Raw genomic sequence first — 123,355 nt, forward strand, 5'->3', positions numbered from 1 at the left:
AATAATAATAATAATAATAATAATAATAATAATAATAATAATAATAATAATAATAAGCAGCTTGTGAGGGAAATTTTGGCAGAGGATTCTCCTACTTTGTCGGCGGTTGATGATGAGGACATTGATTTGGAAGAGCGTAATATTAAGCAGTGTCGTAGGAAGATTTGCGATGGTCATTACACTGCTGCAGTTCGGGTTCTTTCTTCTTCAGGCGTTGCTCCTTATAATGACGCCACTCTTGCAGATTTACAGTCAAAGCACCCTTCATCTCCAGCTCCATCCTTGCCTGATATACCTATTGATCACCTTCATCTCGTTACGACTTCTGCTGTTGTTTTGGACCGGATTAGGAGTTTCCCTCGTGGCACATCATGTGGTAGGGATGGTTTGCGTGCTCAACATCTTATGGATTGTTTGAGTGGTGCAGCTGTGGCAGTCTCAGATGAGTTGGTTGACTCTATTACCGGGGTGGTTAATCTCTTTCTAGCTGGAAGATGTCCAATGGAATTAGGAGAGTACATTGCTAGTGCTCCTCTTACGCCACTTGTCAAGCCCGGTGGTGGTATCCGTCCTATTGCTGTGGGTACGGTTTGGCGGCGTCTCGTTTCGAAGGTGGGTGCTGTTATGGTTGGTCAGTCTTTAGGGAGTTACTTTGATGGCCTTCAATTTGGTGTTGGGGTTTCTTCAGGTGGTGAGGCAATTCTTCATGCGGTGAATCGGTTGATTGAGGACCGTGGTTCGGATGTTGGTCTATCTATGTTGTTGGTGGATTTTCAGAATGCCTTCAATCTAGTTGATCGTTCTGTCATGTTACGTGAGGTACGTCGTCGTTGTCTGGGCATTTCGCGATGGGTAGAATTCTGCTATTCTAATCCAGCCAGGTTGTACTATGGGGACCAAACCTTATGGTCGTCTCAAGGGGTGCAGCAGGGTGATCCCCTTGGTCCTTTGCTTTTTTCTTTGGTTTTACAACCCCTGGTGTGTAAAATCAGAGAGACTTTTGATGTATGTCTTCAGGCTTGGTATTTAGATGACGGCACGATTATTGGTGACACTTTGGTGGTGGGGCAAGTTCTACAGTTGATTATGGAGGAAGGACCTCGTTCTGGGTTATGTCTTAATGTGGAAAAACCTGAAGTTTTCTGGCCTACAGAAGACCCTCGAAGCAGGCTGGTGGGTGTCTTTCCACCTAATATTGCTCGACCTTTGCGTGGTGTTAGGTTGCTTGGAGGTCCCGCTAGTTCCGATTCTGGTTTTAGTAGTGAGCTTGTGATGCAGAGGGTGACCAAGACCATTGCCCTTATGGATAAGGTCGCTATGCTCGATGATCCTCAGTGTGAGCTGTTGTTACTTAGGGCATGTACTGGAGTTTCAAAACTCTACTTTGCATTGCGTACTTGTCCTCCTAGTTTTTTTGAGGTGGCTCAGCGCACTTTTGATGGAGCTCTTCGATCTTCCTTGGAGCGTATTGTTACTGCTTCGGGGCCTGGGTTTGGTGATTGGCAGTGGCGGCTTGCCACCTTACCATTTCCGTTTGGAGGGCTTGGTGTTTATTCTGCTGGTGATGTTCGTCACTATGCTTTTCTTGCTTCTCGGTTACAGTCTGTTGGGTTGCAGATACAACTTCTTCGGCATGCTGGCATTGTTGGTCTTGGACGAGCCTTTGAGGATGCGTTGAGTTTGTTTAATGGAACAGTGGAGTCTGACATTTTGAGTAATCCTAGTGAGGTCGCTGCCCCTAAACTCATGAAGAAATTGGCAGATATGTATTTCACAAAGGTTACCGCTTCCGCAGAATCTGCTTATTCTTTAACTCCTCGACAATCAGCATTATGGAAATCACAACAGGGTGATCACACCTCTGCTTGGCTTCAGCCGGTTCCTATTTCGGGGTTGGGTCAAACGATGAACGCCAAGACTTATCGCTGTGTGTTGTCCTATCGGTTGGGTGTTCCATTGTTCTCTATCTCGACGTTGTGCTCGGCTTGTTCGAGGGTTTTTGCTGGAGATATTTTCGGTGATCACGCGGTGTCTTGTGCTGGTATTGTGGGTATTAAACATCGGCATAATGTTGTTCGGGATACCCTTGTTGATGTTTGCTATCGTTCTGGGATTTCAGCGAGAAAAAAGGTTGACATTGGGTTGGCTGGAGGGAATGACGAGGCCCTCAGACCTGCGGATGTGTTACTTTATTCATGGGATCGTGGTCGCGATGTCTGTGTTGATTTGACAGGGTCTTCTCCTTTGACACAGTCAGGGCTATCTGACTTCAATCCTGGGCGGGTTGTGGCTGATGCAGCTCATCGGAAGCGGGTTAAGTATGAAGCTCGATGTCAGGCGATTGGATATGGTTTCATTCCCTTCTCCTTTTCTTCGCTTGGGGAATTAGAGAAAGAGGCTGTTGCGTTACTGAAGCGGATTCAGAGGTTCTCGACGACGCAAGACATTGGGGCTCGTGCTGCAGCTCATATCTTCACTAGGGTAGGATTTACAATAGCTAGAGGAGTGGGGGCCCAGATTGTATCTCGGCTTCCCACTAATTTATTGTAGGTTGTATGCCTTTTGTTTTTGAGATATAATAATAATAATAATAATAATAATAATAATAATAATAATAATAATAATAATAATAATAATAATAATAATAATAATAATAATAATAATAATAATAATAATAAGGGCGAAGCCATTATAGTTTTCAGCATTGTGGAAATCTCAGCAGGGAGATCACACGTCTGCTTGGCTTCGGGCCGTTCCTATTTCAGGATTGGGTCAGATTATGAATGCAAAGACTTATCGATGTGTATTATGCTACCGATTGGGTGTTCCGTTGTTCTCTGCCTCGACACCGTGCTCTGCTTGTTCAAGGGTTTTTCCAGGGGATATTTTTGGCGATCACGCGGTGTCGTGTGCTGGTATCGTGGGTATTAAACATAGACATAATGTTGTTCGGGATACCCTAGTTGATGTTTGCTATCGTTCTGGGATTTCAGCAAGGAAAGAGGTTGATATTGGGTTGTCTGGAGGGAACGGTGATGCCCTCAGACCTGCTGATGTGTTACTTTATTCTTGGGATCGTGGTCGCGATGTCTGTGTTGATTTGACAGGATCTTCTCCTTTGACACAGTCAAGGTTATCTGACTTTATTCCTGGACGGGTTGTGGCTGATGCAGCTCAGCGGAAGCGGGATAAGTATGAGGCTCGTTGTCAGGCGATTGGATATGGGTTCATTCCCTTCTCCTTTTCTTCGTTTGGTGAATTAGAGAAGGAGGCTATTGCGTTGCTTAAGCGAATTCAGAGGTTCTCGACGACGCAAGACATTGGAGCACGTGCTGCAGCTCATATTTTTACTAGGGTAGGCTTTGCTATAGCTAGAGGAGTGGGGGCCCAGATTGTATCTCGGCTTCCCACTAATTTATTGTAGGTTGTATGACTTTTTGTTTTTGAGATAATAATAATAATAATAATAATAATAATAATAATAATTAGTATTCGATAATTAGCATACATAATAATAATTATCATACTTTACCAATATTTTGATACAATAACACATGGAATTAGGAATAAAAACACTAATTGATACACTAAAGTACAACAAATACAAGATATTAAAGACAAATAACTAATTATCCTCCTTTTTCCTTACCGATTACTTGTATGCCCAAATCTTGCCCACAAATGTTCAACCAAATCTTGTTTAAGTGACATATGAGTTTGTTTATCGTGGAGATTTTCTAGAGTTGCCATATTTAATGTGGTTAGATTAGGATTTTGGTAGCGCGGGGTTACGGTGAAAGTCGTTGCTCTTTGGTTTGAAGTTCCCGCTAACTACCCGGGTTGTTCAGTAGCAAACTCATTAGGATCCCAATAGTTAAGATAACTACCGCGCTCATCTTCCACGATCATATTGTGCATGATAATACACACCATAACAATTTTCCACAACATTTCGACACTCCATGCCAAAGCAGGACGCCTTATAATGGCAAATCGAGCTTGCAACACTCCAAATGCACGTTCTACATCTTTTCTAATACTCTCTTGTTTGGTAGTAAACAATCGTTATTTAGGGGTTTGCGGTGCAGTAATCGCATCTATTAATGTTGTCCATTTTGGGTAGATCCCATCTGTGAGATAATACCCTTGATTGTACGTATTTCCATTCACGGTAAACTGAAGTTGTGGAGCACGATCATTTAAAATGTCGTCAAAGACAAGTGAACGTTGAAGGACATTTATATCGTTGCACGATCTAGGTGTTCCAAAAAAGGCATGCCATATCCACAAATCCCAAGATACAACAACTTCTAAGATAATTGTAGCCGTTTTTGATCGCCCTTGATACATCCCTTTCGACCCCGCTGGACAATTTTTCCACTCCCAATGCATGTAGTCGATACTTCCCAACATACTAGGAAAACCTGTTTCCTCTCCTTCTCTTAGAAGGCGATTCATATCTTCAGGGGTTAGTTTCCTCAAGTACTCTATTGAGAATTCACGAATCACTCCGTCAACGAAGTGCGTGATACAATGCCTAGCTGTAGTTGCCCCAAGCTTGAGGTACTCGTCAACTTGATTAGCTGCGCAACCATATGCTAACATCCTTATAGCCACTGTGCACTTTTGTATTGCAGAAGCACCCAAACGCATACTAGCATCAGGATGTTGCTAGAAAAATTGATCACTTTCACTTAGTTGATTCACTTTCTTCATAAATAGAGGTTTCCGCATGCGAAACCTACGCCGAAACTTATCATCACCATACAATGATTGGTCGCTGAAATAGTCAGCAACCAACTGATCATGTGCTGCTTCACGATTACGTGGTATAACTTCCCTCCGTTTTCTATAACGTGGAACATCTTGTTGTTGTTGTTACATGGTGGTGTTTACCACATATCTCAATGAATCTTCTATGATTTGTTGTTGTTGCCGATTTTCCTCAATAAAATCAAGCAACATGTATTCATAGATTTCATAACTAGAAGTGGAAGAATTTGAATTACTACTCATTTTAAAATTACTAATATGTAGTTGTAGTTGTGATAGTAAAAGTGTTGTAAGTGAAATAGGTCAATTTATAGGCAATTGAGATAAAAGTTAGAAAAAAATGATTTGCAATCTGGTAAGATAAGATTTTTTACTAGAAGATATGATTTTCTAACAGAAGATAAGATTTTTTAACAGTGGATAAGATTTTTAATAGATAAAATGAGTTTTTTTAACAGAGGATAAGATTTTTAGCAGAGGGATAAGATTTTTGGTAGATAAGGTCAGATTTTATGGCAGATAAGATAAGATTTTTTGGCAGATAAAATGAGATTTCTTAGCAGACGATAAGATTTTTAGCAGAGGGATAAGATTTTAGGTAGATAAGGTCAAATTTTGTACCAGATAAGATAAGATTTTTTGGCAGATAAAATGAGATTTTTTAACAGAGGATAAGATTTTTGGTAGATAGGATAAGATTTTTGGTAGATAATATAAGATTTTGTTATGTATAAGAATATTTAGCATAAAAGTTTTTTATGTGACTAAACTTATATAAGCTTTACTTAATAGAAAATTACATGCTTTTTTTAATAGAAACATAATATTATTACTCCAACACATAAGATTACAACATCTAATATCAAATAAAAATACAAACGATTAAAATTACTACTACGTACGATTACATCTTAAGTACTACAACAAGTCTTAAACATAATTTGTTAGTTGAAAGATAACTCTTGATCCGGAAACTAAAAGATGAAATAATTAATACATAAAAATAACTAGTACCTAACTTATATCTTTAAAAAAAACCTGTTACTAAACTCCTCTCTAAGCTTCTTGTACATTTCGGCTTCAAATTCATCGAGGACGGGTTTTGCCATCAGTGAACCTAACATGCTGAATTTCATCTCCTCCTCCTTTTGCCTTTTCCTATCTTCACTCCTTTTACTTATCAAGTCGATCATTCGTTCTCCTTGATCAAGCCACTTATCACTACATTCGTCAAGAGTTGTGTTGAAAGCTTCAAGGTTTATCGATGTAGAAGAATTACTACCTTCTGCAGCTAAACTCTTTGATTTTTTAATACCCGGAGGCCACTTTCTTCCAGCACCCGCACTTGGTGATTCTGGTTCAGATCATTTCCCACTTCCCTCGCTCTCCAAAGGAAGCTGTTGGACCATATGTGGGTCCCATTTAGGAAAATTTTGCATTGTTTTAAAACAATGCATCAAAGTAAAGTGTTTTCCATGATTGAGTTTTCCATAATACTTATGGGCACGTTGGACAGCGTCTCCGCCTGAGTTTCCACTTGTCGGGTGTCGTAGGATATAACTGTACGCCATAACCCATTTTGAAACTCATTTGTTGATAAAATCCCAACGTTGTTGCATGGACTTAATGGTCCTTTCTTTTATCTCTTCAAGGTTCTCTACCCGTGCTTCTTCGTATAACTTCCTAATTGCAGCCCATAAACCGGCTTTGATTTGTTTTGTATTTAAGGTAACGTTCCCACCGGCATTGATGTAGCCTGAAACAAGCGTCTTATCTTCAGCTATACTCCATGCACTAGCTTTTTTTTTATCATAGGGGTCTTCTCCAATAATGCCAACAACATCATCATCGAGATCTTCTAGATGTTGCGCTTCCCGTACATCTTCTGTTGGAGAAGTAGTGAACATTTACTCCTGGAGATTGATCCATGGGTTGGGTAAAATGTTGGGACATGGGAAATAATGGGACATTTTGTGAAGATGAACTCCCATGAAAATGGTGAGGAATTTAAGATGTATAATTCGGGTTTATAGTTCTTTAGTGGCTACCAAACCATTGCAAAGCAGCTTGAAATTGTGGATTATTGAATATATTTTGATCAAAAGGGGGAGTGTTTGAATTGTATTGAGAATTTGGATTATTTGGAAAATTAATATTTCTTCCATAATTATGATTATTTTCATCCATTACAAAAGAAAATTATAAAAAGAAAGGAAAAAGAGGAAGGAGTTAAAAAAGGTAAAAATTAAAGTGCATAAAAATGGCCAAAATTAGGTTCATTTTATAGAGAAAAAAAATAATAATAAAGCCATTGGTAAAATCAATTTTTTAAAATAAGTTACCGTTTTTTATCAATTACCATTATAAATTTTTTGAGCTAGTAAAATTATGTAACAAAAAAACAAATAAAAGGTTGTCACTTGTCAACCAATAACATGCCAATTTAAAAATCTAGCCATTACAATTTGCTTTTGCTTTTGCTTTTGCTATTTTGATGTTTCTGCGTGTGGTCAGGAACTTTTCATTTTTTTTTCAGCAAAACGTTGCCGTTTGTTGTACAACATTGCTCAAACGGTGGGTTTTGGCTGTTTTGCTTCATCCTCTTGGCACAAAGGACGAGGTGGACATTCCTTCACCAGATGAGGATGAATGAGAATCCTCTTCCCCTCGAGGATCCTCTACATTATCTAACATCAAAGAGGATTACTCCAAATCAGCAAAAATACCATACAAGAGGACATATATCCTCTTTGATATTCATGCTCTAAGGGAAGGAAGTTAGAGGGCACGCGTGCAAAGGTTTAGGGGGTTAGCACTTAACAAGTTAATGTGGTTTTCTTATGGTATTTCCTGCAAATCTCCCCTTGCCCTGTTCCATCATTGGAGCTATACTAGCTGCTTACCTTTAGACTTCTATAGTCATTACTTAAGCCATTCATCATGTAAATACCTCTACACGGATAATTAGCTTACTTTCATGTGCCTTTCTTGTTAAAAGTCCGTCCCTTTCCAGAGCTTTTCCTTACCATGACTTTTCCTGTCTGCCCATCTTCAGCTTCTATTTCTTGGTGTGTTTCAGCTGATTAGTAGTCTCTTTAATTAGTTAAATAAGTGGACTGGACTAACTATTATTCTTGGCCATAAAAGGCCAACTTTGGAAAGGACAGTGAGAAACGAAATTCTTAGGGGAAAAGTAAATTCAAATGTTGGGTACGCCCAAAGTTAAAATGGGTCACTGTAATTGTTCGCGGTGACCAATAGGATTAATAGTTTAAATTACTAAGATTTTTTAGTGTATGAAGTTCTACACTTAACCTTCGATTAAAGGCAAATTGCTATATTGTGTTTTTTTTTATTTGGATTAGCTAGTTTAGATCATTGTTGTTACGCACTACATAATAAAAGTCAAATATTGAGTACGCATAAAGTGTTCGAAATTGGGGATATCTAATGGAGATAGTAATGTATTTACGCTTTATATGGGTTGAGAATTTGTCTGCTACAGAAGAGTAATCATCGAAATTGTCACCAAACAATGGACTCTTTTCCTAATTAAAGGGTATTAAGACCCCATGATCATGTTAGATTTTGAGTCCATACTCCCTACTTCCCTAGTCCGAAGGCAATGCACTACTTTCTTTAGCTTCCATATTAATATCTATCTTATATCCTTATTGGAAAACATTTTATACACAGTGATCTATATTTTAGTCAAGTATGGTCTTTGTCAATTATCATGATTAATAAATGAAATTCGATGTTTGGGTACGCCCAAATATTAATTAGGTATATCTAAATTATGTATGCTTACATTATAACAGTGGGTTTTTGTGTAATGATCTAAGTTACTAAGATTCTTGAGTGTATGAAATTCTATACTAATCCTTCAATTAAAGGCAAATTGATCTTTTGTGTTTGTTTTTATTTTATTTTATTTTTATTTTATTTTATTTTATTTGGATTAGCTAGTTAAGTTCATTGTTGTCACACACTTCATACATTCAATTGTATATGTAGTGTGGCAATTAATCTAGATAAGATTGTTAAAACGTCAAATGTAATTATCTGAAATAACCCTGTACCTTTGTATTTTGATATAAACATGCATTGAAGTAATTGTCTAGGTTTGAAAAATAAAACATTGTAACATGATACCTTATAACAATTATCCAAAATAACCCTATGTTTATGACATAAGTACCTTTCGATCTTTGCGTCAACAAGTCTTATCTTTGTAAATCGTACTGATAAACAAACAAAATTTAAATATTGGTTATGCCTTAAGTTAAATTGGGGATATCTAAAAGAGATGTTAATGTATTTACGCTTTATATGGGTTGAGATTTTATTTCTAAAAATTAGAAATTCATTGTTATCCTGTCAAAAATAAATCATATAACTAATGTATAAATATAAAATTTTAGTCAGGTCACGAGATAGCAACACTTGGCATTTCAGTTTTGTTTAATTCATTTTTGGCTGATTTTTAGATATTATATATAATTTTTTAAATCGAACATTTTCACCAATATTATAGACATTACATGCCTACGTACTACATGATTTAAATCGTCACACGATCACATCAATTCCTTATTAATTTTGTATGAATGCTATATTTTGAAGCTTGGTACATAGATTAAAAGTTTAAAGTTAAGTAAATAACCCGGGCATGCACGGGACACCTGTAGGGAATATTTCAAGCATCTCACACTTGAGCCCCACTGTGATCATACACTTAATCATGGTGGCGTTTAAAGGGAAAGAAGCTAGAGTAAAAGAGTCGCCAACAAGTTTTAGGAACTTGTAAACCGTTCAGAAGGTGAAGGTGTAACACCCCCAAAATTCGAGTCTTTTTAAAACAATAAGAGTAGCCTTTAACTTTCAAAACCCAACCATCGAACTCTGAGAGTATTACTGCTACACTTATTTTCCGTAGAAAATAAATGCAAAGCAAAATGAAATAATATTTAATAAAAGTTGTGGCAAAATAAAATAGTCATTACATCAAAACTGCAAATTATTTTAAAAAAAACACTAGTTAAAAGGAAATAATTAAATTCGGAAATAAACTAAATTGTCTTAGCTACTTGATTATTCTAACGTCTCCTTACACGTAACCGAGTACCCTCTTACCAACCTGCAAAATAAATCAGAAACAAAAAAAGAGAGAAAACTCCCAAAAATCAGATAAACTGAGTAATTCCAACTCCATCCCGTAAAATAAATAATTTTAGTTCGAAAATATTTTATACATAATATAGTCTCATAGACATTATAATACTCATCCAAAATCAACTTGTCACATAACATATTATTACTTTATTTAAGAAAGGGAAAGAGAACGCCCATAAGCCGGGACTAGTCCCTGTCACCACCTACTTTACAGAGGGTCGCGCGTAACCCAAAATGGCCATAAAATAAAACAAAATGTCCCTAGTGTGCACACCCATCACTAATACCCAGTGATTAGGAGGAAGACTAACAACAATATTCAATAATTTAAACCAACTAGTAGCAACCATAACTACTAGTGGGCAACCTGTTCTTCACCCTTTCGGGTTACATTTCCCTTCTTAAATTAAATTTCACTGTACATTTTATTAGATTACATTGTCCGATCACATTGCACACGAGTATTGCACAAATCAATTTAATCTCAAGTAACTATATTTCAATTCCAATATTATCAGAACATATCCTACATGACATAGAGACTATCAATCACATATAATCCATCATCCAATTCCTTAGATTTTATTTATTTTAAAAACTCATACAATATCAAATAATCAAATTTTTTCGAAAATACATATACTAGTACACAAAATAGAAAACTAGTATATAATATAATTCCATAAATTCGTGCGATAATATATTCATTTCATATAATTACATAAGCACGTAGTTGACACACAATATTTCAAAACAATTTCCTAACGGGATTCTAAAGATGATGGACACTGAAAATTACCTTGATTGTGCGTAGAAACTCAAGGTAATTAACCTCTGAAACGCTCACCTAGTAGCCTCCGTCTACAAATAAACGATTCCGAGTTAGATAATTATACGACTATATACCAAAAATTGGGCGTGTGATTAATTTATCACAATCCATAATCTAGTCACCCCAAAAATAAAATATAAACAACTAATTATAGAGTTAGATGAACGTATTATATCATCATCATCACCATCATTATCATCATCACCATCATCACCGACATCCAAACCTCAAATCCACTAAATCAATACAGAGTAACCCAAAATCCACTAAATCAATACAAAGTTCTACATGATTTAAATCGTCACACGATCACATCAATTCCTTATTAATTTTGTATGAATGCTATATTTTGAAGCTTGGTACATAGATAAAAAGTTTAAAGTTAAATAAATAACTCGGGCATTGCACGGGACACCTGTAGGGAATATTTCAAGCATCCCACACTTGAGCCCCACTGTGATCATACACTTAATCATGGTGGAGTCCAAAGGGAAGGAAGCTAGAGTAAAAGAGTCGCCAACAAGTTTTAGGAACTTGTAAACCGTTCAGAAGGTGAAGGTTACACCCCTTCACGATCCATGAGATCGCTAACTCTATAGTGGTCAAGAACCATGACTGGATATTCGGGGATGAAGGTACAAATCCAACCTAAAAGAGATTGAACCTGCCCTAAAAATAGGCCTCTAGTTTATTCTTCTCATATTCATGTGCGCTTTCTGACTAACATACAATCAATAGATTAATCCTAAACCTGTTTAATCTATGTTGGTTGAATATTAATGCATAAACAAATCTATTATTGGCGATCACTTGAATTATAATCACATTAACCTAAACAAGATTATTAATTATCTTATTAAGCGTAATTACAAGTACAAATTGCCTTTAAACATGCATAAAAGACGTGATCAAGCAATAACAACAATAATATATATCAAGCAACATAACAACAATCATCATCATAATAATAATCTCAATCTCATGAAAGCATAATAATATTAGCAAGATCCTAGGCATGATATTAACAAGATTAATAACAAATCCTAGCATGTCACTCAACAATAAAGATCAAAGCTGTATCCCTAACATGATACTAACATGATAGAAAGAAATAGGAGGCAACCTAAACATGATAATAGAAAGCAATAAAAGCATCCTAACATGATACTAGGAATTAATATAATATAAACATGATTTCTATATTAAAAGAATAACAAAGTAATTAAATTACTTACTTCGATGCCTCGTATCTCTTTCTAATAACAAAATACACACGTTAGTAACTTCAAGGAAAATATTAAATCAAACAATTAAATTAAATAATTGAAATAGAGATTTGGGACCAAACCCTCATAAATTATCAACCTTTCACGTCTAGGGCGAAGGCAACTTCGATCTTGGCTAGGTGTGTCTAGAACTTGTGAATGCGGAATTTTGTAAAAGGGGAAGGTTTAGAAAGAGGGAGAAGAATAAACTATTGCTTTTAGAGAATTAAGGATGATTAATGATGATTGTGAATGATTAAAAACGGGGAAATACGATCCCTATTTATAAGAAAATAGTCCGGAATCGATAGAAAAGAATCAGAATTTGAATCGGAATAAAACTGACCTCTGTCGCCAACGAAAGAGCCTAGCGTGAAACGACAAGCATCACGCATGGCGACATGCTCTGCTGTTTGGCGACAGCTTTGTCGTTTGGCGCTAATTAAAAGATAAAAAGCGCTTTTGTACGGAATCCTCTTCTTAATATGATTAAGCAATTAAACTCCGTTTTAATCGGATTTTATCATAATAAAACACTTGTTTTAATTTATTTCAAACCAAATTCATTATTTTTTCTAAAGAGAATAATTATCAATCCTAATGCTATTAGAACTCAAAATAACCTTCTAGACTAGAACATTAGAATTAATCCTAATAATTTTAGGAATAATAATTAATGGGCCCTCCACAAGATCATTGGGCCATAAAACCATTTCAGACCCAATTAGTATTTTGGCCATAACTTCCTCATTATTCATCGAAATTGGGCTTATAATATATCATTGGAAAGCTCTTTACGAGCTAGGCCCAACTACACTGTTATTGGACCCTTATCATGGATCAAGCTAAATTGGACTGGCTATTTTCGTAAAATAGAGTAGATTTTCGAAAACAGGAAGAAAGATTTTATTAAAAACGACCGCAACACAAGACTTTTCACACTTTCACCTCATCCGATAATCAAGCGACGTGAAAAGTATTCATTACTGGGTTTGGTTTTTGGGGAGACACATTTGGGTGTCTACAACACCAAACTAGTTAGTACAATGTCAAAAAAAAAAATGATTGTTACAATTTTTAAATAAATGACAAATATTAGAAATTCATTGTTATCAAGAGTTTTTTTTTTAATTTAATTTTTTTGTCCTTAAAATTTGGGATGGTCGGATGGTGGGTTTGTTCCCCTCAAAAAAGGGATGGGTGAGTTTGTATTATTATTATTATTATTATTATTATTATTATTATTATTATAATTTGTTTTTCCTTATAAGAATTATTAAAATATCTCTTCAATCTTCTATAAATATACTAAAATAACAACCGCTGACAACATCACTTTTTAAAATTGTACACGTGTCAAGTTGTTGTTAAAATTTTTCCCGCCTAAATCAATTGCTGCTATCATATTTTTATTTATTTTTCTTACCTTAACTTATTACAATATTTCTTTTTGAAGACAATTATTATTATTAATTATTATTATTATTGTTGTTGTTGTTGTTGTTATTTTAAACTACTAGAAAACCATCCATTTCTGACGGAACGGTTCCAACGGACGCAAAAATCCATCGGGACATACGAAATTTCCGACGGATTTAATTTTCGTAGAAAATTTCTGACAAATTTGGAATTTTTGTCGAAAATCCATCGGAAATTTTCCGACGGAATTAAATTCTGTTGGAAAATACTTAATTTCCGACGGATTTTATTCCGTAGGAAATTTTCGACGGATTGTTCCGTCAGAAAATAATTAGTTTCCGACGGAATTTAATTCCGTCAGAAAATTTACGACGGGATAGTGGGTTTCCGACGGAATTTTGATTAAAAAAATAAAACAAAAATTTCAAAACCCTAATTTAACATCAGCCGTTCCCCTCCCTTACCCCTTTATTTCTCACTCCTTTATCTCTCTCCTCCCCTCATTCTTGAGATTCTTCCTGTTCTCCTTCTCCCTCCTCCTCTATTCTTCTCCTTCATCCTTTCTTTCAATTTCTCCTTCTCCCTCCTCCCTTCCCTTCTTCTTCTGCCCCTTCTTCTTCTTCGACCTTTCTTCTTCTCCCTTTCCCCTTTCTTTTTCGTTTCTTCTTCTCCCTTTCCCCTTTCTTTTTTCATTTCTTCTTCTCACGGAACATTAAAATCGAATTCATGTCAAATACGAGGTTTTAATTTTTTCAACCAGTAAGGTTTTTCATGTCAAATTCGACCTTGAAAACTCTAGATCTAGAGTTTTCATGGTTGAATTTGACCTTTGAAACCCAAAATCAAGCTAATTTCGGGGTTGTGTTGATTGATGAGCCTACTTTATATATATTTTATTCCCCGTCCCACAATCGTATTTGTGCTTATTTGAGCTCTGCGAAGCTATTTTCATTACTAATATAAGTTTTCTAGTGTTTTTGTAGAGTTGGTATATTTTTGTAGGAATTTGCAGATTTATGACGATTCCCGAGCTTCTTGAGCCACTACGAAGACATTGAAGTCGGACCGTATTTTATGACCAAATATTTTAAGCCCAAGACTGAGTTAGAGGAATTTAATTTGGTGATTAAGGGTTCGATTAAGTAAAGAGGTCCAAATTATTATCATGATCAAGTTAAGTCCAAAAAAAGAGATTGGGCTCAAAGCTTTAGAAGTCCAATACCAAGGAGAACACTCAAGCCCGCGCGTGAAGAAGCCCAGCTTGCTGCCAGACAGACGGGCCTGATCGGGCGAGGCCTGGCCCGGTCAGGCGGATTTCAGCGCATGCTACTTCAGCTATTGGGCTTCGTTGTTTAGGCTTCGTTGTTTTGCTCCAAATTCCCGCAACTTTGGCTTTGAGTGGGAATTAGAAGAAGTTGACTTGTATTAAAACTCCTATTTCTTTTCTTATTTAAGGAGGAGGAGTAGTAGTTTTACGGGGATAATTTTCTTAGGTGGTTATTAGCTTAGTTTTAGTTTTTCTTTTTCTTTTCTTTTTCTTTTTCTTTTTTATTTTTTTTATTTGTTTTTTACTTTACTCTTTCTCTCTCTTCTCTTAATTAAACTCTTAGAATTATCTCTCTCTTATTTCTCTCTCTAAACTCTTGGTTTATGCAATTTTATATTTCTTTCTTTTGGTACTATCTCTTCTCTCCTTTATTACTTATTTTCTTTGCTTTGATCCTTATCATGTCTTATTTAATTGCTTTGTTTAGTTTAGGTTTAATTATGTGTGAGTAGTTTTCTTTCTAGGGTTTATGGGGATCCATAAATAATATGAAAGGGTAATTTATTGTTGTTGATTGTCAATGCTTAATTAATTTCCTATTGATTGATTTAATGCTATGCAACTAGACTTAAGCAGGTCTTTTATGTATGAGTTTAGCAATATTAATTCGAGATTCGAGAGATGAGAATTGATGTTTAGGCTTAGTTTCAATGGGCAGACTAATTTATAAATGTTTAAGTCGAGATTCGAGAGATGAGATTTAATACCGGTAGATTAATTATGTGATTGTAATACGTAGTGAAAGCCCTTTATGATCTGATTAATTGATGCATTGATGATTGATTATTATGTTTTACCCTGGAATGTTGCTTATTGGTGAACCTATACCCTAGGCTTTTATTAATTGATTTCTCCTTACTTTTATCTCCTTTAGTTTAATTTCATCATATCTATGATTTAGTTACTCTATAATCTAGATTATATTAATTAATTAGGAATAGAAAGACTCGTTTCCCTGTGGATTCGACCCTACTTCCCTATCTATTTTAGTTAGTGATTTTAGGAATTACTTTTGATTAGGTGATACGAATTTAGCTTGTCATTGATGAAATTCAAGGTATGTTATTTTTTTCTCACTTTTTTTTGGTTTTTGCGATTTTTTTTTTATTTTCTGGTGATGTGTGGGCGGTGGCGGTGGACTCGTGGGTTTAGTTCTGGCCGCGGAGGATGGTGGGATGGGTTTAGATCTGGTTTTAGGAGGGTTAGGTGGGGTGGGGTAAGGTGGTCTGGTTAGGTGGGGTGGGTTAGGAGGTGGGTCTGGTTAGGTAGGGTGGGGTAAGGTGGTCTGTTAGGTGGGGTGGGCTAGGAGATGGGTCGGATTAGGGTTAGGGTTAGGGGTTTGATGGGTGGGGTAAGGTGGTCTGGTTAGGTGGGGTGGGGTAAGGTGGTCTGGTTAGGTTTAGGTGGGCCGTGGTGGTTTGATAGGGGTAGTGGAGGTGGCGATACGCTGCGCCGGTGGTGGTGCGGCATTTTTTTTAATTGCATAAATGAACTTTCCAACGGAATTCCCGTCGGAAGTTTTCGATGGATTTTACTACTCCGTCGAAAATTTCTGACGGACTTTTCCGGTGCCTGAAAATCTCATATGACGGAAAATTTCGTCGGAAAATCCGTCAGAAACACGTTTCTGACGGAAAAGGTAGTTTTTCCTACCAAGCGGTTTCCGACAACCACTTCCGACGGAATTTCGTCGAAAACCCCTTTTCCGACGGATTTTAGGGTGTTTTCGACGGAATTTTTCAGTCGGAAATGGGCCTATTTCTAGTAGTATGTGATTGATCTTTTTTCAATTTCTCTGAACATCTAGGGAAAATTCTAAATCAAAGTTTTATTGAAAATAAATCTCTAAGACAACTTTTTTATCTTACAAATCTACTCAACTTTTATTTTAAAATTCAATAAACAACCCGGGCATCGCACGAGACACAAAACTAGTTAAAAAGTATATCCTTGCCTATCATAATTCCAAACAAAACAACCTAACATATGCGGGTGTTAGAAATATATAATATAATTTGTTTTTCCTTATATGAATTATTAAAATATCTCTTCAATTACAAAGTATATATATATATATATATATATATATATATATATATATATATATATATATATATATATATATATATATATATATATATATATATAGATAGAAATGGGATCATATGAGACCACATCCCTTATGTGAGAACCCTATTATATGTGAGGACTCATTATAACCGTTGGATCAATTACATCCAACGGCCACAATTAAATCCCGGTCAAACAAAACTCCTGCGTTTTTGCTCTCTCCTCCTTCCTCTTTCACGCGCTATTTTCTCTCTCCTCACTCAATTTCTCTGTTTTCTACTCTCTTTCTCTCTGCTATTCTCTCTGATTTTTCATCACTACTTCTTCAATCTTCATCAATTCTTTGTCAAGGTGAGTTTATTGTTTATATTTTCGTGTTTTTCAATTAATTTTAGGTCACATTCAGTTACATTCATCGTTGATTTTCGTTTGATTTTCGCTGATTTCAGCTCACATTGTTTATCAATTTGTGTCGATAATGTTTTACTTTGTTTTTTTCATTGATTTTAGTTTTATTTTTCGTTTTTTTGAGTAGTTATCAAGTTGATTTTGCCTTATTTTCGTTATTGTCCAGTTTTTTCGTTTTTTTGGAAACCTAGAAATCACTGATAATTTGTGCTATTATGTTGATTTTAGCTTGATTTTAGGTATTTTAATTATTTTGTGTATTTTAATTTGATTTTCGGTTTACTTTAGTTCTCAATTATGTTTTATTTTCTGGTTTTATCTTATTTTTTGTTTGATTATAGCTTTATTTGAGTAATTATTAGTTGATTTTAGTTTTAATTTTGCTTCATTTGAGTAATTATCTTACATTTTCTTTGTTTTTTTTGGAAAACTAGAAGTAATTGCTATGGATTCTGCAAATGCAAATGTTCCTCAAGAAAATACAATGTATGTGTTTCTCCTCATTTTATTTTTATTATTTGAGTTATTATTATTTTTGTTGTTGTTGTAGATTAGTTGATGAGTTGTATTACTTGTATGGGAGTTCTTGTAGATTAGTTGATAACTTGTTCATTTTATGTTTTGTTGTTCATTTATGAAATACTAGCTTTTTAATTGACAGTTTACTGTGTGCTTTAATGGTGATGGCATCACATCATCTATTTACATTGTGTATACATTGAAGGCGCGTTTATATAGAGATAATATAAGATTCCTTTTCTTGATAAGATGTTTGTAGATGTTGGTTAATTGATTGCTGTTAATGCTGGTGTTTGCAGACATTTCTCAAAAGAGCACATTCACTTAGTTTATAACATGATAAGTGTGACACAATACTTCTTATTTGGTGTATAGTGTGTTTATTAATTGATGTTTACCAGAAGGCATGGTCATTAGTTTATAACATAATAATTTAAAGTGTACCACTGTAAAGAATAACAATTTTATATAAGAGAAATTTCCACTAGCACAAGAATTCTTTGAAGTTTTGGCTCAAGAGAGTATTGGGAGAAGGTGCTACGACACTGTTTCAGGAAAATAGATTATTGAGTCTAATTTGTAAGAGTACCTCCGAAATTTCCACAACTTACAGGCAATAAAAAGTTGTAGATTATGTTGGGAAGTAATTTTCAATACATCTAAAACTGCCACAAGTTAATACTTGTATGTGAAAGCAAATAGGAAAAAAACTGTTTAAGATGGGAGTACAGGGCTCTCATCTCTTTTGTTTGTCTTAGAAATTCTCACAATAAAAATTCCCTGTGCAATGTTATTACTATCGTCACCACAAAGCTACCAACTTCGTCGTGTACTTAGTTCGGCTTTTCACATCAGAAGCCAAGAAGCTGATAGTTTGAAGGCGTTTTACTGTTCGGCTTTTCACATCAGAAGCCTAGAAGTTAGTTCATTATGTTGCACATCAGGTCTTAAAGTAGATATCAGTGAGAAAGAATTTGAGTTTAAAAACAAGTTCTCTAACTTCTTCACAGCTTTGAAAGTAGTTGATAACTTGTTCATTTTATGTTTTGTTGTTCATTTTAGCACTAAGTATTTGCTCATTTGACAAATGAGCATTTAACTATTTGCTCATTTGAGAAATGAGCAATTAACTATTTGCTCATTTGAGAAATGAGCATTTAAGTTTTTGTTCATTTTGTTAAATTAGTAGCTAAGTATTTGCTCATTTGACATCAAGGATACCTATTTTGTTGAGCAAGACATCTGTTGAGACAGATTCTGCTGTTAATGTTGGTGAGCAAGATGCAGCAGGGGCAGGACAATTAGGAGTTATTGGTGGTGACCAAGATGTAGCAGGGGCAGCACAGTTAAGAGTTGGTGGTGACCAAGATGCAGCAGGGGCATCACAGTTAGGAGTTGTTGGTGGTGACGAAGATACAGCAAGGGCAGCCGTTGTTGGTGGTGACCAAGATGCAGTAGGGCCAACACAATTAGGAGTTGTTGGTGGTTCTACACAGCCACAATATAAAGGAAGGAGTTTCAAGACAGGATCTTCTAATGACAAAGGAAAAATGGTTTTAAAGGACACATTAAAGAAAGAAAAACAGATGATTAAGGTAGTGGAGATGAAATCCAGCAATGAATTGCAAGGTTTGAAGTCAGGCAATGAAATGGAAGGTTTGAAGTCTCACATTCATGGGACATTGCATAGTCGGATGTCACCCTCATCCATTGTTCAAGTTATGGAATCAGTTTTACTTTCACAAAATCAGTTGAAAGCAGTTAGAGATATAGGATTTGGGTCGATGGAGTTTTTGAAGGTGACCCAACTGCCTTTGCGATTGGGTTTATGGTTGGTGCAGCACTTTGATGCTAAGACGTGCTCATTAAATATTCCTGATTCTGATCCTTTTCGTATTACTAAAGACCATGTGCATGAAGTTCTTGGGTTGCCAATAGAGGGCATAGAGATTGATAAAAATAATTTTTCCAGAAATAAAAAAAGTCATTCAGCAATGGAAAAAGCAATTCCAAAGCAACTCACTCTCTATCAAAATAGGGGAGCTTAAAGAGTTTTTGAAGGAGCATAAGTCAGCTGGTGCTATGTTCAAACGGAACTTTGTAGTTCTTTGTGTGTCTACACTAATGGATGGTAGTCTTCTTATTTTTATTATGCTCATTTTACTTTCAATTTGCTCATTTTCAATTTATTTTGCTCATTTCTATTTTATTTTGCTCATTTAAATTTCTATTTGCTCATTTCTCTTTTGTTTTGCTCATTTTTTTGTCAGGGAAACAAAACATGAATATTAATTCTGATATTCTTACATTTCTTTCAGATGTTGATAAAATCAAGGACTTGAATTGGTCAAAGTATATCCTTGATTCTCTCGTGAAGGGCAAGCTTTTCTGGGAAGAACGTCCAACTCGTTCTTTTCCTGGGTCTTTATTGTTTCTTATGGTATTACTATAATTTTTGTTTATTTTTAATGTAGTATTTCTTACTTATTTGTTGATTTTTAATTTACTAATTTTTCTTTTCTTACTTGTTTGTAGTTATTATATGTTGATCAATTTGTACTTGAGGAAGTTCAAGCTGCACGTGAAATTCCAATCTTGAAAGGGTGGACAACAGCTATGTTGTCAACATGTGAGAAATTGGAACTCTTTAAAGGGAGGCTTGGAAATATTCGTGCTAAAAAGCTTGATGCTGGTTCTTCTAGCATGACACAGCCTAAAATGGTGTTTAACTATAATTTTCTGTTTTATTCTTTTCCTTTTTATCCTACATTTTTAACTTTTTTGTTTTTTATTTAGGAAAAATTCATTCCTTCTGAAGTGGAAACTCAAGTAGTTGCCAATAAGGTAATCATATATACTGTAATATTCTTTGTTCTTTTTGGAAATGACCAACTAATTTTTGCTCATTTGTCTAATGAGCAAGCAATTACTTCCTCATTTTTGAAATGAGCAAATAATTTTTTGCTCATTTGACAGATGAGCAAATTATGCAATTGGTTATGTGTTATAAGTAAGCTTGGTTTATATTTGTTAGGATATTTTCTTTCAACTTGTTCTAACTTTCTTTTTCTTTTTCTTTTTGTTTTGTTTTTGTTTGATTTTAGGAACAATCTGATCCAATTCGTACAAAAAATGAAGAAAGTGAACAAGATCCAAAGAAGGTATTTATATGAGTTTTCTGGAAATCAATATTAATTCTTTGTTCATTTTTAGACATTGTTTGAACAAGAGTATTGATCCCTTCTAATTCTGCACTCCCCCCCTCCTCCACCCCTTAAACACACACACAAACACACACAATTATTCTTGTTTATTTGTCATTCTTCAATCATAATCTGAATCAATTTTTTGCTCATTTGTGAAATGAGCAATTAATTTTTTGCTCTAGAACCGGCCGTGGAATGTGAAGAGCACATAAAGCCTGAGAATAAAAAAAAATAATTGAAAAATTAAATTTTGAAGAAAAAAAGAAGCCAGATCTAATAAAAAGGGAACATATTATATTCTTGAAATTACCATCAACAACAGAAAGAAGCAAGTGAGAAAAAAAATGAAGAAGTGGAAGGATTAATACTTTTTTCTGCTCTAGTACTATTGCTTCTAGTTATTTTGTATTAGCTTTATTGTCTTCTTAGATCTTAGTGCATGGTCATTAGGCAACTTCTACCCGTTTTCCTATTTCTTGGTGCTGTCAGCCTAGTAGTCTGTCAAGGTCATCCTGCTTTCTCTGTTTTGCTTGTTTGGTTTTTTTTTTTTTTTTAACCTCTGCTTTCTCTATTGATTATGTTTGACCTAATTTCAACACATATAGGTTATATGGCTGTGTTAACACTCTGAACCCCATCTGACTTTCTTAACGGCCTAAGGAACACAATATACTAGTTTATGTGCATATAGTGTGAAGCAGTTAGTTTTTGTGGGAACACATTATCGTAAAGGGAGCTTTGACGAGGGTAATGTGTTTCTTCTCATCAGTTTGCAGGACTCACTAATTGAAGTGGAGTTGTAGTATGTTGAGCAGATCTTAGTTTCAAGTTTTGGGAAGAGGAATGGGGTGACTTGGCATTGTAGTTTGTAGAGTTCTTCTCGGTATGATGCATAGAGGCAAGTGGTCATATGTGTGCTTTTGCATTACTCATATGCATCTCATGAATATAGAAAAAGTATTTTATGTAAATGTTGGTCTTTGGTTACTGCAATCTTGTGAAACTCATTTATGATAAATATGTGAATATTTCTTGTGAGCAGGAGCATTATAGTTCTTAATTTTTTGCTCATTTGTCAAATGAGCAAAAACTTCAATGCTCATATAAAGTTCAATTTGCTCATTTTTATATGACTTTGCTCATTCCATATCCACTTTGCTCATTTCATATCCACTTTGCTCATTTCATATTTACTCTTCTCATTTATATTTATCTTATTTATGTATTTTTTTTTTACAGAAATACCTTATGGAGCTTGCAACAGCATCTACAAACCTGGTCTTGGCATACATGGATTTCAGTCAAAAACATGAAGCTGCCATCAAGTATTTTCCAAACAACGAGAAGATACAAAAGTTGAAGGAAGATGCCACGGGCATTTGTGATGAGCATAAGATGAGCTCCAAAACTTTGACTGAAGATAATACTCTTTCATTTAGCCAAGATGAAGAGTATTGGCAAGATCCGGCAGTAATTGAAGCTTGGGATAGGTTTTCTGAGATTTCAAGCAACAAAAAGCATGCTGAATCTTCAATCAATGCAATGGTTGTTCATCCAAATGAATCGGAACCCATTGATGTTACTAAGATTTCTTCTGAAAGTGTTCAGATAGCAAGTTGTATTCCTGATGTTGGATGTTCAGATAGGGCTGCTAAAAATGTGTTCAAAAAACTTGGAGATTCAAGTTTCAAATTTGCTTCAGGACGTTCACTTGCCAAAGGATCCGGAACTCCTACATTCAGTTTAGGAGTCTTTTCTCAAGAAACTGATTCTCCCCCTAGCAATGCGCCTACTGAACCTGTAGTTGCTTCTGTCAGTGCACAAGTTGGTGCTTCTGTTGCTGATGCTTCTCAAACTGTCGGTGATGCTCTGAATGCTAATCCTCAAGATCTCATTTCTGATGCTCAAGAAGCTGTAATTGTGCATAAGAGAAAAGGTGATACTGAAAAGAAGAGTTCTATTCCAAAGAAACGCAAACCTCAGCCATCAGTGCTTCTTAGATCACCTTTTAAGTCCCGCATTATGATAATTTACAATCCATTATCACCGGTTCAGATGAGCGTCTTGAGAGCAATGTTTGCTGATGATAAAAATCGTTTGTAAGTATTTTTTTTATCTATAGAATTTATTATCTTGTACATTAACTTCCATTTGTTTTAGTCATACTAACTTTCTTTATTCTTTTTATGCAGTGAACTAGTATTTAATGGAGAGAATGGTCTTGAAATTTTGAGATTACATCTTGAGAAGCTTTATAATAAAAATAAAGTTGATACAGAGATCATTAATGCTTGGTGTAGCATTCTGAATTATAATGAGCAGTTTAGAGATCCAAATTCTCCTGCTCGTTTCTTTTTTGACCTTAGTGCTACCGTAAGTTCAAATTCTTTCATTTATTTTGTTTTATTGAATTATTTTGTTTTTTATTGTAATTAATTTTTTTTTTCTTTAACATGTAGGACTGTCTTATTCACTATGAGATAGATTCTGTTGCCCATCGGAATAAGATGTTTTTTGAGGTTGCTGAGAATTTGTACATGAAATCAGTTGTACCACACAAGTATATTCAGCTTTTTTTCTTCCCAGTTTATGAAGAAGATCATTACTATTTGGTATGTTTTAACACTACCACACTGAATGGTAATATCGAGCTTTTTGATTATAACGAAGATGCTGGAGATCATAAACAGCTTTTAAACATTTGGTATGGCTTAAAAGTTAATATCTATTCACATTATGTTTGTTTCTTTTACTTGAATGATCAGATTTTATTATGTTTGCTTATTTGATGTTTTTATTTTCAGAGAACTGCTTTTTCAAACTTTATTCAATGTGAAGGAAATGTACGGAGTTCTATTTTGGCAAATGATATCAAGCGGATGGAAATTTCTGTGATTAATGGTTCATGGAAGTCTTCGGATAAAAATCATTTGCATTGTGGAGTTGCAGTGATGAGACTCATGGAAACATACATGGGTTGTGCAAAGTGGGATCCTGTTTTGAAGAAAAATAATGTAAGTCTTTCAGATTAGTCTCATTAATAATAAGATGTTTTGGTCTATTTGCTTACTTGTTCATTTCATAAATGAACAAAGAAATGTTTGCTCATTTCACAAATGAGAAACTAATTCTTTGCTCATTTAAGAAATGAGCAATTAACTTTTTGATTATTTGCAAAATGAGCAAGAAATTACTTGCTCATTTATCAAATGAGCAAAGAAATGTTTGCTCATTTGACAAATGAGCAAGGATTTACTTGTTCATTTCATAAATGAGCAAGGATTCCTATCAAATGTTTACTTTAATTTTGAGGTCTATGGTCCATTAATCTATCAATACCTTAGGCCATTGCCTTACAAGTTACAACTGCAACTTGTGGTGTTACTTTTACTGGTCACTGAGGAAATTTGTGATTAGGTTGTTGGACCTTACGCAGTTACGCAACTTGATTGATTTTAAATACTTAACGGGTTCATATTTCTGCTACTGTATATGGTTTGGCTCATCAGTGAATGATGATTTACATCTTAATTATGGAAAACTTGATGCTTTATTGCTCGAGGGTATTGTTTGTTAGTGACATTAATGGTTTGGGCATGCACTTTTGTAGAAAAACTTGAACTCCTTTGCACTGTAGTTTCTGGAGAAGTTTTTCTTGCCCAGAAAACAGTTTTGCAATAGATTGCAAACAGAACCTATTTTCATAGTTTTTGACTTCGGTGCCTTCAAATAACCGACAAAGTCTTTATACTCCGACTCATTAAGTTTCTGTTTGACCTGCAAGGTCAAGAGAAAGCATTTGCAGTGAGCATTTATTCCATCTTAGATCATAAACCAAATTGCTCTGAGCCCATTTGTTGTGTAGAGAAAACATAAGAATTCCTGGATATTACCAATGGTTAGCTTGGCCTGCAATAAAGCATGATAAACGATACAAAGCAAACAGGAAATTATCCTTTTCATTGCTGAACTTTCAAAATGCAAGCCTAAAAAAATACACTATTGCTCATTGTTGTGGGTTAATTGAAATTAGTTTGAGCCCTTAATCCTTTCAGTTACTGTCTTATAAATGTTAATTGAAATAAATGTTTGCTTATGTTATTGAAATCTCCTTAATTGTATAGGGTTTGATTATGTTATTTGTTTTGCAGCTGATAATCTTGGCTAAACTTCGTGAAAAGTACACCCTGGGAATAATTACAAGTGAAGTGAACACTATTCAATCTGTTAAAGAAATTCCTCGAAGAAGAAAAAGCAAAGTAAAGTTTCTATTGCTGACAAAGAAGAAAATGCTGAAAAAGAAGAGCCTGAAGAAGAAAAAGTTCAAGGAAGAAAGAGCAAAAGACTGAAGAAAACTGAATGTTAGGGAATTAAATAGTTAGTAGTGATGATTTGTCTTTTTTGGTTTAGGGAATTGGGTAAATTAAGATTTTATCTACTTTTAAGTAGTCTTTGAATGATGTAAAACTGATTTATAAACAGATTTTACCAACAGAAGCCTACCCTTTTTTATTATAGTGATGATTATATTTGAATTAAAACTTAATCTTTTATTTGTTTTTACTTCACATACCTTGTTATATACAGCTAGTGTTCATTTGAAATATTCGTTCATTTGTTAAATGAGCAAACAGATGCTTGCTCATTAAATGATAGATCAATGAATTCTTGCTCATTTGATAAATGAGTAAAGAAATGTTTGCTCATTTCACAAATGAGCAACTATTTTTGCTCATTTAAGAAATGAGCATTTACCCTTTTGATTATTTGCTAAATGAGCAAGGAATTACTTGCTCATTTGATGATTGAGAAAAGATATGTTTGCTCATTTGACCTGAGGAGAGCTGATTTTGGACTGGGAGATGAAATAGGAGTGCAATTGTTCCAAGTTCATATAATAGCTAATTTGCTCACTTGCCAAATGAGCAAATAATTATTTGCTCATTTGACAAAATGAGTAGTTAACTATTTGCTCATTTGATAAATGAGCAAGGAATTATTGCTCATTTGAGAAATGAACAAATATTTAGTCACTCATTTGAATATGTTCTATTTTCAATTCAACAATATTTGCAAAGCATTAAACTATGATTAGTACAAAATTAATAATATATTATTAAATATAAAAATTCAACAAAATCTTATATGTATATAAAAGTACCATTACACTTTTTTTGGACAATTTCTAATATCATGATGACTCAATTCACCACAACCTCTACATAATCTCTTCCTTTTTTGGTTTTGTTCTACAGCCTTTTCTTTTTCTCCCTTAAGCCTTTTTGCACTTCTACCTCTTGTTTCAACATTTGACACATCAATCTCAGTCGCTTTCTTTTTTGAAGTCTCTTCATTTGATACATGAACTCCAGTCCCTTTATTCTTTGAAACTTTTGGAGGTTTGACAATTATTTCAGTTGGCACACTAGCTCCAATCAATAGCTCAATGTCTTGCTCTTTGTTTTTTGCACTTCCAACTGTTGATTCATTATTTCTTGCAATCCTCTTTGCTTCCAAATCCTTTCTTATTCCTTGAAGATTTATCACAAGGTCTTGAATATCTTCATCTTTGACTTCTGCCAAACTTACACAAGTGTGTATCTTTGACCATAAATCATTTAACAATTTTTTCTTGTCTATTATATTAGCACATTGCTCCAACAGGTTTCCCCCCAAGTCAAAAATTGGTTTCTTTAATGCCATAGTAGTCCACCTGTGTAGCATATACTGCTCAGGAATGGTTTCAAACCTTTTTGCTTTCCAAACCCAAATCATATGTCTACATGGAATTCCTTGCCTATAAAATAGCTTGCAAGAACATGTGGTGTCATAGTTAGTTGGATTAAACACAACATCAAATGTTCTAGTCCGATTTCCTTCACTTGCTGTTGCAACTTCCAATTCATTTTCTTTCTTCAATTCATCAACACCACAAGAAAAACAAGCAATTTCAACCTCGTATTGAAATTCATAAAAGACAGAGTTAGTATATAAATGTGAGGCATGCTTTTCTATCCCTAGTGGTGTTTTGCACTCGGGATATTTGTGCTTTGAATCATTATCATTCTGACCTTGAGTGTGTCTCTGGGCATCAATTGCAGCTTCATATCTCAAGTAAAACTCAACAAGTGACACATGAGGATTGATAAAGGAGCAGAAAAAGTTGTTTTCACTTTCGGATCTTGATGTTGTACGCATTATTCCTCTAAGGAACACATCTCTGAAATAGGCCGGAATCCACTTGTCTTTTATCTTATACATATAGCCTAACCACTCATGTTGTTCCAAGTGGTATTCAATCATCACCTTGTTCCACCTTTCTTCAAACTCAGCGGGTTCAATTTCAAGGTGCCAAACGCAAGCACATAATTTTTTTAGGAAACCAGTTTCTTCTTGCATGATTGATTTCTCCACCTTATCTGGTAAATTTTTCATTATGTGCCACATACAGAACCGATGTTCAGTCTTCTTAAACACACTTCTAACAGCAATTTTCATTGCTGGATCCTAATATGTGATCATACAATTAGGTTCATTCCCACCCATTGCCTTGAGGAATGATCTGAACAGCCATTCAAATGACACGATATCTTCCTTTGCTATGAAACCAGCAGCAAAATTAATGCAATTCTTATGATGGTCAACCCCTGTAAATGGAGTAAACACCATGTTGTACCTGTTTACACATACAAAATAAAGTTTAAATGAGCAAATAATTTAATACTCATTTGAAAAATTATCAAATAATCAATTGCTCATTTGTCAAATGAGCAAATAACTCAATGCTTATTTGTGAAATAAGCAAATAATTCTTTGCTCTTTTGTCAAATGTGCAAATAATTGAATGCTCATTTGTCATATGAGCAAATAACTCAATGCTCATTTGTGAAATGAGCAAACAATTCAATGCTCATTTGTCAAATGAGCAAATAATTCAATGCTCAATTGTCAAATGAACATGCAATTCAATGCCCATATACATACTCTTATCAAAGAATATTAGACTTATGGGGATATTCAATTTTCACATAGAAGTAATGAGCAATTAAACTAATTTTATTTAAAACAAAGTCATTAATTTAAGCCATAGCTAGTAATAACACATAAATGAATTACCTATTGGTTTGGTATGTGGTATCAAAGGATACCATATCACCAAATAGAGCATAACTCTTTTTACAAAGGGGGTCTGCCCACAATGCTCTACAAAGGCAATAATCTTCATCCATCTCAAAATCAAAGAAAAAAGCGCTCCACATTAGATTTTTGTTGGTAAAGTTATCCACGAACATTTGAGCATCGCTTCCTTGAATGTATGCTTTTAAATCTCTATGAAAATTTTTGAAATCTTCCTTAGATGCACCAATGTTTTCATATCCTCCAACAATTTCCTTCATCATTCGAAAAGTTGTAACGGGACCAATATTCACCTATTTAAAGAACAAAACAGTTTGTCACGTGAGCAAATAATTCAATGCTCATTTTTAAAATGAGCAAACAATTCAATGCTCATTTGTCAAATGAGAAAAAAATTATTTGCCCATTTGTCAAATGAGCAAACAGCTTTTATTAGAACATACAGAGAATTCATGAAACATAAGAGAATTCATGAAACAATTCAATGCTCATTTGGCAAATGAGCAAAAAATTATTTGCTCATTTGTCAAATGAGCAAACAACTTTTATTAGAACATACATAAAATTCATGAAACATAAGAGAATTTGAAAGTGTTACCTTAGAATTATTCACAATTATTTTTTTGTGTAAAATGTTCATTTTCCTTCCTTCTTTTTGGAATAGATTGCAGCTAAGTGTATAAAGTGCATGAATATGTCCCTCATGAAATTGTGTCACTATGAATGTGTTATCATCACAATGCTTTAGGACAATATGTGCCTTGCACCCAACACGAGTAACGAGTCTTTTCCTTTTGATTGAAGTTTTTTCTTCATTGTTTTCCCCTTCCTTGTTATTTAAATCTTTTTCTACAGTAGTCTTTCTTTTCTCTTTGTATCCTTCCTTATTGCACAAGATATACTGATATTTCAATTCTTTGCTTCTTCTTTGTCTTTTAGTTGTAGACTTCCTTGTATTGAAACCGGAAGCAAATGCATAGCCTTTATAAAATTCAAGGCCCTCTTCAAGATTATTAAACTTCATCCCTATAGCTGGTTTCAACTCTTTGGGGCATATTGGATGCCATTCTTTTGTTCCTCCAGGAGTGATCAAAGGTGCTACTTTAGGAGAAACTACTATTGTAGGAGTAGTTGGCACATTTGTGATGGTACTTGATTGACTCTCAACTTGTTCGTTGTTGCTCATCATTTTTGAATATACACCTCCTTAAACACACACACACACACATACACTCTCAATAATTAGAACTGAAATCAGATTCTTAAACAAACTTACACACACACAGACATAGATACACACTTACACACACACACACACAAACACACACACACACATACACACACACACACACAATAATTTCATAATCTATAATTAGAACTGAAATCAGTTTCTGAAATCAGAATTGCAAACAGAAAGAGGAAGGGGTAGGGGGGATAGGTTTGCTCATTTGTCAAATGAACATGCAATTCAATGCCCACATACATAAACTCTTACACTCACTCACACTCACACTCACACTCACACACAGACACACTATTACACTCACTCACACTCACACACACTCACACACACACACACACACACATACATACACAATTCTGTATACTGAGTGTTTTTACCCGAAACACTGAGTACTTATAGATCCTTGAATTACTTATGAATGTCATTAGTATTTGCTCATTTTAATTGTAGTTACCTCATTTTAAATGTTCTATTATACATATTTAGGTTTGCTCATTTTAATTTATTTGCTCATTTTAATTTATTTGCTCATTTTAAATTTGATTGAAAATAAGAACATAATAACAGCATTCAATTGAAAATAAAAACCTACTAACAACGTAATAAGAGCATTCAATTGGAAATTTCAGAACATTTTTTATCATAAGTTTAATATGACGTCATTACAATCACTATCAAATTTAATCTGATATTATTAAAATCTCTATCAAATTAATCAAACCTAAATAATTGATTCAATTCAATCAAATAATTGATGCAATTAAACATTCAATTCGATTAATGTAATTCGAAAATTAACATGTAATTCAATTCGAAAATTAACCTGCAATTCCAAAATTTTCAGAGATGTAAAATCAAAATATTTTGAACATTCAGATTAACATGAAATTCAAAATTAAAAGTACGAACAAACCTCAATGATGGATGAAATTGCGACCGTTGAAATTTGCAAAAAGAAACCGTTGAAATTTGCAGAAAGAAACCGTTGAAATTTGCCGAAAGAAGAGCATACTCGGTGAATCGCCATTGATAAGTAAATCACCATTGATGAGCTTTGATTTGCAGACAGAATAGAGGAGAGAGATAAAGTAGAGGCTGAAGGTTAGTTTGTTAGGTAGGCTTATAATCTCATCGGTTGGATTTCATCTAATCTAGCGGCTGAGATTTGTCCTCACATAAGGTGTGGGTTCTCACATAAAGGGTGGTTCTCACCGGATCCCAACCCTATATATATTGCCAAATGTATAGGCGTATAGATTTAGGTTGGAGATTTAAAGATTTAATATTTGAATTTAAATTCACCAGTATAAACAAGAAATTTTTGAGTTGATATTGAATTTGAATTTGAATTCACGAGTATAACCCCTTAATTATAGGATAATTGATCAATTGTAAAAAAAAACAAAAAAAATAACGTTAAAGAAAAAAAAAACCGTAATCGATCAAATTGATAATTGGTATGTTATAAAAAAAATATTTGATTTTATCCTTTTGGAAGTGGAAAGCTAAACGTCGCCCTCATATATCTAACTAACGCCCGCAAAATAAACTAAAATTACAAATTTACCCTTTTTTAATAAAAAAAAATTACCCCCTCTTCATACTACCTACCACTACCACCTCTTCATACTAACCACCACCATCACCACCACCTCCTCCTCCTCCTCTTTTAACCACCAACTCCTTACCTCCGGTTTCACGATCTACAAAGCCGCGGTAATGACGAGTAATTAAGGACAAGCGGTCGCTGGCGGAGAAAATGTTTTTTTTTTATTTTCTGAATTCGCGGCAAACGCCTAGAATTTTCGCACGTCCTAGGCTCAAACGCCTAGTTCATGCGAACAACTGTGTGGTTGTATGAAAAATCTGGGCATTTGAGGTGAAACGACCCTAGGCTGAAACGCCTAGTTTTTTCGAATAGCCTAGGATAATTCGAAAAAACTAGGCGTTTCAGCTTAGGGTATTCGAAAATTCTAGGCGTTTCTTCGGTTTCGAATTTTTTAAAAAAATTATCGCGACGTATCGATTCCGTACGGTTTGACGAGCCTTTGGCGAGCGTCTAAGGTTGTGTCTGGTATTTCGTCGTTAGATCTAACAAATTTGATTTTGCAAAATTTAAAAATTTTGTTTGATTTTGAAACTCACGGTGGTTGGGGTGGTTGTTCGATGAGCGTTAGTGGCCGTTGACCACTGGAGAGAACGGTAAAAAGTTTTGTGTACAGTAAAAGTGTGAAATTGATGTAAAATTAATTATTTTTATAATCGTTATTATAAGGATAAATACGTAATTTTATTTTATTTTGCGGGCGTTAGTTAGATATTCGAGGGCGATATTTAACAACCCCAAACAAAATCCTCACTGATTTTGTTAAAGAGATTTTCTATTTTTCTATTTTCCATCTTTACGATTTTTTTTTTAAAATTTATTAAAGTGATGAAAATAATTATTTGAGTATAGATTATATTTCGTCAATTATGTGAAAAATATAATTTGTTCTTAAAAAAAAAAACCTTCCAAATAACTTCCCCTGTTTTTCAGGAATATGTATTATTTGAAACAGAATTGAGAATTGTTCATTTTATTTTGTTTCCTATTTTCAAAGTGACAATTGGAAATTAGATTTGTTTTTATTTTATTTTTTTGGTGAAGGGAAATTAGATGAATTATATGAATATTGAATAATACTCCGGATATCAAGGGAAATGAGTTTTAAAAGTTGACTGAGAGGAATATATTATGGTCTTTCTAACGTGCAAATTGCAAAAATTTATTAATGATACATTGATACTATACTAGAGAGCTTCTTGTGTGCATAAAGACTTGTCACGCTTTGTTAGATGGCTTACAAACTTCTGGTTGCCTAAGATAGGGAGGATGCACCATTTGCCTTTGTCATTATTTGCTCTACTTTGAAAAGAAATTACGCATGATATTCCTCAGGGAATATGTTAATGATTATGCACCTTATTCTGTTTGCTATATCTCGGGTGGGTGGGGATTAGATTTCACTGTGAAGGAAGCTTCCAAAATCGAAAGATGTGCTACATTATCAAACATATTCATCAAGTTTGAGGGAACTATAGTTACAAATTTACAATATATCATAACAGTAAGTATTTACATATATACTCAAGTTGTAACCTGAGTAGGAACTTTCAATATGCATGCATTGCTTCTATTATTGCCAAACATTACTCCGCTGGAGGTGGCCTACTTAAGCAAAATTTAGCATAAAGATCAAATGATGGGTAGTTTATATACGTTTTTTTGTTTTAAGCCAACCTGAAACTGTAGGTGATGCCTGTAATTGCACTTCTATCTGATGACATATTGACATGTTTAAATTGGTTCCAGGTTGCTGCAAAGGTTATAAGGGAAGTTCGATTTCTAATGACCTTTCCGGTCATACCATATGCCATACTCGGCATCTTTTACATGATATGGGTATCTGCTGCTTTGCATATATTCAGTTCTGGCGAGGTTCATCAGAATAACTGCGAATCCAACTGTTGTGCTTATAACCTTGGTTCAAGCCGGGTCAGCTGTGAGCGCTGTTGTGGTTATAGCATTCATTATACCCCTCACATAGGAATTCCATCCTCTTTCACTGGTTTGGTGGTTACTGGGCAACGCATTTCTTTATTGCATGTTCATCCACTGTCATTGCGGTTCCGTTGCTTCTTATTATTGGGCTCGTGGTAAGAAATTGATTGCTAAATTCTTTTAGGCATATGCTATGGACCTGTGGTTTTGTGATTCTTTGAACATATGAATGTCCTATGAAAATTATTAGTCATTGTGTTCTTTCCTACATACAATTTTATGTCCTATTTAAATATTTAATTATACTACCCTTGTTCAGTTATTTTAACCTTTTTTTTTTTTTTTTTTTTTTTTTTTTAAAGTTAAATTTGGAAGCCCCTTGTGGTGTTCCAATACACATTGGAAAGAGGGAGGGGGTGGGGGGATGCTCAATTCATAAGTTAAATTTGGCCATTCTTCTTTGGTACAAAGTACAATGTGTGTTATATTAGATGAACCGCATAGAAAAAATCAGTTCTGACTGGATTACATTAAAAATATAAAATTGTCTGCATTGCATCATGGGATATTCCCTCTCCTGATAGCCTAAAATTTCTGTAATAAACTTATTTTGGACTCACTGTTGTATGCATTTTGCAGCCGAGAATCCCATTTTTACCTGTTTTTGCCTCAATGATGGGTTCTGTTGCTGTTGGCTCTTTGGTTCTATCTTTTGTGGAGTCAATCCGCTTTATACTAGAGGCAATTCGACGCAAGCTGAAGGTTTCCTATACTACGCCAGATAATTGGTTTGGGAAGATAGTCCATAATTCTTCCAATTGTTGCTTAAAGTGCGTTGAGTGGACCATCAAGTGAGTGAATCGTAATGCCTATATAATGGTAAGGTGGTACATATCTTTCAGTTTGCTTCTAATTTTCATTTAAGCTGTTAAGTTGTCTGCCTAAGCTAGAAAGTTGGGCTACATACACATGACGGTTTGACCCTCCTACACCGCATGCGTTGAAAACCTCTGTAGTGGCATTGGGATGATATTAAACTTGTTTATCTAGATCACCACACAATAAAGAAGGGTCAGGCCTGAAGTTGTCGCTGTTCATAGGAATGTCTTATGTTATACTATAAATTTCATTTGGTAGAATTAAGAATGACCATCCCTTCTTTTTATTGTGTTAAAATTGGACTCATGCTAGTTTTTAGTGTAAATATAATTAGTACTTAATATACATGTTTTACTTCTCCTGGTTTGCATTCATTTTATCTTGCTAGTTGCTACTGATAGTGTGTAAACTACACTTTGTTGCCTTGGTGATACTTTCTGCATGTTCTACTTTACTGTCCATCTTATAGAAGTATATAACATGAAATAAATTGTTCATTATATATCTTTGGTCCTCCTTGAGTGCCAGAGTTTTTTGTTTTCCTTCAAGAAAACCTGACTGAGTATTTTGTATGAGGCTGACTCACAATAAGTTATTGTAATTCCACCTCACGGGACTAAACGGGACTAAATGGTTGAAGTGCTGCATCAACTGCCTGATTTTTTGCTCCTTATTTTGCAGGCATGTTGGGTCCTGGGTTATGTTGTTGCGACGCTGTTCTTTGGCGGGGTCGAGATGTCCATCTATAGCATTATTCTGTCATTTTGCCAGGATGCCGAGGAAAACCAAGGGACTGCTTAGTATGCACATCCCCCCCCCCCCCCCCCCCCCCTCTTCTGCTTGAGACTCTTACAGAGAAAAACGAGACCCACAGACTCACAAATTGATCATCTGGCTTTTCTCAAGAATTTTGAAGCATGAAGCTTGTTATGTATTAGTTGTAAATATAATTAGAAAGTTTTTCCTGGACACTTTTAACATTTATCCATCACTTGTTAAAACATACTCCTTAGTTAACTAACCTTGATTTAGATACAATAAAAGCAAAGGCTAAAACATGATTGAAATAGGTCTGATGATATCATAATTAAATTTTACGCTCCTATCTTTGGTTGTCCAATAAATGCTTGGACAGTTTCTAATAACTATGAAGCAAGTTAAATATGCGAGAAATCAAATGTTAAATTGGTTGACTAGAAGAGAAAAATAGTGAGGGGCATCAATCGCATCATCATATATATGATGTTGGATTGTTCATAAAGCCATATAATGGACTGAAGGAGTACAAATCACATATTATGCCAAGAGTTCGACAGCACAAGTTTGGTTGGATTGTTCATGAGTTCTGTGAATTCTCAGTATCACCCATTTTTTTAGGGAGGCCAGATCATTAACCCACATAAGAGAGATAAGCAAGATGAGATGCACATAAAAACTACAAAAAAAAACAACAAATTTCAGACATCCAATGAGGATATTGGCTATTCTTTACTTTTACTGTGAACGTTATTGGATCTGGTCATAAGCTGATTCCACAGATCCAAAACTCAGTTCAAAACAGAAAACTTTCAAAATGAAGGAAAATTTGCTATATATTTGGTACAGAGTGCCCATATATATAGACATTCCAACTAAGTTAAGAAAAATAAGTACCCTATCAAGAAAGACCTAAACACACACCATTATAGTGAAGTTTTGAATGAGATAGTAGATTTTTACTTCTTGGCAAAGCTCAGGGTCTTTGGATTGATTTCATCAATTTGAATCACTACAGTTTTTCCATTGTCTGCTTCAGTGCATGGAATAGATTCATTCTCTAGCACTTTTAAAACCTGTATACAAGATTATAAGAACAAAGTCAACAAACAGATCAACAGACAAAAAAATCACACAAGCTACATTAGTCCTGCCTACTTGGGCTGCCCTTTTTATGCAATTCTGGTTGTCATATATCAGAGACTAGCTATTGTTAATTTTCCCTTAGCTTACACAGTATCAAAAGAAATCTCAGTTTTTTTTGCAAAAAAGGGACAGCGTCTAACCAGTTTGGGTCCTATGGCCTGGCTCTCTTAGTTAGCCATCCTCCCCTTGCATAAAATATTCTCATGGAGCAATGTGGCTACTTTTCCAACATTTAACAATACAAGTATATACACAAACAAAAAAATTAAATTGAATATTTTTTTTTTTTTTTTTTTGACACAAACAAACCGAAAGCATAGCATTTTATTACTCCCATCAAAGAAAATTGAATATTTTATAGTAAGTTGACATGATAAATTTCCCAAACAAATATATTTGTATCAAGAACTACTGGATAAGGATAACATGAATATTAAAATATAACATACCAAACGTTTCAGACGCTTGTTCTTGGTCTCCCCACCATCATCCCAAACAGAAACCTTAAGATAGCGAATTGCTGAAATAATGCCAATTCTTTAGTGTCAGTGTACATGGTTACAATCGACTAGGACAAATGGCAGTAAGTAATAACTGTAACTTACTCGGGATGCCTGAGAGATTAGAGAGATTATGCTTCAGTAGTTCAACAGCTTCTTTTAGTTCAAGGGTACTAATGTCAAGCAACACCTCGTCTTCTGGCCTGTAGCAGATGATCAAGCTTGTTAATCAGAAGAACGAAGTAATGTGTCATGAAACAGCAGCAACCAATTTGAACTTAGTCTTAGCTAACCTGGATTCCAGAACCTTCTTTGCAGACTTTTCATCAGCATCTCTTGCCTTCCTGTTGTAGAATTGACACTAAAACACGGCCCGCAAAATGCAAATTAGAATTCATAATATGCATAAAGTACTGCTCCATGATACAAGATGAATCAGTGCAGGGCACTAGCTACTTGCCTACAAATAGTTACAAGCTACAGTTCCAGACCACTAATTTAATAACTTACTGTAGTAGGGAAATGATACTCTTAATAATGAATTTCAAAGAAAGTCTGCATTGGCATGGTGAAATAGAAGCAGCGAAGGGCAAATGTGTAGCTTTAACTCAATTCCTCAAAGACAATCAATCAAATGTAGTCCCATTAAATAGGAACACAATTTTAAAAAACAAAAAAATCCTACAATCAATCAGACAGCATATCTAGATTTCACAGGATTGGGATTGCAGGATCGGAAAATTATTGACCAGTGACCACTGAGGCACTGACCAGCTTATAATTGAAACTTATTTTAATCGCTCTGAATCTGTCAATAACAACAGAAGTGCAGCATAGCAATGTCAGCACTTCCATGAACTTCAGATCAACGTCAGCATATCTAATGAAAAATATAAAAAATAAATGCTAAGATCGGAATATTCGGAAATAAAAGGGGTCTGCACCTATTTCCATAGAAACTTCAATGAAAACAGTCATTGATTTGTCTTCGAGGAACAAATAAAAATTTATGACAGTGAAAATACTGAGCCATTAAAAGGAGCTGTGGGTTGCTACTTATAGTTTTGAGCAAGCTTGCCAGTAAAGACACAAAGCAAAGGTTCTAAGACATATCAAAGTTAGTTTAGAACCGTTAACCAGACACCAGACCAAGGACAGTACCTCTTTCATAAGCTTATTGGCCTTCTCACGATCACCCTTACTGTATGCATCAGCAGCCTGACAAGAAAGAAAACAGGTAAAAAAAAAAAAAGTTGTTCATTATATACTCACATTCTTCATTGCACCCCCTAAAGAGAATGGCATGCCATAAAAGAAAAAAAGGGACAAGAACATAAGATCAACAGGAAGAAAAAGCATCAACATAAAAAGGCTAAGTCCCCCACCCCTACCCCTTTAAGATTAAAGAAACATTTATGTGCATAAAATTAAAAACTAGAAAGAAAAAAACAAAGAAAACAGAGGACAAGGCCTCCTTGAAAACAAGAAAGCAAGCCAGTCAAATTGGGCACCAAAGAAAAAACATCATAGGTCAAGTACAATAAAAGCTTTACAAACACTAATTGCATTTACTCACAGCTTTGCAGTACTCTTTCATGGTAGTCCAATACTCCTTAACGGCTTGACGAAGGGCTGGAAAGCTATCCTCATCATATTTGTCTATAACAAAAATATCAAGCATCAGTAAATACAATAGTGAGTAATGGAGAGGAATGTGATATTCCACTTTAACAGTATTAATAACAAACAGATAGCCATACTGTGATTCAAGTTAAAAGAACTAGTATCGGTTTACGTCTTGCAAATAAATAACACCACCCTGGGTTACGCTTGACATAAATTAGTTCACCAAGGTATAACGCAGTGACAATCCAGTCCCATGTTAAGCCTCTTGTTAAAAAAGGTGGCCCTAAGAGAACATTTCTTATAAAACTAAGAAACCAACTCTTTAGAATAAATGCAAAAGCACAAATCCACAAAGAGATATTTCACAGCTCTCCATTTTTAAAGCACAGATAAAGAGTTTAATCAACTGAAATCATTATAAAAGCGCAATTTCTGGAGACTTCACTCAAGACTAGGGATGGCAATGGGTCCAGGACCTTACCCAAACACTATCAGACCCAACCCTAAAATATGAGCATGGATCTTATTTTTTTGAGACCCTATGGGTACGGTTAGGTATGGGTATAACGTTTTCAAACCCATACCCTACCCACCCAGAACCGTACATAGACCCACACAATATTTTAATTTAGAAAAGGTTACAATCTGCTTCTGCTTGAACGCCTTAATCCCATAAGTAGGGTCGACTACATGAACCAACATGAGAACTTCCCAAAAGGCCACTCATCCTAGTATTACTCTCAATCATTGTGGCTCATGTCAACTTGTCAAGCGATGTGACAAAATTTTACACTGGCTGTCACTGGTCTACCATAACCCTCCTCCTTTATCCTTGGGATTGGCAGCGGGAGCGGAGTTTAGAAAAAGTTACAATATCAAATAAAATAAAATCTTAAGGATCTTGATTTTGTAGGATGTTGAAGATGAAATCGAGTATGATATGAAAGACAACTAAACAATGAAAGGCTATTAACTTTGTAGTTGTGCAATAAATTTTACAACACTTTAAATTGTAATGTTCTTATGGATAATAGTAATCTTTTTATCTATCATTCTAAGATTTTTTTGTTTAATTGTTTCACGATATCTCAAATTAATTGGTCATGTTTTTATGTATTAGTTTATTTGTTTTTTGTGCATTACATACAATCTTACACTAAAAAATAGACAATTAAAATTGGGAAAAAAAGTTGGTTAATGACCCAAATTGGACCCTAGACGGCTGGACCCTACCCAGACCTTGCTAGACCCATAAGGTCCAGGTAAGGTCTTTAAAATTTTAGAGTCCAAGGGTCCGGGTAGGGTATGGGTATGGATTAAAAATTACGGGTCCGGGTCCAGGTCCGGGTACTATTAGACCCTACCCATTGCCATCCCTACTCAGGACCTCAGGTAACAACTATTAGTCTAGTAATTTAGAAAAAAATATCAAGTTTCAACATATAACCAGCTGCATACCTTCATTGTAATCTGCTAATGGTTTCAAAGCAACAAATGTTTGCTCTATGCTAGTCTCGATCATAGGTTCAACAGCTGTTCTCCCATATGTTCTTGAGGATCTAACACTAGTTTTTCTAGGTAGCTCCTCTACTCTTTCAGGAGCTGAAAATAATGCTCCCAAAATTTCCTTCTGCAAATCATAATTAGCATTGTTCTTCCTACGTGATTCCTTACTGTTTTCTTTCACCGATCCATCATTACTGTATTAGCAAGTAAATAATATATATCAGCAATTGACATCCATACAAGAAAGGATTTCCTTCACCCATCTCTCCCCTTCCCCCTCCCAAACAAAACAAAAAAAGATGCAAGGAAAGGAGAATGAGGTAGATTCACAAGTAGAATAGATGTAAGATGATGTTAAAGAAAGAAGGAACATAGTGAACCTTAGTGAAGAACCAGACTGCAACTTATTGGAATTTGGGCCATTCTTCAGATACACGTACATCTCCTGAGATTGTTACAAAAATCCACATGAGTAGACATACATAACATTATAAGATTTTCAGGCCAACAGTTCTTTGAAAACAGCTGCAAACTTATGATCAAATAAATGTGGCTATGCAGTTAGTTCTTAAGTATATTGTGAAGTGTTTTTTTAAAGATGGGGAAGTAATTTATATTTTTAAAAAATACAAAGGACAAAGGTGCTTCTCCAATAAATCAATAGCAAAAAATAGCATGGCAATCTTTTTTTACATGATCGAAAAGCAAGATTAATATATACCACAAATGCTGACACTCAGTGGTAGTTCCAGAGTTCCCCCCCCCCCCCCCTCCCCCAAGAAAAAAAAAAACCAATGTAGCACTCAGGATAACAAATCCAGACTACTATGTGCCGAAAAAACTGACGACCTCTAGACTCTAGTCCTTATGATCCCACATCCCCATACATAATAGCAAAGCATATTGAAACACTGCATTTCTCCCAATCCTTAAATAATTGATAGAATAGTGCAGACAAACAGAAGGTGAGGTTTGAGGAAGCGCACTGGACTTGAGACTTAAAACACCATGTCCCACCAATTTGAAGGCACAAAGCAAACGTATGTGATGTATCCACACCCAAGGGGGAGAGGAGGGGAGGGGGTCACAGAATTAGCAAATGAAATCGATGTTGAGGATAGGAATCTGTTAAATCACGTTATCCACACAAACAATTTTACCTTCTTCGAGAACATGGATACCATATAGTACAAAAATCTATCACTGCAATAAATTGCAAAAATTATTGCATTTTAATCTCAACTCTTGTCAAATGTAATAATGAAGGATTCCTCAACATCAATGCTTGCATATAGTCAATAGCACTATCTACGAGAGCTTAACATAAAACTTCATGTGTAAAGCTAGTGGCAAGCAGACAAAAGTACCAGCAGAATACTCTGCCTTTACCCACACATCTAAAAGACTCAATCACAGATTGTGAATACATTTCTTGCACAAAATTAAAGCTTTATCATTTGAAATTTACAGCACAGTGCATTACAATTGAGATGTAAATGTAAATCATGCAAAATTTTAATTTGTTTTACACACCAATGAGCACATAATGTGATTCCAAGATACATGCACAGATACTAAAATATATTGGTTATTGCAGACATGAAATTTGCACAGGTAATAATAGGAAGAATAGCATAGCTTCTTCCTCCAAAAAAGCCAGAGCTTAATTTTTCGGCACACCCACTTACAACATCATCACTCTTCTCAAGAGTTGAAGCTGATAGATCAACAAGTGTCTCCATACTCTGATTTTCAAACAAAATACATAAATTGTTAGTAGATGTATCTTATATTCCGATAACTCATATTATAAAAATATTTCTTACAAGTTATCCGAATATCAAAAAGAAGATTTGACGATTTCCTTCCATATTGACCTCCCAAATATGGTATGTAATCCAATCTTAAAAGAAGAAGCAAATCAAGAAAAGTATTCGGGACCCCTTTCTTAGACGTATCATTGATCCCGTGTGCAATTTCATTTCTAGTAATAGACTCGTATCTAGGCCAACGTTGAGGCCCTTGGATGAGAAACCCAAATCATGGCTCATCAATATACTAACATTTCTGTATTGATGAGTTATCATTTGGGCCTCTCATCCGTGGGCCCAACGTTGGCCCATATACGAGGCTATTACATAAATATGAAAATTTACACATAATCATGATAATAGGCTAGATTCCATTCTTACACGTATTATTGATCATGTGTACATATTCATTTTCTGAAACAACCTCGTGTCTAGCCAACGCTAAGCCCACATATGAGAGGCCCAAATCATGACTCGTCTATATTGATGTAACCTTCACCTTTATTAATGTAATCTGAAGATAAGCTATAGATGACATGTTGGTTAGTGGTAACTTGTTGATGTAACCTTCTCCTTCATATGAGGGTCCAAATCCCACCCCAACCACTTTTTTATGTATTCAATTCATTATTCTTTTCCTTAATTCATACACTTCCTTTGTTCTTGTACTCCCTCCATTTTTAAATACTTGCTCCATTTCTCCATACGCGGAGTTTGAGGAGAAATTGGAGAAAGTAATAAAATATGAAGGTAGTGGGGTAGGGGGAAGAATAAAAAATTATAAAAAGCAAAAGTAGTTGAAAGAATTGGAGGAGAGAGAGTATAAAACTAATAAAATATGATTTATATTGGGTCCACTAGGTGAGAGAAATAAATTAAATATTGTAAAAGATTTCCAAATAAGGAAAAGAAGCAAGTATTTAAAAACGGCCGGAAAAAGAAAATGGAGCAAATATTTAAAAACGGAGGGAGTAGTTTAACTTTTGCACTATTCACACACTAACCTTTATTCCCTTTTTGTGATTTACTAGTTGAGATAACCCAAATTTGTGATTAATATTTATGGGCTTTGCGTTATTGATAACTGTTTAGTTTGTAATATATTTGCGGGGTAGCCCAATTTTGCTAAACACTTATTATAATTTATTTTTATTTTTTGAAAGAAAATACTTTTTATAATTTAACTAAGGTTAATGTGTAGATGATGCATTTTTTAGCATTTTGCTTGTACCAACTTGCTTATGCTAGAAATGTTCATATATTGTTTGAATAGTTTGTAGGAAAAAAATGGTTAATTTAATTGATGGATATGGGAGCAAGTAATTAATATAAACATGATATATCTTTGCTATAAAATCTTTATTTTTACCTTTACTACTCAAATGGCTAGTTAAGAAATGAAATTTGCTATAAATCCTAACTGTGGAACTGATATTATCAAAAGTCAAAGGAAAGGGAGGGTAAGATGAAAGAATTGACTAAATATCTTTGCAAAGAGGAAAATTTCAGGTAATGACATTATAATCAGATATAGCTTTGGGCACTAGTTTTGATGAGGCTGTAAATGAAAAAAAAAAAAAAAGCTTTAGAAATTCATGATGTTAATACAGTCCTGGATGCAACAAAACCTATAGCTCTCCACAAGGTCAGGCAGCTATATAAACATGATATACAAGTAATTAAATATGTTAGCAAGTCAATCAAAAGAAGAAGTTTAAACCTATATCTTCCGCCTTTAAATGAAAGAAAGCTCTACCTTTTCCAGATCATATCCGCAGAGCCCTGCAAATTCAGCATTCTCTCTACATTATATATCCCTCATCACAAAGCAAATTAATATAATAGTGAACCTTAGAAAGAGAAGGAGTAAGTACAAATTTAACAGATATTATTGTAACCAGTATCAAGTCACTTCGGGGGAAAAGCAAAAAGCACAATAGCATTGTACTCATGCTATAAACAAGAGGTAGGTTTAAGTTGAGAATGAAAACGAGAGAGAGATTGCCTTCCAAATATTAAACCATGAAATTAGATCTCACTCTTGTAAGCATCTCTTCACAGCCTTCAGATCAATTTTAGTCTTTATTACTTATTCAAAGCGGCATGAAGTTATCAATAGAGGATAATTGATGGAATCCTCATATTCTTGTGTTGGATTCAAACAGGTGTTTTACACTGAGTTTTTGCCATGAGAATAGTTAAGATATTCAGTGGGACAATGGGAGTTTTGACAAAACTTTATGTCTTGAGATCAATCAATTTTTAGAGAAAGAAAACCACCGTCACCTATAGCCAGCCTTTAATACAATAGACAATTGAGAAAAAAAATAACATTTGAGCTGTGTAGAGCAGCATCTAGAATACAAGATCATGTGATTAACATATGTCAGAAAATCAAAAAGAGTATGATTGAACTGAAAACACAACTCACCAAGAACTTGACGAATCATTTGCATGTCAAGTTGAAACCCATCTCCAAGCATTTTGAAAAGAAAGTCTTCAATGTCTGCATGCAAGCTATCATCCTTCCCAGTATTATTACATGAGGCAGAAACTGATTCATTTGAGTGCACTTCAGATGATCGAATTCTTATAGATTCATTTGAGTGAACTTCAGATGATTGAAATTTTGTAGATTCATTTGTTGCCATTATTGACTTCAGACATTCTCCTCCAGAATTTCCAGAAACATAGTTGTTTGTGGCACCTTTACCATTTCCTTCATCGATAGATAGATACTTTGAGGTACCTTCAGCACATAAATCTAATGATGATATAGAAGCTGCATTTATGCCATCTTTTGATTTATGAGTCGCTGCAGTAGATCCCTGTAATTCGTAAAGAATGACACCAGCCAAGTCCACATTACTATTTGCTTGGGAGTAAGCAGAAGCTAAAGTCTCCAGTGAAAAAGAGGAACCAAAAGCTTCAAGCAGCAGCTTCATATCCCTGTTACAATCTCTGGAAGATGAATTGCAAGAGCTGGCCGCCTCCATGTCTGGGGATGAATATAACACAGTGAAAAACCATTCAAAAAGTAATATAAAAAAGGCATGATGCACTAATGGTCTTTTAGATTAAAGAAACCAAAGCCAGAAGAAAGCTCATGCAATAACAATGCAGAAATATTACCAGATATTGTTAAAGCGTCATTGTCTAAATCTAATAGTGGAATTAACTAAGGGTGAGGAGGGTTTAAGTTGTAACACAATATAACATGCACGCAGGTAACAAATTTTAGCAGGTGTATCGAGTACCTACCACTTCCCTTTCTTGCATGGAGATATGTAAAAGAATCTCATTTGGATGGCATGACATAAGAATTAAGAGAAAAACTAAATCGCCCGGCTGCCTCACCTCTCCGTTGGGTGAACTAAAAAGGGGGGGGGGGGTGTTTAAATTTGAATCTAGCTTCCTCTTGTAAAATTTAGAGGAAAATAACATTGAGACTTGAGCTAGCCATATGAGTAAGGAAAATGCAGAATATAATAGTTAATCACATTTCCACAAGCATTAAACCTTCCAAAAAAAAAAAAAACCCTAGAATTATCCCTCTGGGTAGACGCCTCTTTCTGACACAGTTGCAAGCCACTAGAATAACGAATTGAAGGTCTTTGTGTATCTTTTCTCCCTATCTCCCCAAAGTCAGACTAAACCAAATGTTAGCATGTGACAATTAAAGTAACTATGGAACTAAAAGAATACATAGAGGTCATGACCATTTCAAGGGGGAAAAGCACAAGCAAACATGTTTTCCAATTGTCATAAGCTTCAAGAGTTGTCAGAAATCAGAATAGAATTAAATTTCCAAAATATCACTTAGTAAACCCACAATACCAACATCAAGCTAATACGTGTTTTTTCATTGTTCTTCAATCTCCATGCACCATCAGAATATATAGCAACAAAAATTCATTTAATTTAAGATATCCTGTGTATCATATCACACGAACTAATTCAAGCAAGGGAGAACAAATGTCAAAAATGGCAAATTTTACAATAGGAGGTTTACATGGTGATGGAAGGCTTACGAAAGATCACCAAATACAGTCCTAAACCAGCAGCTACTCGTATCATGGAGACCTGGAAGGTAAACATCAAGAAAAATACATTAAAATTGTCATGCCAATTAGATTTTCATAAAAGAGAAATAAAATTATCCCTAATCATTTCAAATACCACATAACATAACTAACCAAATATTCAATTTGACTCACTTCGTTTAACTATTATGAATAAAAAAATTACGGTTTTTTTTTTTTTTTGAGACAAACTAGACAAGTGCATATTATTAATCAAGGGACAATTTGTCCATGAGTACATACGACGATACATCAAAAACTACGGTACTATAGATGATAATCTATGTTACTCGGAACTCTTCATTTCACCTCACGTACCCGTGGCGGACCCTCAACACTCGGACATGGGTATGACACCCGGGCACTTCACTTTTAGTTCAAAATCATGGAATTTTTTCACAAAATAGCCGAGTCGGATGCTTGAACATGTACTCGTGTTGGATATGGGTACCCAAGTCCAAGTAACATAGATGATACTACAATTTCTGAATATAAAAGAAACATCTAAGATTCTAACTGGGCTAATTTTTTGAAATTCTTAATAAATTGTGACCCCAAATGAAGTGTCAAGTGTCCACACCCATGTTGTCGAGGGTAATTCAGGTGAAATGAAGAGCTCGAGCACCATAGCTAAATAACAATTTTAATGACAAACTATTTCAATCATACATTTCACAAATTCTGAAAAAAAAAAATAATAATAAACACCCCAAAATTCAAAATTTTCTAAACCAAACACAAAATTCGTAACTAATAACAACATAATCAACCAATAATTCTCTCATAAATGCAAATTCTGCAATTTTTAGAGCATCAAACATCAAAAAAATTATTAAAACAAAAAATCAACTAAAGAAACAAGAATCAGCATTCAACAAAAAGATGATTATCGACAACACAAAAGAACAATGCAGATTAATTAAAGATTTAAAATTTAGCATAAGAAGAAATTGAAGAGAACTTACAGAGAGAATATGGAGATTCTTCAATGGAGAAAGAGTGAAAGAGAGAGTGAAGTAGTGAGAAGAAAATTGTTGAAGAAGGAAATGAAAAAGAAGGCAGATTTTTTGTGACGTGCTTTTGGGGTACGTACGACTGTACGAGTACTACTTTTGGCGCTCCTCTTCTACTTTGGACTTGTTAAGTGTGTGCAATGGAAGTTCGTATCTATTTCACTAATATATCAATTTATCATGGTACCTCGACTCCTATTATTGCAGAAGCTACGGCTTTCCGTAACTTTCTTTTATTGGCTACTGAAAATAATCTACGATAACTTTTTATTGAAGGACTTTTAATTATAAAGATAAATCACATTGTCCATAAAAAAATTCAATTGCTAATGAATGATGTCAAGAAGTTGTTGGCTTACTTTCAGGCTGTTTTTTTCCTGTCATATGTATCGAGAAGCTAATCGTGCAGCAGATTATGTTGCAACTGTAGGCCATCAAATTACAAATTGTGTAAACATTGATAGATGCTAGTTTTTCTTATTTTATTTCTTTAGATAAGTTAGGGTACAGTTTTGAGAGAAGACTTACTTAACTTTTGTATCTTTCCTTTCAAAATAAAAAAAAATAAAAATTAAAAAAAAAAATAAATAAATAAAAACCCTATTTCATTAACAATTTGTCTAGCAATTTTTCCGATTTCCACACGCCTCGGCTAATGAGGGTTGGACAAGTTTGTCACGAGTTGATAGTTTTTCACGATTTTTTTTTTAACATACTATTTGTAACTTGTTTTTTTTTTCTTATTTAATTTTGTTCATACTTGATCTAACATAACTGTATACGTTACATTGTGTCTTACATGAATTTACATTGTCTTTTACATGAATTGCACTTCCTTTTTCACCTTCAACTCCTACATACAAAACATCACTGTATACTTATTGCCCTAAATTTCTTTTGCATACGCTAGGTTGTTAGTTTTTGAAGCCTAACAAACACAAAATTTCTAGTCACACAAGTAGCATGATTTTTTAGTATAGAATGACGGGAAGAATTTACACAACCAGCATCAACTACAAATCTACAATGCATGCTCCATGAATAATTATAAAACCAGCACACAAGCAAAGGCCTACTCGATAATAGCACAAAGCAAGCCTAAAAACAATGGCTATAAAACCAATACACGCCCTTTACTTGTGTTTCTTCTCTCTTTTACTCTCACCATGGATAACCCTTTCATTAGCTCACAGAGTATCTCTAGCTTCCTACATTCCCCGCCATGATCCAAATCAAGAAGGATGTTGTTCGATTGATGGTAACTGTGGACCTTGCTACGGTGCAAATGTCAAATGTTGTCAATTCGGGGATTTTTGTTACACATGTGATACACAGTCTCCCCCTCCATTTTATCTGAATTTCATCAAAGGGAGTGCTGCTCAAGGCTTGGAACCGATGAATCCGACACATATGCTTCATCCACAGAAGAATGTTCATCATCCAGGACATGTTGGGGTAGTTAATGAGCCTAATCCTGGTGATAAATGATCTCATAGCAATGGTATTACAATGTAAAAGCTCATTTGGAGTGCAACTCTGATAATAAACTGCATTAGTGTGCAACGCTGCTAATAAACTGCATATATCTGACAAACTCTTTTCTGTTACTTTGAATCAATTCTCTTATTTGACACGGAGCAATAACTGCAGTAAAAGAAGATTACTTGTAGAAAGGATAAGAAAAAAAAATAAATTGTTTCTGTATAATCACATCCATCAATTAGCATTTTGAGAATATCATCATGTTACAACAGTACAATCTAGGCAGGATTCTCTCCGAATAATGGACCTTTTAGTTACTAGCTAAGAGAGAGGAAAAATTAAAAAAAAATATACATGTATATATATAAAAAAATTGTATTGCCAAACCCTCCACCCCTCACCTCTTCTCTTATTCACCAGTAACTAGACGGTCCACTTTCTGGAGAGGATCCGAATCCAATACAGTAAGCCTATAACCTATTGATTTATTTGTTGTATAAATCGTGTGAAAACCTATAAACAGGAAGATTCTCTACAAACTCCTGTTATGTCATAATACTATGATTTTATCAGAAAACTACTGATCAGTTCTTCTATTTGGCATCGAAGAACACCGTGGAACGTCAATTTGCTGAGAACTTGGTATTCTTGCCGATATAGAGGCAGATGGTCTGAGGAGAGGAGTACCAACACGACTGGAACTTTCATTGGCAACTGGTGGACTTGCATCTGTTGTAGAAGGTGATTGTAGCTCAATTTCAGATTGTGCAGCAGCCCCAGAAACACGGATATCAAGCATGTGACTGTCATCTTCATCTAATGAAATTACCGTGCTTGCATCTGTATGTACGGTTGAATCATCACCATACATACCGAGCCTCTTCTTTCTCTTGGCCGCAGACTTCTTCCAACCATGAAGAGTCTCCCTAATTCTATGAGGAATTAATGCTGCCTTGTAATTTGTTCCCATCTAAGACAAGCCAAAATGAAGCACAAAGTAAAGAAAAATAGTAGAGGATAATGGAAACATGCGAACCTAAAGTATATGATACATGTTGCTGGGGTAAGGGAAGTAGCCAAAGTCAAGTCACCATGAGGAAGTATATTTTAGTGATAGTTTTAAAGAAAAGATACCTCGAAAACATAAGGAAGATGGGTAAACATATAGCGACATATGAGAAAACTAATCACACATTAGTAGCTGATTTCCATATTTATCAGCAATGTTATTAAAAATATTCAATTGCTACTTCCATAGGAACAAAAAAAATTAAGGGTCCCGCAAGACTCAACATCAGATCAATATTCAATATTACATTTGATAAGTTGATAGGTTATAATAATAAAAGTCATAACCATAAATATAACATTCAAGGATCAAAGAATGATAATTTCCCTCTCTCGGTCTCTCCTTTTCTTGTCGATGAGTTATATCACAGTTTTCAGTTGAAGAATTACCAACAAAAAATAAACAATAAATTAAAAAATAAATTAAAAAAAAAAAAAAAAAGACAATATTAACCTGAGTAACCAGTGCATAGAGTGGCAAAGTGCTGTAGCTGCAGAGGAACTGCCCAGAGAACCTGTAATAAGATGCAATGCAACACCAATTTATTATCTAATAGCTAATATGTATCATCACAGCTAAGGTAAATAGCTAAACATACCCCAGTAAAAGCCGCAAGTAGACTAGAAGATGGTTACTTATAAAGCAAGAATCATATCCAAACTGCCACTGTAAAATGGGTAATCATATCATCAGTGAAATACACCATAAGAAAATTAACAAAAAAAACTTATGCTCTCCTTTTCGCCCAAAACCAAATACATCTATTTCATATAGATATCCTAAAATCACATTCACAGTGGGATGCAATTTGAGGAAGAAGAAAAAATTACTTTCAAAAGAAATGTCTTTCATTCTCTATCATCATCATAAGGCAACAATCTATGACAACAGAATAAAATAAACATAAGTTGAGAAAAGGAAGTACCCAAAACCAGAAAAAAGAAGCAAGCTCAAAGGAATTCTGCAAAAATGCACAAGGAAGAAATAATAAGAGGCTACACAGCAGAGTGTATAACTAACTCAAATAAAATAAACAGAAGGCAACTGGCATATAAGTTTTCCTACCTGGAAAAGTATAAAGTGAATCAAGGATAGCAACAATTCTGGCTTCTTAAACCAGAAGAGATCATCACGAGGCTTTAACTTTGTTCCTGTAAAGAACCCTGACAGTCCAGCACTCTCTAGAGTTAAGGTTGCTATAACATGTTGAAGCTTAGTACCCACCAAAAGAACGAGCTGCATTTTCAACGCAGATACCAAGTTATCCATGAAAAATAATCAAAGCAATCAATAAAGGATACCAGAATAGGAGGTCTTTTGCTTTTTCCCTTGACAACAATTAAAATAATATTATTCAATGTCACATATTAGTATTAGTCTCTCCATCAGTGTACGCAAATCATCCATAAGGTTGCATACATTTGGACCTCCCTATACCCTGCTTTGGGTAAGATCTACTCTTCTTTTTGTGGTTGCCACTTGCCACAAGGTAAAAAAAAAAAAGGAAAAAAAAAAAGCAAATATAGTAAACATGAGATGCACTTCATTTTTGGGGGGCTGGAAGGGAGTGAGAAACAAAAAGTCAAGGCTCTATTCAATAGTCAGAAGTATGTCCAGATCATGGTAACAGATCTGATATATGCCATGGCAACTTTCAAGGTATTGATGCAGGAGCATCCATTACATCTACAGCTCTACAAGTAAATAATGCATTGAAAGCAAAAACCTAAACATACAAATGAAATCAGACTTACTGCTATAGGTAATATGGCTATCCAAAAGTATAGGTTTGATCCTGGGAATAACAAGGAAAACCAATTAGTATAGTTCCTCAAACGATGTCAGCCCCATCTAAAAGGAAGGCACTCGTGCTATAGTTCTATGGCACAAAGGTGCTGCAATTTAGTTCAACAAGGTAAAAGAAATATTGGTTTATCTAATTATACACAGGCGTAATCAGTAAAATAATAGAGTATACCAATACTTGAAGATCTTTAAAACAAGGAGCTAAAACGTTTACAATCTACAACAATTATTCCCCAATGGAACACATTAAAGAACATTCACCTTAAATGCATTAAACATCCTCACCTCTTATGTTAAACAGCATAAAAGCAACTACAAATCCCCAAAGTGGACCACTGCAAAAGATAGAACAATGCTTCAGAATATTGAGGATAAATTATTGTCTGATAAAATTGTGATTAAAAAATATTAAGATAAAGGCAACAGAAAATGGCATTACTTCACAAGTTAAGTTGATGAAACTCTCCTTATATTGTCTATGCGATTCCATATAAGTTTAATATACATATCCAAAGAATTAAAATAAAATAAAAACTAAAAAAAAAAAAAAAAAAAAAAACACAGCAGGAAATACGATGAACGACGGTTGAACATCTTCTAGCTTACCTCACACCAACAATTCTTTGAAACTCTTCTTCCATAGATTGAACCATATAGCTGTGAAAATCATATCTTCTACTAAGTTTATGGTTCTGTCAAGCATAACAAACGAAGTTAAAATATTTGAAAAGAAGTTAAAATATTTGAAAACTAGATCACAAGAAGAAAATTTTGACATTGAAATTAGCTATTGCTTTGGCAGTAAAACCTGTCCTAATAACAACAAAAGCACCAATAAATTTCATTAAAGCTCGAGAAGTGCTGGGCATGCACATTAAAATTTTCATTGGTGGGCTCAAAAGAAATGCATAGCAGGATTAGTTATTGATGACAAGAGAGAGCATTACAAAAAAATTTGAAATTTACGGCAAGTGTACTTAAAAAAAACAAGCCATAAATTGCACCATCTTTAGCTCTCAACCATGCAACAATCCATCTTTAATTGTCTAATTGGCTCCAAGCAGATTTCTAATAGCACGCCATTTCAGTAAAATAATAGAAAGACACAAATTTTCAGTTTAATTATTCAAGTACCATAATGAATCCCTTGCGTAGAGTAAGATAATCAGCACGAACCACTGAATGTCCAAATTGCCTGAAGAAACATGTCTGACATACAATTAAGAAGTCAGTTTAGAAGATTTGATACAACCAATAATTGAGTCTAACATTAACAGTAGTTTAACTAAACCTTCTCCAAGAAGATTCATCCAAGGAGTTTCAAATTAACAAATTCTTGCTTGCTGAAGAACATAAAATCAGCAGACATGTTGATACAATATCCACCCACCCCTTTAAAAAATAAAAGTAAAAAAGCTATATTTTGTATAAAATAAGATAAAGTAAAAACACAAATAATAAATCATCAAATTAAAATAAAGTATGTCGGGTAAGCATTATCTAAGCCTCTACCAGCATTTTTAATCTTATGGCAACAAAATAAAAATAAAGAAAAACTGGCCTAAAATAATGACTAATGATGTGCTTTTTATATGATAAACGACATGTATGTTTAGATACCTGTAAATAAGTTGAGATATGGAAACAAATGTATAAACATATTGTTAACTTAGCTCCTCAAGCCTACATCTAACTAGTTATTACAATGTTTTACTTGCAACTTTATAGGAATGAACGACTTATTTAAATTTAATTGAATGGACAACTAACAAAAGAAATTGTGGATTCTGCCTATAAGTCATTCCAAACAGCTGATACTGATTACCTTTCAATCTTGAGATTCAAAGACGTAAGATTAAAATTCTGATTTTAATTTTCTTAATTTTTCTTTTTCCCCCTCAAATGCATTAAAGCTTTACAATCTATTTGGATTGATTAAATAATTTTTGCTTGTTTCTGTTCAAATGATGATGGATGATAAACTAATAATTAATTCAGTCAAAAGCTAATAAATATGATTAAGTTCTATAAAGGTCTAATCAAGTAATAAGTTAAGATAAGTTTAAAGACACCCTTACTATGTCCAAACAATAAGCTTGAATTAAATTCAATGCACAGACCCATGTATTCAAATGGTGGCAGCAATTTAACTAATTGGGCCACATCTTGTTCTCTTAACAATTACCCCACTGGATTAACATAGAGCATATATATCTCGACACTGCAAGCAAATTGGCCCATCTCCAGTAGAAAAGAAGCACATCATTACAGACAAATTCCAAAGTGATGAACTGAGACTTGCAATTTACATCACTTCAAATATCTTAAGTCCTCCATACTATACTTTACCCTATGACAACAGTAACTGGGACATAATTAATAGTACACTGTACACATGTATACAGTACTGACTCTAGATACACTTCTCTGTGTAAACGGAAAAGGTTGAAAAGTTCTCATATAGAATTCCATGCTTTAATTCTTTGTATTCAAGAGTATTTTCATAATCACAAGTTACCCTCTATCCTAGTAGACTACTTTTCAGACATGAAAATATGTGGTGCTGATATTTATTGATTTATAACCCAATTTTGGACTAATGAGTATCCCTATAATGCTCATACATCCAAAAAAAATCAACCTGTCACTTTCTAAGATCAGAAAATGAAATCTAATATAATTGGGTAGAATTTCAGCTAATAGACTGTTAAAATTGACTGAGCTTCAGGGAACCTAGAACATATGATGCCAAATGTAAGCTTATACCACTGTGAAAATACACCAAAGCCAAGCGACGCCTATTGAAAACTTTCCCAATAGGGACTAAGTGGAGAATATGGTGGTCGTGACTATCATGAATCCATGTTTCTATTTACATACACACAACTAAGCGAAGGCATAAGACTTTTTCTTTTCTTTTCTTGTTATGAAAGCCTTGAGACTGTTGAGACCTCACTGAGTACAAGAACTATCAAGTTGAGAAAGTTAAGAAACAGCACCAAACAATATGTACAGGACAAAGTGTATCTTGCTGAGAGCAATGTCAAGATGTACAAAGCCTTACATATTTATTTATCCACAAAGAAGACATTTCAGATTGAAATCTACATAAAAGAGTGAAGTAGTCACATTAACAGAAAAACAAGCACAACATTCATGCTTACCACCCAAATCCAGAAATTGCTCTTGGTCAAAATATTTGACGCTTGAAATTTGACAAAGCTTGATTGCCTTCGCATAACCAACTCCCTGGTGATCTCTGTTGAAAAATAAGCTGACTGTTATGTGATTATGTCATCATTTCAGCAAGCTATGCCATACCAATATCAGTACATATATATAATCATATGTTTGTGTTTCAGCATTTGGGAATTCAATATCAAAAACTTTTGTATACATCCAATGTACAGTAATATCGAGCTAACTTTTATTGAATTTAGGATAACTTTTAGACTTTTTTGGGTAACTTGTACTTTCACTCATTACACGGTAACTTTTGATCATTTTAAAGTAACTTTATAGCATACGTAAAATATTTTATTGTCCGATTTTTTTAAATGTTTGTCCTTATAGCCCATATCAGCTCCAGTGCATCCAATTTTTAATATGTACCAATTGTTAAGAAAGCTAAAGAAGTAGATTTTTAGTCAGCACATAGAGATATACTAGTGCAAATGGGAAAGGTGCATAGCTCACAACCTTATCATGAATCAACTCTGCCAGTACTGCAATAAGATATATTTTCTTTGTTCTTTAATTATTGTAACAATTAAATTTTTACACTATTCACACTGCCATGTGATGATCTATTCCTATTTTTAGGTAAGGAAAAATACAGTCAGGTGAGGTGAATCGTCTCGAAGTATACTTTCATAATATCAAAGCAATAAGAAATATTTTCTTTGTTCTTTAATCATTGAAACATCAAATTTTTACACTATTCACACAATACCAAGAGATGATCTATTGTGATTTTTACGTAAGGGAAAATATAAACTGGTGTGGTAAATTCATCTCGAAGTATACTTTCATCTATCAAAATTCTAAAATTGTTACTTTAAAATAAATTGAAGATATAAATGATTATATTAGTGCACTAGAATGCGTGAAATCCCAATTGTGGAAATAATTAAAGAGGAGGTATGATTCAGTTTCAGTGTGTCTTTTTTGGTATTTTGAGAGTAGGAAAGCCTAAAACACAGAAAAGAAACTTATTCCAGGAGGACTATAAAAAAAAAATAAAAAATAAAAAAAAAAAAAAAAAAAAAAAAAAAAGCTTTCAGCACTGAATGGCCTTACAGCTTAATCAGTCGCAACGAGGGCACAGATCTATCCAAAATTTGATCTTGCTAAAAGATAGGATACACCCATAGATTGATATTGCAAGGAACAAGCTACAATGGGAAAGAATGCTATTCAGCTATTGCAAGATTCTATCAGGGATCTATGCACTGACGAGAAAGGCTCATGTAACTTTCACATCTATTCATTTTTAAAAGTCCAATATCATCTCCTACAACTCCATACTCATTCCTTTTCATTTACAGAGAATTATGACAAATAAAGAAACAGGTTTTGGAATGGCAAGCTGCCTGCATATTTGCAACCTATACATCTATATTCCTCCTATAGAACTTTTTACGCTAAATGCTACTCTTATCGTGAGGAATTTAAGTGAGTCGTCTATTGGGGGGTATCAGATGGGTATACATTTAAAAGTATTAGTTTGACCGCAATAGGATCTGGGATGGCTTAACCATTTGACAATAGGGTACAAACATCACCAAAGCTAATTTCTGACACGTCCATCACGCTGCCTACATATACTAACACAAGTTTACATTTAATTCAACTTCCATCAGATAGTAATTATTTCAGCTGAAACTAGACAACTTGCCTGTGAGTGCATCATGCCGATCCAACTGAGCTTGGTCCTCCCATTTTCTCCAACTATGTATCTGGTAATAAACATTCAGCAAGAAAAGAAGGGGAGGAGTCAATATTAGAAGAGGCTAGCTTTAGCTAACTTGTGTCTTAGCTTAAAGATAATGTAAATCAAGTGATTGGTTCCCACTAAAAAGCAAGTAAATTGACAGTTAACAGATTAGACATATGTCTCAGCAGAAAAGAGTCTGTTATACATGCAATAATCCTCTGGGAAGAGCTGGATAAGGCAACCTCACCTTTAATCCTAGAAAATTATAAAGTGACTCAATTCCAAATGCCATAACTACACTAAATTACAGTAGGATGAGAATGAAAAAGTTACCAAGCACTTCCCGGGAAACAATCCTTATTTTGAAAGGGCAAACTAAAACGACTGACATTGATAATCATAATGTCTATTAGGTGCATATACTCTGTTTAGTTCCAAACTAAGATGAACTGTAAGCCACAATGACTCTAACCTTCACAATTGCAAGCAGCATTGTTAAACAGCTATAAGATACATGTGTCACTGCCATGATGAAGATAAATCGGTGCAACTGCTCGAGGCCTTCATATGATACAAATGGTTCTTTACCCTATACGCAAAATAAGCAGATAAATTTCAAAACCCAATTATTCAAACTGAAAACAGTGAAGTCAATGACTCAAAAGACATAAGGAGCATAATTTATGAAAGATGCTCTAGTGAAGTAACAACTCAATTAACTTTTAAAATAAAATAAACATAAGAAAACACATGCCTCAGGACATTTATTTTGATGAAGGACACTCATCAATCTCCTGAAGTTTTGAGGAGATGATGTCCAAAGTTTACGTCCTTCGGATAAATCCTCTTCAGACGCTTCATGGACTTCAGATTCAGAGCACGGGGAAAATACACCACCAAAAAACTTTGAAGATATACAAAAGCTGGATATAGTGCTTGAAGTTGCTGTTAGAAGAAGAGATATAAAGCCGAGGAGCATCAACTCTGCATACACAGATAAAATTAATAAGTTATGAGATAAGCCCAAAGCTATACAAAGAGCATCTAAAGTTCTGTAGCATTGCCTTTCAAACATTCATCACCAAAATATTAACTCTTCAACAAAGTACCAACATTCATTAGTATAAGTACCTTCTTTCATTTTCTCCACAGTTTGAAGCAACGGCTTTCGACGCGTTTTATCAAGCCACTGTTATATAAGAACAATAGCAGGTGAAAATTGCAGCAGTTAGTAACAAAAGATCATGAAAAACATCCTCTTTTTGTTGATACAAATTAGATATTCGATCAAAAAAGTGTTTTTTGACTACTAAACAAATAGATTCTCAGGTCAGCAAACATGTAATCAGTTGACAGCAAAAACAACTAAAGACTAGTTTCAATTACAAATAACCAGATTCAAACTAACTTGTTTTTAGTACCAACACTTAAACATAAACAGGAAATTAGTAACAGAAGTTGCCCAAAATCTAAAAATTCAATAAAATTAGACTTTTGAATGAAAACTCACATTACTCAACCAGTGAATTGATCTTTCAACCAGCAAAGAAATTGCAACAAAGAATGTCAAAACAGATGCAACAGACCATGTTGGAGTTAAAGCCAATGAGCGCATTTCCTCATTCTTATCCTCCATTTCTATGACCTTACAATCCTACAAAAATGGCGGTTATTTCGAGTTCTCGAAACAGTTTCAGACCAATATCACCATAACAGTGCCAATATAGCTAGGTAACATGTTATTTTCCAAGACCATGACACAAAACATTAGGACCCTTCCACTTAAAACAAATGTCACCTTTTCTTCCTTCTCAGTAGACATATAATTTCACACAACTATTCATTCATGAAATGGACAGCTTTGTGGTGCAATTTAAAAATTACCCAAAAAATGTGGGAAATTTTTAGTTCTCTATCAACCAAAACAAAAGCCCTTAAAAACCCGGAAAACTTCACAGAAAAATGAAATTTTTTTAGCTTAAATTCCACCAAAAAGAAAATTCCTAGAAAACCCAGAAAATTTATAAATTACCCAGAAAAATTAACCCAGAAATCTATCAAACCCACTTCCTATTTTCCTTTGCCTTCTCCTTCAATGCAGCAAAAAACTCCCAAAAATGTGGCAGAAACTTCAATCAAAACCCCAATAAATGAATTATAATCTCGATGTTCTTGGAGAATGAATCACTTAATTCATAGGACAATGCGATTAAAAATACAAGAAAATAAAGAATAAAATAAACCCAGAAAATGTGAAAGAGTTTAGATTCAGTTGATAGAAGATGCAGAGAAATTAATAAAACTTTGTGTGTTCTCTCTCTTCTCGTTGGGATGAACAGGAAACTACCCAACCATATGGATCTCCCGACAAGTTATAGAAAGATCCTTTGATTTGTGCATAATACTTACAATTAGATTAGTTCATTTGAATAAAATTGTTGGTTAATAATTAATGAATGATGAATGATGAATGAATGGCCCGTTGATCTCTGTGCAATTAGTTAGGATATTAGAGGAGTGATGCTGTCAATGACGGATTTCCAGAACGTTGTCACATGCAAATGGGTTAAATTTGCCACATACTGATTACTGCATACGTAGTGAATCAAGGTTTAAATTCTTACAGGAATACGGAGTATTACTCCATTGGTGTATGTACTCTGTATAAGATGTAGCCCGGGTGGCTAATACTAGTGTATGTACTCCGTATAGGATGGAGCCTGGGCGGCTAATACTAGTATCACCCCATTCGTGTATGTACTCCGTATAAGATGGAGCCCGGGTGGCTAATACAAGTATCACTCCATTCGTGTATGTACTCCATATAAGATGGAGTCCGGTTGGCTAATACTAGTATCACTCCATTAGTGTATTGTATAAGATGTAGCCCGGGTGGCTAATACTAGTATCACTTCATTCGTGTATGTACTCAGTAGAAGATATAATCCAAGTGGCTACATCTTATACTAGTATTACTCTATTCGTGTATACTAGTTAAAAATCTTACATTGGGAGTACTAAAATCAATTAACTTATCTAAAACAATATACTTGTAAAAAAAGATAGAGAGAGAGGGTAATTGGCTAATTGGGAATTAATTGATTCACACAAAGTCAAAATTTTATAATCCCTTTGTAGTGCATATTTATGCCCCATTTTGACCTTTAATAAACAAAATTAAAAGAAATGCAATAGAAAAATAATACAGTACACAGTAGTATAAAAGTATAATTATGAGTTTTTTTTAAAAAAAATATTAAAGTTATTATCCCTATTGTACATTAATGATATGGAACAACTTTTTAAGAACGACCTAACAGAGAAAATGTCCAAGGGAATGTAAGAAATTATAATTGTCTATCCTCCCCATTCATCAACAGTTTGAAGTGCACCAAAAAAAAATCAACAGTTTGAAAAGATTTCTCGTCTACAAAGTACGAAGTATACAAAAAGTTATGTCAGTATCGCTTATTTTAATATCAGAATCTCATCTAAGAAGTATATAATGACCCATAGCACCTACCCAGCAATCTCATTGCAAGTTGAGTCAAATGTCAAAAATCGAAACATTAATTTGTCAACTTCGACAAATTAAAGATCAGTCTCACCAACCAGAGATCATGAACCACACAGCACAATTGAGTAATTGACAACAAAGCCACAATAAATTGCAGCCAATACATAAATAACGTAGACTAGTACAAAAACCAAAAAGATGTAGCCACCCGGGCAGCAATAGATCGAAATCTACTAATCTTTTTCTTTCCTATCTTTGTTTCATTCACAGTAATACCCGTTCGATTACTATGATCTATAAGATTTTTTTTGAAAAACAAGTACAAAAAACAAAAATAAAAGAAAATTAATTACTCCGAATTCACGGTTTCTTTAGATATCTCTCCCCTGAGCTCATTTTCACTATACAGATCACTCTGAACTGGGACTTCTTCCAGCTGCTGAGATGAAATAACATCTGCAATAGCTTTCATGGCTGAAGAGGACTTTGCTTTCTCTGCCTCGGTCTCTCCATCTTCATCACCTGCAACATTTGGCTCCTCTACTGTATCATCTTCCTGCTGTGGCGGAGGAACAAAAAAGGGTATTTTGCCTCTCTGCCAATCATAAAGGACCATCTTTGCAACTGTCATCAAGTCTGGTTCTCCACCCTGGAGCAAAGAGTGCCACTTTCATCAAACATCCACAACTCCGAAGAGCAAATAAAAAATTATATGGCATACAAGTTTCACAACCCTTCCCACTAATAATATTTATGAATAATGATAGTGTAGTTGAAATTCGGGATTAGAAGCAGACAGGCAGCAGATGACTAAAAGTCTAGAAGATTAAACAAATCAAGAGGTGGTATTCATTTAAACTTGAATCACCAAAAAAGAAAAGTTTATAATCTAGCTTCTAGCCAAGGCTAATTATCAACAACGAAGTAATATTTTGACAAGATAGCAATATAAACATGGACATTTCTAAAAGCATCTTTTTGTTGGTTTATAAAATAGCTTGTAAAAATCTTAAAAACTCAATTTCAAAAATAGCAGCTAGTTCATGCAGGAACATCTGAATTATACATAAGTTTCCATCAACCATTCTGCATGTCTTGCTGTTATTATAGAGAACATGCTCAGGTGAATGAAATGAAAAAGACAGAACAAAACACACCTTCAATAGCTTGCCCGATAACTTGCAAAGCTGAAAGAGAAAATCATGCTCATCCTCCCTGGCAATAACACATCATAAACTTCATTTAATCCCAAAAGGAAATGTAAACAATAAACACAAGCATCAAAAGATGAAATGCTTCCACGAGAATTAAAAAAGTTTAATGCTTCCACAACTCAGCACATTAGCAGAAAGTGGAAACAATATTCAAGAATCTGAAATTACAATATGTACAGATCACCAAAGCACAGACCCATATAATGCAAAGTGACGGATTGAAATATCAACTACTACTACTATGCTTCCCTGCTTTTATATTTATATTTATTTCCAGCTTTCCTTTACTTTCTGTCTACTTGTTGGTTTTGGCTAATTGGTTTGCAATTTTCTCCTACAACGCAACCATGGCAGCCCCTTTTGTTCCAAAACTATGATTTCCTAGATGCTTTAACATCTAGTGGTAATATATTATCCTTTTCTTGTTAAAAAAAAAAAAAGAAATATCAACTACCGATAACAGCAACAAACTACAACCATTATTATCAAACATCCAATTTTCTCAATATATTAATTGGACATCCCAAAATGTAAGGCTAATTACTAATATAGGCATAAATTTTCAAAATTTCCAATATTACACTTAATGACACCATTAGTCAAAATTCAAAAATAAAGACTCCCTTGGTATGGCAAAGACATAATAATTTTTAATAATGAAAACAATCATCAAAAATCCTGAAAAAATGATCTTCAATCAAATATTCAAATGTGGACTAATTTTATAAGATAGAGAGTAAGTATATTATAAGCAAAAAAGTTCTTCAGCATAATTGATCTTCATTTAAACATCTCACATTACGTGAAGAAAAATGCACATCAAAAGAAAAGACAGAACAATAAACAGACTTCTCAGTAGCACAAATACACTTTATCTGTCAAAAAACAGAAGCAGTTGGGTATCTACATTTTGAACATTTTATAGATATATATCTTCCAATGTGCCTCAAATGTGAAAGGCTAAGTCGACTATTTCACTCAAATTCACTTAAGAGCACAAGTCAATATTTGCAATGGGGATCAGGGGGTAGAATCAGATGCAAGGAAGTACGGAGAGGATCTAAACTGAAAAATCTATGGTGTAATTCAATAAAAGTGTTCACTTCATGAGCACATATCTAACCAAGGAAGTACAAGAGAGCATCTGAAGTGAAACTGCCTAATTCCCTAAAAGAGTTTTTCTCATAAGCTCATATCTAACCAATATACTAACCACATGCATGTAATAGAGAGAGGAATTCTGTGTCTACAGTAAATTCAATAATTTAACTGCAGCGTGAGGTGAACAAAAACAGGATGATAACAAGTCCGGAAGAAATCAGGAGTATGAAATACATACCAGTCCTTAATCTTGTATGCTCTTTCCAGATGCTCCTTCTTTACACGTTTCAACACTTCTCCAATGTGTTCAGAGGCATCATGTAAATTTGCTACTCGCACCTGCAATTACAATCCAAAACAGCTCATTAAGATTCTTCAGCTAAAACAGAATATAATTCACATACATGTACCCTATCATCATATTCCAGGCTTCCAGCTACCTTGCCTAAGCATAAAAAAGCTATAATTGATCTATCTTTTAAAATGTCATTAGAACACCAAAGAGATTCTCAGACATCAATTCATCTGTAAATGGCTCGCAGACCAGCGATACCAGGAAAATGTAAGAATGACACCAAAAGCAGGTACAAGCACCTAGATGTCGGAGTTACACCAACATAACATAAGTATAAAAGACAGCAATAAAACAATATAAATAATGGAAAGTACATACCACACCCTTCAAAACAATATCCGTCTCTGAGTCATTATTCTGATAAACAACACCGGGGCAGTCTATCAGAAAAATCCTTTTGGTGAGCGTGATATACTGCCAGACTTTAGTCTCCCCAGGTATAGGAGCAACCTTGCAGACCTTTACATGGAAGCAAAGGAATTAAACAAGTCAGAATAGCCTGTAAAAAAATTGTATCTTGAAATAATAATCAGTAAAAGGAATACATTTTTGGTACGCAATGTGTTGATAACAGATGATTTTCCAACATTGGGGTACCCAATAAATCCCACGGATATTGCTTGTTTGTCACTCTTTAGCCGTGCAAATTGCCTCAGAACTGAAAGAAGAGAACCCTGAAAATAAAATACAACCAAGTTTTTTTAAATGGAAAAAAAAAAAAAATTAAAACAGGGGATTTAATAGCAGCAATACTTTTCCCCCCAAAATCATGCCTTGGTTTCTGATCCCAATGACTTCATCAAACAAAAATGGTAAATAAAATGCCATTTTTTTTGCTCATTATGTTCAAAAATCCCCCAGTGTTTTCAATTCAGGTTTGTTAAGATCCACGTATAATTCTCTTATGTGCTCAAACTTTTATCATGCGAGGGAATCTCTTGAAGAAGGAAGTTGAATACAATATATAAGCATGCCAATGACATATAGTCAGAGCATTGTACTTTTATTAAAGAGAAGAATGAGTGTATTAGGACTCAGCATGCAACAGCCTTACCTTTCCAAAAGGCTTAGTAATGCTAGCATGGAAAGCTAGGGTGGGATATTCCTTTGACAATACTCTAAGCCAACCTTTTGTAGCCCAAGCTGGAATCAGATCACACTGCATAAAGGGCAACAGTAACCTATATCATCTTAGAAGACAAACCATGGTGCAGTACATATAAGAGACAAAATATAGGCAAGGATCAAACCTTATTTAACAGAAAGATCATATTCTTATGCTTGCAGTTCTCTTTTAAATGCTTCTCTAGATGATAGCATCGTGTTCCTTGTGGATCCCTAGCATCCAAAACCTAACAAAAAATGGTCAAGAGGAACCATAAGCATTTACCCAACATATTTTAATAAGTCAACTGAACAAATAGAATATATATTCTTGCTATAGGACATTAATTATCTTGTAATCCAAGTGCAATCAATCATAGGCCCCATAAATCTGTTAAACTTCAGCAACAGACCATCACAGATTCACAGATAGCCTGAGTGAGGAGAAGGCATTGAAACTCAACTTCCACAGCCTAACAATGATAAACAGCTTAAAAATTTACCATCTAACACATTGATATAAATACGTGTAATAAGACATTAATCATCTCGTATTTCGAGTGCAATCCATCACAGGCGCTACAGACCATCATAAACAAGCCTGTGTGAGAAAGAGACTTTTAAAAACTTGACTTCCACAATCTAACAATAGTTAACACTTTACATCCTAAAAATTTACCAGCTACCCTGGGAACCACACACATTCATCCTCCAACTTTTAAATAAATCTTCCTCTTAAGTTTCATCCAAATTGAAGAGATTGCATTACAGGAAACTCAGAAGTCTTCTACAGACTTTAGGTGCCAACCCTCGTCCAAGCGAGAGAAATAATTGACAGATAACATTTTTTATCAAAGAAAATCCAAATCCTACAATCTAGTGTCTTAGGTACAAGGAGTTATTTAACCAAGATAAGGAACACAAAGAGGAAGAAAGTCTATGCTTACGCAACGGTTGTAAAACATATACAGGTAAGTGGCTAAGTCTTAAGCTCCAACTGAAAAGAGGCAATGCCAAGTTACTTACTTGGACAACAACATCTGACGAATCCACGACTTTGTAGAGTTCACCCCATATACGTTTACTTTGACCTTTCTCAAACATTGTATGGCGAACCAAATCCCGGAATCCATCCACATCTTCTCCTTCGATAGAAGGGTTAGCTTCTACTTTCTGATTATATTCATCTGCAGAACCACAGAGCAAAGCATGAGCCATGAATCAAGTAATATACTTGCAGCTACACAACATGTTTAACTGCAGTAAATATGACAAGTAGTATTATATTAGTACAAGTGGTAACCACTCGCTTTGGTTTAGCACATTACACCTTACCACACATAACAAAACCCAAATATAATAAATTTTAGAATACCTTGTAAACTATCAGCTTTCTGCACCAGAGACTGGTAATCTGTCACCAGAAGCTTTGGGCGCTTCCGCTTCCCCTTTGATCCAAAAGCATTCTCAAAAGGTTCCGTATCAAGAAGATGAACTCTTTTTTGCTTAAGAGACAGAAAACCAAAAGGCAAATCAGGTAAGAACTAGCTATTCCCACCAACATGGAAAAGGAAGCTCCTATATCCAGCAACCAATTTTTACAACTTTCAACAGCAATGAGACAAACAGCAGTAAACCAATCGACTTATTCTACAGACTCAACACAAATAATGGACACATAAAACCCTGGAATAGCAGACTATTCCCAGGTTCAATAAGATAAAAACAAAAAGAAATAAAAGTTTGCTATCATCAGGAGAAATCAACCCCACTCTACATGAGTTACATTTTACACACCCATTACTCCCAATACTCAAGTACTAACTCAGAATATAGCTGAAAAATGACACCAGTAGAAAACCGCAGTCAAATCAACCTATTCAACATGATGAAGAGCTCTACATGAAGCTTAAATTAGTCTTGAAATCCTAAATAAAATTATGCATCAACGATGTGGAGTACATACTTAATGAAATATATTAACAATGAGTGTAGAGGATATGCCACATACCTTCGGAAGATCATTTAAAAGGGACATAGGAAGATTCTTTCCTTTCAATATCATATTGTAGTTGTTTGACATTTGACCAGCAAGCTCAGTGCGAAAATGTTCGAGTTCCTTTGGAACGATAACTTTAGTATTCCCTACAGAATTTGAAAGGGAATTCAACAAAAACAAGAGTTAACTTTGGCAGAAATTCAATTTTACATCTCCCTTTTCAATTCCATACACAATTTAAAATATTCAACAATCAATTATCCTAAATTAAATAAAACTTCTAACAAATGGTAGAGAATGTTGATTATGAAGAACAAGCCTGCTTACAGAAATAGTTCCGAAATTCAAACTTTAAACAAAGATAAGTGCCAATAACGCAATAAATTCAGAACATAGGAAATTCAGACACCCTAATCTATAATCCAAATTCCCAATTTCACCTAATTTTCCAAACGATACTATCACAAAACAACTCTATCAACTAATTCAATCATCACCTATACAATTTGACAAATTTCACGTTCCAATCAAATTCAAATCCAACTCTTCCAAAGTCCCAAACTCAATAATTCCATAATCATTGAAATTCTACAAAATTTGCATCAAAATAACAGAAATTCGTACAAAAAACGTACCAAACCAACGACGATCAGGTTGAATACGAGAATCAGGCAAATCACTAGACTGAAATTGCTGGCTCATAATCTTGCCCTTAGTATTCCTAGAAGGTCGAGTTTTGTACATCTTGAGACGGCGCACAGTGGCGGCGCTACGGCTGCCGGAGTCGGAGGCATTGGCTCGATTAACATCGAGAGAATGCTTGGGTTTACTCTCCTTCTTCTTCGCCATTGTTACTCAAATGCTGCTGCAAAACCCTAGCTTGAGAGAGATATACAAAACTCTGGGTTTTTCTCTCTCCTCCCTTGAGTTTTGCGGAAGAGGGAAAGTTAGGGCAGAAAACGGCAGTTTTTGTGGTTGTGGTTACTGGTTAGTGTGGGGACTGGGAAGTGGTTTACACCGTTTTGGGAAATGGGTAGTTGGGTACTGATCCAAACTTGTCAAACTAAGGGTATCGGATACAAGATACCCGATCCGAACTTGATTTCGGGGAAATCCTAAGTTAGACCATGTTCACTTCACCTTTAAAAAAATAATATTTAATAAAAATAATTTGGATTTTTTGACTTCTACCACCAAAAAAAATCACGAAATTATTTTTTATTACCAAAAATTTTAAAAGTTGTATATCCCTACCTTATAAAAAGTGGTAGAATGCTCTTATGAATAGTGTCATGACATATATAACCCTAAAAATGTTTATTTACCATTATACCCTTACCATTATACCCCCCATTAATATTGACTGCTTATCTCCCTGACTCTCTATGTGTTATCCTTTAATCCCTAATGACTTGATGTGATTGACTAATGCTTTTCCTCTTTCTTCCTCGTAATTCATATGCTTCCCTTTCTCCCCTTCCTCCTCTACCTCTCTACTCTCTCTCCTCGATTGAAGCAAACTATATATTAGTTCTCCATTCAAGTGCCTACCAAGTTTTCTTTCCTCCATTGAAGCGCTGACCGAGCGTCCTCTCATTTATAGAAGTAGTTTCAGCGGTGAGGTAATTGTTTGCGGTGAGTTTATTTTATTTATTGTTGAATATCAATTTCACAATCTAGATTAACCGTATTTGCCAGTATAATCAATTGGATTAAAAATTGAAATTTATATCAAATTCTGATTTTGGTTTTAATTTTTGATTTTTACTTTTTGAATTTTTGTGTTGAGGCTTTGCTGAATTATGCCCAAGCTTCAAGCTTGTTATTCACTTCATCATCCGATTGCCATATCTCGACTGCCGAAGGCCCAATGCTCCATTAACCCAGAATGTTTAAAGCTTAAGAGATGAGTTGGTTAATATTAAGGATGATTCTGATGTCTTTTTTGCTTTTGCTAATGTCTTTTTTTTGTTAAGGTTAATCTTTTATCTATTGTCTTTTTTTGCTTGTGCTAATTTTGACTTCAAGCTTGGTAAAGAATTTTTTAGGTGTGATTTGGGTTAAATCTATGTGGGTTTTTTTTTTTTATTTATTTATTTAGATTAAACTTTGCAATTGTAATTGTTTTTGGATGGATTGTTTTAATTGTTTGTTATAAAAGAATATCACAATAAACTATTTTTGGGTACATCTCATGGACTTAGTTTATGAGAACTGTAAAGGTTTCCTGCATTTTCTCTTGTGCATGTATTATACGAAGTAAAAAATTTATCCTCTTTGGCTTTCTTTCCATAATAAACTTGAATTAGTCAAATCAAATTTGGTAATTAAGATATATGGCTAAGTCACATGGATTGTTATCGAACTTGCCAGCAAAAACAAATTGTCAATCTCACCATAGAGTAGTGCTCCAACAAATGGTATATAAATTGGGAAGATCTTGCACCTTGCTCATATAATAAAGTAAGAAAAATGGCTGGTTTAATTGACAAACCCTTTAGTTAAGATCACATGATGTTTTTGTTGAGAAATAATCTTGATGACATGGATGATGATGAAAAGACACTTCAACACACTAATTTTGTAAAGTTGTTTTGATACTCCAGGTACTTAAGGAATCAAATGTATTATCGCAATAAAGATCTTAATAACTGTTAAAAGCTTTTAGTCTGCAAAATGAAGGTTATATTTAGTTAATTGTGAAGCATACTATGTTATCAATCTGTCATAGAAAACTTTTTTTTTTAATATATACTTCCTCCGTTTTCTTTTAAATGCAACACACCATTTAGCACGGTAATTAAGAAAGGTGGGGTTTACATGATATAATAAACTTTAAAATAGGATGAGTGGTTGTTAGGAGTGTAATTTAGTGAGTCATGTGCTTTAAATAAGGGAAATAGTATAGTTTTTCCCTAAAGTAACTTTCCTTTTATAGTGTGTTGCAAATATTATGACATTTCCTTTTTAGGAAATTGTTGCAAGTAAAAGAAAACGGAAAAAGTATATATATATATATATACTTAGCAATTTTTGTCATCTGCAACTAATACTCTGTATTGAAATTCTTTTCATATTTCCTACATTCATTTTGTGTCATCAAATCAATTATAATTAATACCTACCAATTACAACACTTATTATGAGGAAAAGGGGTACTAAAGATTGATCATCCACACAAATTTGTTTAATTACCAATCTGGACTATTTTAAAATCGTGTTTGAAACAACCTGATCTATACATTCCAATACGTTACGAAGATGTTTGATGATTGTAACTTTAATATATACAACCTAGATTGAGAGGTTGAGATAGTAAACAAGAAGATGATCTCGAGTGGATATTTGGGAGTGCAGAGAAGAATGGTATACTCTTGTCTGAAAAATTATGTTTATCAACAATCTTATGTCTGACGTCCTTAAAATGTTGCAATTTTTTTGGTAATGTTTATCATCTTTCCAGATTGAAGTGAGTGTATTACAGTGTAAATGTTGGAATTTGTCATGTTATTTTCTAATACCTACCATTTTATATTATCAAGGAAAGTGCAAATCATGTTTTTGTCATCTAATGTCATAATATTACATAGGTCCAGTAAAAGTCTATAATAATTCCCTACGATGTCTAGCTATGTCGCGCGCATCGTGCGCGTGGGCTCCCCTAGTTACCACTAAAAATTGTTTTTTACCGCCTAACACATGTTGTTCATAGATCTAGGGGCATTTTGGGCTTACGGGTCCAATTTGAAGTCAGAATTGACAAATAAATGATCGAAAATGCCTCATTTTGCGTGTTTCACGCAAACCGAGGTATTTTTAAACACGCAAAGGAAGCATTTTCGATCATTTTTTGTCGATTCCGACCTCAAATTGGTTCCAAAGAGCCAAAATTCCCCCCAAAAGCCTTAAATATGATTTGTTTGGTACGAAAATCGAAGAATTTAAAATATTTCATTAGGTTTTTGACCGCAGGTGGTAAAAAACAATTTTTAATTTTTTTTTTGGTGGTAAAATAAAACTTTTAAAAATTTTGGTAGTAAAAAATAATTTCGTGATTTTTTTTTGGTGGTAAAAGTCAAAAAAATCCAAATAATTTTAGTTCAGTAAAATTAATTTCACTTCAATAAAAATAAGTTCAGTTCAGTTCAGTTCAATTAAGCAAAAATAATTTCAGTTTAGTAAAAATCAGTAAACTTAACAAAGAAATATAATTGAAAATCAGTAAAAATAATTTTAGTTTAGTAAAAATAATTTCACATCAGCAAAAATAAGGTGAAGTGAACGGGGCCTTAATCAAAATGAGTAAATATTTGGAAATTTTATCACAAATTAGTAAATGACCGTATGAAACACAAAGCTAGGGCCGGTTCACTTCACCTTATTTTTGCTGAACTGAAATTATTTTTACTGATTTTCTATTACATTTCTTCTTTAATTTTACTGATATTTACTAAACTAAAATTATTATTACTAAACTAAAATTATTTTTGTTGAACTGAACTTATTTTAATTGAACTGAAATTAATTGTACTGAACTAAAATTAATTTTACTAATTTTTTTTTAAGGTGAAGTGAATAGGGCCTTAGTCACAAATCATCTTATAATTTTTTTTTTGTTTTGTTAAAGCACACTTGATTATAAAACCTTTGTGTCAACAACCACCTTGGTCTAGAATTTGACTGTTTGACTGATTGTTTTGGCGTTGAACATCCTACAACCGCCACTCACTTCACCTTTGCCGCCCTAACCACCTCAAACTCTCAAAGCCACCCTACAGTAACCCACCCAGTATTGTCCACTAACTACCGTTTTTCAACCCCAACACCACCCCACACCAACCAAATTCCCCACGTTAACCACTCAAACACCTATCTCGTTGACAAAAAATAAATAAAGGGGCCAAAGTGACGTGGTTTGGGGTTGGGATGATGGTTTCGGGGTGGTTAGGGTGTAATTTTAGGCCCAAGAAGGGTGGTTTTCAAGTTGGGTGTATTGCTTCTATAGTTAGGGTGTGTTGGACTAGTAAGCGGTGGTTTTGGGTTAGGACGGCGGTTAGGCCAGGTTGTAGGGCGACAAAGCTGGTGTGCGTGGTGGTGGTGAGGTGGTCAACGGATAAATGGTGGTTGTTGAAAAAAATTAATCAGGTGTATTTTAACAAAAAATAAAATAAAAATATAAGGTAGTTTGTGACAAATTTTCTATTCACAAACTATTGACTGCGACAAGCCGCACCTAATGTTTCGTCAGTCGAGAAGGTATCATCGTCATCTTCTTGCGATGAAGAACAAGTTTCCACCTGATGACAATTGACAAGTTGGTAATGATTACGGCGAAGGAGAGGAGTGAGGTCATCCATAGCGGAAGAGAGAGAAGTTTAATTGCTAGAGATTCTCGGATTTTTCGAAAAATGCCCAAAAAATCGAATTGGGGCTTTCTAATGTGATGTATAACTGTTAAAATTGATTGTTTCATATGTATTTTAATTGAAAGATGAGCAAGTTATGTTATACCCATGACCGTTAGTATGAGATCTTCAATAGAGGTTATGCCATTGTTATACATATCATCAAACAAAGTATACATATCCTCAAACAAGTTATACATATCCTCCATCAAATAATTTATACATATCTCTACTGACTGGATGATATCCTCTATTGGCTATATGATATCATGGTTCTCTATTGACTATATGATATTGATATCCTCCATCAAATAGAGGATATCAATATCATATAGCCAGTAGAGGATATCATCCAGCCAATAGAGGATATCATTCAGGCAGTAAAAATATTATCTAGCCAATAAAGGACATTATCCAATCAATAAAGGATATCATCCCGCCAATTGAGGATATAAAAAATCCACATTTCGACAGTTTGAATTGACGCAATACCTTCTCTTTTCTATTTTATAAGGTGATTTGTGACAAATTTTCCTAAACATCTTCTCTTTTCTATTTTATAAGGTGATTTGTGACAAATTTTCCTAAACATTTTGATGTTTATCAAGGGTTATGTTTGTCTTTTCATGTTATAAGTTGAGGTACATTATATTAGTTTTAATTATTGAAATATTTGGAGAAGCTTGCAATTGAATGGGGATGAAAATGATTTGTATTCTTATTTAATTTATATGTGAACTCGGGGGGTCAAAATCAAATTAAATATTAAAAATCGTGATTTTTTTATTGGGTATTTATGAGTCGCAATCTAGTGGTTGGAGGTTGAACTTGATAGTGGAATGGATGAATTACATGATGGTGAGGGTGAATAGAATCGGAAATTTGTAAGTTAAGAGAGGTATTAAAGTAAGCTTTGTTGGAGTAAAGAGAGTAAAAGACATGTTTTTTTTGGTTGGATTATGGCTTTTTTAAAGCTTGATTAGTTTACTTCACGGGTAGATTGTGTTTTAACAAAAAAAACTAAGCTAAGTCAATTCAAATAAGTTCAATTCTAAATCAATGTGTCGGCTAAAGTAAAACATTACGAAAGTGTATACCATTTTGCCACTGAGTATTGTTGAGCAAGTCGTACAAATTAAAGTAGGAAGTGTAGAATACTGTAAAAGTCAAATACGAGAATCTATTTCCTAAAAAAACGAGAATTTATTTTGAAACAAATGGAGTAGTTCTATGTCTGTCAGACTATGAGGCACTCACGAATTCACGACGTTATTCAACAATTCATCCTTTTAGGCTTGATTGATTCTTGTCACCTGCAACCCAACTCACTTTCGCTTTCTTTCACTTTCTCTCTCCTACATGCGTAAACTGCAAACATCATACTTCCAAAAATTCAGTGGTATACTATCTCCATTAAATAATCTGAAAACAAACCACCCATTTCTGAAAAAATTCAGAAAAATACCATGGATCGAGCACTCAAAGCTGCTCGAACATCTGGGTCTCTCAATTTATCAAATCGCTCTTTGAGGTAATTTGTTTCCTCTATTTCTTATCAAATTTACAAACCCTTGATTTATTATTCATTTCCCATCTTTATTTTATGGATTTAATCTCTATAAAGTTATAAAGTTCATTTTTTTTTTTCAATTTAATTGGTGGTTGGTATTGTCAATTTTGTGAAATGCAGCTTTTTTGACCAATTTTCGTTGTCAATTGTGTGATTTTTTATCTGGGGTGTTTTGGTTAAGTGTTTCAATGAATTATGATTAAGCAGTATATAAGATTTGAGGTCTTATGAATTATATCAATGTAGTGTGAGTTGTGTGACATTGCTCCGCTCTCATCAGTCCACTATCGAACTTCAATTGTTTGGGAAACAATGATGAGATCATAATTGACCATGATGCTCTTTTTATCTGTAATTAATTTCATAAATCATGTAGATTGTCGATTTTATGAGCCACAAGGTCAATCAGGTTTTATCTAATTGATTGGAAATGATTTTCCGCCTAAAAGAAGAAAGGATAAATTTCCTTGAGGAGTTATGATCTCATCGTTGTTTTCGGGATTATTAAGGTTGGGTATTGGACTGATGAGAGCATAGCAATGACAAGGCCGGTTAATGTACTTTTGTCTCATATGTTTGATGGGAAGTTTTTATGAAATTATACTTTATGGACGTTGCTTACTCCGTAATTACGTATCCACATTTATGGATTGATTTCATACTTTATAATTGAAGGTTTCGTATGTATTTTTGGCTTAAGTAGTATCCTGTTTTTATGCATGGAATTGAGGAAATGGGGCAATTTTTTAGAGGAAAATCTCTTATAAGGGAAATTTTTCCTTGGATTGATACTCATGGTAATACTCGTATTAAGCTATTCTATTTGTGGATTGATATTAGCAACCATCCTGGGTGAAGGTTTGGCATTTTTCACACACTACAATTTGGAAAAGTAAATTGCAAAAACCCATCCATTAAAAGGCATTGACTTGCTTAAAATTAGATAGCTAAGGAAGTTAGGATTAAATGGATGAGACTTATTATACAGTCCTTGATTATTCTTAATTCATTATTGCAACAAAAGTATGATAAATTTACTGGTTAGGAACTGAAATTGCTTTTTTTGGGGCTTCTAACATGGAAATGCAACATTATTTTTGAGATTGACGGTAATCTAATTGGGGATATAATAAGCCATACACTCTTAATACTTTTCTAGATATATCATGAAAAATTTGGTTCTAGTTTGCTGTGACTATTCCGCACATTTGGTAAATTGGAGGCAAGGCTTGGAAGCCTTTTTTTTTTTTTTTTTTTTTTTTTTAAAAAAAAAAAAAAAGAGAGGCAACTGTATTTTTTTATTGGGAAATTTTGGTTTTCAACAATTTTATTTGATGGACCACTATTTGATTCTCTTTAATTTACATGGTTCCCTTGTAGTCTTATCATCCATGTATATTGAAACATTTAACATTCATTTTAATCAATTGCATTAAAAAAATGTCGTATTCTCGTTGTTCATCTAAAAAAAGAGTACTTAATTGCTTTATTGGTTGATTTGTGTCTTTTTTATTTAATTTACCGACTAATAAATGAACCACCTTTTTTGTCATACTTTTGGATGATATGGTATTTGTCATTAGCTGTTTTTGGTGAAGTAGTGAAGCTGGGTTTGTTGCGAGTATTTGCAACTGTAAGTACTTCTTGTAAGTGTGGATTTGGATTGCTAGAGATGTAGAATTCCATATTGAGTGATATCCAGCTTTACCTCAAGGGCTCAAGAAGTTTACCGTGGAAGAATGCAGTCTAATTTAACATCTATTTTACACATTATGTAAAAGCTGATTTCTATTTTCAAGCTTTGTAGAATTCTTAGATCTTGGATATTTTCAGTTTATGTTTAAGCTGTATGTAATTTTTCTTGAATTATATTCAGGGAAGTACCCAATGAGGTCTATCAAAATTTTGATGGCGCTAGTGAAGGTGGCAATTGGTGGGAGGTGTGCTCTAGTCCTATTTCAACTTTCCCTACCTTTCATTGATATCTTCAATTTAATTGTATGAGATGTGATTCTTAAGTCACCAGCGCCAGCGGTTATGATAGATGGAATCCTGAAAGGCATCTTTTGTGTGTACAGATTGTTGACCTACAAAAGCTGATCTTGGCCCATAATAACATTGAAGTATTGAAAGAAGACCTGAGAAATTTGCCTCTGTTGACTGTGTTAAATGTAAGCCACAACAGGCTTACTCAACTTCCTGCAGCAATTGGGGGGTAAATTGCTTTGTCTTTTTTTTGATTGATACAGTAAGATTTTATGCTATTAGTGAATTAACTCTTTTCTTGTTCTCTCTATTTTTATTTTGGGAATCTGACAGGCTTCCCTCGCTAAAATCACTTGATGTGTCATTCAATTCATTAGCTAACATACCTGAAGAGATTGGATCGGCAACTTCTTTGGTCAAGTAGGCTTTTTTTTTTCTCAATAGCTTTTGTGTATGCTTTGCTTGGCTTTTATCTTTATGAGAAGCAACATATACACTTTTCTCTGAAAAAGAATTAAGAAAAAAGAGAGCAAGATATGGACTTCATGTACTTGCTGCAGTTTGCTTGCATTACTAAATACTAAATACTACTAGTCAGACTAATCATAATATCCCTCTTCTTTTGTTCTGCTATTGTACCAGGATTGATTGTTCAAATAATCAACTTGTGGAAATCCCTAGTTCTATTGGACAATGTGTTGAGTTAGCAGAGCTGAAGGTAATGCTTCGTTTGAAATAAACTGTATGTGCAGCAAGTTCTTATGGTGCCTGTTTATCTCATCATTTGTTCTGATTATTTCCATGGTTTTCTAACTGATGGATTCATATTCTAGCGATCAGATATCCCACTGTTTTTAGAATTTTTTTGTTCAGGTGCTTTATCTTATCTTTGTTTTGATAGATTGTAGGGATCCTGTTGCTTTTCTGCTGTTGAACCTAATATTATACAGTATGTGTACACTAAATGAATAAACATTTATGTGTCTTGTGAGATAATCCTTCTGGCTTTTTCACTGTGGTACCACTTGTATTTATCCAGGCTTCAAATAACAGTATTGCAGGCTTGCCGGAAAATTTAGCATGCTGTACTAAATTAGTAAAAGTGAATTTGGAGGTACAATAATGCAACTGGAATTTCTAATTAAATCTATTTTGGGCTTTCATATTTCTGGATGTTAATTATGCCACAATATTTACCAGGGTAACAAGCTCACTGAACTATCAGATCCTGTTGTTTCATCATGGGGCAAGCTTACTGAACTGAATGCCTGTAAATATTTTTATCTCCCTAATTAGCATTTTGTTGTATATTGATTGTATAGTTTTCCATTCCAATTTCCCTTATTTATTTATTTATTTATTTATTTATAATGTAATTCCCTTGACTCAGCGAAAAACCTCCTGAATGGTATACCAGAGAGCATTGGGAGGCTTTCACGTCTTATTCGCCTAGACATGCATCAGAACAGTGAGTTTTCTGACACATCTGCAGCAGCTAGAATTATAGAATAGAAATTAATTAGAGTATCTTTGGATTTGCATGTGTGTATACCTATCTGGATTAAGCTTCCTCTTTTTTTTTTCACATTAGGCTATTTGCATCAGTGATTTACTTGTGCTGTTAATGGTGCAGAAATTTCATCAATTCCAACTTCTATAAAGGGTTGCTCTTCCCTTGTGGAATTCTATATTGGGTACATATTACTGTTCATTTGGCTAGTTAGTAAACAATTTCTTGTCAGTTGTTGTGAATTGTTTCCGGATCATTCTCCTAATCCACAATTTTAAATTCATATACCAGGATCAATTTGTTGTCGTCATTACCAGCAGAGATAGGAGAGCTTTCTCAGCTGAGCATACTTGATCTTCAATCAAACCAGGTGAACCCATGCTTTATTTACTAAAAATATCTTATCTGATCATCTGTTTGAATTTATTTGGTGTGATAATCATGTGTCTGTTTTGTACTTCTGCAAATGGTTAATCAGATTTACTGGCTTTTCTAGGTTATATATCTCTTCCCTCTACAGAACTCTTTACTCTTCTTTCCTCCTAAATATAGCTCCCTCCGTATCTAAATAGTTGTTTCACTTTGATTATGTGCACTATTCACATGCCCCATTTTGACCGCATTTGTTTACTAACATATAAAAATAATGTCATGATTAATAATATGGTTTAGGATTTGTCTAAATGTATATATTCAAAAATTCAATTTTTTTTTTCATAAATATATCAAATATATTAATGGTTAAAACTATGCAATGGCAAATGTGTCTTGTCAAAGTGGAACAACTGAGGAGGGTAAGAATTTTCTTGCTTTGCTTATATAGGAAAGAAAGTAATTGTGGTCCATGATAGGTTCAAAAACCATTTGAATTGGTGTCTGTTTATTTTGTTTTGGAGTTTTCCCTTGAATTTTTTGCCGACACAAACTCCGTGATAAACGGAGCACTTTCATCGAACACTGTTTGTCTGCCTATGAGCTGTCTTGTCTTGATGGTATTAATTTAAAAAATATGAAGTAACCTGTTCTTGGAACTGTAAATTATGATTTCAGGTTCTTGCTTGGTTTTGAGAATTTATTATAATTTTGTTATCTAGTGCCTTGATAATGTGTATAAACTTGTGCTGGGTTATATATTGTTCATTTTTTCTTGTATAGTTGTTAGCTTTGTTTGCAGCTACCATTTCATCTGGTGTGTTGCGGTTTTCAAGATTTTGTTTGTGAATATTTTTTCATGTTTCCATGAAGAGGTGAATCTAAGAGATGCCAGCTTCACTTCTGTCTCTACTATATCGCTTATTTGTGTGCATTTAATTATAACCAATGCTGCTAGGCATTAATCCTTTTTAACTAAGAAGTATATTGAATATTTTCTGAAGCTTTTGTACTTGTACACAATGTCTGCAGTTAACCGAATATCCAGTGGAAGCATGCAAATTGCGTCTTTCAGTTCTTGATCTGTCAAACAATTCATTGTCAGGCTTGCCTGCGGAAATTGGTGCGGCTTCTCAGCTTCATTTCTGCATAGCAGTGTATTGTGTTATTACTTTGATTACTTGAAAGCTTGATATTAAATGGTCACTGGCCCACTGGGTATAATGTGATAAATTGTTAGTATATCTGTCAGCTGCTTACTAGGAACAAGCTGAGAAACATCATATACTTTAAATAAATGCGGTTGTATAAACCATATGAATGTTTTGGATAAGGAATTTAAATTTGCAGAAAGAAAATAAGTTTCGAAGGGAATAGGCTACTTATTCAGCTTGTGGTATTCAAGAGGAAGAATAGAAGAATTTGCGATGGAGAAATGCTATGATGGCAATCTTGTGGTGCATTTGCCTGGAGAGAAATGGGTGTATTATTAATGGCGTCATGGCTTCGCTGTTCAATGTGACTTATTGTGGGATAAAGTTAGGAGTGGCAATTCGGTCACTAGGTTGGGTTCAAGTTGGGTTCGGGTTGTGGCGTTGTGCTAGAAATATTAGTAGTGTAAGATTTAATATTAGTACAAAGTATGATAATTGGGTCAAATTGGGTTGAATTTGAGCAGTCTGGGTTCTATTTAGGTTGGGTTCAACTTTTGCTCAGCAACTTCAGGCTGGATTATCTAGGCAGGTTAGGGATTGCCAGCTCTTGAAGATGTCTTTTTGCTTGAGTAAATATGGGGTAAAGCCTAAGGCAGCTGGGGTTAACTTAAATTATTTGATAGGAGGGATATAAAGGATTTGGGATAATACATAAGTGGAACTTTGTGAGGACACCTTGTTCTCTGGCTGCACTAACTTTTACACTTTCTAAACAAATTTTTTCTGATTAAAAAAAAAAAGGAATGTTTCAACATTATCGGATCAATACTTATACTTGAGTTTAAGATTGGAAAAGAATGTGCAAATAGTTTGTGCGCAGGATGAAGGGCTTTTAAGGGACATTTTTAAAGCATGATAAAATAAAGATAAGAAAACGGCACTTTTGATCAGTATGCTCAATGGTAGGAGTCTGCGTAGTTTGTGTTTGATATTATTCTTTTTCCTATTAATGACCACATCTTAAAAAAAAAAAAAAAGAATTTACTATCCTGCATTTTATTTGAGAAGGTTCAAAGTTTAAGATTTAGGTCAGTCTAGCATCTCATAGGTTTAACTTTGGTCTGATCGTCAATAAATCGGAGTGCATCATTATTTTCTTCACTTGCTTAAGGAACATATGAAATCTGGATGACATCTCTTGTTATTTGTATGAAAGCCTTCAGTATATTTTGTCATTGCATGTGTAGATGTGCCATAAATCTAATAAATGCTCCATTGATGTTGTCCAGGCTTGATGACAACTTTGAGAAAGCTTGTGCTTATCGGCAATCCTATGCGCACCATTCGAAGGTTTGATGTTAGAGATTTACTATTTACTTATTAATGTTATGTAGCATTCACCGAGAGGTCCCTAACTAAGTGTGCTCAAAGAAAAATATATGAACAAAACAATGTTTTCTTTTGACAGTACACTGGTATCTGGACCTACAACTGCTTTATTGAAGTATCTTAGGAGTAGACTCCCTTCTGCACAAGGTACAACCTCTCCTCGTTTCTTCTGTTTGAAAATCCTTAGTTTTTCTGTAGCAATATTCTCCAACACGGCAGAAGTATCACTTTTTTGAATTGATGATGGTACCTGATGCAGAGGCTGAAGTATCAACTCCAACTAAAGATAACATGGTGGCTATGGCAGCTCGATTGTCTTTGACCTCTAAGGTATCTGGTTCATTTTACATATTACTGTTTTGAACTTAGAAATTTATGGTTTGAATTGTCCACGTGATATCTTGTAAATTCTTTCTTATTGAGCTCTTTGAGTATGGGAAGTAATATTGCCTTTCAAGATGTTTTCTCAACGTAGTTTCTTTTCCTAAAAATGCTAAATGCTGTTTGATTGATCACCGGAAGGTTTATTTCCCTTAATAAGCTCCCCATACTTAGGTAGCTAAGTAACTTTATACAGAGGGAAGTAGAATTTCCTTGGAAGTGCGACTTTCCTTCACTTTTCCAACCAAACAACTCCATCTTCTCCCCACTTTTTGGTCTTTACTTCCTATTTTTTTAATGTTAAACAAACAAGCACTTATCTGTTTAAATCTTACCGCTAAATATTCCTCTTAATTCAAATGGATGTTGCATTTTGTTGGGAAAACCGAAAGTGAAAAGTGTGTAACAGAGAGGAAAAGAAGAAAAAGTCTTTCATGTAATGAGAATGTATTTTTAAAAGAGATTCCATTTATTGTTTGGATGGTAGAACCTTACTTATCATCTAATACCTTGAGGGCACCCATCAGCTAGATCATAGAAAAAATTGCATAGGAGAAGACCGAGTCTTGAAGTGCATGTTGAACTATAGTAAGTGTTTAGTGTAGTTGACCTGTTAATAATATTTCCATTGATGTTAGTTAGATGGTAAGGTTGCAGTACTAGATACTGCATGGGAGATAAAAGGCGTGGAGGATGCCAAATTGGAATCTAATTTCGAAATTAGAAAAAAGTAAATTCAAGAAGCTAAACAGCCTTCTTGAGATTTTATTGATGAATACCACAATAGTGAATTTCTACGGCCTTGTTAGCATTTTTTTGATGTTCTTAGTGTTAGACCTTTTAATATTTGAAATTTCAAATCATCTATCTTGTTCAACCTCCTACTTTAGTCCACATTCCTATCATTTTATTCTTCTTGTCTTCAAAATTAGTACTTAGGTTTAATTTGACAATTACAAAGTATTGTATTCATTTGATCTTCAGTAGCACACCGAATTTTGTTCTTTTGGATTAGATTATATCTGGATATTTTTTCTTTTCTTTTTTATTTCATCAATTTCTTTCTAAAGGGCAGTTGTTTGAGATTATGGTCAGTCAACATTACTTTATTACAATATGGAGATTATTTCCTAGTTATTACTTTAAAAAAGGTTTATTGGCAATGTGATAGTTCACTTGGAAGAGAGAATTTCATCAAATTTTTGAGGGTAGAACTTGGATTAATTTCCCCTTGTCATTTGCCAAGGATTCAAGTTCTTTTTCCTAGGCTTTTGTTTAGCTGATGTCATGTTTTTGGTCTTCAGCTTCTGACCAATGCTTGACACGTCTTGATTTTGTAGAAAAATTACTTCATGATATCTCAAGGGCTTCAGCTTTATTGCTCTTTCACTCCTTTTGGACATAAGTGATACTCGTAGTGTCTTTTTACTCCTAATCGGGAAAAAAGAGTTTGTATTTGGTAAATAGTTTTTAGGGTCTTAACTCCCCCTTGAATTGTTAGTAATGGAGAGAGAGGTCTCTGAAACAAGAGGGGTTTGTTATTGATAAACTTCCACAGTTTTACTCTATCTTTGGGACTAACTACTAGATTGTAGGCCTGATGAACTAAAAGATGTGTGAGGTGTCTTTGATCGAGAAGAAAGCGGAAAGTAATGATTTGAGATTATCCATAACGCATGTCTTTGTCCAAACCTTTAAACCTGCAGAGTCTTGTCGTGTACTGAGGGACATTCAAGGGAAAAAAAACGCTCTTCTGAAGGAAAGAGGCTTACCAATATATTATGAAATCACTTTCATTGAGTAGCTCTTCCTGGGAAGGGATTCTGAAATAAACCAAAGTCCAATATTACCTAGTTTGCAATATGTGGAGTGGGTACTTTACCTTGTGCTGCTATTTTATTCTGAAAATGTTCCACTAAACCGATTTGCACCTGCTTATCATTCACTTCGGATTGTAGCTCATTGGGGAATTAGCAAAATTGGTAATACTGTGCCTAATTCCCTAATTCCTGCTTGACAAGGGAAATATTGAGCTCTGTCAAGCTCTTGAAAGAGCAGAAACTATGGAATGCTTTGCGGATGAACTATTTAGAGTACAATGATTTCTAATTCATCGTGATGCATATTATTGACTTGCCCAAGTGTTTAAACTGTGAATTGACCTACCCACAGATAAGCTTTTATCGCCAAAAGATCTTTCTTCTTCCCTAGCTCTGATATCACACACCCTAAAGCCCTTCACTCTCTGGTTCTGCGTGAGGGGATTTATTTTATGACTATCAACTATCTGGTTACTTCAGTTTAACTTGTTTTTTTTTTCTTTTCTTTTTGCATATAAATTGTGTAACATCTACTTTCCTCAATGTTTTGAGTTATTTTGTCATCATCTATTCCACTGCCAGGAAATTTCACTTGGAGGTATGGACTTGACTTCAGTCCCTTTGGAGGTCTGTTCGTCAAATGAAATAACAAAAGTTGATCTTTCAAGAAACTCAATTGAAGAGCTTCCTGTTGCACTGTCGGCCTGCTCCTCACTTGAGGTTAGTTATATGTGTAATTTGAGGGTTTAGCATATGCTGGGAATCATCTTCTCCACCAAAGAGAAAACAAATCAGAAAATTTAATTAAAGAATTGAAAACTTGACGTTATAGTTAATTCTCTGAAATACTATGCATATCTTTCTATGCACACTTCAGTTTGGGAAAAACATCTTTTTAATCTAAGGGAATTGTAAAACATGATCATATTGTTGAGCTGTAGTTATACAAATGAAGAAATTATGCGAAGGAAGCTTTGTGTAGATACAGGAAATTTTCGTTAATAACTTTGGTGAAAGAGTAGAATAGATAGAGACAAGGAGTCCTTTAAAACTAATGACGCTCAGATTCTTCACCTAGGCCTCACTTTAATTTTCAACTTGTCACGACGATGTGTGATAAGTACTATACCATATATTTTTATTTGATCTACTAAGAAGATGGAAGGGCTTTATAGATCCTCCAGAACACATGTCTCGACCTTTCCCTATCTTAAACCTGTTCAATGTTTAAACAATAAAAAATCCTTGATAAAACTTCTTTGGACAATCATGTATGTTTTTGCAGCACAGTGAGCACCCCACTCATTTTGCAATGCCCTTGTTTACTCTAAATAACATGAGGTTTAATTTGTCAATCACTGCCTGTATGCTTAGTGCCCTTTTGAGGTGGGGCCGTGGAAGGATTGTTGTTTTTCGCTGGCCCTCCTATTGTAAATGGTTGATAATGTAGATGTATGTGTCTTATCTTATACATTCTGTGATTACTAATCCAAAAATAGGCTTTTTTCTACATTATGAACTGATTATTAGCTGTAACTGACCCTTGTATGCAGGTATTGCTTTTATCCAAGAACAAAATTAAGGATTGGCCGGGGGAAGTTTTGAAGTTACTTCCAAATCTTACATGCTTAAGGCTTGATAATAATCCTCTTAGACAGGTAAAAACTATGGTTCATATCATTTTGGATTCTTTCCTTGCTTTACTTTGCATGCCAATTTTTGTTCTCTTATCATCTAAAGTTCTGCCTGCCCGTTTTCATTAGATTCCAATGAACGGTTTTGAAGCTGTTCCCGGACTCCAAATTTTGGACCTAAGTGGTTGTGTAGCTTCCTTACCTGGCAGTTCAGCGTTTGCTAGCTTACCTTATCTACAGGAGCTTTACCTCAGGTTCAATATTTCATGATGACTTATTTACACCTCCATCTGCTTCAATGTCATTTTCAAGCTCTATTATATTTCACATCTAACCTGATTTATATGTCCTGTTATGGAATTACTTGCTGAATAGACGAGTACAGTTGCATGAAGTACCATCCGATATTTTGAACTTACAGAAGTTGCAGATTCTTGACCTAAGTCAAAATTCCCTCTGTTCCATTCCAGAGGTAATAAAGTAGATTATAAGTGATTACATGTCCCCTTTTGAGGTGGAATATTATCTGCTGGGAACCTTTTGTTTTATGTGTTTTCCCAGTTCTCGAAGCTGTGTATTAAAGATATTTACATAATACCATGTATAAATAATAGAGGTGAGCTAGTATCTTAGGCTGAGTTCTTGACTAACATATTGATTAAAAAATATGGTCTGCAGTATCTGTACAACTAGGTGTTGTGTTAGCTTCCACATTTTTAAAATAAAAAATAAAAAATAAAAATGTGCTCGTTCATTTTAATATTTTTGTTACTTTGTATTATACTTGACTAAACTAAATGCTTTCTACTGATATTACTTTGTATTTGTTTTATTAAATTAAGGTGAATTAATTTTTTTCAAAGAACTAAACCACATTATGGTGCTAAAAAATTAAAAATAGTAAATGGCTTAATATTCCTAAAAACAACTACTTATATCTTACTCAATAATTCTCACATATTTCCAAGAATATATTCAACATAACAAAAAGTATGTACTGTCATCATTGCTCCTGTCTTGCTAAACTAATACACTAGCCAAGAATTCAAACTAAGTTCTTGAATATAAAGCAAGCAATAGATAAATAAATAAATGGAATCAAGATTAGAGATAGCAAAAGCTGACTTGACATGACAACTAGATGCAAACCCAAAACATTAATACAGGTTGGGTTTAAGATTTTACTCCAATTTAATATAATGGGTGGCATGTAAAGTTTTTATTTAATTTTTAAAAGTAGGTTGACATTCTATGAAGATGATAACCTGCTTTAACTTGTTCAACCCACTTATATAGTTAAATGTTAATATCGAATGAAATAGGGTGAATGTAAAATTTGATTTTATGTATATCACATTTCCCAGATGGGTCATTAAGTTTAAAATAAGGCCTCCAATTACGTGCTTTCTGTATTTAACATGTTTATTAGTTTCATATCCCAGAAATAAATCTTAATTTCTAAGAAGTATCAATAGAAAGTAGCCTGTTTAATAAGCATATTACGGCTGAACATGAACCTCTCCTAACATGACTGGTTTGCTAGGTCAAGATTGTAGTTGCTTGTTTGAACTCTCAAATTCTCAATGTCTAATTACCATTTAACTCCTATTTCTTCTTCCCAAAGATTACACTGTAAAAACACATGTTCCTATTCCATTTTTTTCTCGAACAATTCCATATTTTCTACTTGAGAGATGGATGCTGACAAAGACTATCAAAAGTGAAAAAAAAAATGAGGAGAATGGGAGAGAGACGCCTATGGATTAGAGAAAGGGATAATATGGGATGAGAGAATAAATTGTCAAGTGGGGAGGGTGATAATAGTCTTGAGAGAAAAAGAAGTACTCCCTTCGATACCATCTGTTCTTACTGGTTCCCAATTAGGAAAGTTTAAAAAGTTTTTCTCATTTGAAATCTTCCTATATATGGTAAAAAAAAATTCCATCATTTTTCCTCTATTTATTTGGTGAATTTGCTTGAATTTAAATTTTCTACTAATTGAATTCCCAATGCATGATTTCAGTTTTTTTTATCATCATTTTGTCTTTCAGTCGCCACAATGAAGCAATATACCTGATTAGATTATAAAAGGGTCTTGATGAAGAACATGAATGCTTGAGCTTTAATTTTTGAAAAGTTACATTAATTATACCTTTAACATACTTATAGTATGCTTGTATTTTGTGTCTCAATTTCTTTTTGGTATATCTTGGAGAATCCAGTGTAATGCATTATGTTTACCTTGTGATTAAATAAACTATTTCTTACTCTGCAGGGATTCCAAAATTTATCATCATTGACGGAGCTAGACCTTTCGGACAATAACATAACATCACTGCCGCCAGAGCTTGTAAGTCAAAAAGCCCTGTGTTTCTAGATTTAGGTGTATATAGATTTTGCAGGTAGGAAATCATTCTTATTATTCATTTCTCAATTTCTGAGTGGAGATCAAGGATTTAGAATGACTAATACAGCAAAACAACTCACTGTTTTCATTTCATGCTCACCCAAGTTCAAAGTACCATGTGTACATAAAAACTGAAATAGTTTCTTGTGTCACATGATTTTTTTTGTAGATAGATTTATGATCTATAAAGAAATTATATAGACAGATAGTAAAAGATAAATTACCCAAGGTAACCTAAAGGTTTTGCAAAATTATCAAACCCAAGTTTATTAACTTCTGTTCAATATAACTTAGATATTGATGGCGTTAAAAATATGTATTTCCTCTGTTCCAGATTAGTTGAAACTTTTTAACTTTTGATGCTATTCACAAAATCTAATTTGACTAACTTTTGTGATCTATAGATTAGAAAATATTCATAGTCATGTGGAGATCTTGTTAGATACCTTTCAATGTGCATTTTCAAAATATAAGCTATTTGTTTTTTTTTTTTTTTTTTGTACAATTGAAGTTATATATTGGCAACATTGATAAGAGAAACGTGCCAACTAATTTGGGACGAGGGAAGTATGGATCTTTTCTTAACACACACTCTCTCTGTCTTTCTCTCTAATTTTGTTTACTTCCTCTATTCCCCTAATATCGCAACATGGAGAGGGGACATAGATTATAAGAAGAGGAGAGATATAGAGAGGAATAAAGATATTGAGCCATGTGATGAGGAGAGAAAACGAGAGAAAACATGTGCAAATAGGGAAATGTTGCAATATTTGTGAAATTCCTAAAATGGTAATTGTTGCAATATTTGTGGAATGGAGGAAGTATTATTTAAGTATACAATATATTTTTATTAAAATTTGTAAAAACACTTATTAATTGCTTTCTTCTCATATAATTTTAGGAATTACTCTTATATTTTTATTTTCCATTGAAAAAGAGGTTTTGAAGCATATCTTATATACACATATAGATAATAACGATTTGAAAGATAAGGGGAGATAGTGGAATTAAGCGTTCAATGAAAGTTGAAACAAGGGTAATGCCACCCTTAATAAAAGGGTTAATGCATTTTTTTAGATAACAGAAAATAAAAAATATGACATTGCGAAACAAAAATTTGTCATTTGTAAAATAATGGAAGATGATAAGTTTAAGCTTGTCTAAATTAGAGAGTGCAAACCTAATAAAGTAGGAACTGAAAGGCACGACAGTTTAAAAAGTACTGTAATAGAAATACAAGGAAGAAAAAAAATTGCATGGCAGTTGTTGGAAAAAAGAAAAAATAAATGGAAATACAAGGGGAGGGGCCACGTGACATCATGTAAGAAAATTTCACATATCCGTACAATGTTGTAACAAACAAAAAGAACGACCTGATCGTATGTCCCTTCTTTATTTTATCATCTTGTCTCTTGCCTCATGCCTTGCTTACTATCTTGAATCCAACCCATTTTCTTCTCAAAACCTCTCTCCTTTGTAACCATCAAACTTTTGGTCTTTCATCGGCTCCCTTCTTTCTCTCATTCTTCCTTCTCTTATTTTAATCTGCCTTATCTCTTGGTGACATCTTTGAGTTGCCCACATTCATACAAAACTCTCCCTCTAATTTAGGTTTGAACTTTGAAGCTCTATAATTTCCATGATTTTTAACGATATCTAATGAGAAGTTATGGGTCGTTAATTGCTGGACTTCTAGAGGTAATGGTGGTTTAATGCTTTCTGGCTGGAATAATTGTGTGGGTTGAACTGCACAGCAAGGGCATAATTTTGAAAATGTGCAGATATTATTCTGTTTCATTTTGCTGCAATTTTTAAAGCGGCATTTTAAGGTGGCTAAATGATCGATTTTGATAATATTGTGGTGACTGAAGGATGTCTGAAAAGAAAGCCCCAAATAAAAAGAAAGTGAATTTCATGTAAGACAAAGTCAAAGGTTACACCTCAAGATTGGTTGGGGATTTGAAAAGGATTTTTCTTGCTATTTACTGAGCTCAAAAGAGCTTGTTATGAAAAGAAGACAAGTTAAAACTTCTTGTAGGCCAAGCATCTTTGGTTAATTGGATGAATGGTTTAGAGAGAAAAGAAACTTGATGGGGAAAGGAGTTGGATCTACGATATTGTACACTTGTTTGAGAATCAAAAGTAGCGAGAATACTTTAACAAGTGCTGGTATTTCTATGGTGACCATTTTTAAGCTGTCACAAGCCAGGGAGGAAGAAAAAGATAAGAGGGTTGAATCATAGAGATTAGAGATAAAAATGACTATGGGAGGGTTTTTCTATAAACGGTGTTAGTTCTATACATCATATGGTTAATTTGGGTTACCCTAAGCACAGGACTAATTTTGGAATTTGTGGTGCTTCAAAATTCCTTGTACGAGTATTGGATTACACTGTTTGTCATGTTCCCTGTATTGTACACCATTGATTGTGGATTCTAAATCTATCACAATTAAGTTCAATAGTTAATGGCTCTCCTGTTCTTTGAAATAATATGTCCAAAAATGCCAAGCATATTGATAATCGATGTAAAGATGGACTGCTTGAATCATAGTATCCTAGGAAGGGGGTCTCAAATCTCGAGAAAATACATGCACAGTTTATAAATGTACTGTTGTCCAACTTTTTTTACCTCCTTTTTTGTCCAACTGCAATCTTTGATGGTGAAGTGATTAATTGTGAATGGACAAAGTGGGATTAGTTAACCAATAATTTTTAGGGGGATAAATGCATAGAAAAGTATATTATTACGGAGTCCTGTGTGGGATAGAGGAGTGCTTTTGAGCAACAAGATTTATTTTTAATAAGCCTTTAGTTGACTCAAGTTGGTTTATGATCTTTGTTTTTTGTCTTAATCCTTACTAATGATTATTTCTCCTTACCCAAAAAAAAAAACCTATACATCTGACATTATAAAAGGCATTACCCTACTATAATTTCTAATATAATCTTCTATCATTTAATTTTTGAGCAGGGATTGCTTGAACCTAGCTTACAAGTCCTCAGACTTGATGGAAATCCTTTGAGAAGGTATGCAGCATATTCTTCATCTGACACTTTGGCTTCTATTTTTTTTTGTTTTAATCATGTTGATTTACGCAAACATATAGCAAGCTGAGGAATCATACAGGTTAATTTTTCTGTAATTTGGATCGATTGTTCCTTGCTGTAACTGTGGCACATTGTTGCCCATTTCACATACTTTGCAGGTTAACTCTAAGGGTGGTACATTTCTCTCGTGTTTACAAGTGTTGTGGTGTCACTGGTATTGCTAAACTAGACTAGATTTTTACCAAGATATGTGATTTATGGATTTTGGGGGCAAGGCCACTTTAACCAATTAAAATATTAAAAGAAATGATCAAATAGTCATTGATGTGATATAGGAATGTTTTAAATAAAAGGCACCTAGGTCACCAGATTGTTTTAGGCTCTTGCATATTATCAGTGAAGGATTGTTACCTCAGTTAGTTGAAGACCATTGTCTATTCATGTAGTTCGTCAGAATAATTTTCATGTATCTCACTATGAGATCTGAAGTTTTACAACCATGATTACCCATCTGAAGTTCTCCAGGCTTAAGGAAGATAGAAATAATTTTTACTTGTGTTTATAGAAAGTAGGGATTTTTTTTTTTTACTTTATTCTTGAGTCTATTTTACCACCTTTTGCCCAAGACAGAATACATAGAGTAACCATCCCAAAGTCTTTCAACCTGTGAGAAATGGTTTGTTATGGAACTTTGAAGACTTTGAATGTATAAGAGCTTGTTTACAATTGACATCTTTAAGCAAGTAACACTCCTAGTATCCTAGTTTCAACTCCCATTTTTGGGTCAAAGTACGACAATTACATAGCCAGAAATTCAGTTTTGACTTTTGTGAGTCTTATACCCTTACCTCTGTCTTCAAATTGTCGTGAATAAGTCATAGGATAGCTGCCAGTTGATTGTATTGGTCTTGGATTTAGATGTGTTGATTGAGGAGCCAAGATTCCCTTGGGGAAGAGTTCCCTCGAGCACTGTAAAGAAAGAGCCTCAAAGGATCAACACTGCTTTAGATTGAGCTATATTAGAGATTTAGAAACATCAGACAACAGGCTCTTCTGTTTCTTGCAGCTTGCCCAATCATGGCATGGCATCTTTTGGTTTCTCAATAGTTGGTAGGTGCCTTGAAAGGGACCTTAGTGTCTTATAGACTTATAGTAATGTTCAGATCCTCATGCTCTTTTGTTGAAAGTTTTATCTTGATGGAGCTACAAACCCTCAAGTGTATTTTCAATCTGATGGAGCTTTTCAGTCTGATGCATTTTCAAATGGCATATTGATCTCTGACTAGCATATTTGTTTTCACATGCTGCTGATGAGTTAATATAATATTGTAAATCAAGGTATCCTCAACACCATTAAATTTACGTCTTGTTCCGTAATTAGCATTTTGGTTGACTTTCGGCTTACTTTTGACTTTTTCACAAGGTCAAATAGCCAAAAGTGTAAGCCAAAAGTATGTTTAGTAAATTGCTCTAAAATGAAATAAAACTATTTGGAAATTAATTACTTTGCACATAAACAACTAATAACCAACAACTAATTTTACCAAACATTTTTGTAATAGCTAACTCAAATTGCAATGGTTAAACAAGCCAAGTGAATCAACCAATAACCAACAGCTGATTGCCAAATAAGGCCATACAAACTTTTAATTAGAGACTTACTCTTAATAAATGAAGTTTAAAGCTTATAGGCCTTATTTGACAATCAACTGTTGGTTGTTGGTTGTTTCACATGGTTGGTTTGACTAGTTGTTTACATTGGCATTTGTTTATTAGTTGTTTACAAAGATGTTTGGTAAAATTAGTTGTTGGTTTTTAGTTGTAATTGTGTAAAATAATCTCGTAAGGACTAGTTTATATTTTATTGAATGTAAGAGTGCGGGACTAATTTCCCAAATATAATGTATAAAAGCCTAAAACATAATCTAGGAGATCTAAGGAAGGTTTAAAAACTATTACTACCACTACACCACTGTCAATATTAGAGCATGCTTGGATTCTTAAATAATTAAGTAGGAAATTTAGTGTTGTGAATTTTCCTAGAGGTTCAATTAAAGGGACAATATTTTCCTTTCTTCAAGTTTGGCATTATTTCATGGGTAAAGACCAAAGTTGCTAGTTGAGAAGGGCAAGTTTGGCATTAATTTCATGGGTAAAGACCAAAGTGGCTAGTTGAGAAGAGCAAGTTTGGCATTATTATATGGGTAATGCCTAGATCATCGAGAATTGAAAATAGGAGAGAAACATATTACCCCATTATAATTGTATCCTAATCCAGTTAATTCAAAAAATTAGATTCTTTTACTCCCTTAACTTTTCCTCCCCTATTATATATTTATATATAGCCCAGGCATGGCCTTAGTATTATGGATATCATCAATTTATTATGGAATATCATCAACTTATTTTAATATTGATGATTAGTAATGATACTACTCCCTATTATTAATGATACTACAATTATCATTACTTCGGAGTACAAGAAATATTATCATTAATATTAATATTCATGATGATAACATATATACTAATAACTATGACAACACTTTAATAATGATATATTATTGTTATTAATACTATTTTTAATTTTGAGTATATACTTCGTATTACCAAGCATGTTTTTTGGTTGTTTAACCACATGAAAAAAATTAAGAACAAACCATAACAGATGGCAAAATGTCCTTACCAAACAAGCCCATTGACACTTCTGAAAATGACATGTGAGAAAACATGAGGGGCAAGTTGAGATTTAAGAAGGGGTTTCATGTCATTCAGTCCAATCAACTTAATCACCACCTAAATACTTTTGGGCTTTCACCTGAAGGGGAAGCCTTTCAGTATTACAGTGCCTGGACTGACAAAACTAAAATAGCAAAATCATTGGGTCTTAAGGGTCTTGAAAACTACAAGTTTCCCTGGATTGCTACCATGTTGAAATTTTTTCTGAAGAATTAACATTATTGTTGGTTTCAATAAGAGTTCTTGGCAGATCAACTGCTGTCATCCTATGACACAGACACACAGTAAGTTTCATGGTTGACCGAGTTCGACTGCATAAACTATTTTTTTGTCCATTAATTTGTGCTATTCAAGCAATAATGGAGTGATTTGGGATACTGAAATATCTGAATTCAACCCATAGAACTTTGTGGTTAATTGTGTCCAATTTAAGCAGTTATCTATCTGCATAGGCTGTCTGTTTAAAATCTAGAAAATCTTCAGCAATGTCTGCAGGTCTTCACTGTTCACACTTAGCGTCAATGTAGTTTACCTACAGTGTCTTCTTTATACATGCAAAGAATTTGAAATACTCCTTGTTTTATCCACTCTGCTTCCCTGGTATGCTTTAAATTATCCAATTCTCATATCTGAGCGTGATAAGAATTTGTGGATCTGGCCATCGTAGTGGAGACATATTAAGCCTTGTTGTGTCAAGCAAGCTAATGTAGATATTCCTTGCACAACAAATTTCTAAAACAGGGGAGTTTGGGGGGTCGTGAAAAATATAAATAGTACAATTTAATTTTTGTATTGGTTAACAATCTTAATATTGATTTGGTGGTACTAGATCAGGTTTGCAACAATTACTCCAACAGATAATCTGAGTTTCTTGCATAACTCCTTTTCTTTACATTGCAACTTCATCATATTGTCTGGTTTGCTGATGCATTTAGAATTCACAGGACTTCTCCCCTCCCATTGATTAGTGTACCATTGATTTTGCTTCTTTAGAGAATTCTCTTAACACTTCAGCTTTTTGTTCCAAATTGAAATACTGTGTTTGCTTTTATTGTCATTTCCATGTCTTTACCCGTTGTCAGTGAGAGCTCTTGCAATTTAGACCCCGGAAGATTTTTGTTTAATTAACAATGACACGATTATCTTCTAACTTGCTGGTGCTTCCCTGCAGCATTAGGAGGGCGATTTTAGATCGGGGAACTAAAGGTATTTTGAAGTACCTGAAAGACAAAATTTGAGAGATCCTTCTATTGATGGCTTTTTTCTGGTTGCCACCTGTCACTGGAATGAAAAGATCTCGTCCATTTGTTCAGTGTTCTGGGCTTCTGGCATGGCTGCATTTGACAAAGTGGTGGATGAACAGATCTTTCAATCATTGATTTCTTGCTTGGCTTTGTTTCTGTGTTATAATTTTGTAATTATTATGAGTGTTATATTACTCTAAAGGCTAGGGCAGGAAGTCTTGGGGTTGTATTTGGAATATAGGACCTGATTGTCTTATAAGGTGTTGTAAAATCTTCGATTTGAACGAATTTCACTCAGGATAACTTTCTATTGAGGCTTCACCATACTGTGTTTTCTTTCTCTCTGAAAATTTGAAGCTTCATATAAGTTTGAGATTATTTGTAAAATTCCTCGGCTGAATTTATTGTTATTTATATTATTTTTGTAAAATCTTGTTTGTGAATAAGTGGTTTAGAGTTCTGAAATGGTTCTGTTAACTGAAGTTTAGCATATGCAACATCAGAGCGATGCTTGAATTGACATTACCAATGCTTTTGCAAGATGAAAAAAATACTCATGAGCATAAAATTATGGTAGCAAAGGGGAGATTATGTAGAAGACCTGGTTATTGGGTGGGGTGGGGCGGGGTGGGTCAAAGAGGGTCACATTTTATAGGGTCAATAACAAGTCGGGCCAATACGGGTTGTGGGTCAATAGTGGGTCGATAATGGATAGGCCAACAAAATATCAATTAAAACAAATGTTGAACAAAGTCATTATTAAGTTTATATGAATACAAATTTATTTATGTAATTATTTTTACATTATCTATTTTGTCTGTCTATTAAAATTGAAAAAACATTTTGATCCTATTTAATAAGGGCCTTGTTCATTAAAGGCCCTGTCCATTAAAAGCCCTTTTAAGTTTAGTCCTGACCCTATTATCATTAGACTACCACACCCAATAACTAGCTCTATTATGTAGTAGTATGTCACAGATTGATATGCAGTTAAAACAGGCACATACATGTTTCAGTTGATGCATAATGCATATATCAGATGATAAAATTTTGCACCTCTGTTAAATGCCACCATTGAATGCCTGTTAAAGGCCAGTTTGCTTGTGACCTATCTTGCTGACTAAAGGGAGGGGGAAAAAATTTACAAGCCAGGGTATCTTTTCAGAACAAATTAATTGAATGGTTAATCTCCTGCCTAATGACGAGCCAAAAAGTTCTTTCCTAGGTCTCACAATTCTGATTCCCTTCCTGCCCTAGAAGATTATTAGAATTGTCTGCTAAATTTTGCCCATCAGCTTCTAGCAGTAATCTGAATTTCAGAATTTTATGGAGCGATGTTACAGGCTTGATTTTCTTGGACGGACCTTGATTTGGGTCGATTATACATGTTCCCTTGAAAAGGTTAGCATCTGAGGATCCTGTTTCTTCATGAATTAAAGGCGCCCTTTCTGCCAACAACAGAAATTTACTGGTGAATTGTGATAATTCGGAATTAAATCATGTTTAATTGATTGAATATGAAGACACTGCCTACAAAAAAAATGGATCCTCTACTTTCATGACAACAATTGCTTGAGTTATATACTTATCCAGAAGTACTCATGCTATTCACTCCATACATCAATTGGCCTATACTTCTGACCACTTGACCAGTAACAGTCTATAGGTTACATGATTTTGACCCGAACTAGCATGATATTTACTTTTAACATTTATAAATCTATCTTATTATGGTGAATGACAATAGACCATAGACGCGGAACCAAGTTGAATGACTCATTACCCAAGCAAAATTATCCTTATCCAAACAACCTAATTGCCACTTCTATCTTGAAAAATTATCAGCAAGCCTAACAAACACAATTTAGCTTAGCTCATAAATGCACAAACAAATCTACATCCCTTTTCTCCTTTGGAGTAAAGATAACATCAGTATATGTGGTATCTTCAACCGTTTGATTGGAATATAGCTCCTCTGGTATTTGGTTATGACATTTCTGAGTATGACTCCTATCTTTAAGATTTAATAGAAAAGAAAAAAACCACATACCCTTCTCTGAAAAGATTAAACGTGTTCCAATAGTTTCTTCATATTCTCCTATCTGCAGACAAGATGACAGTATAAGAACAGAATTCCTCGTTAAAAGAGCAAGATTGTAATGCCTTACAAGTCTAGCTATAGGTCGAGCTCGGACATAAAAAGCATCCAGTCTTATACCATCACTTTGTCATTTTCAATAGCTAATGCCCCAATATCTTATCACAGGGACAATTATGCTCCAATTTAGTAGGAGCTTCAGGAGCATTAAAAACCTTTTTGAATCCTCTTCAAAACACATTAATTGCCCAGATCTCGACACATCCTAAACAAGTTTGCATTCCGGATCACTACTCCAGTGCTCCACATGTATTCAAAAATTGTTTCAACTTGGTTTCTAGTCTTTGGTTTCAATAAGCACCAGTCACTTTTGTCTTTAGGACAGTTGGCAGATATATTTGAAGAGTGTGAACAACCTTAACCCCCCACCCCCTTTCCCATGTTATCAGTCAAAGAAACATTTACAAACTTACGCTTATCCACTTGGCAGAACTAGTACAATAACCTAACCCCCCCCCCCCCCCCCCCCCCTCTCTTTCTCTCCCCAATCCCCTCCATGTTTCAAAAAGTTCAGACTAGTTCTTCGAATTCATTGCACTTGACAGAACAATAAATTCCTACAACATGGAATTAGATTTATCTACGAAAAAAATTAGAGGTATGATACAATCTTGGAAGACCAAAAATAAGTCAAACTTCTAGAAACCCTGCTGAAATTGTTAAAAATCAGAATCAGGGCTTTTATCCAACTTGGGTTAAACAGAGAAATCTTTCTGTCAGAATCTTCTCTTATAATAAAGTTGAAAATTCTTAGAAAATTTCAGATAAAACAAGACAAATAAGAAGCCATAATGTTACAACTAACAAAAGGCCATGAGCTCACCAGCTTCAGTTTGTCCCCAATGGTCAAGATGGGGTTGGCTGTATCCAAACCCTGCAATATAATTTCATACTTGTCAGGTTCAAGGCAAAGAAGAAATGGAATTACTAATCAATACCTATTACATAGTTGTCCCAGAAGTGATTACTACTAACCAACTTGTCCCAAATGCAACAGCAAAAAGTCCAATTACCATGTCAAATATCATGTTACCGCAGGATAAACATCATGTTTATATGGATTATGGGTTGCAGATAGAATTATGATATCCATAATTCTGATTAAATTACTGTATAAAATAAAGGGAAGATATTTTGTGAAACAGTTTCATAACCTCTAAATTATTTCTGATAGGAGAAACTTACGCTTTTTTTACAGTGATGATTATTTTAATTCAAGAGATGAATAATACGTTGTATAAGAGAGCGCTATCGAACATAAATGAAAAAATTAACCAAATTGAGGACTTAAATTTGATGCATTGTTTATACTATCTAATGTGTATGGTAGATGAGTATTGGCAAGGCCTCTTAGAAACTGACATGGCAATGAGCTACACTAATCATGAGGATAAGGGTAAAGAAAAGAGCAAAACACGGACAATTCTTATTGAAATAATCTACATGTAGGCGATGTAGCTAATATGAAATGAACAACAAAATAAGCATGTTTATTGCCTTAAAAATGAACCGAAGAGCACAGAAATCACCAAATTAGCTCACTTTCAAATATGAATTGGAACAAGTATTTACTATCCCATTGTACTAGCATTTTACCCAATTTTCTTTTACTATTTTCCTGAGAGGATATCTCTTAAAATCAATGTCATCCGGAAGCAAGACAATAAATTTGAGACAGGTAAAAACTGTCCACGAGAAATAACATACAGATAGAATGTATGACTCATTTGGAGGAATGTCGAGTTGACCACAAACAGCGTCAAGATTCAGCAATACATACTCGTCTTGCTGATTGTGATCAATGTTTGTTGCACCTAGTTCCATTACCTGCCAAACAAAATATATGATATAAAAAGGAATATTTTCTTTTCCGTGTATAAAACCACCTAATTCTAGCATTCTATCCAAATTCTTTTCAGTTTTTTTACAAATTTAATTTCAAAGTATGTTGTTGAACAGTTGTCTCAGGGAAAAGTTACATCCTCTAGGACATGAATTACATGCACATTCTTCATCAAACACATGCAAAAACCATTGATACTAGATGGTCATTTAGTCTTATAGTAACCCCTTTATATTACTACATAGCTACAAAAGCTTCTATTCCTAAAGTCATGCCTTGGTCTAGGTAACCCCCTTCCATAATTTTCTTAATGGTTTGTAAATAGGCTTAACTGGAATCAAAGATGATGCGTATATTACACTGCTTCACCGAGATATTTGTTGAAAGAAGGTTACCAAGCAAGACCCTCTCCTCGACTCCATCTGATATTGTAATATTCCAAGTTAACCACTTATGCCTCTAAATAAACTTTCCCTTATCATATGCCTACTCTACAAATCCACTTCTACAAAAACTTCAAATAAAGTTCTTAATTAATCTTCTCATAATTGAAAGTTAAAACTAGGTTACTCATAGCTCTAGAAAAAGGAACCCATGTGCTTATACCCAAGACTAACCATCCCCACGCGATAAAAGCGAAAGGCAGACTAAAAATTAAACCAAGTTCATTATACTTTATCCCATAGAAAGTCATTCAGGCATTTTAACAAACACCTTCTAGGCGTCCCCTACAAATCTATAATGCTCATTAATTACATTTTAACCAACCAAATCAAACTGCACCCAGAAAACCCCATTTCATAATCACAATCTTTTCACTATCTTTTTCAAACTACAATCATAATCTATGATGTTACACTCATTCAAGTAGCTTTACTTATCCCACTAATCGAGTGTTGCATGTGCAGATAAAACGTTGTTTTGTATTGCTTATTATCCACTAATCATGATTTCAGAACACTACTTTGATCTTGTCAAAAAAAGAATACTACTTTGATTATTTAAAGCAGATTATTTAAATTTGCAGATTATTGGAAATTGAGGAGAGAAAAAGATATACCTTTGCAGAGAAGAGATGTGCTCAGACAGTTCACTTGATAAGAACAATGAGAGGGAGGAGCTCTTAATTTAAATTTACTAGAATGTACCCGTGCTACTTGACGAGGCAATTGGTCATATTTAGATCGTGCATTTGGCTATGTAGCCTTGTATAAGTATTATAAGTATGATCATCAATTTTATACGAGCAATCTTAGACGTTATTTGACTAAAAATCTACGGGGGAACAAAAGATTGTATACAAATAGAATGAGTACATCGTAATTAAATTAACTATTTTCTAGCATCAACTAAACTTAAAGAAAACAAAAGATAATGTGTAAATTTTTAGATGAAGAAAGCACATCCTAAAATGATCAAGCAATTAATTTAATGAGCAAATTCATCAAAGAAGGCAATTTTTTGTTTAATAAAGTTCAGAGAGTGCGCACCCTTTTAATCCAAAACCTCACAAGTAATTGTTAAGAATTCAACTCATCCCAAACCAAACATTGGCTACCTTTAAAAATACAATGAATCGTATCGTTAAATGTTAACAGTATATTTCAAAAATACAAAGTACTACATTGATATCACTTTGGGCTCTCTTTACACATTTAGACAGCTGAATTGATCCCTCTTTAAGTCTTTAGATGCTTCTTAGAAAATCTTTCTGGTGCTCTTCAAAAAGGTAGTGGAAGGTCTACTTAAATATATTAGCAAAGTTAGCAAATTGGCCGATTTTCGGATTTTCTTCTTTTCATGGCTGTTGCCAGATAGCAAGCAGTTCATATGCAAATATTTGAAGGAAACCACATGAAGGGCTAAACCAACTCCCTGTTTGTCATGCCAAGCCGAAACAGCATATAATCTGTCATATTACACGCTGTAAAGTCATATCTCAGTGATCTGATAAGAGGACATGGAAGCTCTGCAGAAGCAACAGATAACCATTTTCAGAGTACAAACATTCAAGAAACTGACCAAGTAAAGGTCAAAATAGTTGGGAGTACACGGTAGAAGGTAAAGGTAAAACAACCAACTGCCGAAATAAAGAAGCTTATAAGAGTAGTTTGCTAGTGCAACACCTACTCCTACTGAAGCTTAAATCCAAAACCCGGGAATAGTTCTAGCACAGTATGAACCTCAACAATAAGCCCAGCAGGCCTCTAGACAACTTGTCTAATTGATGTTAAAAACTATTCTTCACACTATTGGAATCCATTCCTGCAAGGTGTAAAGTCCTCTTTAAGAACACGTAGCAGCTTTTTGTAGGTAGGTGCATCAACAATGTGTTTCTCCTGAAACTCTTTCAATAAACTCAATGCCTCTGCAGCTCTTCCTTTTCGGCAATATTCATCCAGAAGTGTCTTATAAGTAATGAGATCAGCCTTGTACTTTTCAGTCATCTCCCGCAAATAGCTGAGAGCTTCCTCAATCTCACCACCTAGTGCCAAAGAACTCACAAGAGAGTTGTATGTGTTAGCGCTAGCAACAAACCCTTTTTCCTTCATCTGAAAAAATAACTCCCTGGCGTTATTTGTCCTGGTTTGAGCACACAGTCCATAGATAAGGTAATCATAAGTGAGTGCATTGGGGACACAAGTATAAACAACACCCATCTGATGAAATATCCTTAAGGCCTCATTGACATGATTAGAAAGCACATATCCTTGTATCATTGAATTGAGGGAGAAAATGTCAGGCTCAATTTTATCATTTATCATTTGCTTGAAAAGGCACTCCATAGTACCCATGTACCAGTGATTAATGTATGTATCTCTTCTACGGCTAAGAAATGCAGCAAACAAAAGGTTGTAAGTCCTAATAGACGGCCTGCAATCTGAATTGTTGGCCTTCTTCATGTGTTTGAACACAGTAATAGCTCTGCTCAGCTTCCTGGCTTGAGTGTAGTAGTAAATAATAGTATTATACAGAGCCTCTGAACCAAAATGAGGAAGGGCAAGGAACTGATCAACAACATCATACATCTCCTCAATCATCCCGCCAACCCCAAGCTTCTGGACAGTAATGTGGTAGGTATTCACGCTATGCTTAAACCTATGTTGTTTTGACGCCCAATTAAAAAGTTCTAAACACACCAAAGGATCGTCTTCCAAGGCAATGGCATCGTGCAAATCATCAGCATTAAATCTTGCAGGCAGTTGGGATATAGCCTTATTGAACTGAACCTCATTAAGCACGGGTTTTCTAGCTAGTCTAAGCCTTCTATTAACCCGTTGTCTATAAGCTCCTGAAAAAGGTCTATACGGCTTTGAAGAATACCACAATAAGCTGGTGCGATTTATTTGAGAATAATGTGAACGGATGGTAAAGGCTGGGGTGAAATTAGAACAACCAATTCCAGCATCAGTTACTTGACGAGGTGACACAAGTTTTGAAGAACAAACTTGATGGAAACACGAAGTAAATATACACGTTAAGCATTTAAACCAATTATGATTGTAAAACCTCTGAATCGAGTTAAAGAACATGGTTTCCTTAAGTATACATGTCAACTCAACAATTTGGCCCTCAACAGATACGCTCGGGGCAGCTAAAAATGGGTACCTACAACAACAACAAATGCTCCTCTTGATGATACGGCTATACGAGTCTTAAAAATACAACAACCTACCAACAATAACAACAACAAATCTTGCTTATGATTATACGAGTCCGGAAAATACAATATGATACCTACAACAGCAAATTACGCTTTTAATTATACGAGTCCGGAAATTACAATATGATAGTATGATACAATGTCAACTAGCAGTTCAGCATTTGAATTTAAAGCATACGAGCAGTAAAGCAATACTAGTCTTGATGTTGGTTTTTTTTTATACTCAGAAAAATAACATAAAATTCTTCTGGCTTAATAATATCAAGGTAAATTGCACATATAAAAGTTCTAGCAATAAAATTGCTGGTTATATCTTTCAGTAATTATACCTAATAGCTCAATAATCCAACTTAGAAGAACCCTAAAGTAACTATACAGACAATTAAATTAAAGATAAACCCTAGATTGTGAAATTAAGATATTCATTGAATAAAGAAAATGTTACCTCAGAATCTGTTTAAATGGAGGAGAGACAGCTTAGAATTTCCTTCAATGGAGGATTCAGAGTACGCTTCAATGGAGCAAAAAAAGGAATGGGAAGAACAGAGGCATTTCTCTTTTTTCTTCTGGTGTTTAGAGAGCGAGAATAGCAGCGGTGACAATCAATCTCAAAATTCCTAAAAACTGGGAGGGGAGCTCTAACCAACTGAGCTTGAGATTAGGTGATTCTTGATAAATCTTCTTTTACTCCTAAAGTCCTACTTTAATAAATTGTACGGAGTAAGTAATTTGTGGCTCGGGTAATGCTCTGAATTATAATTTAATACAAAATAAATAAATTACCTTGAGTTTAAATAATATTTTGGAATCAATACCTTAAATTTAAATAATAAAAGAAAAATGGTAAAGTTAGTTGGGGATAGAAAGAGAGATGTACTCCATAGTAGTTTTTGTTTTACAATTAAGTAGGGAATTGTATATAATGCTTAAAAACTTTTAGAATCCTTAATGAAAAGTTACAATTAATATATGAATGTTAATTAAGTAATAAAGTGATATTAAATGTTATCTCAAAATCTGTTTAAATGGAGGAGAGACAGCTTAGAATTTCCTTCAATGGAGGATTCAGAGTACGCTTCATTGGAGCTAAAAAGGGAATGAGGTGCACTGTAAAATGAAGACTGAAGAGCTAAAAAAACGACACACGATTAAACAGAGGCTTTTTCTTTTTTATTTCTGATGTTTAGAGAGCCAGAAGGGCGGGTATCAATCTGATAATTTCTAGAATCGGGAGGAAAGCACTAATCACTTGAGCTTAGGTGATTCTTGACAAATCTTCTTTTACTCCTACTTTATTAAATTGTAACTAGCTTGTGGCTCAGGCAATGCTTCGAGTTATGTTTAAATATAAAATGAATAAATTACCTTGAGTTTAAATAATATTGTGAAACCAATAACTTAAGTTTAAATAATAAAATAAAAATGGTAAAGACGTAAAGTTAGTGGGGGATAGAAAGAGAAATGTACTCCATAGTAGTTTTTGTTTTACAATTAAGTAGGGATTTGTATATAATGCTTAAAAACTTTTAGAATTCTTAATGAAAAGTTATAACTAATATATGAATATTAACTAAATAATAAAGTGATATTAATTGTGGAATAGAGTGGTAATATAAGTTAGGAATTTCAAGGGGTGTAATGGCTCAAATCTAACTAGTCCAAATATTAATGTGTTGTCATGTCATCATCTATGTGGCGATATGTCATAAATTTTACGATGACAAAGTATGACACATGTCTTCAACATGTTTATTCCTTGGGTTTTAATAATAGAAAGCGTTTTGTGTGAGACTAGACTCATGTGAGACCGGGCTCTTAATCAAAAGGGCGTGGGCCTGAGATACCCGACCAAAGCCCGCGCCCAATTTTATAAAATGTGTGAATTTTTTTATCATTTATCATTTTCCTCAAATATCGAGCGCCGTCATTTTCAGAGCATTCAAACCTTCAAATTGCGAACGCATTAATTTCGCGAAACTTACTAAGAACTCCCCTCAAATTTCAGAGCATTCAAATCTTCAAATTTCAGAAAATTCAAATCAAAAAAATGGAGAAATTAAACAACAGAATGATAATTGAAGAAGAATCTGATTCACCTATAGAATCAATTTCGAGCTCAAAAACTGCTGAAAAAGGTACAATTTATTTCAATTAAATTTCATAATTTCAGATCGTATTTAATTTCAGATTATACTTAATTTGCATGCAATGTTAATTTAATTTTAGATCGTATATAATTTCGAGTTAATTTCGACTTAAAATTTGCAACCAAGGCTAATTTCTTTTCAGATTGTTGTTAATTTCGACTTATAATGAATGAATGCAACAGATAATGTAATTATAGAAGAGAATACCAATCAAGAAAGAAATGATGAAGAAAGAGATGAAGATGCTGCAAATATAATAGGTATGTTTGTTTGAAAATTATAAATATTAGAAGATTTATGCAATGTTAAAATAATCTAAGTCCTGAGTAAAGCATACCAATTCATGAGCAATATTATCTTAAACCTGATGAAAAATAATTAGATTCCTGAGTAATACCTAACATAAATTGTCTAATTCCTCATTAAAACATGCAAATTCCTAAGACTTTGACTTTCATAAAACAGTTTAATTCCTGAGAAAAAATATTTTAATGCTTACAAAAACAGAGTAATACCTGACATATATAATGTAATTCCTGACTAAAAGATAAATGAAGAACAGTGCGTTTAGGGTAAGAATAAATGACTCTCAATCAACTATATTAAATATTTTACATACTCAAGCAACTAATAATTAAATGCTTTGTAATTATAAAGATGTTGTTGCTGAAAATAAATTCCTGATACTATAGCTATAATTCCTGATATGTAAAATCTAATTTCTGATTGTATATCTTTAATTCCTTACAAACTATCTGAAGTGATATACTTCTTGAGTTAAATATTCTAATTCCTGACTGAAATTTTATAATTTCTTACACCAAAAATATTTTAATTCTTGACTTTTGTATAATTTATATTTACTTTTGCTGCAGATTATTACAAATATGACAAGGATGAAAACATAAGTAGATGTTTAGCAGGTTATACAGTATCAGACTATAATGATGGATATTTTTTATACAAAGCTCATTCAAGATCTGTTGGTTTTAGCGTCAGAAAACCAACAAAGAGAAGAGATAATAATGATTTACTGTATGAGTTTATTTTAGATGTTCTAAGGAAGGACAGACGAAGGGTAAAATGAAGATTGCAGGTGAACAAAATTCAGTAGAAATACCCATATTGGGTAAAACTGATGAAAGAAAGAGAAAAGAAAGGGAAGTAAATGAGACAAGAATTGGATGCAAAGCTCATATTCGTTTCAAGAAAAATGCAGAAGGTAGATTTGCTGTTCTTACACATGAGTTGGAACATAATCATGAATTGGTAATAATAGTTCAACGACATCATCTAAGATCAGAAAGGCAAATATCAGCTCCAATGGGTGAGCTAATTGAGAGCATGATTGAGAGTGGTATTCAACTAATGGATGCTTATAATTATATAAGCAATGAAGCTGGAGGAGAAGAATGTGTAGGTCATACTAAGAGAGATCACCTTAACTATGTATCAAGGGTGAAAATGAGTATGGTTGAAGGTGGAGACATGCAGAATGTATTAGACACCCTTCAAGAAAGAGCAGATCAAGATCCTTCGTTCTTTTATAGACTGAAATTTGGAGAAGAAAATAATGTTGTGAGCTATTTTTGGCGTGACTCTCAAATGCTTGAAGATTTCAAAGCTTATGGTGATGTTTTAATCTTCGATACAACATACAGAACAAACAAATATGGGTTGATATGTGCTCCATTTGTTGGGGTATAAACAATCACTGGAGAACAACAATGTTTGGATGTGCATTCATAACTAATGAAAAGACTGAAACATTTGTTTGGTTGCTTTCAATTTTCAAAAAGTCAATGTGTGGAATTGAACCAAAATCAATTTTCACTGATCAAGATCTTGCAATGAGCAACGCCATACCAGAGGTAAGCAGTTTTAGCTTCATAATATTTGTGTTGTATAATTTAATATGTGATTTGTATTCTATAATTTAATGTAGGTTAATTCCTGACAAAAACTAATATAATTCCTGTGAAAAATAATGCAATAACTGACCAAGATATTAATGATAGATTTAAATTTATTAATTCCTGACTTCAAACTTTTAATCATGATGAAGGCAATCTTATTCCTGATAAAAAAAAGTTTTATATCCTGACAATAGTAATCTAATACCTGAATGACACTATCTTATTATCAATTTAAAATGTATTTACTTACAAACTAAAATCGACGAATGCCTAACATAAAAGAAATTATAACCAAATTATATCTGACTAATAATATCTAATTCTTATTTAAAAATGTTAAATCCAAAACTCTAATTATTCACAACCAATCTAAATAAACTCTAAAACTATTTAATTACTGACTAAAATATAGTTATAGTTGACAAAAATAGATTAATACCTGACAAGAATTATTTAATATCTGACTATAAAATACTAATATCTGACTTAAATATTATAATCTAACAGAACTACAACAAAAATAAATTCTGACAAATATAATTTAACTCCTGCCCTAAATAATCTAATACCTGACTAAAAAGATAATAATCCTGAAATAAATAATATTATTCCTGATTAAAAATATATATTTAGTTACAAAAATAAGTTAATTTCTGATAAAATTAGTATAATTCCTGACTAAAATGTACTTATTCCTCATTATATTCATATAATTTTTTACTGAAAGAATTTTATTCCTGGTTGAAGTAAGTTTTTCCATTCACCAGCATTATGTTACAAAAAAGAATAAACAATAAACAGATACAAAATATAAACCAAAACCAAAATTAAGTCAAAATCAGTATTTCAATTTCTTCATTTCATTAATGATTGTCAAATAAGTACATTAACACTTTGTCATACTGGTGACATTGCCTTATAAAAGCACAAGAACAATGTCACACTAAACTATGACAAGAGCAAAAAATTCCATGCATTAACTACTTAGAGTCAGTTACTATACAAAAGACTGGCCTCTAGTTTAGCAAAAACCAACTAACAGGGTAATTAACCTAGCACTATCTACATCACTACTCTAGCCTAATCTTCTTCTGCTGCCCACCAGGTTGAATAGCTTCCACCCTCTTCCTTTTCTTACTCCACATGTCTTCCTCATCCCTAAATAGCCATCGCAAACCATCCAGAAACTCAGCCCAATCCTGAACCATTGAATTATGAAAGCCATACCTATTATGCCTCATAATATCAGTTGCAATCCACCACCTTTCACTGGCCTATCTAGCTTTAACAACATTAGGAATCCAGGCTTTCCAAAACCACAGATCATTCCAATGCTTACACACACACAATTGCACATCGCTTGGGCTCGAGGGGTGCACTTAGGAAAGATATACATACATAAGATTTCAGGAACAGATAAAGCATGTGGGGCATCCTCTAGAGCAGCCATGTAATGAGGGTTGTCTACTGGGTCCATTCACCCTAACAAAACACCCAATAATCATGATGTTAACACAACCACAATTTAAAATAATTCAAACCAAAAAATACTCTGTTTTAAAAAATACTAACAATGAACATCAACCAATTCCTGATTCTAATACCTGACTAAATACAACGTTACATGAGATGAATTATCTAATACCTGACTAAAGCATGATAATTCCTGAAGAATAATATCTAATTCCTGATTCTAATAATCTAATTCCTAAATAAATATTGTAATGTTTGATTCCTGACGTACATTATGTTAAACTTCAAAATCTTAAATCCAAAACTCTAACTGTAAGACTGTTCAATTCCTGAAGAAAATATTGTTATGCCTGACAAAAATAAATTAATACCTGACATAAGTTATCTAATATCTGACTATAAAATAATTATATCTGAGTTAGATGTTATAATCCCTTACTAAAACATCAACCAATTCTAAGCATCAAATTACTTGAGTAACAAAGCCGAAAATTCTATCAGAACTAACAAAATACATATATTCCACGCATTATAACAGTTTTTGTATGACTACAGAAAAAAACTGATGATCAACATAGCACTCTAAACCCTACAATACCAATAATATTTTCAACTTAATTTCAATAATAAAAAAAATAAAAATAATAGAGAAAACAATGTACCTTGCAATTTTGTGGAATTTGAATAGAAATTGAATAAGAAAATACTAAATCGCCTTTGTTGAAGCTCTGGAGATGGATGGTTTTTTTAAAGTACAGAAGAGAATATGAAAGGGTGGATAGATTTTTTGGAAAAAATGATTATTATAATACTCAATTAACTTAAATCAATCATTTTTGTGCGCTTACCTAAGTAATTTTATTCTCAATCAATCAATTCATCATTTCCTGGCTGTTAATTTGTCCACGTATTATATTTAGCCCTAATATAAAATATTGTAATATAAGGAATTTAGTTTAATTTAATTTCTGACAAAAATAAACCATTACATGACAATTTAAATCTAATTCCTGACTAAAATATACTAATTTTTCACCAAAAACTATTTAAGCCTGACTATCATAATTTAATACCTGAAAAAAAAACAAATACATGACTAAAATAATGTAATTCATAAATCAAACATACCAATTTAAACTCAAAAAAATATACGCTGACAAAACAAAATAAAATTGAAGTACGATACAGAATATTCACATCATGAATTGACTATTTAATATCTAATAATATCTGATATAAGTTATCTAATATCTGACTAAAACTTGCTAATTTCTGACTTTTAGAATGTTATGCCTGACTAAAATACACCAATACCTTCGATGAATTATCTAATATCTGACTATAGCATGCTAATTCCTGGCTAATAATATCTAATTCCTGATTATAATAATCTTATTTCTGACTTAAAAATGTAAAATGCAAAACTCTAAGTATTCACATCATGTTATAGCATTATGCATAGTGAAACATCCATATCCATACCTAACAAGAACAACATTCACAATAATGTACAGTATAGTTACAAAAAATTCGAGAGAGAATGAGGGTTTAATAGAAGAACAGAGTAGGAAATGAAAAGGGCGGGAGACGACCTCTCACTTACCCCTATAAAAAAACTTCTGGCTTTTCAATTTTCCTCGCACACGTGTCTCTTTCTAGAAGGTCACCGATTAAATCAGTCAGAAGATGCTTTTAGTGGTTTAAATTTTTTTAGGAGTCTAAGTTTTTTTAGATGATATAAGTTTTTTAATTGTACCAACTAATATTATCTTATTCCTAACCTATATTATGTTAAAACTGATTAAAAAAAACTATTTAAAACCTGACTAAATATTGTAATGTTTTATTCCTGACCTATATTATGTTATACTTAAAAATGTTAAATCCAAAACTCTAAGTCTGAGAATATTTAATTCCTGACTAAAATATTCTTATGACTGACAAAAATAGATTAATACCTGACATGAATTATCTAATATCTAACTATAAAATGCTAATACTAACTTAGTATTAAAATACCTTTGAAAAATACAACACCTGCCTTAGATTCACTAATTCATGACTAAAAATTGCTAATTCCTGATCAATATAATTTAATTCCTGATCATAATAATCATATTTCTGATATAAAAATGTTAAAAAGTGAAGAAAATAATCAAATTGTTCTATTATTATTGCAGGTGTATCCAAATTCAAGACATAAACTGTCTATGGCATTTGCAAAAGAATTTTGTATCACACTTTGGAACTTTAAAAACCAATCCTGAATTCAAGAATATGTTTCACAAGTGCTTAAGTGGCTGTGATTCAGAATCTGAATTTGAAGATTGCTGGAACAAGATGGTTCAAAAGCATGGATTAGAAAAAAAAAAAGAATGGTTTGATAGGTTATTCGGGCTACGAGAAAAATGGTGCACAGCATTGAGCAAGGATATTTTCTCTGCTGGAATTCTTTCATCTCAAAGAGTAGAAGTAACAAACAGAGCAATTTCATTTAAGGCAAACAGAACCACTAAACTTTTGGAGTTCTTTCACATATTTGAAGCTACTGTGAGAAGATGGAGAAGCACTGAAAAGAGTGACAACTTCAGATGCAAACTGAGAAACCAAAAATAACAACAAAAATATTAAAACATGCTGCTGAAGTTTATACTCTAAACTTATACAAGGATTTTAAGTTGAAATTTGACACAAGTCTAGGATCATGTGCAAGAGAAAAGCCAACTTCAATGCATTATGTCAAATTCTTTGATGTTTCTCTTGAAGAAGATTATAAGCACACTTATCAAGTCATATATCACTGTCAAAACAATGAGTTTCTGTGTTCTTGTATGTGCTTCACAGAAACCGGATTGCTGTGCTTTCACATCCTTAAGATAATGCAAATGTACAGCATACATGCTATACCAGAGAGATACATTCTGAGATGTTGGACAAAGCTTGCTAAATCAATGATATGGGATGAGAATGAATCAGGTACGTACATACTTTGTTTTTTAAAAATTTATTATTTGTTAATTTAATATAAAATAAAAGTATTATTATTCCTAATTATAAGAACTTATTCCTGACAAATATTATATTATTCCTGACAAACATAATCTTATACCTGATACAAATATTATTATTTCTGATAAATATAAACTTATTTATTACAAACATAATCTTAAGAGAAAAACTTATACATTAATACCATTTTCTGCTTCAGTAGGAACCCTCTCATTACCATCAGCATTAAAAACTCTAATGTAAAAATTTGAATCATTATCATGATAAACATCTAGTCTTTCTCCTTCAACAATATTATTGGATGATACAAAGCTTGTCTATGCGTCATCAATAAAACAACCACCACAGGTTCCTGTATTTTATGGTACGCTTAACACTTTAACCTCCTAAAATCTGCCATTATTCCCACGATAGACTCTAACTGGACCTCTGAATTTTAAAAGAAAACCTTTCCAATCTGCAGGAAGTGGCTGAAATTAAAAAAAAAAAAAAAAAAAAACACACAAAAAAGGATGAAAACATTAAATATTTACTAAACCACAAAACAAATGTATAAGTATAAAGTTTAATGTATTTACCAAACTAAGCCGATAAGTTGATCTGAACTTAAAATAACATTTTGCCAAATTTTCATAGAAATCAGCCATTGTCTTCAAGATTGTGTAAAAGATCAAAAATATAACTTAAAGAAAATTTAATGATATATGAGTCAACCTTATATAGAAACAATAGAGGTTGTTAATTTAAGTCTTTTTATAGGAAAAACTTGATTTAAACAGCCTTTAAATAGAAAATAGTTATGTATGAACAGCAATAATTAACATGTAATTTAACAGAAGAAATTTTGACTTTTGTCTGTTTTTTATGACTTTCATGATGCAATAAATTACTTTGAAATGATATGACTTTTTCAGTTTTTTCAGATTTGTATGACTTTTTGAAGTTGCAATTAAATTCTTTTTTCAGTTTTATATGACTTTTCATGACTTTAGTTAAATTTGTATGACTTTTTCATAATGAAATTTATTAAATTTTCAGATTTTTATAACTTTTCATGATGCAAAAACACTTATGGCCCAAGGAGAAAACAATATTGTTATTCCTAACGAAACATATCTTATTCCTGACCAAACTTATTTTATTCCTGACATTATAATTTTATTCCTGATATATTATTGTATTTACTGACAATTACAATATTATTCCTAATATTTATATATTTATTCCTGGCTAATATTATCTTATGACAAAAATGTAGTAATCTTTTTTTTTTTTTTTTGTTTTAAGAAATGCAACTACGGATCATTCATTAATAAACACTCCTTGGAGGCAATCAATAACAAAGAATTTCTACAACCTTGTAACAATATGTCAAGGGAACGAAGAAGAAACAAAATTATGTGACGTTGCTTTGGAACAAATGTACAAATCTGTAAGAAAAGTGTTCCAAACAAATGAAGAAAAAATTCGTGAGCTTGATGAAGAACAAGAGAGAAGGGATGCTGTAAAAGATCCAAAATGACCAAAAACAAAAGGAAGGCCAAAGAAAAACAAAAAAATTAGAGGACATTTTGAAAGAAGAAGTACAACAACTAGAGATCCAAATGAGTTTGGTACAAAAACTCCAAATCCACAACTCATTTAATATTGAGACATTCATCAAATAATTTTTATTCATTAAAAATATTTGTAAAAAATATTATATTTTCTTCAGGTATATTTTGATTTTGATATTTTATATTTATAATCAAAATTAAGTTTTGATAAATTTTATTATTCCTGACAGAATTATTCTAATTTCTGAAAAAAATCATACTATTCCTGACTAATATGATTTATTCCCTGATAAAAATCTCTTATTTTTTGAATACTATGTCCTAACTGTCTTTTGTTTTTCCTGATAAAATTAATCTAACTTATGCAAAAACAAGCATGTATGCCTGACTGATAATATTAAAAAATATATACATATATAAATAACTGTAAAAACAAAATTTATCAACCAAAACAAACCTAATATTTAACTACAAAAAAGGAAATATATATACAAAATAAAATTATCTAACTATTGACTATATTTTGCTGTTCTTGCATTTCCTTTAGTTTCTGCTGCTCCATCTTGTATCTCCTCTCTTTTTCTTTCTCGACAGCAACCTTTTGCTTCTCATATTGAGCCTCAAGCTTCTTCCTTGCGGGCTGAGCTTTGAAAATTTTGTCTTTGGTAATAGAAAAGGCAATGCAATCATTCCATAATTTCTTGCGCAAAAAATTGTCTTCTCTGTTAACCAAATCATAAGCTATTTTGCATCTATACAACTTCCGATTTTGCTTCTGGAAATTTATACAAAAATAAGAACACCAAAAAATAATTAATATAAATCACAACAAATATCAAAAAAAACAATTACAAGTTTTAAATCAAGAAGTCCTCCATCTAGTCCAGTATACTTTTGCATACACATTAATGCAAAAAGCCCACAATCATAATTTTCTGTGCTCGTCTTCCAAGAAAAAGATGGAGTATTCCATGGCAAAACCTTTTCCGCTAATGAATGTTCATTCTTTTGCAAATAAATGGAAACAGCTCTAATCTGTAAATATATATATATATATATATATATATATATATATATATATATATATATATATATATGTATGTATATATATATGTATGTATATATATATATATGTATATATATATATATATATATATATATATATATATATATATATATATATATATATGTATATAAGCATTGAAAAGTGTAATTTTCAATAAACAGAATGAGATAGTTAGTTTACAAAACCTTACCAAATATTTATCTATTCCATTCAAATGACTTCGATCAATATCGGTCCTATTATTTATCCAATCTATACGTGGAGTTATACTAGGAATAAAATTGAAAACCATCAAAGTATAATGATTATTGTACCAAATGGGAAAGGTTATCTGCAAAACAAAAAAACAAAATAAGTTAAACTATTATATCTTATAGACATATACCTGATATAATTCGTCTAATATCTGACTAAAACTTCCTAATTTCTGACTTTTAGATTGTTATGTCTGACTAAATACAATGTTACAGGAGATGAATTATCTAATACCTGACTAAAGCATGATAATTCCTGGAGAATAATATCTAATTCCTGATTCTAATAATCTAATTCCTGAATAAATATTGTAATGTTTGATTCCTGACGTACATTATGTTAAACTTCAAAATCTTAAATCCAAAACTCTAACTGTAAGACTGTTTAATTCCTGAAGAAAATATTGTTATGCCTGACAAAAATAAATTAATACCTGACATAAGTTATCTAATATCTGACTATAAAATAATTATATCTGAGTTAGATGTTATAATCCCTTACTAAAACTTTCTAATTCCTGATCAATATAATTTAATTCCTAATTATAATAATCATATTTCTGACTTAAATTGATATGCGTGAAAAAATACAACAATACCTGAGATATTTTCTCTAATGTCTGACTAAAACGTAGTAATTCCTGACTAAAACTAACTTATTCCTAATCATAATAATCGAATTCCTGACTAAATATTGTAATGTTTGATTCCTGACCTATATTATGTTAAACTTAAAAATGTTAAATCCAAAACTCTAACTCTAGGACTGTTTAATTCCTGAAGAAAATATTGTTATACATGACAAAAATAAATTAATACCTGACTATAAAAGCTAGTACCTGAAAATAAAAATATATTACCTAAGTAAAACAAGAAATAAAGTTAAAAACTTACCAACTCTACTTCAGATATGTTGAGCGTTGGAAATCGTTTAACCCACTTATCAATGGAAACATAAACATCATGAGAATCATGTTTTTTCAATTCTAAATCAAGCTCCTTTTTTGTCAACTGATCCCTAAACTTTGCATATTCTTCTGGATCATTTTCCAAAGAATTCAAACTTTTTTCCCGTTCTTTGATGTACTTCACTTCTTTTTTATATTTTTCTCTCTTTGTTATATATCTCTGTATAGTCTCCTACAATATAAAAAAATTAAAAAATATATTATGATATATACATAAAAATTCAAATGATAATAAGTAAAGAAAAAGAAAAAACCTACAGCAACTCTAGTATGAAAAACAAATCTTTTGTACTGAAAAATATCTCTGTTAGTTATTTTGCTCTCTTCAATATTCAGCACAGAAGCCCAAGCATCATGAATAGCACTATTAACCCAGGCAGAGGGACGCAGTGAACAGAACTCCTCTTTTACCAAAATAATATCGTTTTGGGAAATATCTTCAGTGGCAAATTGACAGATAATGATACCAGTATCTTCCACATACCGGCTGTTGTTACGCAACTTAACTCCCTCATCTTCTCCTGTAGGATCTAACTCTTCTCCTCGTCATATTGCCTAAAAAAGAGGAAGTCACACATGTATCTTTCATGCTCACCTAAATTTTTCAGATACAGAGGCTTATTTTCCAGCAAACTCCTAGAGACAAGAATTTCTCGATTTTGAATCGGAATCTTATCAATAGGCGGATATACCCAATCTGAATCACCAGCTGCTTCCAAATTAGCCTGCAATTCCAACTACTGTTTATCTCTTAAATATTGCCATCTCTCGACCCTTTTTTCAACATATGTATCAGCAGCAATAAAGGTAGTTTCAGGTGGATCATTTGCACCAGTAGGAATTTTCTCTACATCAATTAACTGAATGTGTGTTTTAGGAGGCTGAGTTTCTATTTCCATAAGCTCATCTTGAGACAAATTAGCAGCAATAAGAGGAGTAGGAGTTTTATCTATTAAAATTGGTTCAGCATTAGCAGAAGTAGGAGATTCTAAAACTGCATTTGGAACAGATTCCTTTGCAACAGACTCCTTTGCAACATATTTACTTCTCATTAAATATAAAACTGTAGTTGTATCTCTAGGCTGAGCTTTCTGGAAGAAAAATAAAATGTATTAAAATCAAACAAAAGTAATCTAAATCCAAACAATAATAAACTATATAAATATAATATGAATCGTGAATAAAAAATTCGTATTACAGATATAGGTAATCTAATACCTGAATGAATACATCTTTTTCCTGATAAAAAATGTATTGTAATAAGAATACTTTAATCAGAAATTATAATTAGTTTTAAAAATAAGTTAATTTCTAATATCTGACAAGAACAAATTTATTCCTGATTGAAATAATTTAGTTCCTAACAAAAATAATTTAATTCCTGCCCAAACTGATCTAATACCTGTCTAAAATATTCTTATTCCTGATATATTTAATCTAATTTGTAACCCTATTGCTTTCAGGCATATTTTAATTCATGACAAAAATATTTAAATTGCTGACAAAACTTATATAATAAATGAAAAAAAAAATCCTAATTCCTGACAATAAGAAACAAACAAATTTATGATAAAATGAGTTTTATTCATGACAAAATAAATCTAATTTCTGACCAAAATACTTTAATTCATGAAAAAAAATTTACATAAAAAATTGCCTGATGCACCTCATCAATAGGTAAATGATGTTCTTCTGTAACTTTACTATGTATTACATCATCAGATTTAGTAAAAACCTGAAAACATATGTATAACAGAAATAAAAAATATATATATTTATTTATATAAAATATCAAATTTAAATACAATAATTATTTTAATAAATTATTCAAATAAAATACAGATACTAGACCTTAGATGTGCTGTCATCATCCTTGTCAATTTTCTTTCTTTTTCATTAGTTACTGAAACTTCTTCTTCAGTAACTTCAGCATCTTGTTCTTGGTATGGTAGTAAAGATGATTGAGGAGAAGGAGGAGTAGGAGTAATTAATTGAAACTTTGGCATAGAATCAGCTCCCGTGGAAAAAATCTTACCTTCTTGCACAACCCTAGCCTGATTATCATTCAAACCAGCAGAATAAAATTCATTGAGTCCCCTGGCTTTCCTTGGTGTTCTAGGAGGTGATGTTGAAGTTTCTAATGATCCTGTAACCAGCTCATGACCAACCATGGTTGTAGAACCAAGAACACCCTCCCCACCAACTGAGCTAACCATATTTTCTGATGGTGTTGTGCCAGATTCAGAATATACAGTACCAGCTTTTACCCCAGTCAAAAAGTTGCCTTCATTTGTATTTTTCTCTGGTATATCTTCAGGCATACCACTTTTAGGTATATCAGTTTCTTCTTCTATATTGAATTCTTTTACTTTATTAGCACCCTCTAAATTATCTCTTTCAGGTATATCTTGACTTTGGTCTTTCTCCAAATTAAGATCAGCAATAACATTATTCACCTATGTAAAATAAATATTAATGTCAAACACAAATCTTAAATTAATTTCATATATAAAATGATGATAATGGTAATTAAACTTACAATTTCATCAGTCTTAAGCTTAAGATCAAAATTATCCAAATCAGTGGCCAACTTTTTGCTTTGCATAGCAGCTAACACTATTTCATCAATTTTTGCTAAGAATTGAGGATTGGAATATACATCATCTTCTCCTTGAGATTGAGATTCTTATGAAGTTTTTATTGCTTCATCCTTCAAATCAATAGCAAAGTGAATTTGGTTCTCTGATACGATCTTCAAGTCACGACCAAATTTCATCATTTTCTTCTTGACAGCCTAATAAAAAAAAAGAATAAAGAGTGAATCAGTAAAATATAATAAAATATCCTACCTACAAGGGAATTACAACATTCTAATTCCTGATAAAAGTAATATAATCTCTGACTAAAACAATATTATTCCTGACTAACATTATCATATTCCTGACTAAAAGAATTCATTCTTGACTAAAATTATCATATTCCCGAGTAACATTGTGTTATTCCTGATAAAATTAATCTAATTTCTGGCTGAAATAACGTTGTTCCTAATTGAGATAGAACTTATTTTCTGATTAAAATAATTTCATTCTTGACCATAATTATTATATTCCTAATATAAGTAATCTAATTTCTGAGTGACAATATTAATGCCGATTGAGATAATTTATTTCCTGATATTAAATTTCTTACTCCTGATAAAACTAAACTAATATCTGACTACAATTAATCCTCATTCATATTATATTCTATTCTATATTAATCACTTAATTCCTGACAAAAAGAGCTAGTACATAACAACAGCTTATTCAATATGAATTCTTGAAGAAAAAACTTTACAAAATTAATAAAAAGATGAGATTTTAAACTTACATCAATGTCCATTTTATCAATCTCATCATCAGTGGGGTACTCTTTAGGAATCTTGTACATTACATATCTAGCTTTGTCATCTTCAACTTTCAAATCAATGGCATCAGATTGTACACCCTAACTTTCCTTATTTTCTCCAGAATCTTCATCACCAGTATCTTCAAGTTTAAACTCAATGCTATCCAACTGAAAAGATTTTAGAAGCTCCTGTTCACTTTTCCCAGTATACTGTAATGGTAATGTCTGAGGATACAATTTCACAGTACTGTAATCGATATTTTCAGCAACGACTTTAATCCTCGCATTCAGACTTTCACAAGACCAATTCATTACAAATGGCTTCCTATCTAAAGTGGTCCCAAACTCAAACTTTTGCAAAAAAGCAACTATAAATGCAACAAGACAACCATTTACTTGTTTTGATTTAGTTTTCAATACCTCTCCTGCTTTCTTCTTCAAAATAAAAGCCTGAAAGTCTGCTATTGAATCACATAACCAATTCATCACATAACCAGCCCAGTTGTAAGTCTTTATGAAACGTACATCTTCCAAAGACTTGATGATGTTAAAATTTGGGGACTTGTCACCAATTGGAGCCAAAAAATTAGATATAGCAAACATAACAAAGAGTCTCTTGAATTCATAACCTCCGTCTCTATATTTCTCAAACAATGTTTGATAAGTAAGAAAATTGACATATGTCTTCTTCTTCTTACTTTGAACTGCTCTTTGAAAACCTTTTTCAGATTCATCACCAGTTTTCCTCTTCTTTTTCTTGTTAGTTTCAGAGTCATTTCCTTTTTCCGATTCATCTTCTATATCCAAACATAAAAACTTCCTCCACTCAAACTTCAAATTGTCATCAGGATTAAATCCTTTCTTGTTTTTTGAAATCTCTTTCACAGCTAGATCAGTATAAGGAATACCCAAAACATCAGCAATATCAGAACTATCAATATGAATAGCATGTTCCTTTTTACCAACTATCACATTTCTTGCCTTGGGATTATAATGAGTTACTAAATAACCGTACAACTGATGGCTAATACTATCCTTCAAATTCATATGAAGTAATCCACCAAAACCAATGTCTCTTACATCCTTCTTTTGCTTATCACTTAAATCTTCCAGAATTTGACAAAGATGATTGGGACCAGATTTATTACCAAGCTCTAAGTCTGAAATATCATCTTCAGTAAGAGAACTGAAAAATTGAAAAGTAAAAAATGACATTAAAATTGAGAGCTATATAAAACATTCTTATTCATGATAATAATTATGTTATTCCTGAAATTAGTAATCTTATTTCTGACCATAAATATCTTTTTCTTGACAAAAATAAACTCATTTCTGACCAAAATAATCTTATTCCTGATGAAAAAATTATTATTCCTAACTAATGTAATGTGTCACATATATATCTTATTACTGATAAAAGTAATCTTATTTCGGATTGAAGAAATATTATTCCTTACTGATGTAATTTAAATACTGACAAAAAGAAGTTAATTTCTGACCAGAAAAACCTAAATCCTGAAAAACATAAACTATTATCAAAATAAAATAATCAAATTCAAGACAAGCTAATTTGCACATATATGATTTATCACAGAAGAATAAGCTAATTTCTGATAGAAAAATTACAATTCCTGACAAAGTAATTGTAAATCTTGTTATTATCAAATTACAATATAATAATCAGATATGGTATGTTTCCAAAGAAAAAAGATTCTATATAAAACAACAAGTACAGAATACTATGTCTTTTTGCGAATTAAATAGAAACAAAATTTCACACCTAACAGGTCGACTTCGTTTAAAACCAGGTTTAGGACCATGCTTCTTCAATGGAGGTTCTGAATCGACCCTACAGAACGAAATAATAACTTATAAAAATGGATTTTTTAAAAAACTGTACAACCTAAAAATAACTGAATAATAAACCTTTCAGCCATTGCAACTGTCTTCTGCTGTTTTCGTGCTTGTTTACTTCGTTTAACATAAACTTTTAAAGGAGAAGAATCTTTAATCGACGGAATGTCAGCCATTAATAGAGTCGAAAATGACGAAAGTTAAGGTTTATATAAAAGAAGTAAAAATTAAATACATGCAAATAAAATTAAAGATGGAAAATGAAGTAGTGATGTGAATAATTCGGAAACGTGAAGTTAAGTCGATAGTAATGGAGTGTAACTAATGAAAATGGAGTGAGAATGCAGAAAACGTGGGTGAGAAGAAGAAGGAGAAAGGCGGGACATTGGGTTTGGGTTTTTTTTTTTTTAAAAAACCATGGTTATTTAAAGATCGGGCCGCGCGCGAGCTGAACTTTAAAGAAACGGGCCGAGCGCGGGCCAAGTAATAGAACGGACTCACATGAGTCCGTTCTACACAATATTTTTCGTTAATAATATTATACATCAATTTAAGATATGTGTCACGCACATTTATTAACTTATTATTAAAACTTTATTCATTACTCCATATTAACCTGACAATAATTCACACTCCCTCCATTCTATAATTAATATACAAATATATATTCGATAGTAGATTCAATTCATTAATATAAAACTTATGTTACACAATGCTTCAAAAAATATATAATGAATATATAGGGCATGTTCTCAGATTATTTTCACTTATTTCACGTATAATAAGTTCAGTTAAAATTATAATAAATTGCTAAGGGTTATCCAAAAACGACTAAAATAAATTTTTAATAAGTCCTAATAAGATTAGATAAAATACCACATAAAAAAAGTTCAGTTAAGCTCAATACAATATAAAAAAATCTAAAAGGGTAAAAATAGGATACTTGAACACACATACTACCTTTAGTTATTTTTACATTGACTTTTAAAAAAAAATTACATTTAGATATATAAATAAAATACAATTGCATATATCTTATATGTATACTTTAACAATGACATTAATATAAGGAAAAAGATATATGCAACAAGGGCTGCATATAAGAAGCTAAAAGTGGAAAAAATTGACAATAAATAAATATTTATTACACCAATTTACTCGTGAATTGTCGATAAATTTTGAACTTAATACTAAAAAAAGAAGTGTATTAAATGCTTATATGCAACCCTTAGGGCTGCACATAGCATTACCCATAATGTAATTGACTTTTAGTTTTAGGAAAAATTGCTCGAAATAATCTGACCTTTGGCTCATCCGCCCTAAATAATCCCATCTTTCGATTATTTTTTTAATAATCCGACCTTTAATACTAATCCAGTGACATACAACCGGTTAAATAGGTAATTTTTTTTATTAAGTTTAATTTACACGTGTCACAACGTGATTGGTCAAAAAATAACTTTTAATTTTGATTTTAATTTTATTTTAAGAAAAGATTACTCCGTACTAATTAATTTTTATTAACTAGTTTAAAAACTATTTTTTTAATTATTAAAATAATCATAATTAATTAAAAACTTAAACCACCACCAGCACTAGCCCCAGCCACCACCCCGCCCCACCATCATTCCAAAACCCAGCTCCGCCGTGCCCAGGACGCCGTCCTAGACCAGCCATTAACCCTGCGACGGTCTGCGCCTTTACCCCGGCCACTTCCGTCACCTCTAAACCACCAAACCCATCACTGAAATCAAGGCGTGTGAGAAAGAGAGGGCGGATGAAATTGAGGCGTGGGAAGGGGACGAGGGCTGAAATCGGTGCGAAGGGAAAGAAGGGGCCGAAAAATGAATAGGAGAAGGGGAAAGAGCCGGAAACATGGCTGGCAGGGGAGGGAGGTCGGGATCGGGGTGGGGAAGGGTTTTTAGTGGGTGGTTGGTGGTTCAGGAGGAGGGGGGATTGGGACAACAGTTGGCGCGGCGCTCCGACGTCAGGCGGCAGACAGCGGGGAGGTTGGTGGGAGTGGGCAGCCATAAAGGTGGTTGGGCTAGTGGGGTGGTTTTTATTTTTATTTTTATCTTTATCTTTATTTTTGTAAAACAGGTGGTTTTTTTAATTACGTAGTAATTATTGAGTATAATCTTTTTTTTTCTTTTAATTTTCATTTATTTTTTAGACCAATTAAATGCCAACACGTGTCATATAACTTGCTATAACAAATTAAATGACCTGTTGGGACCATTTTAAGCGGATTGACATCAAAGATCGGATTATTAAAAATTAATCAAAAGGTGGGATTATTTTGGACGGATCAACCAAGGGTTGGATTATTGCGGGCAATTTTTCCTTAGTTTTATAACTAGTAAGTAGTAGGGATTTTTTTTTCTTTTTAATACAGAATATTATACATATTGGAAATTTTTATATGAAATTTTAATGATATCATTTTTTTTATAAAGGTTAAATGTAAAAACATTGAAATACTTAAATAAATAATTTATATGCAATGTTATTAATGCCGGGAAAAATATCCACATTACTTGTAAATAATACAAGTAATTTCTTTGATTGATTTGGTAAGATTACATATTAAGTTGTTTTTCAAAAATTAGTGCACTACCAGTAAAACTAAGATCGTTAGTTGCAAGACTTGCAACTTTCGTCACTTCATGTAATATAGTGTTTATTTTTATAAAGAACTCATCAATAACTTTCAATGTAAATTAATAGGAAAATATATGAGTCATTTTTTTGCGTTTGTATTAATATCATAAATACAAATTAAAATATCAAAAATAAAATTTATATATTTAATAGGTCAATTTGACAATAAAATATTGAGTTAAATAAGTATTTTTGCTGCTAATATCATATACTCCCTCCATCTCCAAAAGTTCGACCCTTTGGCCTAATTTTATTCCCAAAATGATCAACCCATTTGCATTAAAATACCCATCAATTTACAAAAATATTTGTACAAAATTAGCTTCTTCATATAAAATTTTGTTATTCCATGTATTTTTAATAATTTCTCTCTATACTTTTAACAAACCCCATGTATTATCTTTCCAGTACACTTTTACTTCTTTTTATTTAACTTTCTTAATACCCGCAAAATCAACTCAAAAGGGGCTTTCTTTTTATTTAACTTAAATTATTTTTACTGAATTGAAATTATTTTTGCAGAACTGAAATTATTTTTACTGATTTTCTATTATAATTCTTCTTTAAGAAAACTGAATTTTACTGAACTGAACTTATTTTTACTGAAGTGAAATTATTTTTATTGAACTGAAATTAATTTTACTGAACTGAACTTATTTTTACTGAACTTAAATTATTTTTATTTAATAATATCTCTGTTTCTTTTTAGTTGACACGTATTTCTTTTTAGGAAGTTTTTTTTAGTTGACACGTTTCCTTTTGGGGTAAATTTTTTACCTTGCATTTATAAGCTACCCCACTTGCTTTTTCATTCTCTCTCACTCTCTCTCCTCTCCTTAATATATATGCCTAAATCAAACGCGTCAACTAAATAGAAACGGAGGTAGTATTATTTTTTTAAGATGAAATAAACAGTGCCATATAAATAAGTTAAAGATACAGTATAATTTTTACTAAAACGGGTTGGTATTTGGTAAGTTCAGTTTATTTGCTAACAATTTTTATACAGTATATGTATATAAGAATAGTTGCTTAGGTAAAAATTTTGGTAAATGGGGATTGTTGCATTGGAAATTGATATTATATGATGGCATATGTGTTAAAAAAATAATAAAATAAAAAATAAATAATTTAATTGATCTAGGAAATGGTTGAAACATAACAAATAAAAGGGAACATTCAAATGGCAAGCGTAATCCTCTTTCAAGAATTAAGGGATGTAGTAAAGTTTGTCAAATCCGATAGGGCCTATTATTGTGTAATACTTTATACGGAGTATTGACTAAATTAAATGAAAAATGATAAACATAGTCCTAAAGAAAATTAAAAAGGAAATATTAAGCCATAAATTAATACTAATTACACCAATCTACGTATGATTTTATCATGAGTTTCCAACTTAATTGCATTTTAGGAAGTATATTTAATGTTATTATTACGCATTTTAAATTTAAGGGGGTATTTGCTTAAGAGCTTTTTGGAGCAAAAATAGTTTTTTATTTATTTTTTATTTATTTTTTAAAAAAAAGAGTTGTTTGATCATTTAAAAAAGTTATTTTGGGTGTTTGATAAAGAGCCGTTTGAAAGAGGTTTTTAGGTCCAATATGCTCTTTTTCAAAAAACTCATATTTCATATGATATTCTTTTTAAAAAGAGTTTTTTTTTTCTTCTTCTTCTTCTTCTTCTTCTTTTTTTTGTGTGTGTGTATGTGTTTTTATACACTAAAACAATTAATAACTACTCCTAACAATTATTTACTAAGCTTTTTTACACAAACAACTAATTACAATAAGCTAGTCAAAGTAGTTAATGCTGACAACTGCTCCATCCGCATCTAGTTAAATCTATCATTTTGTCCTCCACACGTGCTAATGCACAACTATGACCATTATTAATATCATTAATTTTGGGCCACCTCCGTTTTTTTAGTTGACACGTATTGACTTAAGCATAATTTACTCACTTTCTTTTTACCATTTTTTTGATTTATATGTAATGAAAGATATGGTCATGTGGGATCTTGTTTGATTCATCACGATATATATTTTCAAAATATCAACTTTTTTTTATAATTTTTGCTTGTTAGTAGTTAAAGATATTAATAGTTGATTTTTTGCATTGTCAAACATGATTAAAGAAACGTGTCAACTAAAAAAAACAGAGGAAGTATTAGTTTAACTTACGTAGTATAAAAAGTTAATATTATAAAAAAAAATGGTTTTTTTAGAAAATAACACCACAAAAATCACAGAAATTTGTTTATAACACCATAAATTTTAAAACTTTTATTATAACACCACTAAAAAACTCATAAATTTGATTTTACCACCCACTAATGGAATTTTGGATGGAATCCGTTAGTGGGACCTTTATGAACACGTGTCAATTAAGTATTGGTTTAAAAAAATAAGATAAATTTTTTTTTTTTAAAAAAAAAAGAAAACAACCCTAACCTAGCCACTAGCCTTCCACCGGCAGCCTTATCCCAGCCGTCGCGCGCCAATCCTCCCACCAAAACCAGCGAAATCAGGCCAACCACCACCCTCGAAACCAGCGACAACCAATGTAATACCCCGTATTTTTATACGTATTTTCTTAATTAATTAATTAATTATTATTTTCTAAAAAGGGCATTTTAGTAATTTAACTTACTATTTAAATCTTGGAGCCAAAACGATATTTGAATTTTGGCACCAAAAGTATTTTAAAAAGAAATTATTATTTTGGATAAGATTTATTATCCATTATCCATTTTTAAAAACCGGATTATTTATATATTTTGGATATTTTAATTAAGGCAAAAGCTATATTTTATTATTATTTTAATAAGTCCGAAAATCCCAATTATTTGGCTAATAAATTTCGGATTTTCCTATGTGAAAATCTGATTTTTATTAGTTAAATATTTGGTGAATATTTGATACTTTATTATTTAATTATTTATTACAATAAATATTATTTACACAATTATTTTAATTCCTTAAAACTAGCAAAATAATTTCCTATCCTAAGTACTAAATAGGAGGGCCGAAAATATGAGCTTGGGAAAGCTCAAAAATTTCGGCCATCTCATGTAGATTTTGGGAAAAATATTTTTGGTAATTTGTATTTTTAATTATCTCCTTAAAATCTCCTATTTTCCTTAAATCTAATTCTCCATCTTTTTAATATCCAATCATCATATTTTCTTGCCATTCATTTTTCTTAATTATTCCCCAAGTAATTCCAATTTCCTTAATATTTTTCACGACATACATACCTTCCATATTCAATTATACACAATCTCTTTAATATCAATACTTTCCTTAAATCTTTACTCACTTCTCCAAGTAATCCCTTAAACCCTACTTACCATAATTCTTCCTACATTTTCCTACCATAATTCATACACATGCTAGCCTATAAATACCCCTCCATACCTCTCACATTCTTCACACCAATTCTCTTCTTTTCTTCTCCTCTTTTTACACAAATCATCCCGTTTATCTTTGAAGCCAATTTTCGGGCACTTCTGGTCAGTTTTTGGGGTATTGCTGTTTCACAGAAGATTGTTCCTCTCAAATAATCCTTGAGGTTAGGCTCAAGAATCACCCAATTCGGAGTTATATCGAAAGAGTTATAGCCTCTGCAAGTTCTGCCTATTCTTTCCAACGAAAATCCAATTCTTCTCTTTTCCTCGGTTTCTTATCTTTTCTTCTTCTCTTCTCTTATTCAATTATTATTATTATTATTATGGGGGATTTATAAAAATTATTATGAGTAGTTTTAATTATATAAAATCAGATTTTTATGATGTTTATATTGTTTTAATTTAAAAGGTTCATGTACATATAGTTGGAGGGTTTTTAATTTCATTGTTGTGATTATTTGTTAACTTTATATTAATTAAGGTTATATTTATTTGTAGGGTGTTTTTGA

General features: G+C 33.2%; 5 protein-coding genes, 1 long non-coding RNA gene and 1 pseudogene across 7 annotated transcripts; 2 read left to right on the forward strand and 5 right to left on the reverse strand.

Annotated features, from left to right (window-relative positions):
- Positions 1 to 35,069: 35,069 nt before the first annotated feature.
- LOC145576774 (putative nuclear RNA export factor SDE5) lies at positions 35,070 to 46,588 on the reverse strand. Its single transcript, XM_081634483.1, has 13 exons — positions 46,190 to 46,588; positions 45,174 to 45,225; positions 43,574 to 44,140; positions 42,899 to 42,924; positions 40,999 to 41,076; positions 39,712 to 39,776; positions 39,284 to 39,525; positions 37,776 to 37,858; positions 37,361 to 37,417; positions 36,493 to 36,560; positions 36,305 to 36,402; positions 36,149 to 36,219; positions 35,070 to 35,629 (listed from the first exon to the last, which is right to left on the reverse strand). The coding sequence occupies exons 2-13, from the start codon at positions 45,217 to 45,219 to the stop codon at positions 35,513 to 35,515; spliced, it is 1,518 nt and encodes a 505-aa protein (XP_081490609.1). The 5' UTR covers positions 45,220 to 45,225; positions 46,190 to 46,588; the 3' UTR covers positions 35,070 to 35,512.
- A 1,219-nt stretch (positions 46,589 to 47,807) lies between these two features.
- Positions 47,808 to 57,916, reverse strand: LOC145576775 (MLO-like protein 11). The gene is made up of 15 exons (XM_081634484.1): positions 57,041 to 57,916; positions 56,662 to 56,719; positions 56,285 to 56,514; positions 56,003 to 56,119; positions 55,492 to 55,552; positions 53,759 to 53,853; positions 51,729 to 51,803; positions 51,201 to 51,286; positions 50,880 to 50,929; positions 50,543 to 50,583; positions 49,854 to 50,024; positions 49,714 to 49,749; positions 49,387 to 49,454; positions 49,242 to 49,302; positions 47,808 to 48,689 (listed from the first exon to the last, which is right to left on the reverse strand). The coding sequence occupies exons 1-15, from the start codon at positions 57,164 to 57,166 to the stop codon at positions 48,297 to 48,299; spliced, it is 1,668 nt and encodes a 555-aa protein (XP_081490610.1). The 5' UTR covers positions 57,167 to 57,916; the 3' UTR covers positions 47,808 to 48,296.
- A 1,260-nt stretch (positions 57,917 to 59,176) lies between these two features.
- On the reverse strand, positions 59,177 to 65,793 carry LOC145574862 (nuclear/nucleolar GTPase 2-like). The gene is made up of 11 exons (XM_081632730.1): positions 65,456 to 65,793; positions 64,833 to 64,966; positions 64,197 to 64,326; positions 63,848 to 64,008; positions 62,968 to 63,069; positions 62,772 to 62,876; positions 62,263 to 62,391; positions 62,036 to 62,176; positions 61,601 to 61,701; positions 60,205 to 60,262; positions 59,177 to 59,696 (listed from the first exon to the last, which is right to left on the reverse strand). Exons 1-11 carry the CDS (start codon positions 65,667 to 65,669, stop codon positions 59,397 to 59,399), a joined length of 1,575 nt encoding a protein of 524 aa, XP_081488856.1. The 5' UTR covers positions 65,670 to 65,793; the 3' UTR covers positions 59,177 to 59,396.
- Positions 65,794 to 66,237: 444 nt separating this feature from the next.
- Positions 66,238 to 67,010, forward strand: LOC145576776 (uncharacterized). The gene is made up of 2 exons (XR_014098549.1): positions 66,238 to 66,455; positions 66,610 to 67,010. It is a non-coding gene; the product is annotated as an uncharacterized LOC145576776 (long non-coding RNA).
- Positions 67,011 to 71,420: 4,410 nt separating this feature from the next.
- Positions 71,421 to 91,946, forward strand: LOC145576777 (plant intracellular Ras-group-related LRR protein 6-like). The gene is made up of 21 exons (XM_081634485.1): positions 71,421 to 71,756; positions 73,672 to 73,735; positions 73,874 to 74,010; positions 74,115 to 74,201; positions 74,424 to 74,499; positions 74,821 to 74,895; positions 74,982 to 75,051; positions 75,172 to 75,249; positions 75,415 to 75,475; positions 75,583 to 75,661; positions 76,696 to 76,786; positions 78,107 to 78,167; positions 78,286 to 78,353; positions 78,466 to 78,536; positions 80,990 to 81,127; positions 81,961 to 82,065; positions 82,171 to 82,295; positions 82,417 to 82,513; positions 84,317 to 84,391; positions 87,422 to 87,477; positions 91,409 to 91,946. Exons 1-21 carry the CDS (start codon positions 71,692 to 71,694, stop codon positions 91,473 to 91,475), a joined length of 1,746 nt encoding a protein of 581 aa, XP_081490611.1. The 5' UTR covers positions 71,421 to 71,691; the 3' UTR covers positions 91,476 to 91,946.
- Positions 91,947 to 92,613: 667 nt separating this feature from the next.
- On the reverse strand, positions 92,614 to 96,702 carry LOC145576778 (uncharacterized). The gene is made up of 5 exons (XM_081634486.1): positions 96,543 to 96,702; positions 95,347 to 95,466; positions 94,463 to 94,513; positions 93,532 to 93,583; positions 92,614 to 92,929 (listed from the first exon to the last, which is right to left on the reverse strand). The coding sequence occupies exons 2-5, from the start codon at positions 95,461 to 95,463 to the stop codon at positions 92,703 to 92,705; spliced, it is 447 nt and encodes a 148-aa protein (XP_081490612.1). The 5' UTR covers positions 95,464 to 95,466; positions 96,543 to 96,702; the 3' UTR covers positions 92,614 to 92,702.
- A 303-nt stretch (positions 96,703 to 97,005) lies between these two features.
- On the reverse strand, positions 97,006 to 99,758 carry LOC145576779 (pentatricopeptide repeat-containing protein At2g27800, mitochondrial pseudogene; annotated as a pseudogene). The gene is made up of 2 exons (XR_014098550.1): positions 99,592 to 99,758; positions 97,006 to 99,091 (listed from the first exon to the last, which is right to left on the reverse strand). The product of XR_014098550.1 is annotated as a pentatricopeptide repeat-containing protein At2g27800, mitochondrial pseudogene (transcript).
- Positions 99,759 to 123,355: the final 23,597 nt, after the last annotated feature.

The sequence above is a fragment of the Chenopodium album genome, chromosome 13 (assembly GCF_948465745.1).
Source record: "Chenopodium album chromosome 13, dcCheAlbu1.1, whole genome shotgun sequence".
Classification (NCBI taxonomy): Eukaryota; Viridiplantae; Streptophyta; class Magnoliopsida; order Caryophyllales; family Amaranthaceae; genus Chenopodium; species Chenopodium album.

Coding starts and splice junctions, on each gene's coding strand:
- LOC145576774 (XM_081634483.1), bottom strand. CDS start 45,219: ATGATACGAGTAGCTGCTGGTTTAGGACTGTATTTGGTGATCTTTC. Junction 42,925..43,573: donor AATGATTCGTCAAGTTCTTG/GTGAGTTGTGTT, acceptor CTGAATTTGCAG/GGCTCTGCGGATATGATCTG. Junction 37,859..39,283: donor ATTAGCAGATTACAATGAAG/GTATGCAGCTGG, acceptor TTTTTGTTATAG/ACAAATATGATGAGGATAGC.
- LOC145576775 (XM_081634484.1), bottom strand. CDS start 57,166: ATGGAGGATAAGAATGAGGAAATGCGCTCATTGGCTTTAACTCCAACA. Junction 50,025..50,542: donor TAGCCATATTACCTATAGCA/GTAAGTCTGATT, acceptor TTGAAAATGCAG/CTCGTTCTTTTGGTGGGTAC. Junction 48,690..49,241: donor TCTATGCACTGGTTACTCAG/GTTAATATTGTC, acceptor GGCTTGTCTTAG/ATGGGAACAAATTACAAGGC.
- LOC145574862 (XM_081632730.1), bottom strand. CDS start 65,669: ATGGCGAAGAAGAAGGAGAGTAAACCCAAGCATTCTCTCGATGTTAAT. Junction 62,877..62,967: donor TGATCTTTCTGTTAAATAAG/GTTTGATCCTTG, acceptor CCCTTTATGCAG/TGTGATCTGATTCCAGCTTG. Junction 59,697..60,204: donor TATCGGGCAAGCTATTGAAG/GTGTGTTTTGTT, acceptor TCTTTGCTCCAG/GGTGGAGAACCAGACTTGAT.
- LOC145576777 (XM_081634485.1), top strand. CDS start 71,692: ATGGATCGAGCACTCAAAGCTGCTCGAACATCTGGGTCTCTCAATTTA. Junction 78,168..78,285: donor CCTATGCGCACCATTCGAAG/GTTTGATGTTAG, acceptor TTCTTTTGACAG/TACACTGGTATCTGGACCTA. Junction 78,537..80,989: donor GATTGTCTTTGACCTCTAAG/GTATCTGGTTCA, acceptor TTCCACTGCCAG/GAAATTTCACTTGGAGGTAT.
- LOC145576778 (XM_081634486.1), bottom strand. CDS start 95,463: ATGGAACTAGGTGCAACAAACATTGATCACAATCAGCAAGACGAGTAT. Junction 94,514..95,346: donor ATGAGTCATACATTCTATCT/GTATGTTATTTC, acceptor ATTATATTGCAG/GGTTTGGATACAGCCAACCC. Junction 92,930..93,531: donor TTTAATCTTTTCAGAGAAGG/GTATGTGGTTTT, acceptor TGTTGTTGGCAG/AAAGGGCGCCTTTAATTCAT.